This window comes from Atheta coriaria, unplaced genomic scaffold, assembly GCF_025399875.1.
Source record: "Atheta coriaria isolate IRGN ID8LTWV9N9 unplaced genomic scaffold, Caltech_Dcor_3.1 hic_scaffold_7_pilon, whole genome shotgun sequence".
NCBI lineage: Eukaryota > Metazoa > Arthropoda > Insecta > Coleoptera > Staphylinidae > Dalotia > Dalotia coriaria.
Genome location: NW_027045449.1, coordinates 4,360,937 through 4,480,746, shown reverse-complemented (window position 1 = coordinate 4,480,746; position 119,810 = coordinate 4,360,937). Strand labels below are relative to the sequence as shown.

Genomic DNA, 119,810 nt, shown 5'->3' with positions numbered 1-119,810 from the left:
AACATCAACTTCACCTTCCTCTAACTAAAAATCATTATACATTAACTATTGTATTGTAGTATAAAATCATTTTTTTATTATTATTATACTTACCAAATCATTTTGATACAAGTCTTTATAACAAGAAGGTGCAATGCATTGCCGGACACACAGAACTTTTACAATGCCATGCCTTCCACTGCATGTTAAACCACATGCAGCTTCATATTCATGAAATGTAGCTTCCTAAAGTAATGATTATCAACATATATTGTGAAGTATAAGAGAACAACTTACGTTTTTAGGCGTTTCTTTATATGGAAACTCAAGAAATGTATAAGTTACTTTAGCACCCTTGATATTGGAAAGAATTATTAGTAAAATAACACAAAGAAATAGAGTTTTGTACATTTTAATATAAGTTTAAGAACAATCTAATTTTAGGCCTACGGAATTTATTCGTTGTGTTGTTATGAAAATGCTTGTAAGTGCTTGTGAATTTATCGATTGTTGCAGGCCGACATGTGTTTTGAATGCGTGCGCTGATATCATCACTGGGAAGTGGCTCCAGCTAGCGCCTGATCACAATTCTAAAGGTGACTAGTGCTCCTAGCGCTCACTTGATTCACACGGCTCGCTCTGCAACGGAACCGAACAGAACGTTGTGAAGGTCCGTCTGTGTGCGATGATAACATTGCGCGAGCGTTGTAAAAGTACGAGTACGGAAAGCAGCGACTAGACTAGCAGCAACCACTTGCTGATTCTTCTTCTTGCTGCCCTATCGTCAGCCCCTATAGACGGGCGTTGTTGTGTGAGTGAACAAATCAACCTAGTGCATCGCCCACTCGATCCTCCACAGCCCTAATAATAATCGCCGGAGTGTCGCGGATATTCGTCGTCCAGAAAGGTGAGTTTCGCTGCTTGTTTCATCCCAATGAGCGCTCGCCTTGTAACCTTGAAATGCCAACAAACATCGCGCAGCTATTTTGTTCTTTGCGGTTGTTTATTTCGAGATATACGCCTTTTGTTTCGGAACTGGCTAGATTCTAGACTCTAGACGATGAATTCGTTTGTTTTTATTGGTTAGAAGGTGGAATGCGTTGGGATTGTAAAGGCTAGCTGTTCCTCGGGCGCAAGAAAATGAGCTGGAAACCTGTTTGCCACCAAGTCGGTGTGTTTCCATTTCGTTTTGTTGCGTTCCGATGAGGCCATTGTGAGTGCGTTGCGGCGCGCTCACCTTTCTTGTCTCTTTGCGTGTGTGTTAGTCTGTTTGTTAGGTGACTTTTGATTTCGTTTACGCTTTTATCTTAATCGCGCTCTTGTCATCGAATTTTGCCATGCGATATCGTCATAAAGCGAAGTCTTGCTGCGCCATTAGAGGTTATGTTTGCGCAAAACCAGGCGCACAAAGAAAACGATTATATTGTGCAAGCGCGGCGTATTTGTGTGAGCGCTCGGTTTGTTTACAACAAATAATTGTATTGATTATGGTAATATACCGCCGATGGTGTATAGCTGCGTGCACGTCGAAAACGGCCTTGAGCAGTCCCTCCGAAACAGCCACTTACGCACACAACTTTGGCCCCCAAAGGTACGCTTTAAGTAAAATAAGTGATTTTCCACCCTTTGCAAACTGATAAGGCTGGTAATCACGCTTTCTTTCAGCGACTACCTGTAGAATACTCGCCGGCGGCCTAGAAAACTGCTTGTGCCAACTTACCACGATGAAATATTTGAAATATACTGTGTGTTTTGATGGTTATGGTTATGGTTATGAATTTAGGTTGTTCGTTACAAAATTGATATAAATGTTATTGATATTTCAATATTTTTATAAAATTTAATATCAACTATCTGTACGCTTTCATTAAATCAATCTTGGGAAGAATTTTACATTAAATAGAATTTAGTACTTGAAATAATTGGTATAACTTTGCAATTTTGAATCGAATTAGGACGCGCATACCAACTGAAATCTGATTTAACGAATTTTTACATTCTAATTAAATATTTCCACTGAAAGTATTGCAAAGACTGAAGAAATAATAGATTTTATTCCTGTGACAATAAATACAACGACTGTATTTTTCTACATAAGATCTAATTATGAATTATTTAGTTAATTTTAATTCGTATTTTTTGTGTTGGCAGCACTGATTGTAAATCGTCTGTCTTTCGCATTTCGAATGTACTCCATTTTGTGCAAATAGTTAGTTTAGTAGTTAGATAGTTAGTCTCTAAGCAAAAAATGCTACCAAAACGTGATTTTGAAATCGATCCTGCCCGTCGAAAGCATTTAATGCAGGCCGAGTTAGATGCCGAGTGGCCTTTGATCCTCGAAGAAATCCGGGTAAACATAGACTTGTTGATATTCATTTGTAATCGTTTCTTGTACAAACTGGTACTACACAAATGTACTTCATATTAATGTTTGTAAGTGCTCAACGGAAAGTATCTAGAACAAGCTTTGAATACTGCCGTTTTATCTTTGCATTTGTGTACATATTGAATATTGGAAATATGTGAACAATTCAATTGTGAGAGTTCATAGGTTTAGGGAATGTTCATACTGTGAGGGCAGCACGGCGTTTGTACGTATGGCTGGTTGCATACGTTAAGTGGTGAGAGCAGATGAACAAAGAATATTTTTGAAAAAAATAATAATAGAAAATGATTTGCTTGTAATGTTTAATAGTTTATTTACACATGGTATTTCTATAGTAGCAATTACGTTTACAATGTCTCTTAATGTTGATTCCATGCAAACAAGTTCACTGCACAACTGTTATATCGCAGCTACAATGCTTCACGTGGTGTCGGGTTTATAATGTTGCGGTAGGCGCAGATCACGACGATGCATTGTTTATTAGTCGCGTTACCTTTTGTTTTGTCATCCATGCAGCATGCCATTACACTACTACAACACGCGTGTCATAAATCTGCGTTGAACACAAAGCGCAATGCAGACTAGCGGCGTTTTAATCTGTACCAACATCTCATCGCTGATTAACAAACGCGCACGGGAGTTTTCAAATTGTTCGATTTGTTAGTTTTGATTGTGGATGCGGTGCACAAGCGCGCGTCTGTGTGTGCGCAAGCGCAAGTAACGTTATGCGGAAATGCTGGAAAATCCTTCGCCAAGTTCTAGAAACGGCCAGGAATTTCGAAACTTTGGATGAATCAGTTGTTTATCCGGAGAGTATTTTTAGTAGTACGTTAATACAAATGAATCATTACTTCTGAAATCGTTTTAATTCTACAATTGCGAAGATATTCGATTGAATATTTTGTGTTTGGAAGTTGTGTAATGTGTTATAAGCAGTTGTTAGAACAGGAAACATTAGAACAGTTAACTGCTCACGGCACTTTTGCAATGCAATTATTTTCATAATTTTTTCAAACCGGTTTTACATATTTATAAAAATCGGTTTATATCTGTTTATATTTGCTCTCATATGGCGCTTGTTCCGTCTGGTTGGGTACGCAACTCCACTAAGGAGCTTCGGGCGATTTCCGAGAGATGTCGCGAAGTGTATCGACTGAAATATAAACCAGCATTGCCTTAACGGCGCGTGGTGATGCTGCTGCAGCGCACGTTTAAACATGTTGATAGAGATCGGTCGGGATTTCGCTCCGGGCACAGCTAGACAAAGACGGGCAGCATCTCGCGCGTTTCATTGATCGTGTTCCGGGCGCCACCCCCACTCGCAGCAGAAAACCGGCGGCGGCAGCAGCAGCAGCCGGCACCCTTCGTGCGCGCGCGTCCCTGAAATGTCCCTGAAATATACGCGGCGTGCGGCAAGCGACTCCGATCTGAGGTAGAAGCTACAGCCGCTAGAGCAAGAGCTGGATTAGAATCGAGGGGTGAAAATTGCACCCCGCACAGCACCCCGAGCGTAGAGTGAAGAGTTGTGCTGAGAGTTAAAACGAAACAGTAATATAGCCTTGCCGATAGTTAGACGAAGAGCGAAGGAGTGGGTACGAGCGTGCACGAAGGCGTACGCAGTATACCGAACCGCGGTCGGCACGCACACGCCAACCAACAACGCCAGTCGAAGCCGCGCCACTCCGAAATTGCGCTCGTTCGACAACGGCGACTACCAGTTTATTTACCGCACACACCGCATCGTCATTCAGTCAAGACTAGTCAGTCACTCCGTCGTTTGTTGTGTGTATTCGTCGTGTGTTTTCATCATCTGAGTAGCAAATCCGCGCCGTGTTTGTTTATTATCGTTAGTGTTTTTTTCGGCTGCCATTTGCGACCGCGTCGCAAATCGGAGGTTAGAAGCTCTCGCGCAACGCACCCCGCTTACTCTAAAGAGATCGAGAGAGGCTGAAGGGCCGCGCCGTGAGTGAACGCATACAACAACACGCGTCAGTGGTGAAACGCGCGCAGCAAGCAGCCAGAGGAGGCGGCAGGCACGCTCGCCGCTCACCGTTCGCGGGAGGAGGGTGGTTCGTTTTATGCCCGAAAGTGTTCTGAACCAGCTTCAAGCTGTGGGGCGCCGGGGCGTTTTTGTTTCCTCCGCAAGGGATGTACTACCCGGTAAGTAACAAAATCTAATATAGAAAGAAAATCCAAACCCGTAATAAAATTCTGCCAGCGGGGGCAGTGGTTGTAAGTTGAGTTTAGAAGTGGATTGATGTCGGAAAGCGACGAGTTGATGAGCACGCTTAAACGCTTTATATCGGCGGCCGGCTATCAGATCGCACGCGATAGCCGAAGATGGTTTCGGGGCTCTAATAAAACGCGTCCACGTCGATAAATCTTGTTAATTTCGTGCCATTTCGGTGCTTTGCACGAAGAAAACGTGGCACGCTGAGCGCTCGCATCGAGCGACGCACGTTTTCCGGCGGCGCATAAATTTGCAACCCTGGGATTAGCCTCTAAACACGTTTTTCAGACCGTACGATGTTTACAAAATTATAGACCTTTCTCGATTTTCGGAATTTTTAAAATAAATTTTATTTTACAGTCATTTATAACCTTGTGTGTTGAAAAATTTATCATTTTCTTTGGATTTTCATTTTTCGGGTTCGGATTCTCGTGGGTGTGTTTGATTTGTGTGTGTGTTTGATTTGTGTGTGTGTGTGTGTGTGTGTGTGTGTGTGTGTGTGTGTGTGTGTGTGTGTGTGTGTTGCGTACTGCTTGCGTTTGGGTTTTATTCGCTCGTTTTGCCCGCCAGCGGCTCGCGATGGCATCGTGCCAATAGTTCCACCTATACGAGGTTTCCAACGCGATAGGGACTTTACAATACCAGCAGCAACAGAAGTAGAGTGTAGATGTGGATGGATTGTGGCGTTTACTCACACCCGCACGCAAAATTCTGCACATGCAAACACTTGCATAAATAATAGTAGGTTATTAAAATCTAGTCATTCAGGCAGGACGATTTACAGTATAGTAGCATTTTCCGAACCTTAGCAGAACGCAACGCGCTTGACAGTTGTTTCGTGTTGTGAAAAACACCCGCGGTGATTTCGGTCCGAAATAGATCCGATATGACGACGGTTGGAAGTTGGAATCATCTGGGTTTTGAATGTCGGATGTGGAAATGTTTGCATGCTTGAAGATGTTGTGTTGAAGTTGTAGGCGCTTTGGCATCGCCCTCTTCCTTCACAGTGTGCGCGCGGTTTTTCCATCGTTTGTGTGCCCATTGAAAATCAGTCGCGAGGCGAAAGTGCGCGATTTGTGCTCGTGCTGTTGCGCAATTTTACATTTCACGTGTGTGCTACTACGGCCAACCGACGATGACGACGAACTCTGACCTTTTTCGGGCCGCAGATAAAATAATTCAATGCAAATTTACGACTGTGTTTAACGCCGATTTTCAATGAACGATTTATAACTTTACAGCACTTGCTGCTTATTTTTGATTCGGATGTTTACTTCTCCGTATATTTATGTGAAATGTGGCGGCATAGACTAAACTTGCCTGCAAAAAATAACGCAACTTTGTAGTCGATTTTATTGAGCTATGGGGATCAACTGGGCTTTCGGACAAAGACGTTAATGTAAACCCCTTCTTGGCACAAAGAGCATTGCAACACGTTTACACATTTGCATTGCGGTGAAATATGTTCTTGGCGCGCAAACCCAACACATTTTTAACATTCAACGCCTCGCCGCGCGTTTCCAACATTACGCTAACCGCACGACGACATCGCCGCATGCATTTATGCACATGTCGTCTGCGGCCGAAGTTTTTGTAAATAAATAAAACATTTCGTGTGGTCCCGACTCCTGACGCCAACAGCAACAATCTACAACACTGCACAAGGAGAACAACTGCGTACTGAAAGCAAGACCAGCTAAAATATGGTGTGCCAGTGCGGAGTCTGAGTGGATGCTTCATAAAGTATTCAAACTGCACTTTGGGTACTTTCCCTGTATACATGCGAGAGTCATAAAGTTGAGAAAATGAACATGCATGTTAAGATGTAGATGATGTAAAATATTCATGGGGATGTGCGGGGATAAAAAGTGTCTGTTTATTAATAAATTAATTATTTGTGGGGGTGCGATACATTTGCAGGTTAAATGCTTGAATTTCTTTTGTGAATCGCATGCTTGTGTGCCATTCAAAGCTGCTTCAAGTGCATACGAATGCGCAACACACGAAATGGTGCATGCATGGTCGGTAGCAGATGTTTACGATTTGTTTGTAGAGTTTCAACTGTTCAACAACGCGTTGCAACTTTCAGCAAGCGTACCGAAATATTCATAAAGTCCCGTCGCATTTCAGCGCAAGTTTCAACGCATTGTGACTCTCAAACATGTGGTATTTATTACACTAAAATTTCGGCTGCTGTAGTTTGGTCGTTGTAATCTGTAATTTTGCAATATACGACAAAGCGCCGCTGACAGTTACACGATTGGCGTGTTTGTAGTTATTTAGACATTTCAAAGATATTTTTGTGTCGACGTTAAATAACGCACTCGTTTAGCGCCGCCGTTTGAATAATTGCCGTGCCGTTCGGCGCCGAATGAGATAAACGATAAAATTCCTGACAATTAGTGCCCCGTAAAGCGCGACAATCACTCATGACGAAATTGAATCTGCGCCAGCACCGAATGCGTTTAATGGCAATCTTCTATTGTCATTTTGGGTTTTATTGCGATTTTTATTACTAGCTGCACGTTTTGAAACTCTGATGATTTGGCTTTAGCGAATTATGAAATTCACTTTTTGATGGACTGTTGTTGGAGGTGTGATGATGTTTTAAGTAAAAGTAAATTTCACGCGTTTTCACTTACAGCAATAGCATTCTATGTCATGGTGATAAAATGAAGGCGGTTGGTACTCGAGTCGAGCTACAATTATTTTTCAATTAGTCTTTGTGTCATCGCAAGGTACTGAAAAATGAACAAAGCAAATATTTACTTTGTCATTAACTATAACAACATCAATGTCTTCATTGGTTCATAATTTTCTCAGATGTTGACATTTTTCGTTTGTTTTGATGAAGATATCTTTGTGATCTTTATTTGCCTCATTTTGCCATCATTTATGTCTGCTATAAATGTGTTTTCTGTCTGGTGCTGAGACCCTGAGAGACATCCCAATCATCGGGAGGCTTGGTTGTGGATGTGCTTGGGAACTGCCACAAGAAAGCCATTTAGTTAACATGTGCACACAGGCGTGAGCACATGATGCGCAGCGAAAGTATCAAATTTCTGTGCACTATCGAAGGGCCACTATCCTGTAGCACTAGAGTAGGCTCAATATGTTTGGTGTCTTTGGTGTCGTTTTCTTTACGCCTGCATGGCGTCCATACTAAACTCTTCACAGCATCTCATCTTCTATAGTCTTTCAGTGACAATATTCTGGGAATGGTCATTTTGTCATGTTTAATTAAATTTGGACCAGGTTCTTAAAAATACGAAAAGAAAAGTGTATCTGTGAGATATTTAGATTTTCGATTATTCGATGTGCAATTTATTGAGAAGGTTATATGCTGCGTGCATACTAAAAGTATGTCTGTTGATTTTATGAATCAAGGTCGTTTGAAATTGACATTCCGTTTGTGTTGTAGAGATGCTTTAAGTTGTTTTAGATCCTGTTCTATGTGGTAGTTTGGCATGAAGTACAGATGTCTTCACACCAACACATAAGCGGATGTGAGCTTATGATCTGATATTAAAATTGAAACTTTTTACGATGCCAGGACCTCGTTAATGATTTTTATAGATTTTTCTTAATGCGTCTTCTTTAACATCAAATGAAAATTAATAGTAGGTACACAATGAAGTTTATACTTTGTAATTTTGAAGGTTGAACATAAAAAGTAATTAAGGTCATAGGGACAATGCGAAGGTTCCAAAGCTTGATAAAGATAAATCTTCCAAGATGCCGCACGTTTATCCACATAATCATTTCTATGCTCCTGGTGATTGTGTTTTTTTTTCTTCTCTTTATAATAAGCCATCTTGAGCTGAATCATAACAAATTGCTTATTGCGTTGTTCTCTGCGTCGCCGATAAAAATAAAAAGTAAAATATACTCTTCTGTATGTTATTGGGTTTAAGGTTAACAACACACCGATTACACTTTGCGCTCGAGGCGCGTAGTGATCTTACATTCGGCATTCAACCAGCACAATTCAGAATTCAATTTCGTTTTGCTGCTGCTGTTGCCGTTGTGTTTGTGAATGCGTGAATGACTATTTACACATGACACGTCTGCATGTAGTAGTGAATAAATTACACTTCGCTAAAAATGTCTGTGGATGGTAGACCTTAAAAACGTGGCCATTTACAGGCGTGTGCGTTACCTTCGGAGCGACTTTCTTCGCGCGATTCACGATTTATTACGCACACTGTTAACAAATTAACTACTTCAAACATTACATTGGTACATTACACGCGTTTTATGTGTTATTTATGCTGTATGTATATGTTGTATGCTAATGAGTTGATATTTTATACAGAGCAGGGCGATGAAGTTGCGGATTTGAATAAAATTTGCACACTCATGTTCCAAGTTTTTTTTTGTCTGCGAATGCATAATATTTAGAAAATATCTTTTTAGTGGTAAAGTTACAATTTTATGTGGTTATTATATAAGTATCTACAAAATACATGTAAAATCTTTAGTTTGGTTTATTTCTGTAGCACACATGTTAGGTAAGTTTGGTGTGTGTTGGTGCCGAAGTTATGTTAGACCGTTAATTGCAGGAAAATAGTTTTAATTAAAGCCATTTATCTCGATCAGAAACATAGTTAAACTGAACTTGCAACGCATCTATAAAGTTTATTACTTTTGTTATACTTTATATTAAAACTTTTATATTTTAGAAAAGATCATTAATTTAATAGCAATTTAATTACCACAGTTTAATCTTTCAATGGCCTTATAGGTAGATGTATAGATGTTTAGTATTCTTCGCTGTGTTCTTGCTTCTAACCAAAAAGTTCTGACATTTTTCAATATTTAATACACTGAAAAACATGGCGAATAATCCGCTTTAGTTCTTTTAGATTCTCACTGACTTTGATGCCTTGTTCTGCTGAGCCTACAGACTGCCGCGCTGTAACCGGTAACTAGCAACTTTGTTCCTAAACTTGCTACACGTAAAGTTTCGTCTTTGCGTTTGAGCTAGACTCGCAAGTTTCCTCATTATAACTTTTCCTATTCGTTGGTTTTTCCGACTATGGCGGTGGCGCCCACGCCGACTTTTGTATCTTCATCTCGTGTCTTGTGCCCCACTAAGAACGCCGTTTACGATGCGTTTGTATTGTCAGTTGCAAACTTTATATTTTTCCGGGAAGACGGCGAGATGGTAGGCAAAGTTTTTGCTTGGGATGCTATTATGTGGAATATGTAGTACATATTATGTTGGCGATTGTTGTTTTCGGCTTTGATCGGCATATTTTTATCGCTGATTTGGCAGACTTTCATATTTTCACATGTTCACGACTTTTCGAGCAAGAAAATCGCTGGTATAAGAAAATTATCGTAGTAGAATAGAAATAGGGTGGATCTTTACTATAATAGACATGTTGTATAATTTTTTATTGATTTGTGGCATTTCCTAGACATTTATTAATGCATTACATTATTTATTATGAAATTAATGTATTTTCTAATATCTGAAGGTAGTTTTCTCTTTGTTTGTTGTTTGCATTTGCTTTCCATTTTCCACATTGTCAAATCCACTCTAGGCGACCATGCAACTGATACGCGTATTGTTTGTTTCTCGCAAAACTCCTCTAACTTTAATCTTCAGTTTTCTCTCGCTCCGATGCTTTCAAATGTAGCGTTGTTGTTCGAATGCGTACAGGAGAGGAGATAGTCGATGTTGACGTATTTATTCGACTGCAAGTCCTGCGGGAATGTTGTTTGCTGCTGCCTTGAAGATTATTTATATTTGTAAATTCCCTTTAGGCTTGCTCTCGGTGCCTGCGACACCGTATTTATTCAATCCGCAAGGTTTTCATTTTTCATCCCCTGGCAAAGTAAGAATAAGTATTTATGCACAAAATGACAAAGGTTCCTAGTTTGGATCGTAAATAAAATTTGCACGTCATATGGGGAAAAATATCCCGGGTAAATATCCATTTCCAAATATTGAAAATGCCGAATATGCGAATATGAAATAGGGAAAATCGAAAATGTTTCCGAACACGAAAGTAATATTTATGTCGACCGTGTCAAGAGCCCGATGTAGGTAAATTAAATCCGGCGGGAGTCAAATTTAAAATGTCAGCAAAAAATTGAATAGCATGTCGAGAAAAATACGTCATGGAATCACGGATATTTCAACTATTTATAAGTTTTTTCACTAAAAATTGCTGTTTTGCGTTGTGGTTTCTGCTTCTTATTGAACTTGGTCTTTGACATATTTTGAAAATAACCGAATCCACCAATCCACGCACCTTGTGAATGTAAGCAACCGCATGTGAAACGTGAAACTTGTGTCAAACATTTCCACCGAAAACATTCCGAGATCTGGTTTACTAGCGTGAAACGTGTGGAAAATTAAATTCAAGTCTTGTTTCGTGTTTTGTATATTTTCAGCGTCGAGTTTGGAGTTATAAACGCTGCTCGACGACTGCCGAGTTAAAATTAGCCCTAATGTTTTTATTAGCAGATTTCCTTTCGTCTTTATGTGCGTCTGTGCTAACTGGTCGTGCGCATTGATGCGCGGCGTGGATTTAAATTAATGATGATTGAGCGCAATTCGTCGGAAACATGTTTGGAAGGGGCATGTCGGAAAAGTCGAAAAGTCATCGACTGGCCCACGATGAGCCGTTCGCTCGCGTAGCGTTAATTACGACCCGTAATTAATCTCGTTGCTAATTATACCAGTGCGGAGTTATTCGTTTAGACACCAACAACTTTAAACTCGGTATTTTGCACATTATACCATGTTTTGTTTTGTTTGTTAGTACTCTGGTGTTTTGGCTTTGGTGCCAGGTTTGAGGCACTTACAAATGGACAAAGTTTAACGGCGCCCGGCAAACACACTGGGACTTTTTGGTAGGTTTGTTGTTTGCCATGCGAGCGTTATTCGTCGATGAAGATGTCCAATGCTGTTTCGCATCAGTCCTCACATTTGTTTTACGCTGAAAACAAAAATTAAATGAAGCGTCACCGCGCACAAATACATTTCTTTATTTCTAACGCCGTAAAATTTCGTGCCAAATTTATCGCGTTGTGAAAAATAGATTTACAGCAATTGTAAATATAGCCCAAAGAAAAGCGGAAATGAAATTAAAGTTTATTATGCGTTTAATTCGGTTTCTCACGACGGCTGATTATGCAATTGTAAAATCCGGCCGGTTCGGGATAAATTACGGCGACCAATGATATGTTACAACAAAGACCGGATGGTTATGGTTTGTTTCTGCTGTCAGTCGTGGCCGAACCGCGCGCTGTGAGCGCTACATGCTTTGAAATTAGCGGCTGTGGCTTTAATTAATAATTTCGCTTCGGTTATTAATGATGGAATATAACGGATACGAGGCTGAATGCGAATTGACCTTTTCAAATTTAATAAATGCTGCTAATTTAACAAATTATACGAATATAGTTTCACACATTGATTCTAACTAAGTACAATTAGAATTGTTTTTAGCAAAATTAAAATCATTTGATTGCGTAATTTTAGTGTATATTACGTTTTGAAATTACTTTCATTATACTTAAATTTCTGAAAAATAACCCTAAAAGACGTTAAAGGGATGTTATTAAATGAACCTTATGCTGCCGTATATTCCAGCTTAACATGTTTATGCATTTAGATACATAAATTACAAATTGTTGTGTGTGGGGCCGTGAATGGTTTTATGAGAAGAAATTTCTAATAAACTGGCCGCCAACCGCCCTCAGTAATCCCTTACTAGCGCGAACGTTTCGCAACTCTGTGTAAAACCGCAAATATTAATACATTAAACGTGTTGCCCTGCGCTCTGTGGCGTCACGTTTTCGCTCATTAGCTCGCTTGGCCAACAATATTTCAGCATTGTTTTTGTGGCGGCGCTTGTACGCCGTCGCGCTCGTTTGTAACCCGGATATTACACGCTGTTATGAAAAAGTGATTAGGTGCTAATGTTGCGCGAAACGATGAAATAATAATGAGAATTTGGTCCGTACCGGAATACTGCATGTAGCCGAGAAAAACATGTCCACCTTATTATTTTTTGTCAAACAATTTCAGATATATTGCCGAAAATTATGATTACCAGCAGTGCCAAGTTTTAGCGATAGTCGTAAAGGCTCATGAAAGTTATGAAACTCACCGTTACGCAGGTGTTTTTTCATGAAGCGGTAATTTACCACCACCGCCGCCGCCGAAATAAAGCTCGTTCGTCTCATCGCAGGAAACGAAAGCCATTAAAAGAATTGGCGAAAACAATGGGAAAGTTTTCGGCCAGTTTTCGCTTCGATTTCTCAACGTTTGTGGAAGGAAGCGTTTTATTTCTACGCCGTCCGTCCGCACGTCTCTTACGTCTTTTCAAAGTTTAGGCTTTAGTTTTTACCTTTTTCGGTTAGACTCGCTGGCATTTAATCTTTTTTGTTTCTTTCTATTTTCTTGGCGACCATCCGCGTACATTTCGCATTCTATAAATGTTAAAACAATAAAAACCCAACGAAATGTTTGCAATGAATCTTGTTTCCCACGAGCAATTTTTGTTTTTCCAAGTGATTCCTCATTCCATTCGGTGCTGCCTGGCTCTTGATGTTTGCCGTTGCTTGGTGTTGTTTTTTTGTTGCTTTACTCGTGTGGCGGCAGTTTTGCGACGATTTAGTTGCGCGCTCGTATCGTACGTTACCAGTTGCGTAACGTGCCCCATCTACCGTAAGATGGTTGCTTGACAGGGGCGGTTTTAGGTAGTTCTTGAAAGGACTCGTCGGTTGGTTGCTTTTCGCCGCAGATGTGGTGTTTGAAAAACATCAACTCTGCGATAACTTTCGACTATAAACTTGAGGGCATAATGGCGAAGAAGCTCTTCGGCGGTATTAAACATTTACACCCTCAAGTTGTTTGTGCGGCACTTGCGCGGAAAAGTTAGATTGAGATTTATTAAAGCTTTTCACGAAAACGCACTCCGCAGAAATTACCACCTAAGTTTATCTAATACTTTATTCAAACTGTATAAAGTGGGTTGTTTGGATTCGAAACTAAAATTTAGCTTTTTAGACCAGAGACTGGTTGGTTGAGTTTGCGCCTGGCATAATTTGTGCTCACGGCGATGTTGACTCTGTTTTTCTTTCGATTTAGTTTGCTAGTTTACTTTAGGCGAAGAGCAGATGAGAATATAAACAAAAACAATGTTCAAGGAGTAGGAAGGGGGCGCGTGGAGCGCGCAACTTGAAAACAAAATCAAATCTAGTTAATTAGAGTGTTGAGTTCTTGCAGCAGACATCAGTTTTTCCTGATGGTGCATGTAAGCTCTTAAGAAAATATGTCGGGTGTTTTTGGGTGCTTGTTGTTTATCGTGTAACTATCAAACTTATTTAGCATGAAATTAGATTTTGTCTAAATATTAAAAATTCTTTTAGACTCCGACCTCAGTTCTTTTTGTCATTCACTTTTCACATTGTTATAACATTTTTCTCCGCCATCAAATGAAAAATTACTTACGTCTGGAAAAAGTCTAGCGTTCGGGGCGGCAGTAGCATTTGCTTAACGGCTCTCTCGGGAAATGTAAAAAGATAAAGTTGACTGCAGCGCCTGGCGTCAAACTGAATTTTCTTCTCGGGTTCCTGCGACTGCACTTTGCATCCTCGCTCGCTTTTTCCCATTTCGTCTTAACTATCCATCGACGAGATATGTCCCACGAACGCGCGTATCTAAAGCTCGAACCTAAAACCCTAAAGCTTCCACCGATGGATAATGCGCTTTTGACTGTAAGAATATAATGGGAGTGGAAATTTAAGTGCCATCCAGAGCGCGGATTTTATTAATTCATTCCGCAGCAAATCCCCCTCTTGATGTCCTACTTAATTCTACGATATCATTATGTTAGTATGGAGGAGTTTGATGGAAAATGAAATAATGACATTTGTAATTGTATCAATGATGCGTTTGCTTTTTAATTGAAGTATGCTGCAAGCGTGGAAATTTGAAAATTAAAATTCTCAATGGTGTTGTTATTAGAGTGATTCGGAATTATGGGCGGTAAATAATCGGCTAGATGTAGAATAGATGGTTTGTAATTGAGAATGTGGATATTATGTAATGTTTCAACATTCACTTTATTAAACTTTCAGCAGCTTTTAGTCACACTGGGAGTATAATTTTAATATTCATGGCGATGGATAAACTTTAACTTTGCACTCAACACCTCCGAGATAAAAGCGTGCGAAGACACAAAATGTCATAAAGCATTTAATACCTTTTGTTTTGTGTGTTTGCCACTGTCCCGACTGAGTAATAATGTATGTTTGTTTGTTTCAGGTAAGCATCGCAGGTCTAATTTATTTGCGGTCGATCGAAACGTCTTGTGATATTATACGTTTATTGTAAGTCTTTGACTGGAATGCATTTTTTACGAATGACTACAGGCAGGTATTACGCCGAGCACACCTTGCCAAGAATGCCACTCATTTGCTCGAGCGCATAATGCTTCTATAACGTGCTAATTTCGTTGCGATTCATAAATTTCATAAATTTTGCGAGAGCTGCAATTACGGCGCTAGATCAAAGCCGATGTTGAGCGCTCATTATGCGTTTGATTTATCGCAACTGGAAAATATGCGCAGTTTGCACAAAAAGTATATATTTGCCACGTGAAAACGGTTTATTTTGAGCATAACACTTCGGAATACTCGAATGTATCGCGGAAGTAATATTTAATTAATATTTCTATAATTAGTTATTATTGTTTGTGACACAATATCACAATTTCGGTGACCGTTCCAGCACGAATCTAGGCCTATGCTTAATCACGCGTTACCTAAATATTTAATCGCAATGAAAATTGGGTAATTACCCAGCGACTATACAGTAATTGCCGCGCCTCAATTCAACTATTTTCTGCTTTTTCCAAACTAATAATATGTTTATTAGTTTATTGCCCGGTCAGGTGTGGTCGAACAAATCTATCAGCGTGTGAAATCTTGTTTTTTGTGTTTGTGGTGATTGTTATTTGACACATTTACTATTTAGTAATCAACGAAATAGTTAAATTCAACACGTTTAACATTAATCAAGATTCCACTAAAGATAACACTTTTTATTTCCATACTCGCGTTGTTTATCTTCACAAAAGTGTTTGTATCATTTTGATTTCCCTGATGGTTTCGCGTTTTTTTCCTGTTATTTTTCTGTTAGTACCTTTTTATCTAAGTACTTTGGGGTCATATTTTTCCGCCGAAGAACTCATGATTTTTCCGCTCTAAATTCGTATTTTTTATGCGTCGCGGCGCCGCGTTGCTTAAAATTTCGTTCACTTCCTTACGCGTCGTACGATGCTCTCCGTACGTTTTGTGTATTTATTACGGCCATAACATATGTGCTTTGTGCTTGTGTGCTGTTTTTTTCCATTTATTTTTTTTCAGCAAAAGATTTTTCTTTTCCGCTGTGTGCTTCCGTGCGCGTACATAAAAAATTATTGTAACTACTGACGTAAAACGGTAAACCCGCAACATAAGCCCTCCCGCCTTGTAAAAGAATTTTTCGTCCACCACCGCGTCGCTGCAATAAAGATGGAAAACTTTATGTTATTACGTGAAAGCTTTTGTGCCCAGAGCGCACACACAGCAACGAATGGCAGAGACGAGTGCAGAAGCAGAAACAACTCAGACGAAATGAAATCGAGATAAACTCGCCGCAATTTCTCGCGGGGTTTTTACACACATTTCTGACTGAAACGTGTCGGGATATGTATTCGTTCATGAGCCGCGTAGCGCACACTCACTGCTTGTAGAAACAATACATATTCGTCTAGTTTGTGTTTAGTTCATGATGATGTCGGACGCTTGGGGATACGTCGCGATTGCATTTGGGATTTTATTTAATTAACTCGCGTTTTACGACCGCCCCTCGGCGTGCAGCCGCGGGTGATGGAGTGCAGTTTGCGCGCAGATCGCGGAATTGCGGCAAGATGGAAATAATAAACAACTGCGACGGCGGCGTGTACGAAATTGGTACATTGGTGTACATTTTTTTTTACGACTTCTGAGCTTTGCCTGTATTTTTAGTTCTGGTTTTTATTTGCCTTCGTTTTATGTTTCATGCATTTTGTGCTCTTTGTGCGAGTTATGATTATTTTTAGGTCGAATTTGTCAAATAAAAGCGTTTCATGAGTTAATTTTGATTTTAGCGCGGACGATTTTATCGCTTTGTTTTTCATCCGTGTGTGACCGAAGAGCACTTCACTCTTATTCTTCAATATTTTCATTTTGCTAACCGTATTAAATTTAAAAATAAAATAATTTTCACTAAAAATCGAGTTTCGGTGAGTTTTTGTTTCGCGTACGCGATTTGAATGCGGGCCAAGTGAAAATTTATAAGCAAATTATGCCGCGAATGAACCGCGTCGGGTTTTTCACGTCTCGACTTCATTCACGATTATAATCGCCTAGCGAACCTTTCGAGCTTTGCTTGCTTTTCGGGGGCGATGATTTATGTGAACATAACTAGATCCGAGTTATGCGAAAAGTTAAGCTTTAACGAATGCTCCAACCGGCGTCTAAAATGAAAATGAAGCGATTCATCATGCAACTAAAAAGCGGCCGCAGATGAAACAGAAAAAAAAGCGGAGACCCCGTGGAAAGGTTTGATATTCACTGTGAAGGCGTCGCAATTATTACGCGCGACGCGAATAGATTCATCATGGCGAAACATTTGGCAATGTCCGGACCTTCTACTAAATACCGTGTTAAACGTCCTGCTGCCGGTCTTTGGTTCGGACTTGTGTTGGTTGAAGTCTTGCTCGACTTGAATCGTAATTGGAACAACGATAAGTGTATTAGTTTCACGTTCCTGTTGGCTTGGCGGGCTGGGTTGTTGATTGCTCTTTGGTCTGCTCCCCCCAGACAGGGTTCTTACTTCATTATCACTGAATTTAGCAGTGTAATTCGATGCGATGGAGGGATGCGAACCTCGGTTTTGACAATGTTTATTCATGAACCCTCAGGTCATGCGGTTTAATTACAAGTGCTATTTTAAGCATGACATTTCGCATTGAAGTTGAAGCAATAGACATTTTATTGGCAATTTTGAACTGTTTAGTATGACGAGGATCAAAAAGAAGGCGATGGTGGAATTTGATTTTCGCTTATAAGCAAATTTTGAAGGATGGGCATATCACCGTCTGGTGCTGTCCGCTGATCTATAACCTTCCTCGTTCCAAGCAATCCCTTCTTCATCATAGCGCGCATCGTTTATCCTCGGCTTTGTGTTAGTTTCAGGCAGACGTTCGTTTCGTTGTTCTTGTTATCTAGAATTCTCTAACCTTATTTGGTGTGTGTGTATATGTTTTGGTAGTGGTAGTGAGTATCTATTTCGAATTCATCCCTAACCACCTTCTCTCGCCCGATAACGTCTCTTTCTCATTCGCTTCCCGAGAGTCGGCTGCCGTAATCCACCGCAGCCGGCTCGCAACGGCGTAAAGTTTGTCTGAATGCCACCTCCGCACTTTCCGATCTCGATTCTATTCTGCTTAATGCACACCCACGCATACATTTGCACATATTGCACGCGGCGATGCACACACCCTTTCGGTGTTCTCCGGCTTAGCCTTTGTTTTGTTTTCGGAGCTCAATTTGCATCACATCACATCATGTCACAGCTGTCGATTCCCAACGCGCACTCGGCTGGGAAGTCATGAACTCTTTTGATTTTGATTTTATTAAATGTTTATTTATAAAGTAGTACCCACCTACATTTTATTCCGTGCGGGAATTAAATTGTGATAAAATATTTCCATGAGTTGCTCGTAAATTATCGTGAACTCGTACGCATTGAGGGCGCGTACCCTCGCCTGCTAGCGAGATGCGTGCTTGTTATAAATAAGCAGCGGGATTTTTTTCGCTCTGAAAGCAAATCATGATTATTTCACTTTTTTCCACATTCAATTTCGAACTTTTTTTTCTTCAGTTCTACATTTTCTCATTATATTCCAAACGTTTTGGATCTTGGCGTTATCTACATCTTGGCTTTTTATAAGGTTTTTATTCACTTTGAAATTTAGATATGTTTGAATCTAACACCCAAAACATTTTTGTTTGCTCACTGGGATCATTTTTTTTTCTTAACGGTACGCATTGAGCAATGTAATTTGTGCGTGTTGGGGTGAATATTTGCTGCAGACTTTTGTTTGGTTTCGCGTTAGGTTTCGGCCTCCAACTCGAGCACAAACGCGGGTATGAAGAGGGTTGGAGTGTAATTCACGTCTCGCCTTCCTGAAAATCCTCGCATCCCAGAGCCGGGAAAATTCTAATTTGGCGTTTTATAAAAGCGGTGCGGGCTGTTCGCGCAGCGCTTGCTGGAAAATTGCAAACCGGCCGGAAGGAAAGCGGCCTGCGACGTTTGAGCGTAAGTGCGGCGTGTGTCACATGCCGTTTTTTGAACACAATACCAACGCCCAGGGATCGAGTGGCGCGAATTTAAAACCGGCGCGGGCGGTAAGCATGTGCGAAAGCATAATAAAGCTCGCCCAGAATTCTGAAATCGTACGGAAAGCACGCATCGCGTTTTGTTCAAAATGGAATTTTAAAAGGTTCCATTTTTCTTCGATTCGAAAGCTGCATTAGCTTTATAAAATCACGTATAACTGAAATACCTTGTTCCATTTTCTCATAATTTAAAAAAAGATCCTTCAAAGTTGAAACGATTTTAATATCATTTTGAACATTACTACAATTATTTCTTACCACATCAAATTTCATTCCAATTATGTGTTCAACTTGAATCTTTTAGTTTTATCCAAACTAAATTACAGTCATGTCTAAAGTTAGCCTCAACACGTTTAGTTATAGATTATGACACGTAACACTCACTCGAGAACACAGCGTGCACTCAACTTGTTTCTTCCATCAAGGCTTTTTTAACGCGTTGATTAATCCAAAAACAAATCAAAGCGGTTTTCGGTTCAAAGCCAAGGTCGGACTTAATAGCGCACGGTGTTCGCTGGAAGACGAAGCCTTCTCGGCCAGAGAGATAGGTCAACTTTAGAAGCGACGCGTAATTATTATCTAGTCTGGTCGCGTACGACCTCATCCAACCCAAGAGTGGAAATTGCTTGTGTTTGACAGCGTAGCGGATATTGAAATGTCTCGCGTACATGACTTCAAAGGCGGATAGATGGATCATGAACATCAACATCATCATGATTAACTAGAGATTTATGTAAGACGATGAGTGTTGAGTTTGTCTTAACAAGATTTGCCTTAATTATTAAACTTGGAATTTGTCTTCTTCTTTTCCGGCATCTTCTTTGATGTTGGTTTGTGTTTGATGTTAATTGCAAAAGTTTCAAAGTTATTTTTTTTTGCTCACAAATTTAATTCACTGATTAGTAAATTTTGTGACTCGATTCGATGTTCAAACATTTGTGTGGAACAAGTTTATTTGCTCGTAATTTTCTGATGCCCATCAGAGTTTGTGATCGCGATTGCGAAAGTTTCCCATTGGAAAAGTCAACTCTCGACAGCGCGAGAGGAGAGTGTGTGCCATTGTTATTCCCCGCTTTTGTTTGATTTTGTGTTTGTGCTCGTTTTAATTGATTTGGCGAATTTAACAAACACTCGTTGCGCTCTGCAGTTGTTTGCTGATGTTTCAACAAATTTTAGTCAAGTCTATTTAATTTATTTAATGTCGCTGGTTTTAGTAAACATTCAGAGTCTGAGTATGCCCCAAATTTGCCGACGTATATAATTTTCGAAATGATCGAATTTTCATCCCTCTGATTGTATAAAATACGTTCGTTTCGGTACGTGCTTTGTTGATGCGCGAGAGATGTTCGAGGGGTGCGAGGCAAAATTGACGTTGTACATTCGCGTCACGTGCGCGGAACGTGAAAGGGCAGCACACTTTCATCCCTTCTCGCCGCTGACGGTTCCAATTGCGAGTCACATTGGTCCATCTCGTATTTTCGACCCTTTGCGAGAAGGGTGAACTTACACAAACAGCGGCCACGGTCCGAAAGTTGCTACCAGCTTTACTTTAGGTATCCTCATACTCTGTAGGTTGTTATTTTATTAGGGGCTGTTTTTTGGGACGTTGAACTGTATTTTTTTCTGGCGCTTTGGGATCAGGTCTGGGACAGCCTAAAAAGTGTATTTTTTGTGGTTCTTTTTTTGGTAATATTTCTTGTTCAACTGGAGAGAAAAAATGCAACGCCCAATGTACGACAAATATGTCAGAATTGTGGACGTATAAATCACTCAAGATGTTTGCTTGCGCCACGATTTGTATCAATAACAAAAATTCCCATTTGAAAAAAGTAGAGAAATACTTTTTTATCATTATCATTACTAAATTTCTGTATTCTCACGCATTGTTGGTCATTGCTATTTCTACAAAAACTTACGAAGGGGTTGTCGAGAGGGTAGACAAATAAAATCAATCAAGGCAACGCCGACACAATGCAACACAATGGTTCACCAATCCACTTTTCGCCTACGCTCTCTTTTATCCGTTTTTCGTATTTATTTCGCCTACGTTTTCTCTACTCCAATTGGCGAAGACGAAGGCAAGTACCTTGGTACAAGAATGAGGATTTCGATCGTTAAATCTCCTCTTCTCCTGCCTGCTGTATTGTATTCGCACAGTTTTGACGTTGTGCTGATAATTTTCAACATTTCCGAGAGTTTTTCCTTGTCGTGTTTCATTGAATCGTCGAATCGTAAGGAATAATCAACGTTCGTCGGTGAACTTTTGGCCCGAGTTGAAGAATTTTTTTTTGTGATAACGCAAATTGAAGGAAAGAAAACGAAGGAGTAAAGGATGGAGAGTCCAAATGGAGTTGTGAAAAAACTCTTCTTTCATTATCATTCATTAAAACTTTTTCCTCGGCTGCAAGAGCAAAACGTGCAGAAAAAACGCACACAATTTTGTGTTTTTAGTATTTTTTCTTTCTTTCGACGCCCACGTTTCTTTTTTTCTTTCTTTGTGTGAGTTCTTTTGAACGTGTTCTAATCTATTCTAATGTGTCTGTCCTACAAGAGTACAATGAAAAGCTCTTCGAGACGCAGAAAAAATTATTACTTTTCCGGGGTTTGTGAAGTCTGCGCAGCTGGGATAGAGTCATAAATGTAAGAAAGAAAAGAGGATTAAAACGGACTCGGGAGAAAGATGACTATGTTGAAAATCCAACAAAATGTTGGAAGTTGCGAGTAGGAGGTTTTGAAGCCAGACGATGAAATTACCGCACAAAGGAGCGGTAATAAAACTTGTTGATGAAGTCTGTTTCAACCGCTTGAATTATATGAATTGTTTTCAGCACCTTTGGCGCATTAAAATGTATTTCGCATTAAATTTTCACAACAAATTATTGTCTGCCCGTGTCTGTTGGTAAAGCCCTTCATTTCTAGTGCTAATTGGCGATGACAGCTTGACACATTTTAGGGGCGTATTAAATTGAAAATTGTGCTTGCAAGCAAAACTATGGTGACATCATACCCGACGTGCAGAAAGTGCTAAACTGCTAACGCCGAGCAAAGCTTTTAACGAAAATTAGATTATCACCGAAGCTTAGGCGTTGGGCGTTTTGTGCCGATGGCAATTCTCATTGTTGGCCATCTTGTACCGATGCTGGGGAGAAAAATTAATTTAAATTTACTACAATAGTTTTATGTAGTTTATAATTTTATTACGAAAGACGACGTATGATGTAATCAGTGGCGACGTTTTGCAATCAAAGTGATATATTCCTTGGATATGAGGATATTAAAACCTGAAGTGGGCTTCCTTCATAGCCAGAGAGTTCTCAACAACCTTGGAAACCACCCAACGTGAGATGAGATAGAATTACGGATGTGGGTACATAGGAACATGAAGACTACGGAGAGGGATGTAAGGTCATAGGGTGCAGGCGAAAACTGTTGCCAACCAACAGGCAAAGAGGGTGCACAAGTATTACTCATCTCTCATCCCACAGAACCAACAACTCTGCATTTACAGTCAGCTTCTAAGAAGAAAATCAATAGAGTGTGCTTTGGAGGTGCTCCTAGGAACTTTGTGGTCTAAAGCATATTTGTTGAATTCATTTCCAGCCGATTTCATTAGTATAATGAAATAGGTGATATTCTCCGGAGCAAATTTATCAATTTTCAGATTGATGCCAATTGCCCTATCATCATTAGTGTGATTTTTGTTGTTTCTTCTCTTTGTAGTTTGCTTCGTACTAGTCCGTGTCGGCTGTCTGCTGTCTCCCGGTCTGTTTTGTGTTGAGACAAAGGCTGTGTATAAGAACGCAGATCGGAGTTTATGATTAGATAAACGCTTCGACCTTCTTTCACGCAATCGAGCCAACGAGTCGACTGATTACCCAAAAGTTAACTGCTCCGCCAGCCAGATAGCAGCTCACTGTGCTAGAGCAGTTTATAGCATTTCATTGCTCTGATTTGCTACCACACTCGTAGTGTGTGAGTGTTACACGAAACAATATATAAACAGAAGGCGGATAAAGTGGGGTTAAAGGTGGAAATCGACCTGCTGCCGAAGGAAACGTAATGTTCACGCACGCAATGTGCTTTTCGGCGCTTTCCTTCCTCTACGACTCTGCTTCTATGTAGATTTTGCTTTGAGTTTAATTTATTAATTTCAAACTGCCTGAATACGTAGCAATCTACTCATACTTGTAATTTTGTGTTCGATTTTAAAACGGTTTAATTATGTGCATCCGAATGGGAAATATTCGATACGTAACATTCACTCATGTTGTTGGTTGGGTGGAATTTAATTGATGCGCAAGTTTTAATTGGAAATAAAATTTTGCGCGTTATGACTGAAGTTCTGCGCTGAAATTTCTGGATCACTCTAAAATATGATGAACATTTTGAGTGCTTTCGTTATGAATGCAAATTAATATGTATGGAAAGAAATTAAAAGCGCATCGTAAAGTTTTAATTTTAGAAGTTTTTAATTTGAAATGAGCGAACATTTTATTTCTGCCATTGTTGAAATGTTAAAAAAGTGTTGATACAATTTTTACACGTTTCCGGGAAATTTTGTAATGTCAACTCATATTTTACAACTTGCTGGGGGTAAATTGGACAGTTTATTATGCGCACACGTCCGAGAATTATGCGGAGTTTGGCAGCTTTATTATGCCGCGCACATTTTCTGTCGACGTTCGCACATTTCAGCTGTGAACAGGGTACGAAAAAATTGCGAGAATGTTGCGAATATGAAGCGCCAGTACAAACGCAAACACTCGCACACAAAGAGAACAAAAAGCAGCCCGTGTTCTAGTACAAGCGGAAGCATGAAGGACCACAAACGGTGGGTGGAAATGCTACAGAAGCATATTTCACCAACTCTCGGTGCTAGGTCTCGTTTGTTTTAGCCCTGGTATGTGGACATGGATAGCAGGCTTCGACAGAACGGGAGAATTTATTGAACTCAGGTAAAATATGAGCGACGTAGTATATTTGTGTTACACTGGCGCAAACGCTGGAAATTGTGAGCTATTTTCTGCGGATGTTCATTTTTTGCTGTCGGAGTAATGAAACCACCTCCATTTGGAACCATTTTCATGTGTATGGGCTATGGATGCTACGAAAAGCAGGAAATAGAAAAGAGTGCAAAAAGGAAATAACGTGTTGGAAAAACTAATGAAGGCTGGCACTATTGGAAATATATAACACAAAAAGATAAATATTTTTGCTAGGGTTGCAATAATTGCTAACTGCGAACCGCACATTGGAGATGCTTAGATATTCATTTGGCGTTGTGATGCTGCGCATGGGGGTCGAATGTATGGCAATTTGTATTCAGGACTTGATTTTCCAGCCACAGCTACGCGTATTTATGAATACGAAAGTCGGAAGAATGAAAAACCGGAAATTCTATTTCGTTGGAATTTTATCATGTTATTTATTGGATTTCATCTGTGTTAACCCAGGATTTCTAATTTTGTTCAATCATGAAATGTGATTAGCAACAATTTTTGTAGTCTTTTATAGTCTGGTTTTTGTCATTCTAAATATCACAAATTAACATACATTATTCAACTGTACGATAGATGATCAAATGATCATAAAAATACCAACAAATTAAGTGAAAGTTGCCATAATCGGGTGGCACTGGTACTTGTTCACTCTAATACCCACAACTTCATATCGCTTCGCTCACTTTGCAACCTCGAGTATGAAATGGCATTCATTCAGACGTCTGCGCCGCAATCGCAATTCATATTTCATATTCATATTGCGTTCGCCCGGGCGCGCGATTCTTGCGCTAGCCTCGGACATTACTCAACCGTCAACAACGTAATGACGTGCATCCTTTTTACATAACATGCCGCCGCGTACCGAGCCGTCCAATTCGTGTGGCACAAATTTATTCACTGCTATTATTCTACTCGTGCCTAATTCGACGACGAGTTCCATTCTAACGTGTACGAGTTTTGATAATTGCCTGGCCCTGGTGTTCACAAGTATCATACCAAACAATACTACTTTTTCTTTCTACGAATTATGTACTTAAGGCAGGCAAATGCAAATCTATTTCAAGCAACCTTCAGAACAATTAGACGTGGATTATCGATTTCAAGGAGGACTTCCGGTTATACAGCTTGATGTTCGACGTTAAATATGGATGGTACAACTCGAGGGCGGCGCATTAAAATTTCACAAGCATACACGTACAACGAACAGCCGAATATGAAAGGAAGAAAAATATCAAACACCGCATACAAAATATGAACACACACTCTCGGACGAAAACGGAACAGAAAGAAACAAAAAATGTGTACGCGTACAACGTGTTTCCGCTGCTCGTCGGAACGTTTTGAGCGTTCGCGCACGTTTTACTTTCTTGCTAATGGCGTAGTATTGCGAGGCACTTCCGGTAGCGGCGGTAGACATTTCATGTTCGTCGGAATATTGTATGTGCAACAATTAATTAAGTCCTGAGCGAAATTGAAGTGAAGTGAACCTGAATTTGACTTCAAACAAATTTATGGGTTAGTCTCTGCACTCCACGCTCGGTTAATTGCGTTCATTGCACGTATTAACTCTTCGTCTTTGACAAGGCATTCGGCGAATATTATTATTATCAGACTTAGTAGTGCATTGTTGTCTGCTTCTTCTGCAATTTGTCTCCAGTCATGGTACAAATCAACAGAAGTTCTACATCAACGACGCCCATCGATTGTTTCTCTAATATAGCTGTTTAAATATCATGCACATTTACACGCTGTGGCAACTACTAATAATAGTAATAAGCAATAATGGTTAGTGTAATGCCTATAATCGAGCGTTTCCGGTTGGACACATATTGTGATGGCAATTAATGGACGCGACAACGCTCTCGGGTGTGTGGACCACAACATATTCCGAAGTGTCGGAGTGTGTGGCGGTAAGCGGGAGCTGGATAAATCCTCATCCGTGGACAGGGGTGTACGCAGGGTGCACGAGGGAAAACTAACGCCTGTCATGTTATTCCACCGCTAAACATTCGCTCGCATCGTGTTCAAACTTGGTTGGAGGCAAACCAACTGATGCCTCACCACCAACACCAACGCCTAGCGTCACCTACGACATTGCACCATCAGTTCAATGATATATTGTCATGAACAGATGTGAGCATCCCACCACCGTCCCTAGTTGCAGATTCTACGCTCCTGTGAGATTTGTTGGATCCGACGGTAGTAAATATTCTACTGTTGAATTATTGGATTGTCTAGTGTTCTAGAAGATCTTTGAGCTTGCACTACTGGTTCTAGTCTACGTTTCTGAAGATGTACTTTACTATGATAAACATAACCTAGTTTTAGCGCACAATATCTTTCTATTCGGAAGTTGTGCTCAGTTATTGGCTAAATGCCTTTGTGTCATTCTGCCCGGTTGTGTACTACTGTAAATCAGTGCTAATCTGCATCAGCTCGCATCGATCTCGCATTACGCCACTTCACCATTTCACCTATAATGGTGTCGTGGCGTGTTAATATGCTGCCCGTGTCTGGTTGGTTGCCTATCTGATGTGTTTTGACGTGTTGTGTATGGGCTATCGGCACCGGGAATTATGAAAATGAACGCAAATGAACGATGATCGATTGGTGGTGGTAGTGGTGGTTTACTTCGTCTGTGGGTCTGGCTGGCTGGCTGGCGGTCCGGTGGAATGAACGCCCGGTTGCCCATCTATATTCATGATGTTTAATTATAATTAAATCTCACACCCCACTCGCACGCTACTACATTTACAGCGTCATTGGCTTTGCTCGCTGGGCGAGGATATGAGCTCATGCAAAGGCGCAAACGTCGATTATAATTATAATTGATTTTCCTATTTTCCGGATTTGCCATTGGCGAACCAGATTTTAGCATTACAATTTTGCTGGGTAGCTGGCTTGATGATTTCCAGATTAATTAATATTCCACTCAGTTTCTAGGGAAGCGTTTTTTTGTTGTTATACTCCGCTATATAGCGTGTTATGTGTCGTGTCATGGCGTAGCGCCGTTCGTAAATGGAGTTGATTGAAATATTTATAGCTTTAGCGATTCAATCACGCTCCAATCGGATAGTACTATATACTACTACCGAAAAGCACGGAGTTTCGAAAATCTCCAAAGCACTTCTACGCTTCTTCGATTCGATTGCAGTAAATTCCAATAGGAATAGCGCAACAGCATTTCGATTCTATGTAGGCTACCCAACATTCATTCACTGGCAGAGACCTCACTTGAGTATATGTTCTATTCACGAAGGAAGCATCTACTATATATTCTCGATCGTTACAGGCAACAATTTACAACTGCGTAGCGTTTTTCGTTGCATTCGATAGGTGATTATTTATTTATCGGGTAATACACTACACACGCGGGTGTACACCATTTTAATGCTATTGGACGAAGTTTGAAAACGTTGGAAAACACTTGTAAACTCGACTCAGACAATTTCTAAACCGCTTACAGGCCGAAATGAGCACTACCCTTATTGATAAACAGTTTAGCGCTTTGAAACTTTGAAACATTTCAAAATTCAGTAGTTACTTCTCCATGGTGGTTATGTGATGTTGTTAAAGTTGAGTTATTTACTCTCCACAACTTGGGATATTACTTGTAACTTATATCATCATCGTCTGTAAAACGAATTATTGTTGTGGTGTTTCATGGCCGTTACTCGCATGCGGGAATCTTAACGAGCGTTAATTTGTAATCCAGACGGACTCTGTTCAAACTCGACACGGCCACCAACCAGAGTCTCTGGAGAGAGAGAGAGGTCCATACAATGATGTGCACATTGAGTTTACTTAATGCAACTCAAGTTGTTACTCTACAGCCAGTTTCACGCTTCCATAGTTTAATGGTGGCTTGATTTCAGTGGATTCGCAAATTGTAACTGAAACTGAATTTAGATTCGGAATTTGCTCGCTCACTGGGCTATTCAGAGACGCTGTGCACAAGGCAACATTTGTTGCATGCTAACGCCATCACGCTGCGTTATAAACAACGTTATAAATTAATGAAACAGATTACAGTTTGAGATGACGACGTTATACATTTTACACTTTTGATACTCTCTAAACTCTACTTCATTTACTTCTGTAAGTAGGTTGTGAAGCGTAGCTGGATGTAATTTTAGTGAATGTTTCTTAGGGAGCTGGGTTGGTCGTTATTTTAACAAGCAGTATCAATCTAGAATCCAGCTGGTGGGAGTGTGGGAGCTAGTGCGGTGTATAACGCATTATAAATGTGCAGCTGAGTTAAGTTCATCAATAAATTGCTCGCATTTGTACGATTTCATTGTTGCGCTAAGCGGCGTAAAAAAGGAAATGTGGAAGCCACTCTGTGTGTTTGCAGTAAGTGCGAGTGCCACTGTGTGCAATACAATACATTACTTGTTTTTCTTCAACAAGTGTAACTTATACCTATACATGCTGCTTTCATGAGCTCAACACATTTTAGACATGTTGCACATGGAACTCATTACTGCTACTAATTTTCAGATGTGATATTTATTGGGGCAAATGAGAATTTGAGAACATATATCTTGCATTTCATTCGCTGACAGAAACTTTTAAACTAATAAAATGGAGAAATTTACGTCAGGCAAAAGGCTGAAGCAAAAGTGTGAGCTGAGTAGGTATCCCCTTAACAGAAGAGAGAATCTTAGAGGAAGTTGGGCGACTCAGGCACGACTGAGCACGTGGCGCATTGCGCACTTGCCTTTTATACATTCACCTGACCCGCAAAAAGTGGTGGGGGAAGATGCGCCAAGAAGGATGACATGCTTAGTCGCGCGTTGTTCTCGAACTGCAGGCACATAACAGTGAACATTTGTTTACATTCTTCTATCAGCTATAATAAATGCTTCTTCTTTTACTACTTTGCTCAGCCCTATCTTTGCCACTTTTAATACCATGTGCAAGGGCACGAATGAATTTATCGCCCAATTGCGCTTTCTAAGTATTTTGCGCATCCGCAAGTAATAATTTCGTGGAATTATTTTCCGCGTCGATGATAGCCGAGGGTGTTTGCATAATTAATTAAACACGTAGCTTTTTACCCTCGATGCTTGTTATTGTCGTCGTCGTCGGTGCTGGAACAAAATGGCGAGTAAATGACGGTACGCATTCGCCGACTGTTGGTTGTTGAGCTTTGAGCTTTCTTGCTTTCGTGCATACACACAGTGTGCATTGCACGGTAAATGCATTGCAAATGTCGTGACTGGCGCTCATAAACCGAGTGTAATTTTAGTTTTCACAGGCGAATGCAGAAAACGACTTGAGTTTACGTTGAGTTGAGGTGAAAGACGTAGTTTTCATAATTTTTTTCAATTATTGTGCAATAAAAAATATGGTTTTGTTGCCTGAACAAATAAAAATGGAAGAGTAAAAGAAATTTCCAATTCTTATTACTTCTTGATTGATGGTATAGGGGTTCGTATGAAAATACGATTCGACATGTTTATTTGTCATGCACTAATTTCAGTTATTCATATTTCCACGGAATAACAGCAAGTCGTTTGTGGAGTGCGTTGCTTTATTTTTTCTTGGTTGAGGACGTTAAACATGTCGTTTCGAAAATAAGATTTTACGTTTTGGACGTTATTCACGTTATTTACGTCGTTAACGTTATTATTCGAACAACTGAGGCGATCGCCAGCTATAATTTAAGTTTATTGCACTTTGTACATTCATACGTTTGCAATAGGATATAATTCATTAATATTTGCACGCAGTTTTTGCTTTAGTTTTCCCTTTTCAGGCGAATATCGATTTTTACATGTTGTGTTAACTTCAAGGGGGTAATTAAGATAATTATGCAATCGGCACACAATTCATCGGCATTAAACTCGCTCACAATTAAATAACAAAGCGTTTGCACAACATCATATTAAATGAAAATTTAATCATGCAAATTTTTATTGGAATTATTTCTAATTGAAGCCGAATCAATTTTATTTGCACGGACGATTATTATTATTATGAAAAATAATAATATTAATTTGAAAATTTGTATAATAATATTTGTGCTGCAATGTATTGAAAGCTTTAAACCGGTCACGATAATCCTCTATTCATCCATCAATTTAAACAGCTTTGTGTTTGTAATATTCATGAAAACATTGATATCGCTTATTTGTTTGTATCTATCAGCTACGTTAAATACGGAAATGAATGAAAACATTTGCACATGACATTTACAGCATGTTGAAATGTACTTTAAACGACCTACGGTTTTATTTTGTTATTTGGAATCACATTACTGCTTAATTGTAGCGATTTAGGTAGTATTCGAATACAAATTGCTTTAAATTCAGGTTTTTTTGTGTATCATTTTTTGTTGGGGTTGTTTCCAATCCAATTTGTACAACTCTAATTGACGTTTGATGCGTCTGCTCCCTTTTTTGTGAAGTTAGCGTGGATTATTAGCGTTTGGTACTTCCGGCCAATTGGATGCATTTGTAACTTAGTTTGTTTCGGATTCGAAAATGTCCTGCAGGTAAAGGGCGAGCGCACATTCGAACAAATTGGATTTTCCTATTCGTACTATCTTTATCAGCTATCAAGTTATCAACTGTTACAACTTAGATTGGATAATATGATTAGTCGAGGTGTAAGCTCTCTACGGTCCGGATAAGCATATCCAATCACTTTAGGTAATTATATTGATTAGTAAATATGATTAGTTGAACCCTTAAGTTATGAAGCTTCTTTTATTGTGATTTAAGAAATATTTGTAAAATTTTCATTTTATATGCGCATTTGATAGTTGCAATACGCTTCAGGTTGCCTTCACGCTTTCTGCTTTGTAATTCGACCTTTCAGGATCATTCTGGGAAAATCCTTCTTTGTACATCTTGACGTGCCTTTACTCTTGCTTGGTTTTTTCTTGTATTTTTCATTTTTCTTCCTCTTGAATTTTTGCTTTGGCTTTTCGTTAAAGATTCGCCTTTTTTCAATTTTTGCGTTCTTTACCTTCTAGCTAAATTCTTTATGCTCACACATCAAGGGTGTTTGGGGATCAGAATTCGAGATTGCAATCGGTCATGCATGAAATATTTAGATCTCGAATTACTTTTGTGTGTTTTTCGTGTCTCGGTTTTTTTTTGAGGTCTAGCGTTTTCTAGGACGACACTTTTCTGCTAGTGCTAGCCGATCGATACCTTTGCAAAAATGCACACAACGTGCACACAAACTCAAACACACTCTTGAGAAACGCAGCTGAAAGTTGGTGGTTGCTTTTGCTGCAAAGTACGCGAAAGGGCGAAAAAGGAAAGCGGTTGAAAATGTGAACTTCAGGACTTCAATAAAAATTTAAGTGTCCGTCGACTCGACGTTTATATTGTCTTCCGTCGCATGGCGTCGAGAGCCGACGCGCAAATAGGACGCAAATTTTCAATTTTCTCCGCTTCATCACGTCTTGGACGCGAACGTTGGGCGACCATTGTTCGTGGGCTTTCTTGATTAAAAATAAAAATACGCCGGGTACAAAATTCTCCTGCTTTCAGCGTTTTACCAAGTGCAAATTATAAATTAATTTTAAATATTTTACATCGTCTTCTTGTGATTTTTAAAATTTAATTATACTGAGCCTATTTTTCTTCAATCTTGGGAAGAGTCTAATGTAAATAATATCCGGTGTAAATTTAATATCTGAAATAATTTAATCTTGAAAACGAAAATTAATTAATTTTGTTTCATTTGCACCATGTTTGTCGCCAGCACTCGCTCAGTTAGGCTGTAATTCCAATTTCTCATTATTGTACCCAATTTCTCGGTAGTTGCGAGCGCGGTTGCAGGCTTTGTCAGGATGAGGACTGTGAATTTAATTTGTTTCAAATTAGCACGCGAGCGTCTTTAACAAATTCGCGAAATCTCAGAAACACAAATAAACCAGACAACTCTAGAAATTCTATTTCGAGTAAAAATAAATTTGTACGTCTATATTACACTGTAACTTACGATAGAAAATAAATTATTTAAATAGACTTGTTAGTCTAAAAATAAGAGAGGAAGAAACATCCGCAGGATGCTTTGAGCCTACAGCTCCAATACGGGATTACTGGCATTTTTCAGACTTTAATCTTCAGTCTGCTGCCAAACGAAAAAGAAAAACGAGGCTAGGAGTCGAGTCAAAATTCCAAAATGAAAATTCAACCATGCTTAACGAGGAGAGCTGATCCTCGCTGGCTAAAGAATCGCACACAGTTTGCGCTCTTGTAGTCTGCTGCTCTTGATGAGCTGCGAACCAAACAGCGCGCGAGTGTAGTAAATGCAAAAGCAACAAAAACTGTTTTAATTTTATCCTCTTCAACTTGGCATTGCGTTTGCATTCATCTACACTTGTTTATTATTTGCGTTGCTTTGGCTCGCAACTTGCATTCGCATGATGTTGGTGGAGCTTTCATGAATACTGTACACTCTTGGGAGAAGTGGTATTCATTACCGAGCACCACCACCACACTATGCAAATACATACGCACTGCACGCTGACAGCTACTCTTGCGAATGCAGATTCTCGCAGAGAGACAAATCGCATTGCGAATTTGTGTTCAGCTAACAATGCGCAGAGAGCTAATCTTAGATGATGAAAAACGCATTTTATTTGCGAGTTTTATGCAGAAATGAGACGCTTAGCATGCTGAGAGATCCAGAGTTAAATTTATATGGCGTATGAATGTAAATAAGCTTCTAAAAGTTCATGAAACTAATCGTAAATTAAACCACAGCGTAGATATAATAAATTATGTCGGATGAGAAGTTTTTTAAATGATTGAAGTTGTTGAAGTTTCCGAAAGTTGTGGCCATTATTATGAATTGTTATGCCATTCTTTTGAGCAATCGTTGTTTGTCAAAGTCATATCGTTGGAAAATCGTTTTTTATCTATTTGGAATTTAAATTGCAAATTAAAATCGCTGAATATGCAAATTATAAGGTGCAAAAATATGCGATGCACTCCCATACCTCAGAGTGCTGTTGCACCACACCGTGTATGACATGATCATGCAATGATGAATTGAATGACTAATCAATTGTTTTTGTTGGTGTTTGTTGCGTCGCCCGCGGATTGCAATTTGCATGAACATCATCATGGCGGCGAATCAATCTGCGATGTGTGCTGCGTAAAAAAATCGCTTTCGTCCACATAGCGCGCTCGGCTAACTGGCATTTATTTATGCGACGCATGACGTTAATCGTTACGGCGTATGCGAACAAACGCCAATTGCAATAAATAATTGCGCACGTCGAAAATAGCTTAATTTAGATGGACGACATGCGTACAATTTTATTAATTTAAATTCGTGGTATTTTATACTAATATTTCTTGGAACATATTTTTAAAGCATTCGATCCGTCTAATAAATGTAATAATATCGGTGTAGAGCAGCAATTCCGATGCCCTTTAACACTAACGACCCAGATAAAACGCTCGCAACGCACAAAGCCGACAAATCGAACCCATTTATAAATACAACACTCGGGAGCGAATAAACATTTACAATGTGTCCAAGTGAACCGCGGCGGCACAAGCCATAGGGAAACAGCTTGAAGGCAGCAGCATTCATGGCCAACCATCGAAAGCAATGATTGTTTATCAATTGTGATTGAGCGATGCGCATTATCACTGCTGGCAAAGAAAAAATATCGAAACAAATGTGATACGTGTCTAGGAAAAATATCACTGCGTCAATTTTAGTGTTTTTCCATGAATAAAATAAAAAAATAAACGTTTTCATTGATTTCATATTGATGTTAGAACTTGAAAACGATAAGTGGCTTAAAGCATGCCCACAATAAAGCAATTTCAATACCTGGCATTGGTGTTTTGTGATATATTTAATTGTGTTTCGTTTTTTAGTTGATTGTTTTTGGGTTATTTCTGTTTTACGATCGTTTCTCGATAGAGTCATCGGAACGAATGTTTCTACTCGCGATCGCGCGCGTTTATTGATATGGGCATCTGCCAAACGCATCCCGAAATACATTAACATTAACAAAAAGTACACCAGCTCATCGATCGACCGGACTGCCAACAACTACTCGTTCGATATTTTATTTCGCTCTCACATTGCAATGTATTGCGAGCAGCTTGAATTTCGTCTGCACACACGAATCACTTACACACATATCTAAAAATACAAATAGTTTATGAGCGGCGGGTATGACCAACCGCTGGCCGCCAATTTACTCTCGTTTCAGGCGGACTTCAATGGAATTTCGACCGCAATTGTTCATTATTTATAACCAAACCGCAAATACTCCATTCAGATGTAAAATGTGCGCGCTTTGCAACAGTTGCACAGTTGACATAATGGCGGTTTGTGTTTTTTGTTCGGTAACATAAGTTTAACACAATTCGGCGTTTGTTTAAACGGGTTCATTGCTAAAACTTTTAATAGAGTTCAATTAATAACGTCAAAATGGCGGATTTGCGTCGTTATTCGGCGTGCATTCAGTCGTTGAACTGCGGTGCTCTGAAACTCTTGAGTTTGACTTGAGACGCGATACGAATATGGCGCGGGTCGGGTCTCTCCCTGATGATTGCTGTGTTCGGTGCGCGATTCTGTACACGACGTTCTACTAGTTTTAAAAATGTTTCATATTTTATATTAGCAAGTTCATTTTGTTTAAAAAGCCGGCAATTATTTTGTAATTAAATTAATATTAGAAATATTTCAATTTTACTTATTGTGCATATCTTGTGAATATTGTATTGGGCGGTAGCGTGATTGTGTGATTCGTATGTGGAATATTTTGTGCGCGTTGTGTACGAACGTGCGCTGACGAAGACGAGGATGGCGGAACTAATACAGGTTTTATGAATTTATGGAATTACTCCGCGTAATGAAATAAATATTAGACATGCTGGTGCTGCGATGCCCGCATTTTCGTCGCAGCCGATGATCTCTAGTCACAACTAGCGACGGCCATTTTGATTTTTGGCATCTCGATATTGCCCAACATTCCGAAATTTGTTTTCCACTCGCTAGGCACGTGATATGTAAATTTTGTGCAGTGTTGATCGATTGATGTTTCCCGTTGGTGTGCTATTTTTACTAACATGTTTTGGTATTTTTCTGTTGTAGCACATGGTGCAAACGGGTATGACAACCCCGTTCGGAGCGGCGGCTCCGGCCGGTTTTCCGGCGCAGAATGGCGACGTGAAGACGGCCGTTGAGGTAAAGCACGAGCCGCTTCTACCGCCACCACAAGCGGCCGCAACCGGCCCGCCATTCTCGCCGCCTCCACCACAGCCTGCCGCTGCGGCAGTGGAACAACAGCAGCCAGCGCTTGGCAGCCCGGCGCGGCAGCAGTTCGAAGCGCAACAGCCAGCTGCCGTCGTCGCCGCGCAACAGCAGCAGGCGGCGGCAGCGGCTGCAGCTGCAGCTGTGGCCGCCCAGCAGCAGGCGGAGACAGAGGCGCAACCTTCGACACAGCCAGCAGGAGCGCAACAGACTCAAGGAGCAGCGGAGGTTGCCGCGGGAGAGTCTATCTTGCCGGGCACGCCAAACTCCAATATCAAGAGCGAGCCGAAGCGACTACATGTCTCAAACATTCCGTTTAGGTTTAGAGATCCTGATCTTAGAGCTATGTTTGGGGTAAGTTTAATCTTTTAATCCCGATATATCACAATTACTAAATATTCTTCTTTTTGCAGCAATTTGGCTCCATTTTAGATGTGGAAATTATATTTAACGAACGCGGATCAAAGGTATGCACAATTTCTTTACAATCTCTTATGTACCAAATTTTCGACATGACAAGAACCCTATTGAATTATGAAAATAATCAATCTGCGACTTGATACCTGCTGCACTTAACGAATCTTGAATCGACAGGCAGAGAAAACTAAAATCGAATCGAATCACTTTGATTTTAATGCAGCATTAATGCTGCGATTTGAATTTGATAAAGAAAAGCCTTTCGCGTGCGAAAAGGCCCGCCTTGAACTCCGATGACGAGCACATTCATTCCAAAGAACGCAAGCGAAGTCGGGCGCCAAGTTTTGTTTTATTTTCATAATTTAATTTCCACAAGTAAAGCAAATACAGAAAATATAAAATATAATTAACCCCGCATATTTCTTTGCAAGATACAATAAATAAATACTAGTGTTCTAATCATTCTAATTCGGACTTGATGATTATATATCAAATGAAATGGGAATTTTCTCTTTCTTTACTGCCGAGCGTTCATTTGTTGCTTTTATTACGGTTCGATGGAATTTCCGAATTTCAACTCATCAAGATTATTGGGGGTTCGCCACTTTTAATACTCGTCAATATTTGCTTATCACAAATAACTTTCAATAATCAAAATGTAATCAGAAGGACGGGTATTATCGCCTCTCACTTTTATGTTCTCGTTTTCGGTTTATTTTTCACTCTACTTATTAAAGGGTTACATCTATATGTATATTCTTCGAGTTTAGAAATTTGAACAAAATTTAAATTTAAACTAAATTTAAACAAAAAAATCATGGACGTAACCCGTTAATGATTAATAAAATTTTCCAAACGCTTTGTACATTACAATATTTTCTCTCCCTCGGGTGCAATAAATGATTCAAGCAAACGTTTTTGATAAAACACTTTATCCGATCGATGCATAATATTGATTTCGATTCACTTACTCCCAAAATTTACGTTTCATCTCTGCTCATTATTTATTAATTTCATCTCTCTTATTAATTATTGATACTCTACTTATTGATACCGATATGAAAGATATGTTGATTTTCCGCTTACATTAGTTGTAGTTTGATATTAAATGTGGTGAAGCACCGTTCCCTGGCTGTTTACAACAAAATATATATTATATATACTCGAGTTGACACACTTATATTTATATATATAAAACTTTTGCCGCCACCCCCACACACACGAGAACGATTTTGTGCCGCAGATTGTTTTTGTTCACACGTACTTTACACCCTTTTCGGCGTCTCGCACGTGCGCTACCCCAGTAAGCCTCCAGGATTCAATAATTTAACATTTAACTATATTAATCGAAACTTTGTCGAAGAAGTGAGTTGGCAACTTGCTAATTTCTCGTGCGAAACTTTTAGCCGAAGTTATCTTGACGTTACAAATTGAATGCTTAATTGAGTTTGTACCCAAGTCAACTTGTGTTATTAATGAATCATTAAATAAAATAAAAAAGTTTCTTGAACGAATTTGCTGCTGATACTGAGGGTGGTGCATTTGCGAACGTTTGAAATTTGCAACATGCGTCGTTTGAGAGACCTATCAGGAAATGCGCGGGGTGTTTGTTTTTGGATATTAATTTTTGACTTTGTGTTATGGTATTTACATTGATCTGGCTGCTATATTTACCCATTTATTGTGATTGATAAATGGACGGCTACTTGATTAGTTTTAGTTTTTGACTCACGGTGTGTTCACACAGACGTAGTTACCAAACTTGCGTTGGAATCTCTTTTGTTTTTAATTTTCGTTAACTCTTCATTGCCGATACAAGTGTCTTGACTACTTTCTATATCTTTTTGTTTGATTTTTGATATTTGGAATTGCTATAAATAACCAAAACACGATCACACATGCAAAAACTACACCAAATTTTGAACAAAAGAATAAATAATGAATTAGATTTATGTAGGTAAATTTTAAATGTAAAATCATTAAGTAAACAAACAGCATACTTGATCTTAAACTTGATACATTGCATTTGATTTGGTTTTGTTGACCTTTTTGACTTTGCGATTTGAATTGAATTTGACTACCGATTCTCCTGGTCATGATTATGGCGATTGGTGATGATTATGATGATATGACAATGATGGGCCGATTATTGAATGTTCTGACTGAATGTTTGGCATCATGTAATCTCTTGCTAGTACTATTCTAGTAGATGTATGTATTAATCCTCGGCGCGGGCGCGTTTTGGGGCCAAAGGCGGGCCGAAAACACTCCGACGAAGAAGTGTGTGCTGCCACGTTGTAGCGAACGCTTTTGTTGTTCTTTTTTGGCATTTTACTGCTGTACTTTTTGGCAAAACACCGACACTTTGCGGGAGCGCCCTCCACCATATTCACGAATTAAAACTCAGAAAATTAGGGTCACCACCATCTATGTAAATAGAATTTTATTCTTATATTTTGTTGCACATCGGGGCAAATGAACAGAAAAAAGTAAAGAAATTTGAGCAAAAATATTGACTGTTTGAAGATGAGACGTTCACTAATAGAGCTCTGATACTGCTGACTTAGTGAGAGTAAACTTTTTCGCAACGAACGAAAATCGAGCCGATATAATTGTCGAGATGAGAATAAATTATAAATATTATACATATGGAATGATATGAAGCTTTAACAGTGTAGTAGTTCTAACGTAACGGAGCTTCTAGACGCATGACGTCTAACGTAACTATGTCATCATGTCATTTGCACGCTGTTTTAATGCATGTCTTTGTCTGTCTGCATGCAGGGGTTCGGTTTTGTAACATTCGCAAATAGTGCTGATGCGGACCGCGCACGAGACCGACTTCACGGCTCCGTTATTGAGGGAAGAAAGATAGAGGTGTGCATGAATTCTCTCGTTTATTATTATTATTATATATTATTATTGTTATTATTACGAAAACATATCCCGCTCTTCCCTTTCGACAAATACCCACCACCGACCACCGCAAAATCTCCCCCCTGAAGAACCCCATCGAGAACAAAACAAAAAAGACGAACGAGTTTAAGGACCCCAGAAAAACAGAGGACGATGCCAGAAAGCAGGTTCAATCTGTGGAAAGAGAAAACCAAAATTTATCAATTGAGTCGAAATTTTGTTGCTGAGAACTGCATCTTAACTACACACAGAATACACCACCCCCTTGGTAAAACAAGGTCAAAACAACCTCCCTCGTGTGGCTTGCGCTGGCTTCTTTTTATTATTACTATCGTATCTAAGTGACTAACAATTTGCCGCCTCCACCCCACTCGTACATGAACCCGAGACGACGACACGACCGACGATCTACTACCAACCAACTAGCCAACCGGCGATTTGATGCTAATTATTACCTGTGCTTCACACGTGTTGTGTTTTGACGTTATTTTGCCCAAACACACGAAATTTTAAAAAACAAAGCAAAAAAAAAACATCACCGAGCACCACACTGTTTACCGATTCTCTATGTCTCTCCCAGGCGGAAGTCGAAAAAATGACAAAGCTTGACAAAAATTAAGCCCACACACACGAGCCCGCGCGCTTTGCACACCACACCCGCGCACATTCAGTGCGTGTGTGCGTTGGGGGGTGTGTGCGCGTGGTGCGAGATTGATTGGTGCTGACGGTGTGTAGTTGTCCACAACCCCCGAACAAACCACCACCGTCCTCTCAACCCGCGTCACACGCGCGCGCACGCAAGAGCCTCGCGTCGACCGCTGAGGTAAGTGGGTAACGATCGGAGAGCAGGAGATGGCGTCGCACCAACCACCATCACCACCAACACCGATACCAATCACCCTCCGATCAGAAAAAAGAGATACGAATTTTCAACCACCGTTTCCCGACATCTTTTTCCTACCGGTGTCCGTAAACCACACAGTTATGGAGAAAGACGAGCAGCAAATCCTGCCGGCTGAAGGAACTGCAGCTGTGATTAAGGGTGATTTGACAAATTGGGCATTGATTGCAACAAAATCGGGGTTTTTACACGAGGTGGAGAACATTTTTCGAACAGATTTTGGAAATTCTCAACTCCCTTAATCCCTGTTCTTAAATCCTTTTACATCATAAATCAAACATAAAATAACAGACTTGAACTTCAAGATGGAAATTAAATTCTAATTTAATTTATAATTTTAATAATCTGTTATTTTATGGTTTGTATGTGGTTTACAGACACCTAGACTACCCCTTGATAACCTTAAGCAACTTAGACGTTAAGGATAACAATGAAACAGGATTAACTACTTGAGTCAAACGAGGAAATGCATCATTTATCAACGCCACAATTAATCATGGAATTATGCAATTTCGTGAAGCTAGCTAGACAGCTTTGGTAATCCTGCTTCGTTCGTTGCACGCGAAAACGCAAATTAAGCGAACGAACTCAATTTTTTTATTCATTTTGCAAATGTTTTGTTTTGCAAAGGGTTGCCGGGACAAGAAATATGTCGGTATTAAAATGTTACACATTCAATACCTAAATAAATTACATTGTCACGAGCATACATCGCATAAAAGGCTACAAATAAAGTAAAATATATAGAATTGTAAAAGATAGGACTTGCAATGGCCTTTTATGCGACACTCGTGCACTTGTTTTGCATAATTTGCGTTCGCGACAACCTAATTATAATTAGCATTTAAAAAGCCTAGTATTGTACGTTGTCAGGGAATTAATTAAGAGCCGCAAACTCTCCTCGGTGACGAGACGGAACAAAGTTTCCTCGCCGAAGAAGTTTGCGCCAGGAATTCGCACGGAGCTGCCAGTTTGCGCGTAATTAACAGACATTTGCCAAATTTAACTAAAATAGCGCATCCCACCTGAAGTGTGGTGTTAAAACTAAAACCAGGCCTGGGAGACTGTTCGGGAACTCCATGGCAACTTGTGAAAGAAATTGTAGTCTATTGATGTCGATTATATTCGATGGATTCAAACGCTGGCAGCTTTGTTGGATTCTATGAAAAAACGAACCGAACTAATTTGGGGCAACCTCTTTCTTTTTTTCTCTCTCACTCGCAATTCGACGATCAGGTGAATAACGCCACGGCACGAGTGCAAACCAAGAAGCCGCCGCCATTACCCACAGGTTGGTATGCGGTCTCGGACTGTGATTTTTTTCTCTCCATACATTTTTACTTCCTATAAACATTACAAAACATATTTGACATGCACCAAAAAATACTTGCATATTGGACACTAGGTACATAAACACTTTATTATTTTCTCCTATACTTCTCTATTGTTACCACATACTGTTGATTTGAATTACTGGAACGTGTTTCGGCTTTGTGCTGAAATTTTTGTTTAATGTTTTATTTTTGATACGCGTGCGCCTCTGGTACGCACGATTAATTGCATCTGCAAATGTTCCACACTGACAATGTTTCTATATTTGTAGTTTACGTTGACTCTTTACAATAACCTTTGTTTTCCGTCTCGGTGGCGCCTCTTTTCTTTTATTATTACTGTTTATGTTACCTATCTCTTGCGTTTGATTTTGTTTGTTTCACGTTTCTCGCTGGAGAACACACACCTAACACCTCAGTACACCAGTATACAGTATACAGGGTGTCTGTGCGCATTGAGTTTGATTTTTGATATTACTTATATTTACTATAGGGAGCATGCGGCGCTTATTAATTTCTATTGTTTCATTATGATATGAATACGAATAATCTTGTTATATATAAACATTGTGACACGTGTTTCACTAGATTCACTGACTGGTAATTTTATGACATACTTTAATGTACAATTGTGTAATTGGTAATTGTTTTCAGTCGCACAATAGTCGCATATGAAATTTGTATTAATCCATACTCGAACGTGTCTTGGACTTCTCAGCCAATCAAATGCAAATCAACCAAAGATTATAATTAATGAAGTATCGTGTGTAGTCTTTTGATTATTTTGCATTTGTTGTGGTTGAGCGTGTCCAAAGCTTAAATGCATTTGAGATCCTTACAACAGCTGAATGTTAAAAATGCATTTTGTCGCTTCCTGGTTAATGTTTCCTTCTTTATAAAACTAATATTATAATGAAATATTGAACGAAAGCGAAATCTAAAAATTAATCGACGAACAGACACCTTGTATATCTACCAGATATAATTACAACCCGAGTCAACAAGTTGTTAACCACGATTAATCAGAGCTCTCTATTTTTCACGTTTAGCCGATAGTTTTATATATCAAATAATTTAGATGGTTAGGATAATAGTCTTCTAGTCACAGACAAGAAACACTCAAATCATTCAAAAATCGCAAGACACACTTTTTTAACCATTGTTTTTCAGCGTGTGAGTGTCGACGTGGCGTTAATCATGATGTGCTTGATGTTGTAGTTCCTATGTGCGTCCAATGGCCGGAAGCGCTGCGGGGCGTCGCGGCAATTCAGCGGGGGCGCGCGCGCGCCGCCGCCTACCCGGCCGCCGCTGCGGCAGCTGCAGCTTTCGCCCGCCACCCGGCGCCGCTCGCCGGCGCGCTGAGCTACACGCCCGTGCTGAATACGCTGCCGGTTGACGCCGGCGGCGTCTACTACGATCCGTTTTTGGCGGCGCACGCCGCCGATCCTAACTACAGGTTGCAGGTACGTGACTACGCCGCCTTCCAACACCATCACCACCCTCAGTTCCATTACTACCCATACGGCGGCCGCCATCATCACCATCGGCGCTCGCGTCGACACAGCTCGGACGTCGACGACGGGTACGACGATGATGATGATGATTGTCGTCCTTCCTCGAATCCCGACGCCAGGTGCAAGAGCGACTCGCCGTACCCGCCGCACAAGAAGAGCCGCGTGTGTAGCGATGAGGACGAGAGGGATTGATGTCTCGCGCATCCTTCTCGTTGTTTTACAGTATCTGAAAACAACATAACGTAATTTGGTTTTCGCCCTAAAATTTGTGCTAACAGCGGAATTTTATTTTTTAAGATTTTATCTAAAATATTATAATGGATGGTATTGGATGTTGCGCACTCACACAACACGACTTGAACGTAACTAAGCGATTTAACATTAAATGTTTTTAAAATAGACTTAACTAACCAAAGATATCTCTCACTTAACATCCAATATCACTATTATTTAGCTTATTTGTTTCAAGAAGTACTAGAATTAATTTGTTAGTTTTCGTATTTATTACTATATATGTTTTCAAGCTCATATTGATACGTTAAAATGTTTTCCAAGTTAAGTTGATGTGTGCATACTACAAAACTAAGTTAAGAAACGCATCTTTCATGTGTCGATATTGCACTTTAAGTATTCTATTTCGTGCGTATTTCGTACATTTTAAAATAATTGATTAAATAAATATGTTATTAGAAGCGAGAGAACCTTCTATGTGTGTTCAACCAAATGTGAATAAATATGTTATTGTGGTCAAATCACTAATAACATGTTTATTTAGTTCTTATACAATTTTACTCACTTTTAGTTGTTTTTTGTTTATCAATTTCCGAAGTTTAATATTCTTTTATACTGTTCAGCACATAAGTTGTTCCTATGTATCTAATGTATTCTTAATTCTAGTTGCCCAGACCAGAAGAGTTTGGACGCGAATCAAATCCATCTGTTCCCACTATTAAATATAGTTGTTCCCACCCCCCTTGTTATATGATGAATGTGTTTTTATCTTTTAGCCGATATTGCAGTAACAAGTGATAACACGCTGGCAATCTCAATCTCAAAAAAGGATCTTGCCGAGTCAGTGCCATAAATATGTTCAAATTAATGAAGATGGCGAGCGTTGCTATCAGTTGTTAGCTGCAAGATTGTCATAGGGATGGAACGAATGTGTACATAATCATCCACCCACCCACACACACACACGGTCTGCGTGTGCTTTCGATGTGGCATGGCCTCTAAGTGTGCATGGCTCGGTTTTGTTTTAGGCCGCAGCGGCAGCCGCACCGCTACTAAAAACACCTCTGTCGACTGCCCAACAGGCCACCTACGCGGCGGCAGCCACCTACACGGCAGTCGCCGCCCGATATGGGGCAGCGGCGGCGGCGCAGCCGGTGGCTGGCTATGCGACCGTTGCCGGCTACGGCCGCGACTACGAGCCGTACCTGGGTCACGGTATTGGACCAATGGCAGGCTATGGGGTAAGAAATTTCAAACATTTCTATTCAAACTTAGCGAACTGAATCATATTTGAGTTATTGAATTAATCGAAAATAGGGCAACAGTGTTTATGTTTTGGTTTATTTTTGATTAAGTTGGTACGTATTAAGTATAATTTTTAATCAATATCTAGTTCAATATCACAAATGATCAACTTAGAATTAGTAGAAGTAAAATTACGGCATTTTCACTAGTTGGATGCGCTCAATTTTTTTTCTAATAGTTACATTGGTTGCCTACGTCAGGACACCGTACCTGTGATATTTCGAATAATTCGATTAGCAATTCGTTTATAAATCGTTTAGTTAGCTTTAATTTAACTCGAAGAATGTAAAAAAAAGTTTAGATTTAAGATAAGACACGATTCATTCTTACTTCTTTTCGGTTGTTAAACATGCATAATTTATGCAACATAGCATGCGCATAAAACTTCAATATTTCAACGCTAAAAATATAATATTATCTTATCACGATGATTATTTTTACTAATGCCTTGTTTTATTTTTAGGCCGCTGTGTATAGGAGTGGATACAACCGATTCGCACCATATTGAAAAGGAGACATATCGGCAGCTCTCGCGACGGCCTATAATTGAAGTAAAAATGAAACAAACAAGAAAAATACTCACACGATGTACATGTACGTAGCCAAAGAGCTGTTTAACTCACTAACGTACCCTTGTGATATTCCTTCAGCTCTCTCTATATATTTCTAACAATTACAAGTCTTAAACACAAGCAGGCGCGCTTAAGCGCCGCGCGAAAGAAACGCATGACAAAAGCATAAAAACATTACAGAATTTAAAACAAATGAAGACGAAACTAAACGAAATTCAAATTTGCGTCACGGTCTGACTCTATAATTGATATTCATATTGATATACATATATAAATATTATATTTAAATATCTTAGTTCGTAAACGAAGAAAATGTGTCATATTTCTTAAACTATAAACATGCAGGAAGTAAGAAGCGGTAAAAGCGAGTGACGGAATCACAGCGCATAACACGAACAGTGAGATAACTGATAAATTAACGATAGATAAAAATATTCATTATATGAAAGCAGTACGAGTACGGAAACTTATCACACAAATATTGTAAACATAGCTGAGTAGATTTGCCCTCCCCATTTTTCTCGCATTGAGAATTCTACCAAGTGCATCACAATTTAGGATTTATGTTAAAAACATACATTAGTAGATTAGTATTAACAAACAAATGCAGGTTGCAACATGTTATGCGAGCACAAAAGTTGATTTCGAATGATTTTCTTCAAATTTTGTTGGTTTATATATTTATTACATTATTTGACTTTCTCAATACGCTAAAGTCGCTCGAAATACGTTTAATATTGTTTAATTATATTATTCTGGTTAGTTTAAGTTTAGCGTTAGTTTTTGCCGACTCTAATAAGTTAGGGACATAGTAGTTTAATGATGATTTATCGAACAATAAAGAGAACAAACCAAGCAACAAATTAACTAAACAAAATAGTTCGAGATGTATTGAAGGAGTCTAGTTTGAGAGAAGTAATAATTACTAATTATTGATAGTTTGTACATATTCATGATTGCGATTAAAGTTTGTAGTTCGATTTAGTTGACTCTTGGATATCGAGCAAACTGGCTGAACAAACGCAGAATAACGCATGTAATTAATGACGATATGAATTGATAAGTATGTCGTATGCACTGATTTTTTTTAAACGATTATTATTATTTTTATATGTCGTATACTAGCTATAGGTATCAAAGATGATTTACATATTTAGTGCATTGATATCTCAATATCAATAAGAAACAAAGATAGAAAGAAAAAAAAAACAGTGCGAATATTGAATCTCGAATCTAAATGTGAGTTATTCACATTGCCACACAAGAGGAAGGAGTTCGGCGGATGTGGACGATTTTTGATCACAGAATGTTGTTGACTTTTGAAGTTCAACTAAAACCAATGCCAAATCTACTTCATTTTAATCGATGCATGTTTTGACTAAAGATTTTCATACTTAGATACAGTACTGTAGTGTCAGGCACACTTGTTAGGGACAAGTTATATGCGTAACAAATGTAACAAAGCTAGCTGACCGTTGTTGTCTTCATTTTCATGTTAAACAATCGGGAATCAACGAATCAAAATTAATGTCGAAGCAGTTGCGCGCAACATGTTTGCGAATACATTTCTGTACATGCATTAATTTTGATTCAATTCGTGACTCTTTTAAAGTTTTAATGACACGTAATTTACTTGACTACGCAGCTCTCAATCATGATTTAATTTAGCCGTAATTAAACATAAACTAAGTAAGTACATACATATCTCGAATATTTCCAATTTCTCCCCATGTTTCCCTCGACAACGATTTCAATATTTCTGCCAATGTATTGATTGCTCTCTTGCATGGACCGTGATCGAAAATAAACGGCAATTTCATTTTTTGATTCAAAACTCAGCAGGCCCGCTCTAGTCTCAAGTTTTTTTAAACCTTTTTTCGTGTACAAATACTGAGAGAATCGTTTACTCACACACAACACACGCACACATACAATAACCGACATTAACATAACATGCAAGTACATTTAAACATTACAACTAAACTAGAAACTTATTATTAAGATCTACGATCCATTTTATGTTAAATACAATATGATAATACCTATAATAAGCATAAGAAGAAGAGTAATATGAATATTTTACGTTTATTGTAAAAGCACAAACTTGATAATATTGACAAGAGAACAAAAAGAAAACAATACATTATTACGTATTTACTGTATTTTTCGTTGTTTTATTTTTTGTTTCGTTTGTTTTACGCTTGCTTCGATTTTATTTTGAGAACAAGTATGCAGTATTATATAAAAGATGATATTAATTAAAATTGAAATACTGAATATTATGAAATTCACTTAAACCTTTTGTATATAAATGTGAGCGTTAGAAAAATCGCGTGTGCGTTGCTTTGCTTCTACCTAAGTTGCGGTTGCCATGGATACTATCGAGGGTTGCCGTGGATGCACAACACTTGTTTGTGAATTCGACTGTTACTTGCATTGTCATCTCATTCTCCTGTTGATCATCGTGTGCACCGCATTCAAATACTTTGTAATGGGGTCGTACGATTTGCAAGTTGAATCTTTGCGAAAAGTGAATTTCGTATTAGCTGATAAACCAAACTATGCTAGTAACTTGATGTTGCGTTTTCCTTTCCATCAACTTGCCGAAGTGTTGCCGTTGAACGTTGAGGTTATCAGGTAAGTGCAAACTAATTTCAAAACAAAAAGTACCTATTTGTGCACGTATTTGTTTCAATTTTGAAGAAGAACAGAAATTATAATTTAAAATTGCGTTTTGAAACTTTCAGCCAACTCTGCGCTCTATTTACGGAATTTGTAAAACACGACGAAGTTCAAGAGCATCTGCCCACTATTATGAGATTTTATTCTCAAATTATTGCATTTCACATCAACAGTGATGATTGTGATTTCGAGATCTTGGTGAAAGTATTGACGGAATTACTGGGCGCCATGCGGAGGTAAATTTTAAATAAGCTCCTAATCCAAAATTATTTATTTAAAACTTGTGCGCCGCAATAACAAAATTTTTATCTTTTCAAATAATCATTTTTTCTGTGATCGTATCTATGGCGTTCTACTAGCCTACGTTTCAACTTTTTGTTTGTAAACAAAGTAACATGGATTGACACGTGATCAGCCTACTATCATTTTATGATATGGTTACGAGTTAAAAATTAATCAATCCATAATTGCGTATAGGGCTGTAGCACTGGGCGTAAAATGCGAATGCGCATTGTTAATGAAAACTCTTCACGCCGTCGCACATCATCCCACTGTGATGAATGTTGAGTTAAGATTGGCAGCTATCACTTTTGCGTATTATATCGATTGTTGCCCTGTGAAGGAAGAACATTTCGAGGAATTATGCGCTGGAATTTGGAAGGTTGCTCATCGCTCAGATAATGAAGTTCGCTTAACATTGGCGCGTGCTCTACTTTGGTAAGTACCAATGTTCGGATGTCCATTACCCTAGTTTTACTATTATTTTACACATTTCCAATTTTCATTATTCGTAAATTTCTCTTGCTAAACATCTATCTATAGTAACAATTTAAACGACGTGTTTTGCTTTGATACATATTGTTTTGTAGTAATATCCCATCTGATGACCTTACTAATTACCAAGACGTTATACGTTACTTAATAAAAATGATAAAAATAGTCACTAAGGTAAGTAAAATGTGTGCAGCGGGATATAAGCACGCCTGAAACATTCTATTGTTTATTTCAGTGTAAAGAAGCAATGACAAAACAAATATTGGTGTGCGTAAAAGATATTTATGCAAAATGTACAGCCAAAACAATCCGATTACGTATTTCTGTGGCACTCGCCGAAACGAACTTTCCGAAAAATCTTGCGCAATTTTTTCTCACTGACGACAATCTTAAGTTAATGCACGAACTTTTCTATCATCAGATAAGTGTACTGTTTGAGAACACTCCGTGGAATTCCACAAAGGAAAGGAGTCTTTTAGCAATAATTAGAAACTTGGATAAGCCGTTCCTGATGAATACTGTTCCTGAAGATGGCCGTACCGATTTTGATTTGATTGTGCATTTTTTTGAGGTGGTTTATACCGAGTAAGTCTGCATATTGATAAGTACTGAACCTAGTATAATGTAAATTTTAATAGTGTGAAGTGTGACAAGAAACAACTTCTTACGTTTATTCTGAAGCTGTATGCTCAGAAATTACCAACTAACCCTGCAGTACTGAAATCAGTCTATCTTCTATTTGCCGCCTGTGTGGGGTTGGAATTAACCACGGCCGAATGGAAATTTCAGAACGAATTGCTATTATCTCTGCAACATTCAGATGATCTTGAACACTATCTTACTTACCACATTGCCCAAATTCTCTGGGTGATTAAATACGGAAGTAGAATTTTAAAGTGGCGCGTCGTTACCATGTGGATCAAACAAAAAGACGAGGCAGTCTTAGGTGTTCTTCTCAAATGTCTAAAAGAAACTGAGCAGCAAAAAATCATGTTAGATGTGGTCTGCAATGAGGATGATGTGCTAATAAAAGATCATGCAGTACAACTGTTTCTTCTGGGCACTCCCAATTCTAGAGCTATACTAACCCACTTGTTGTTACGCCAAAATCTTACTGTAAACACACTGGATTGCATCATGAGAGGCAGTCCACAAGAGATGACCTTATGTAAAGCGGAAAACCCGCAATTCAAGAACGTGCTAGGGATCATCCGTGCGATTGTGCATCGCTTGATCAACATCATTACCGATGAGAAAATTGGTATCTTGGAATGCACTAGGCATAAGATTCTAGTACATCTGCACAATACATGCTGGCAGCTTAGCAGGACCGAATACGCGGAGTGTTTTGTAATTGGGAAGTTGGTAAAAGTGGTCATTGCTGCGACAAAGAGTTCAAGCCCTAAAGATGCGTGCAACGCGTATCAGTTTTTATTGTTAATAGCTAACACACAAGTATGCAAAATGCAATTGGCGTAAATTAGTAGTTTAATAATTTTTCTACGTTATTAGGTGCACATGAAAATTGCATTGGCAGAAAACATCATAATTGAACCCGTACCACTACACGAAGATAGCAAGTTGATTCTGTGCGCCGTGCGTTTGTTTCAATATATTTTGAATCCGGCGTATGGTGAGCACCGGCTCATCTCAGTGCAGGGGCGGCAACTCGGCCTGTATCACAACATGATGGAGGTACTCACTTTTAAAGATGGTATTGTAGGAGATGCCGTTTACAACCTGGTAGTGACTTTGCTGGAGACCTATGAGGAGTGCGTTGCAAGTCTTATCAATATATCCGCTATCCGTCTGCACTGCCGCAATTTGAATGTTAACGTTTACTTTGTCAAATACTTAACGATTTGGTGTCAGCAAGCGCTCAAGTATAAGTACGTCCGCATACCGGTAAGGAACATTGTGCCCTTCGTTCGACGCTTGGATTCGATTCAGTATAAAGATGCTGATTATGCTGTATTGAGACAAATTACGGTTGGTACAGAGGAATGAGTTTGGAAAAAAGCTACGACTTCTTATGAATAAGTAAACTTAGAAAATTATCTTTAACTTTAAAGCATTATGGTTTATTTCTGTAATACAAGCTGCCCAAGTCTTCTTTGTTGGGTTTATTATTAACTCTTTGACTTGGTGCAGCTAAATTTGCGCGTGGATCTAATTATAGTTTGTGCTTTATGCGTTTAGATAGGCATTATTTTTATATTTAGATGTGCGATGGAGTTTTTAGTGTCCCAAGCGCGGTACTTATAGCTGCACGGAGTTACACTACACGCTCTCTGCTCTGGGATGGCAGGCAAGCAGGCGTCGCGATGCGTCGATGTATGTATGAGTAGGACGCGTGGTATTTATATCGCCATTCTATATTTGCCTCTCCTACATAATTAAAACAAGTGGCCGACTCGCGGACTAAAATAATCTCGGCGCGCGCCGCTGGAGCGCGGATTGCAAATCTTCTCATAAACTTTTGAAAAGTTTAGGCATAACACTAGCTTTCAATCAGTGATGTGGAATCTATACTGACTTGAAATTTTTGATTTATTAGTGTTAGATGTGTATTGGAGTGGAAGAAGAACGAGTGCGAGATGAGTTTCGTAAATTTATTTATAATAAAGATTTTCTATTTTTATCACGGCGAGCGCAACCTTGGCGTTTTCACATTCCGGGCGACGTTGCCTGCTCTGCGCGCCGTCCACCGATAATAACATATCTGTTGCATGTGCGCTGAGAACACAACACGTGACTAGTTCTCTCCTGTTCCCGCGCCTGCTGGACGTGTTAATCTTGTACCGTTGCTTCGTTTCGCCCCACCTAACTGGAAAACAAACAAAACATAAAGTTTAATATGACGTAGTGTAACGTAGTGCTTAATTTAACGCGAATTGATTTGCTTTTGCGTACAGCTGGTTGCATATGATCGTACGCCAGCAGGAAATTGGGTATGTTGTTGCGCCGAGTGTTATGATGGTAATGTGTTGCGTGTAACATTGGTGGCAACGTCGAACGCGTTCCTGCTACAGGCCGCGCTGGCGTGCGGCCGTGTGGATGTGGACACACGGCGTGGAGCGCTTCGCTAGCACGGGCCGCACTGCCCGCACTCTGACAGTTGTTCGCGTGTGCCTGCGCGGTGTGCCTGACTGCGTGTCTGCCGCCACCTTCAGTGAAGAAAACAACGCGAGGTGCGAGTGAGGAATAGCGGGTACGCGACGCCGACGACCAGCCCCCAACGGGAGCGGCAGGACTACCGTACGCGTGTGCCGCAAGTGGGATCGTGCGGCGCCACCGAGGCTGCACTCGCGCCGCCGCCTGCGCCCGCACCAGTCAGTCAGTCCCGCCAGCCGACTCGTCCGAGCGACATGACCTCACGCGCAATTAGAGAATTAATCGGGACGACCGTCGTCGACGTCGACGCGCTGCCATTTTGTGCGGCGTCGTGAGGAGCGGTGCGCGTGTGTATTGTGCGAGCAAACGGAACTCGAGAGTTTGCTTCCTCCAGCGCGCGCGGCCCCGGCCGGCCGTGATGTAGGACGCTGCGCCCCGGGACCACCAACACCAACACCTATCCCTCAAACAACAACCATGGCCGAGCAGCGTGACGCGCCCGAGCGCCTGCTCGAGCAGCAGATCCTGCAGCTGAAGAAGCAGCACCAGATTCAGCATCAGATCTTGCTCGAGCATTTCCAGCGCCAGCAGCAGCAGCTTGCCGAGCAGCACGCACAGCAACTGCGACTGCACCTCAAAGAGTTCTGGGACCAGCAGAAGCAGCTGCAGGAGCAGCGGCATCGCGAACAGCTGGAGGCGCTGCGCCGCAAGGACAAACACGAGGAGAGCGCAGTTGCATCCACTGAGGTGAAGCAAAAACTGCAGACGTTCCTCCGGCAGCGCGCCTCAGGCAACTCGAAACCCAATCTCAATCAGACACAGGACAACTACTGGTGAGTAAAACCAAGGCTTTTCGATGTTTGTTGTGGAAACAAGTGGCGCATCGTGCACATCGCATTCTCGACTGGGTGAAGCTAGGTCAGGTTTAAAGTGCGCGCCCTTTCGATAGTCGAGGCATTTAGGCTCCCCTTTTGGCCATCCCGACTGAAATATCGTCGTCGTGCAATTGTATATCCGAGCGCAACTCGGTTCCACTTGTTGTTTATTTGTTTGTTGTTTTGAACTGTTTTATGCGGCTGCGTTCGCTGGTTTGAACTCGAAGAGAGTGGAGAGCCGCATGCTCGGCCAATGTACTCTGCGAATGACGTAGGCGCTCCGCTCGTAATCAGCTGATTCGACTCTATTCTTTTTGTCACGTACCAACAGGCAGTCGGGAGGTCGAACGATCGCGTATTCGTCGGCAATTTTTACGCGCTTAATCGATCAGCATGTTATTATTTGCTTTAAGTAAATAGAAGGATTTCAATTCAAAATATGCTGTCCTTGTAGATGTCCAGGGTAGGTTGCGGGCGATAATAAAGTTTGTTGCCTCAGAGAAAGTTATGCTCCAGTATTTTCGTATCGATTTAAAGTATAAATAGCTGGTTCGCAAACCAGCAAAACAAGCGACGGCTGCAGTCGTGCGGCTCCTCGATTCCGCATTAGACGAATATCCTATTTTCAATTCGCGCATGGTGCATGTGGAATGCCGCGCGAACGCGCGCTTAAATTTAAATCGTGCACGTGTTTAGCATAAATGTCATGCCTCGATTGGCGTCCTCGGCGGCGGTCGCAAAAGTGCGCCCCGCCAGCCGCTCCATGTCGATAACGGTCGACGAATTGTCGATAACGATTATCACCGCGGCGCCACATTTGGAATATGGAATATTTCGTATGCATTTAGCGCTTTGAGTAAACAAACGATATCTACTAATACGCCATCAGCGGCTACCATTACGCACCTATATCTGCATAAATTCGTTTCAATATCGCACTTTTATTTTGCTTTTTAAAAGTTTGCGTCGTTTTAATTATTATTGTTTTGGAGACATAAATGGTTTATTTACTAGTTTACTTTGTGATCATTTTGTCATGATTGTGATTTATATTTCGTATCATTTTTCCGTAGTTTTGGGTAGAATTTGTGCACGGTTTGGCTTTCTAAATATAAATTTCGCGATAAGATAAGTTTAATTATAGTTGCAACCGCGCGCGCGGCACGGGCGCACCATTAATTCGTTTTTTTTGACGCTCGTTATGATGCGAAAACTTTGTCATCCAAATATGCACATAATTTAGAACATAACTACCGATGATAGTGAAAGTTTGAGTAACAGGTAATCAATAATAAATAAGTCACATTGAAATTTGCATATATTTGTTTTTACACTTGAGCTTGTCATGGTATTGCGTATGGCAACAGTTGGAACATTTCAATACTTAAATAATTAATTTACATCCATAATATATTGTTGTGGTTTTTACCTTATTTTATAAGTGTACGTACCATTCGATTTGTGTTATATGTGTGGCTTTTAAAATGTATTGGCTTCGAAATTAATTATTAAATTATTATTAGTTTGATTTGAATGAGTTTGTAATTATATGTGAATGAAAAATTACTGCTGCTTAGACTGCATTGTGCACCAGCAAATGATTTCAATTAAAATAATTGAAATACAATAAAGTTATCAACGTCGACTGCATCTACACGCACTTTCGCGGTTTGTACAATACGCATTAATGAATATAAATAGTCAACGAGGGGGATCGAATATAATGATGTGGAAATTAACGAGATGACAGAGCGTTGTGCATTTAAAATTATATTTTATAATTGCAAAAGTATATAGGTATGAACTCATATATTTGTCTCCACGTTTTCTTTTCATATCTAAACCACTGAAACAAGTTTGATATTGAGATAGATACGAACTTGAAGAAGGACATCCGAAGGCCTTCTTAAATCAAAGTTATAATTTAGAAGCCAGATGGCGCTAAGATGCATTTATTTGCATTATATTCGCATACAAAACTTCTCCAAATATGAGTATGCGTTCAAGGGCATTTCTAATATTCTTCATTAATAAATTACTTCTGTGCGAAGTCTTGCAGCTATAGTTTTTGTAAATTAAACATAACGTCTATAAATAAGGTTAATTTTTCTAATTATTTTAAAACGCTGAATCTATCTGTATTATGCTCTATATTTCTATACATTACTTATGACAATTATTTTTCTTATTTTTAAAGAAAAATCACATTTAATGATACAATGTTTGTGATATAAATGCAATTCACCGCAATTTTATGCATAACATTTCGTGAATCAAAATGATGAATTAATCTGAAACGGATGTATTTTGATGCATGTTTATGTGCACATTACGCACGATAGAATTGATTCATCTTCATTCACTAGCCGCACTATTCGTTTGAGGATACGAGCCGCAAGCGCATAACGCCCACGATTTTTCGCCAACTGTGCGCAACAGCCGTACAGCTGTGCGCGAATCGCCAGTAAAAAATGTGCGAAAATATATATCGCGAATTATTTTTATCCGCGAATCGCGCGTCGTTCGGTGCATACGTAATACACTACTACATACATACAACAACTACTTTCGTCGTCATGTAAGCGCTTGTTTGTATGAGGTAGCAAGTACTTACTTACTTACTGGATTGGTACCGATGATGTGTTTGCAATTGCGTTTGCGTCGTGTCTCCACCTTCGCTCGCGACTCTTGCTTGTTGCGAGCGTGCCAACGATTGCATTTGCAATTACATCCTCTTTCGCATGATCGTCGTCGTCGGTGGCGACGCGCGTTGGAGGTGGAGCTTGCTAGCTGGAGACCCTGCTGCCTTCTCTGTTCTCCGTGTGTTACGTTTATTATTATTATTAGATTTAAAATCGATTTGTGTCGTGCTAAAAATAGCTCAGCGCGCACACTCACACGTCGGGCATGTATGCATGTAGATTTGTGTGCGCTTTAAGAGCAAGCCAATACATAATCTAATTTAATTTCACCTAAAACTCGCGCGAACTAATTTTGGCGTTGCATTTCGATATGTTTAGATTTTATGAGCCAACCTATATTGCTACTAAATTTGACCAAAGTCAATATCACAATTGGGAAGGTGCGCGAAATAAATCATATTCATTTTAGAATAATGAATGTACTTCAACAATATAATATAATAAATGTAAAATTCAATTTATCAAGTATTAGCGATCATACTATTGTATAAATTCGTTCACATTGTACATTTTTTAATACAATTTATTCCAGTTTGCCTTGAAACTGTTTCCATCGAAAAGCGTGCAAGACTATAACATCCTGCACTGCGCACCGTCCAGAAATTCTATTGAAACTACTTTTGCTCGTCATTATGAATAATTGAAATCAAACAGCTGCGATCCAGACTAAATGTTGGAAAGCGCTTGATGGCTGGGCGGATAACGTGAAAGTGAAAACAACGAGGAAAACGAAATTATTAACAAAAACCCAAACAACTACATTGACCACTACAACACTCACGCACACAACATATTCTCATGAACTATACTTGAATACATTATATCATTCTAGTCGTATGTTGTTTTCGTGTTTGATGATATCGATTTGCTGTAATGCATTGAATTAAACTACATTCAACCTTTAGAATAGGGAATGATTCATAACGATGCACAATATACGTAACACGTTGGTATGCAATGAGTGAATTTAATAACGAGCATGCATTGTCGGCGAGTTTATTGAAGTGGCTAGAAACGGATTTGTGTAATTCGTAATTGGCAGTGAAATTATAGCTGGGATGTTTGTGGCATTGCTGGATATCGTGCTGTCATTATTGGGGATTAGGTATTTCATGACTTGTTGGGCTGTTTTCTTATTCAAGCTTGGGTACTACGGATATGTGGAAATAGATTTGTCCAAACATGACAATTGAAAAATTATAGAGTTCAAACACGTGTTTTACCTTAAAACATCAATTTTATTTCTAAATTATATATTTACATATTTATATAGGTACTAGATAACCGGGCAAACGTTGTTTTGCCATATAAATTATTTCAAGTTTCTAGATAAATTTTAGTGTAGACAAAAAGTAACTTACTTATTATAAAAAATAGGGGTTGGTGATAAGAAACCAAAAATTTAGGGTTGTATGTATATTTTAATGCCACATTAAAAAAATAAAAACAAAAAATTTCGACCAAAATTTAAAAAAAATTAAGGGTGAACAACCCTTATCACTTAGAGATTTGAAGTTACCGATTCTCAGACCTACTGAATACGCATATAAAAATTTTCTTTGAGCGGGATGAAAAATGATTAAATTACTAAAATGGCTATAAAGAAATAGGGGTAGGTGATAAAAAACTAAAAATTTAGGGTTGTATGTATTTTTTATTGCACATTATAAAAAAAATAAAAACAAAAGAATTTGTCCAAAATTTTAAAAAAAAGTTAAGGGTGAACAACCCTTATCACTTAGGGGTATGAAAAATAGATGTTAGCCGATTCTCAGACCTACTGCATACGCATTTAAAATTTGGTAAAAATCGGTAAAGCCGTTTCGGAGGAGTATGGAAACAAACACTGTGACACGCAAATTTTATATATATAGATACTGTTACTTTTACAGTAATAAGATTGTAATACATATTTATTTTTATGTGACTTTTGGGATGATCATAACGCATCCGAAATGAAAATATTCGCTGATCTAATCCGCTAATATATTCTGACGGTTTAATCCGTAGCCGCGCGCGCACGGGCGCACATCAGGAAGTTTGGGATGCATGCCAAGATGAGCGCTTGTCTGTTAGTAGTGCTCCTCGCGTATCTCTACTCATTGCATTATGCATTTTACACGCGGAAATTACTGCATTTCTCGATTTGACGTGTTGTTTGTCATTTAATCGTAGAAATTCCCGCAGATAGGATCTATGGGACGCTTACACTAGAAGGGAAAAGGATCCAGGGACCTAGGGCCTGTGGGTTGCTCTTGCGGTCAACTCGATACATTATGCGCGGGGAGAGCTAGTTCAACAAACTACGCATGTATTCTCCCACCACCTTTTTCGGGTTACAATCAGGTATAATTTAATGTTTTCTTTACTTTTAAAGATGTTTGTTGTTTCTATAATTTAATTTTAATCAGCAATTCTGTGTGGCGACACATCAAAGATAATAGAAATCACCTTTTTTAAATAATTGTGTAACACCAAAGTATTGGTTTCGTATATGTACCTATACAGATTTATCTATTCATCGTTGATATCACATTTGATATGAATCATATTTAATCTTCAAAAAATTAATCTGACACGAGGTACACACGCGTTCAGTGAATGCACTCACTAATCTCACATGCAATTTGTAAATTCATTATTTACGGTTTGTTTTCATTTATAAATCAATCTAGAAATGAATTTATACATGAATGTGTATAATAAACTGGCGCAACATTCACACGGCGAAAGAGTGTTATGAAAATATTGATCATTTCTGGTATGCATTCATGCGAGTAGTTAACACGAGAATGATATTCATGTTGTTCGTGTTGCTTTTGTTTAGTTCTTAGTTTTGTTGTGTTTGATTTCAAATTCGTTTTCATTAAGTGCATTTCAGAGTAGAGGTATTATTATAAATTTATTATTTTTATATGTTATATTTTTTAATTGTATTGTGTTCTATTTTAATTTATATTTTGATGATAATATCAGATTCGGCTGAGGTTAGTCTAGATAAATGAAAAATTGCGTATCATTACTTGTTTGTCTCATCACCTAATACTTGAAGTAATTAGGATTGCATTCATCGTTCGTCGTATTTCATCTCAACCAATGGCAATAGATTTGCAACACATGCGGAACGAAATGAAAATTCATGTTGTAAATTTACCAGTCATCTCGCATCCATAAACTTACATTTGGGCTTGTTATGATCTCAAAGTGTAGGTATACAGTTTGCACATGTTTTCATTAGTTGCAGTCACTTGGATGATGAGATATAAGCACTTAACTTGCTGTTGTGAAGACAAGTCAAGGATTACAAGCATGAATATCATTGACATTGGTGAACGTGTAAATTATTCAAGTCAATGCTAGTAAATGTTTAGTTGACGTTCTGTGCGCGACTAAAGATCGAAAGTCGATTAATGCATTATTAATGGCGTAATGCTGCAATACTGTGTCAGTTATTATCGGTTGTCCATTAATCAAGAAGTTTTTGTGTTTTTTCTTCGCGGTGGTCATACTATTGTGGCATTGGCATTGAAAATATGGAAATTGTTTTCAGTTACGTATTATAGATGAAGGAAATTATGTAAATGTCAAACACGGAAAAGCTTAATTATTATAATTGTCGAATATGTAAAAATGGTGTATCAAATTTTTGTTTTGACAGCTACTACGTAACATAATTTTATCGATGGTGCCATGATTCATATGAGGTATTTTTAACTTTTCACACTTTATTACAAATCACACAAAATGAGTGTTTCAACTTGACATGTTTCCTGTTTGTGGTTTTCATTCTTTGTTAAAAATTAATTTAAATGCCAGTAAAAAGTTTCATTATTGTATGTTTCAAAATTCAACTTTGAAGTCTACACACATTGCCCAATATGATAAAATAATGTAAATAATATATCGTATTTTACAATATATTTTGGGTGGTAATTTGTGTACGTACTTTTTGCTCTCATGAGTTTTTCAGAGTTTTTCACAAATTGTTGCCAACATGCCATGCACGAATCTGTGCTTCAGTCGGCGCCGGTCGAGTGGTTTACGTTAATGCAATGCGTCAGCGACTTCCACATTTTTGCGGTTTGTCCAAAGTCCTCAAACGCGTTTTGTTAAATTTATGAATTAGCAAATCCTTCGAAATCTTATTTTGCATAATAACTGCGAGAACTACTTCTGTAAGTTTTACTATCAGCGTTCATAATATTTGCTCTTAACAGTTCTAAACTGTGTGAATTCTTAAGAATTCACTATAGAAGTTCCAAGAGTGGGTGTTTGGATTAGTCATTTTGTTTAATTTCAAACATTTGTAGTTTCATGTTTACATGGATGTATTACAGGAGTGAGAACAAATTGCCACGATTACCTACTTAAATTTATGAATTTAACTGGAGTAGGAAACATGAATATGTACTTTTGTACAATTTTTGTGAAAACATATTGTCAATGGTGTTATAAAGGAAGGATTTTTGTTTGCTTTTTGTTTTGGTTCTATAATCTTCTTTTCTAAAATCATTAAAAAAATGTGCACAAGTTTGTTATTGGATCGTATGTACTCTTTAATTCTGAATTGGAATTGGTAAATATAGCTAGGATAAATCGGTTGGAACGCGCGAATGATTCGATCTTGCACACATTTCGTCCGCGCGTGGATAAAAATAGAAAATCCATAAACTAAATGGCTAGGTCATGAGAACAGAGAACTCGAGCGCCGTCTCTTTCTCCAAAATCCAACGTATTCAGTGTCTCCAAACTTCCCAAATGTTCCAAGCACTAGGTAATATTAATCCTGACGTTTTTTTTTTGTTTGTTGTGTATGAAAAGTATTTACAATGTGTTTGTATCATCCAGTTTCGGGTGTTTTATGTGTTTCGTTCGTTTACTTTATGCTGGACGGCTTAGTGTGCGTGCGTTTTTTTGCGGCTACCTTGGAATCGTGCGCTATTTTTAGCTCACCCACTTAACGATTGCTCAACCTGTGCAATGTGCGCGCCTTACGACAACACAACAAAACTTAGTTTTATTTTTATTGTATCAAACGAGTCGAGAAAAAAGCGGTTACGGTAGGAGAGCATGCCGATTTCAGATTAAAGTAACAGGTTGTGCTAGTAAGTGCAAGCGTACCGCTTTACTGTCTCGTTAGCATTTTCTGCTCTTAGGCAGAATCAGAAGAAAGGTCTTCCGGGAAATATCACCATCAATTCCGGGAAAATAAATATTGAAAAGTTGAAAAATCAATCGAGCTGCTTGTGCATCTATAAATAAGTTTATTGTGCAGGTTTTCCTTATAGATTTTATTTGTTTTATTGATATTTTTTACAATTTTTCTTAAAATTGTTAGTTGTATTTGTTAATATTTTTAATTGGTTGTGGTTTTTCCCCGTATTAAGATGCACGTGGGAGCAGTCAGTCTCTTACCTCTTACCGCTTCCACGCAGAAAAAGTGCGCTCGTCCTCGCCGCAGCCGCGGAGAGCGCGAGCGATATCCAGAAATAGAAACGTTATTGATTAACTACCCCTTCCGAACCACCTCTCCGGGGGCGGCCGCGCGGTGCTTGATATCACACATTATGCTCGGTGCTACCAAGAACGAACCGCCCCTCATAAACAGCTGTGTGCTATTTACGACACAAGCAATTAAGTTGCACTTTTATAGGATACTTTTTTAAGTCATAAATTAAAATGTAGATGACATTAATTATTCGATATCTCGTGTACATTTGGGTATATACAACTTTAAAACATTTTTCACATAGTTTGTACATTTTTTCACATAGTTTGTTATTTGATGTTGTGCATTCTTCGTATTTTTACGTTATTAGCCCCCTAATTGCGATTTTGCGTTGTTGCCAACGTCGCATTGTGCCGCTTCCTATTTGCTTCTTTGAATTGCACGATCGCACCTGCTTTGTGCGTGGTTTTCTCGGAAAACTTTTCCCGCGTATCGGTTCGCCTTGGAAAGGAAAGCGAAAGATCGCGTGCGACGTTTCTACTCGTGAGCGTTCTCCAAGGACACGCACGTTTGCACCCTTAAATCTGTCCAGCGATCTGTGTGCTAGATGTGCATGCACACTCGCATTAATTGCGAATTTACAGCAATTTGCGCTGCAACCAGCACCGATTGTGTTTGCAAATAGTTTATTTTCGAATTTATCGATCGCGCACTCCGCTTGCTTGACGATTTAATGCGTGTGCGATCGCGCATTGCACGCTTTTACACAAAATCGATACGACCGCCGGCGCAGATAAAGTCATCGGCTAAATTTAGTCAAAATGAATAATGATAAATAATAACATATCGACATGATGAAGCTGTTGCTGTTTTACGCATCGTTGAATAACGAATTGCGTACATTTAGACATTCGTTGCAATCGAAATGACGAGTTTGTGCAAATAAAATTACAAGCATTGTAATAATAAAACGTGACGCGCGTCGCGAGACGCGCATAAATATGTACAAGCCACAGTGATCATTGTTCGTCGCGAGTAATTATAGAATTTCTACAATCGACAGACGAATTTTATTGTTTTATAAATACGTTCGCGCGCGCAGGCGCTAACAAGTTGTAAACACGAGCTTTTATTTTGTTTTTAAGCTCCAACACGTTGATTTTTGTCAACATGTTCGACACTCAACTTGATTACTGCACTAATATTAATTATCGTGTAACTGTATTAATGGCAGTTTCGGGTACAGGACAACAGCTAGAACGCCTGTATTATATGTTATAAATAAGTTTAATAACTTAATATTTGTTATTTTTGGCGCGACTGAACTTTCGCACACGACTAGCGAAAATTTATTTTTGTATTTTTCATTCATTCATACAAAATCGCGACGCAAATCTACTTTTATCTCACCGGGTTTAATTTATACGCGTATTTTAAGTACTAGTATATACAGGTTTTGTGAATCATGTGTGTTTTTTCCGCTGAGCTGCTTGACGAAAGCGCAAGTAATTATTCAATTTATATCTAGCCTTACGCAATCGCCGTGATTTTTACCTTCGTTCCGGTCGCGCGGCCAACTAACCTGTCCTAACCTGATGTTTCGACACGTGGCTGCGTTGAGGTCGTGGCGTTTTCCCGGTGTCCCAACGCAGTTCCAGTTGAAAGCGCGGGAGCCGCCCGCCGCCTATGAATGTTTAGTTAGCTCTTAATTTGGGCTAAAAATAGCCCAAGCCGGCCGACAAACCAACGATTATATATAGGTCGTTTCATAATTACTCGTGCGCGCGTTCGCACACACTTCCACTCTTGACGTTTTGACGCGGTGGAAAGTAATTTTCGATTTTCGAATGCACATTCATGCTGTTTTTTTTTTTCTACTGTTGTTGGCTGTCGTCAAATTACCCTCGGAACAACAATGGAAGTTTGTGTTGAATTATTTACTAGTGTTGTATTATTCATGTTCGATTTGTCTTCCTCGCTGCGTGTGCTCGTGCGTGTCGTATTTACTTTCGGTGCCACTAAAAATAGCACATCGACATTTTGTGTTCTACATAATTCACGACGCCGGATTGATTTGACATTGGGAAATATTTCTCGTTTCTCTTCCGTGCTGGTGGCAAAACTTTGCTCAACGGCTCACCTATTATTATCCAAAAATCAATTAATCACAGCCCGATCCAGTGCGATTGCGAATGCCATGTTTACGGCGAACGCTCTCATTATTTATTAATCGACTCTCGCAACCAGCCAGCTTGCCTGACTGCGTTTTAATTTTGTAATTTTGAACTTGGTACAACCCAGCGGCCTTGTGCGCACCGCGTGTACGAGTGAAATTGAAATTGTTTATGAACAGCAATCGGTTGGAGTGATTAACACGTTGAGGACGGCGCGGTTTTTGGGTGTCTGTCGCATCGGGCGGCGTTTGAGCATTTTCAACTCCGTCTAATTAATTCAGCTGTGCGCCACTGGTGGTTATACATTGCTGTATCAAAAAGCGATTGTTTTTGCAGTTGCGTCGCCATTTATTTATTTTCTTTGTAATGAATGCCTTTATCTTTAGAGTCCGACCGAAACTATGTGCGCACTGAGATGGCAAGTGACGACCACGACTTAGCCGCGAGTTAGCCGAACGACGCACGATAATTCACGAACACTGAGTTTTAGTTCTGCCAAAAGTTTCAGCCAATTTTTGGCCGAAACCAAATTTGAAGCCAAAACTGAAACTTTGGTCGGTCACTATTTATTATAATATGTAATCTGAGTGACACATTTGATGACAAAGATGCAAGGCCCTGATTGTATAAGTGAAACGAGGAGAAGATATAACCTAACCAGTGGCGTAGTCAAAAATGAATAAGTCTCGTTTCAAATGAGCCGTGTACCACCGGTGGTACACGCCGTCCTCAACGTGTTAATAATTTTTGCCACCATTGCCAGCTTTTTCAAGATGGCGGATGATTGCAAGAGGGAAGCGGAGACGCACAAATTTGTTATGTGGGACGTTGTGACTATTTTTACGCCCGGTGGGAAACACGATTTTTCATTCAGCTGGCATTGTTCGAGATTAGATTATTTCGGGCGCAGTTTCGTCACATTCTGGACACTGCAATTTTTAAAATTCAAATCTTTGCAAATGGGAAAATCCGAGTATCTATCTATGTATGTAATTGTACAATAACCCATTTTATTAGTCGATGATACACATTTTATTTTACAAAATTATTTTAAATGTTTTTACTTATTTATTTTTTCTGCATTTAAGGTCTGAAGGAATGGATACGAGTTCGAACCAACCTCATAACAACGATTTTCCTCTAAGAAAAACTGGTGAGATCTTAAAGTTTGATGTTAAAACAAGTTGAACAAGTCTTAATTATATTCCATTTTAGCTTCCGAGCCGAATCTATTGAAAGTACGCTTAAAACAGCGCGTGATGGAGCGCCGTTGTAGTCCAATGAGCAAGCGTCACCTTGCGCCTAGTCTTAAGAAGAAGATACTGAGCTCTTGCATGCCTCCGAGCGAGTCGCCGCCCCAAGAGCCTCCTAAGGAACTGAGCCCGCCATGCGAGTCCGATGAGTATCATAAGCATCAGCTATTCAGCAGCCCTTCTATGCCGAACATATCGCTGGCAGCACAACACGGGCTTTCACCCGACCTCTCAGAGGCGGCGTTACGAGCGGCGTGCACGGCGCGCTTGGGTATGCCGCTTACAGGTCAATTGTTGCCTGGAACGTTGCCCTTCTACCCCTCGCTTCCCGCCATCGAGAGTGAACACGAGGAAGCGGCTACTTTGGACACTATAAGCGAGCTCCAGGAGCCCGCTATGCGTGGCGTCATACGTCCCCTTGGTCGCACGCAGTCCAGTCCATTGCCGCTGCGCCATCCGCTGCTTGACGGCAGCAACCATGTTCCCGCACCGCCCCCTCAACTGCCTCCACCACCATTGCCCGAGGAGCAGGAACAGCGCGATCTCGAGTTACGCGGCAACGAAACGAGAAGGTGATACATATCTACCTATCGTCTCCCAACATCCAGTTATGTGTTTAAGTCAGATTTAACGATATTTTGTTAATTGTAGTGTTGTGCGTCCGCTGTCGAGGGCATCGAGCAGTCCGGTAGTGCACCTGGGTGCACCAAACGCCCTCCAAAGACGGAGAGCGTCGTCAACGCCCACCACCGGTCTTGCGTTTGATAGTCAGATGCTCAAACACGCTTGTTCTTGCGGTAACAATTCGCTACATCCAGAGCACGCTGGACGTCTACAAAGCATTTGGGCTCGATTGCTTGAGACGACGCTGGTACAACGTTGCGACCGCCTTCGGCCTCGAAAAGCCACCACCCAGGAATTACAGCTTTGTCACTCGGAAGCACACGCTCTGCTCTACGGGACCAGTTCGCAAAACCGGTACAAAATGGATATGAGTAAATTGAGCGCACTGCCTGTTACCGCCTTCGTCAGACTGCCATGCGGTGGTATCGGCGTCGACTCTGACACTACTTGGAACGAGCTGTACACAGCCCCTGCCGCTCGAATGGCCGTCGGATGCACAGTTGATCTCGCCGTACGTACGTGGACAGGTGATATCCGCAACGGCTTTGCGATTGTACGACCCCCGGGGCACCACGCAGAGGTCCAGCAAGCGATGGGCTTTTGTTTCTTTAACTCGATTGCTATTGCGGCACGCCAGCTGCAGAAGGAACACCGCGTGCACAAAATACTCATTTTTGATTGGGACGTGCACCACGGTAATGGTACGCAGAGCATCTTCTACGATGATCCTCGCGTACTTGTCATATCGATGCACCGACACGACGAGGGTAATTTCTTCCCGGGCACCGGTAACCCCGATGAGTGCGGCACAGGCGCCGGGCTTGGCTTTAACGTAAATGTCGCCTGGTCGGGTGGACTCAACCCCCCACTAGGAGACTCCGAATATTTGGCCGCGTTTCGCGCCATTGTGATGCCGATTGCGCGAGAATTTGATCCGGACATTGTACTCGTGTCGGCTGGTTTCGACGCGGCCGATGGACACGCGCCACCGCTGGGCGGCTATCGTGTGTCCCCGGCCTGTTTTGGTTTTATGACACGCCAGCTAATGCAACTGGCGCATGGGCGCCTGGTATTGGCCCTGGAAGGCGGCTATGATCTCGCCTCCATTTGCGATTCGGCGGAGGAGTGCGTTCGTGTATTGCTTGGGGATGCACCGGCGCACATCGCCGTCAGCGAACTTGCACGCGCGCCTTGCGAGAACGCAATCATTGCCATGCAAAAGGTGATATCCATTCAGTCGTTGCATTGGCCGTGTCTGCAGGAGGCCGCCAAAAGTTTAGCCTGCTCACACAATGATGCCATGAGAAATGAGAAGGACGACAAAGATACCGTCTCAGCAATGGCTTCGCTGTCTATGCAACAGACCTTCGGCGGATATCCAAGCCCGGAGGGGCCCAGATAAGAGCGCCTCAGTCACAAAGCGAAACGAAAGCGAAATCTCTTCTCTCATTGGCAAACTGTACATTCCGACGTTTGCTATAAGTAAATGTCTTTAAATTGTAAGATCAAATTTACGTGTGTTTTATTTTTGTTAAATACATTTCAAGTTTTTACACATATGAGAAAAGACCGTACATGTGGCCGGCGACGTCCGTGCAAAACGATTCAACGCTCAGAGCAAACAAATGAAAGTACATCAATTTGTTTCAAATATTGATAAATGTTTATACCAAAATGATTGATTATTCACTAAAATCGGTTACATATAAATGTTAATTATTTTTGAAATTGTTTATTTTGCTGATAACCCTCTATATTTTCCTTTATATATGCAACAAAAAGATGTAACAAGTTGTAATTTTTAACAAGTTGTTCTGCGATTTATATTTTTATCTAAAGGAGACAAAATATATGAAATGTTAAGTGGCATCATAAAACAAGAACACACATCTTGTATTTATTTCTAAAAGTTCCATATTGAGGAATATATCGAGGATATACGTAGTAGAAATATTCTCGTCGCATTTGTCAGTCGACCGGTTTGTTCTTATCTCTTATTGTCAGGTGATTCGCGAACGATAGTAGTGTATAGTTTTGTACTATATACGCGACCGTGTGATGGCGTTGCATGTATCGTTTGCTTACGCTGCAGGAATAAAAATTAGTTTCACCGTATCCGACGGATGGTTCGCACGCGGTCGTCGCGATTTTCCTTTCTTGAGAGTTAATTCGGTAACGCGTATTACTTTCGGTGTTCTTTGTGATTATTTTTTCTTATTGTGTCTCGCTAATGATTTATCGCTTATAAGATGTTCGCGAAATGCAAATATTATGTATTTGCTTGTGCCGACGGATGCCGTTTACGATGGAAGTTTTACAATACTGACCAGTAAAGTAAATTAAATAATATTCTTAACCGCATTGATTGATTCTATTTTGGCCGTTTGTTTTTCTTTATTATCATATTTTCGTAGTGTTTCATAGATTGTTATATTCATAAATGTGCTTAAAATTGCATGGCATGTGCAAGCGAAGCGATTGTATTCTTATTTCTTATCTTTTGACTAAACTCAAAAAAATGGAACTTTTTAGGACCCATTATTTTTAATTTTTATTATATTGAGAATTTTCCAATTTTTCATATTCTTCAATGTGTTGGTCGCTATCGCTTTTAGTTTGAAAGGTATGCACTATTCAACTTTATTGACTTAAATATGTCAAGAACGTTGATTTTTCTTTGATTATTTAGCATTCGACACGAGAATTGTGTTTGTTTTGAACACAACTTTCACTTTCTTATCGCATTCGCCGCGAGAATGCAACGCATGAGATCCCCTCACGCCGAATGTTGGCGCATCTTAGTTTAGTTATGATCGCAGGTAACGTGCCCAAGCGATTCGCGCACAAGGTCGCGTGCAATCGACGCACTGGCTTTGCGCATCTATTGCTTTCATATCATAAATTGTCGCGTCGTTGCTTGCACTGTTTGCAGCCAGTCTCGTGCCGGTATCTGGTTGATCCAATATTTTACGTGACTCGTATTGTTTGTCCGGACATCTACTATCCAAATTCGCATTATATTCAATCATCAATCGACTATAGTAATGTTATTAACTGTTTGCGTGTTTATTGTCCATAAATGCCGGTTAAGTGTGTGGGGATCCACCACCGCACATGCTGCCGCATTTTAAACTCCCGCCACATACTTCTCCACCGCATTCTATACCACTTCATTCCCACAAGTGTGGCTCTAACCTTAATAGCCCACCGCCTTCTCAACCATACACTGGAGTACCATCATCACATCCAGGTATTGCATCGCATCACATCACCAGGTCCTTCGACCGTACAACATCCTTCCTGCCGTTAAAGTGTCAAAACATGCCGCAAGTGGTATGTCTACACAGGCACAACGGAAGAAAAGCAGCCAGGGTTAAGAAGAAAACAAACACCATAGCCCGTGGCTTTAGTTTATGTAGTGTTATTTAGTGTCTCGTATTCAGGGCACCGTACCAGGGCAGCGGTAGAAGTGACTCGTGTTCAGGGCACCGTACGAGGGTAGCGATAGAAGTGACTCGTATTCAGGGCATCGTACAAGGGGAGCGGTAGTAGTGACTCGTGTTCAGGGCACCGTGCGAGGGTAGCGGTAGAAGTTAATTGTATTCAGGTACTCATCTAGAGAATTTTCCAATCTTCTATAACCTATAATTTTCTGGTTTCTATCTGGTTGCTGATATTCATTGTCAAAAAACGTGAAAATAAATTATCAAGCACCCCCTCTTGCTCATTTTTTCTTAGGAATTAAAATTTCATTTCATACATTTTCAATTTAACTATGTTATTTTTTTGCTCGCTTTTGATGTTTATATTTCAAATTACATGAATGCTGCGGTTTTATTGTCGGTTTTTATGTGGCGTTGCTGCCATGTTGTTTCCCGTCCATAGGAGGTCCCTTTGGGCTTGAGTATGTTATCTTTTATCTCACCATTTCGATACTCCGCACAGAATGTTTGTTTTTCGCCGATGTGTGAATATAATATTTTTATATTGTATCATAGAGTATAAATTAAAGCAATATTTGATAGGCATTATTAAATTGCTTATGATTGGTATTTTTATGCAATATCAACTTTGTTGCATATTTGATAAAATTTAAACCTGCCGTTACTAGATAGTCGGTTAGATGGCACTACGATGCACGTTTTCGCGTTAAATATTGTTTGTCGGTGGTAGTGAGTGCACACCGTGTCTGTGTGCGATCACGCGATTTCGCACAAGAGATAAGTTTGTTTACCTGCAAATATCGAATCTTTATTTCGTGGAATAAAATCACCTCTTGAAGTTTATAGTGGCATCGTAAATTTAAGCAAGTATTCTTCAATTCTTAAATCATGAATATAACTAACAATTTTACATTAGGTGGAATAGTTTACTATAAAAATCATCATCAGCAAAACATTTGTATCAGCAGCAGATCACTCAAGCAGATATCACTTAAATATTTGATTGAAAATCTGGCACTCTGTCAGCATAAGAAATTATAATTACGCAAATCGAATTTTAATTTTTCATTTAATTTTACCCGACTCGTATTGTTTGTATTATATTCAATCATCACTCGACTATTTAATTGTAATCACTATAGTAATGTTATTTACTATGTGTGCGTTTATTGTCCGGCCGGTTTGTGATCGCGCGGAGACTTTGTATTGCAACTCACAACATTTGCTAGGTCTTCTTCTTCTTCTTATGGTAGGCTTTCTCCTGTGTGTCCCATTGCCCGTTATTCCTCTAGTGACGTGGATATCCACGAGTCTTTCCATCGGGTTGGTGGTCTCCCGGTGGGGCGGCGCGTGTTGGGTTTGCTGTTTTTAGCAATTTTTGCTATTCTGTCGTCGTTCATGCGATTCACATGTTCGTTCCAGGCTCTTCTCCTTTGCCTGCTCCAGCGGACAACATCCTCTATTTCGCACTCGTTCCTAATTGCGGTGTTTCTCCTCCGGTCTCTCAGTGTATTTCCTGTTATTATTCTCAGAATCTTCATCTCAGTTGTTCGTAGTTGGCTATTTGATTTGCTGTTGTCTGCTCGGCTTTCTACGCCGTAGGTCATGATTGGTCTTATACATGTTTAGTATATTTGGCCTTTGCTTTCTATGCTCATGTATTTGTTGTTAAGTATTATTTGCCTGAGTGCTCCGACTATTCGGTTTGCCTTGTTTATTTGGTGTTCTATTTCCTCCGTCCTGCTCTGGTATGATGTTATAGTCGTTCCAAGGTAGCTAATTTCAAGTACCTGCTCGATGGGGAGGTTGTCGACCACTAGTTTACATCTTACGGGCAGTTTGGATATGACCATTGATTTAGTTTTTGCTGTTGATAGTTGCATGTTCAATTCTATCGCTTTTTTGTGGAATGCGAAAAGTAATCGTTGTAGGTTGTTTTCATTCTTTGCAATTATTACTGTGTCATCAGCATAACATACTATTTTAATTTCTCCTGTTGACAGTTTGTAGCCCGGTGCTGCCTTTTTAGTGTGTTCTACTATCTGGTCCAAAATGATGTTGAATAGTTGAGGGCTTAGGGAGTCTCCTTGTCGTATACCGGTTGGTGTTGATACTGGTCTTGTCAGTTGCCTATTGATTGAGATATGCGTTTTGGTGTCGGTATTCAGCTGCTTTATGATTTCCACCAGGTTGGATGGCATTTCCGCTTGGCTTAGGATGGATATCACGTCGCTTAGCCTGACTCTGTCAAACGCTTTGGTTAAGTCAATGAAACACATAAATGCGGGTTTTGCGTATTCGATCGACTTTTTCACTACTTGTCGTATTATAAATATTGCGTCCTGTGTTGATCGATTTCGCCTGAATCCTTGTTGTTCTTCTGAGATGGTAATCATTTGCTGTATTTTTTGTGCTATGAGTTTGGTGAATAGTTTCATAACTGTGCTAAGAAGAGTAATCCCTCGGTAATTTTCAGGATTCTTTTTGTCGCCCTTTTTGAATATGGGTATAGTTATACACGTTTTCCACTCTGTTGGTATTATTCCAGAGGTTGTAATGGCGTTGAATAGTTTGTAAAGTTCTTCAGTTAGCTGCTCGCATCCTGCTTTTAGCAGTTCGTTGTTTATATTGTCGATCCCGGGCGCTTTATGGTTTTTTAGATTTCTCACGTTTTCCAGTATTTCTGCGGCTGAGAATCTTATTTCGTTTTCTTCAGTGTTCCATGACATAATATTCCAGCATGCAATTCTTAATGTGTTGTTACGCCACTTCTTCTTCTTATTTTTGTAGGTTATGTTGCCGTTTTTGTTCTGCGATGTCCGTTTTCTTGCGTGGGTCGTCGTCGTTAGGGCATTTCCATTCCGAGGCGGGTTATGGGTTCTATGAGCGTGATTGCTTTTCCTTCAGGTAGGGTGCTAGCCTCGTCTGGAGACCCTCCTCCTTTTTCACCCGGGCTTGGGACCGTCGTTGGCGGAGAGTTTGCTAGGTGAATCAAATAAATATCGCCTCCATATTGATTTATACATTATGAGGAAGACCCATCGTGCTGGTGTAAGTACCTAACTTTGAACAATTATTTAACTATTTACTTAACTATTATATTAAATTATTTTAAATTATTAACTGATAGAGAATTTCCCAATCTTTCATATGTTTTGATCCGTTGATCGCTTGCAATTTTAGTTTAAAAGAGGACACGTATTCAGGGCACCGTACAAGGGCAGCAATAAAAGTGACTCGTGTTCAGGTCACCGTATGAGGTTAGCGGTAGAAGTGGCTCGTATTCAAGCCACCGTACCAGGGCAGCGGTAGAAGTGACTCGTGTTCAGGGCACCGTACAAGGACAGCGGTAGAAGTGACTCGTGTTCAGGGCACCGTACGAGGGTAGCGGTAGAAGTGACTCGTGTTCAGGGCACCGTACAAGGACAGCGGTAGAAGTGACTCGTATTCAGGGCACCGTACAAAGGCAGCGGTAGAAGTGACTCGTGTTCAGGGCCCAGTACAAGGGTAGCGGTAGAAGTGACTCATATTCAGATACTCATGTCGCGAATTTTCCAATCTTCCATAATCTACAATTTTCTGCGATTACATCCTACTTATCTCTTTTAGTTTACGAGATATTCGCAATTGAAATAAATCGTCAAAAAAACTTGTTTTTTTAGCACTTTCAGTAGCGTTTTTAAACCTTTTATCCCATTAACTTAAATTATTTTAAATTTCCATTTGATAGATAATTTTTCAATATTCCATAATCTATAATTTTTAGTTGCTATCTCTTTTAGTATAGAAGATATTCTCTATTGAAAATCGACAATTAAAATTATCAAGGACCCCCTTCTTCCTTCTTCCCTCTTGCCCCCTTGGCCCGCTAGAGTAAAATAGAATTGTAATAAATAAAAAGTGGGCGTCTGTTTTAAAGTACGAGTATTACGGTGCGAATGACTAGCAGCTTTCACTATTTCACTATTTGTTTGTGTTGTTTCATTAACATGGAAAACCAAAAAAATGAGAAACATGTTTAGCTAAATAACTATTGTAGCGGTTATGTAGCCAGCTCCACATTATACTAACAGTTTCGTATGCTTTTATTATTTGAGAATAAATTAATTAAGTTTAGACATTTGATTCCAAAGACATTTGTCATGTATCGCTACGAAGAATTAACGCGTCTTCTAAAGAGTGACATTTATTGATTTTGTTAATGTTTTTGTATTTTGTAGGACGAACTTGGATACAGCTTCAAAATTTAGGTAACGATTTGTATTTTATTGAATATTTATATGTTAGATGCGTTTGCTAATATTGATTGTATTCTCTACGTGACTGCGTCAATCGCGTTTACCTTTTTTATGTCCTCTGTCGTTGCCCCGAACGTATCGTAATACTGATAGTGACCACGTGTTGTCGCCGTGAGCTGTGCACACGCAGTTCCATTCCGGTTGCCGCGAGTGTCGCGCGTGTTCATCACTTGATTCTCGAACAATCTCGTTAATAAGAAAATTGATCGATTTTCAATACACAATCGGCAGTACATATCGGGGACGTGGTTTTACTATGTAATTGTACGCGTCGAATGTTCATCAATCGCGAATTAATCGTCAGTTTACCTGTGCGCGTGTGATGTTCCATCGGTCGTCGCTGAATATAAGCCGTGTTGGTCTACATGTACACAGCGTGCATGTTCGTCGGCACCCAGTTGTTGGTGCCCAGGGAAGAAGTTTGTGAGTGGCCGAACCATGAAGTTAGCAATATCCATAACGGATGTGTTGGAGAAGCACGTATTTTAAGGCAAGTTTTTATTGCGGCAGAATTTTCTAGCTCTTGATATTTTTATATAAAAAAAATGTATCTATTGTTAAATATTGCCAATAAAACACAAAGTAATAGTACAATCTTATTCATATTTCTTTATGGTATCCTCTTTGTTGTTTTCAGTTTTAAATAATACAACATACGACAAATCTAATGTGTGTGCAGCGGGTATAGCGTAACTAACTGTGGCTTGAATTGTGTTGTTGTTTTTAAAAACATGATAAAAATAAAAACATAAATAGAAGAATCAAATATAAGTGATTAAAACACTCGGTGGTCGAGTAGGTACGTGCACCTGCTGGCATGCTAGCAAACACGGATCGAATCTCAGGTATAGAAGGCATTTTTCTCAAATATAAAAATATCATGTGAAATTTGGGTTGCATACATGAAATGCAACGAAATATAAGAGAAATTTAAATACAAGTGGTGGCAATAAGAGAAGTAAGAAAGTAAATAGAGAACGGGAGAACAGAGAAATAGAAGAATGAGAGTAGTAGAGAACAGGAGAAGATAGAAGGAAGAAAACAGAGGGTAGAGTAGAGTAGAGTAGATAGAAGAAAGAGAACAGGGGAGAAGATCAGATTTTTAAATTTTTTGGCCCGTGTCGTTAGACAGTCTACTGCTTCGATCCGTCCATTGCTCCCGGCCCATCCTACAGCTACGATGTCTCTGCGCTTCATCCCCGGAATTATCAGGCATATCAACAATTTTTATGGTGGGGGATCACCCCCAGAGAGAGGGAACTCCTTATAAGGACAATTCTTTTAAGGTCTTGTAAAAATATTTCTTAGTTTTAAGTCATCTCAAGAGAGGCGACACACTTGTAATATTCTTATAAGTTCTGACCTGTAGCTGAAAGGAAAGAAGGAGTACACAAATCATACAGGTTACCTTAACAATTTTTATAGGGGGGATCATCCCCTGAGAGAGGGAACTCTCTTAGAGACCTGTTCCTGAAATGATAGAAGGCGAACACACAAATCAACGAAGTCAATATATCTTACTATTTCTTTATTAATAATAGAAAACAAGTTTAGGTTTTACAAGTCAACAGAATACATGTCGCCATATTGAAACAAGACTTACGACCTGCTTAGCCGCGCATATGTCAGCAAATACTACTTCATAAATTTATACCGGTATAATGAAATTAGTAAATAGCCAATTTTCTAGGTGATTGAAAATGGAAATAAATATACAGGGTGTTACAAAACAAAAATTATAGTGCAAAAAAAATCTCAAAACTACAAATAACATTCGTTTTCGCCGGAGGTTCCGGGAAACTAATATACAGGGCGTCACAAAAAGAAAATTCAAAAGGCAATGAGGAAAACGCTAAAAATAACAGTTGAAGCAAAATTTTCACGGGCACTAGGGAATATGAATATACAGGGTGTTTTCGAAAGAAAATCTCAAATTCTAAACACTCAAAACTCACAAATACAGGCAATTTTCTACGTAGCATTAGAAAAACTAATAGACAGGGTGTTACAAAAAGAAAATTTTAGAAACTTCAAAGGGAGTCAATATTCACATCATGAAGACGGAAATTTACAAATACACAAAAATAATTTAATATAAAATCCCCGAAAATCATCGTGAAATTGAGCAAAAAGTGCAATGAAAATAAAACACTTGCATTTTAATATACCTATTGTATTTAAATGTATTATTTGATGATAACATCAACTGCACAAGATAACCGACGGGTGAAGCATCATCATAAATTGATAGAATATCCGTCGGAAAACATCCAAATTAGCAGACGACAAGCGACGGCGCGTAACAAAACAGTCGTTAAATACTTTAAAAATTACTATTTTTTTGTAGATATACACAAATAACAAAAACAAATACTATTCACCGTACAAGATTTTATTAGGTCAACTAGAAACATCTTAATTTAATGATGCTAACGAGTGCACTTTGATTAAAATCATTTACGTGTTCAGCGAAAAAATAACCGAGCCGACGGCCGACGGCAAAGTAAACGTGGTCGACCACGTGAATAGTGTCACTTTAATAATCCTCACATAATTTTAAAAACCGTGTTTGTAATAATTAAATCATGTATGTTATTTTCGGAAATGGGACTAGGAAATCTGATAAAAATACAACCGCGTGTTTGTAATTTGTAAGATAATACAAGAAAAATTAATATCTCTCAAATTTAATAAACAATTTACGTTAAACCGCCTTAACTGTTTGTGAAAAAAAATTAATTACACACGTAAGCATTATGAGGAGATTTTCTATCCTGGAATATATTCTATCAACAGAAACCTCACGCGCAGATTAACGGATACTTATTTCGCACTTACGAAGACTCTAACCGCCACATATCATCACACAAAACACCGACACGTGCCCGTGGCAATTACGAGTATTTTGCTGATGACCGAAAGAATACACGACAATTAAACCAATTAAAACCTCAAAACCCGTGGCGATTAGAGAGACACGCTCGCAAACCACGCGGTGAAACGACTGCCGTGTGCGCTGCACGTAACCAGCTACAGGGCAGGTAAGTCGAACAAAAAAAGTTGTTTATACACAAACGTATTAATGAACAAGTAGTTGAAAAGACCAAACTAAAATTTCACAATGTTGGAATAACCGACATCCACGAAATCTACTTTTACTTTCAATATTTCTCGGCATATGAAAAGAATTTATTGTATAAGTATACTGTACAGTTACTACCTTAACTACCTTAGTTAATTGGTATTCACAACACCGCCCCTAATTTAAACATTCACTGTAAGATAAAGTATAACTTCTTTTAATAAGCAAGTTAAATAGGAAATCTAAGAGATGAAAGAATCAATTAATAACAGAAAATTGGCAAAAAGGGAATGGCTACTGTGTCATGTTTTTTTGAGTATTTTTGGTAACGAGTATCTTTTAAATTAATAGCGCTAGCGACAAACGGATTGAAGATTATGAAAGCTTGGAAGCTCTATCAGGTAAAAATATAAAATAATTAAATTTCCTGAACTAAAAGTTCCAAAACAATTTATATTTTATGAATACAACTCACTTTTACCGCTACCCTTGTACGGTGCCCTGAAAACGAGTCACTTTTACCGACACCCTTAGACGGTGCCCAGAACACGAGGCACTATTATCGACACCCTGCTACGGTAAACCGAATTAAACTCAACCATACAATTGCGATTAATTGCAATAAAACTAAATAAACAAGGAAAACGATAATAGTGCATATCTTTTAAACTAAAAGCGATAGCGACCAACGGATTCAAAGTTATGAAAGATTGGATTTGGCATTAGATAAGAATTTAAAATAATTTAATTTTGTGGGATAAAAGGACCAGAAACGTGACTTTAAGTGCAATTTTTCTTTTTTTGCTCTTTTTATGAATTGTGAATATCTCCTAATTGTGTATTTTTACTATTTTTTTTTGTGTTTGCGATTTTAGAGGGTTCAGCCGGGCCCCGGGGAATACATCCCAGTTAACCCCCCCCCCCTCTCATCGGGTCTGCTGATAAGCGCGGAGAGAATAAAACGAACACAATATTGTGCGTACTGGTTAAAATCCGCTTTCTTGAAAGAAAACATTCTCCCAATAACGATGACGAAAACATTAAATATTTAGTAGTAGTAAAAATGCAAAATTAAATGAAGAATACCAGTTCCAGTATGATCTTACCACTGGGAAGTTTAACTGTTGTCCAAAGCGGTTTGCAGGAACTTCATGCGGACTATTTTGGATTGCAACGATAGAAGTTAAATATATTACGCGATCCCGGAAATAAGCTAAAAAATAAGAGCACAACGTCACACTCAATTGAAATGATTTATTAGGTATTAGGATCAATAGCGAATTTTAAACAGATCTGACCGAATCAATTTTACAAAGAACATGGCGGCGGACCGCCAGAAACACGCACGAACAAGCGGGCGACTACGACTAACTCGGCTCGATGAGATGACGCCGTGAGCCGCGTGCGCCGAAAGTGCTTGCGCTATGCGCAGCGCGGATTGTGCGCAATGATCGCACGCGTCATAAATTCATGCTCAAGGACACATGTGTAATGCAGTACATTCCGACATTTACGAAACCATCCCCCAACCACCAATAAGATTTCCAATCATCTCATTTTACCATCCCCTAATGCTTTTTTTTACATTTTGAACTTAATAAAGCGGTCTCTACATATGTATTGAGTTTTTGGATACACATTGGTTGTCTATTATCCTTCCGATTGTTAATCTCATATCGAGTAGATACAGCTTGTCCTGTAAGTACTTATATGATGTTTTATTTTTCAATTTCCTTAAGTTTCGTGTAACACGCAGTGCCGCGTCAGTGCGCATATGTAAACGCGCGCATGCGTAGAGATGTTCATATTTAGATTACAATTACATGTGTGTGTACATCTAACCTTCATGTTCTAGTAAACAAACGCCGATATACATTACTGCGCTGTATTATTTCATAATTGTAAACTGTGATTTTAAACGAATATTTATGATTTCCATACCATGAGTAATATAGCACCAAGTAAAAGTACAGTGTATGTCTCTAATATTCCTTTTGATCTGAAGAACAATGATATTCACAAATTATTTGAAAAACATGGAAAAATTGTTAAGTTAGTATATATCAGACCAGCTAATTCAGACACTTTGCACAAATTAACTGATTTTAATTTATAGGGTTACAATAGTAAAGGATAAGGTGACACGCAAGAGCAAGGGTGTTGCTTTTATAATGTATTTGCTACCAGAAGATGCTAAAAAATGTGTGGAATCTACAAATTTAAAAGAAATGTATGGGAGAACATTGAAAGCAAGCATTGCTCAAGATAATGGAAGAAGTGCCGAGTTTATAAAGAAAAAAGTATGTATTAACTTAAGGAAGATCTGCTTTAGCAATGAAAATGGGCTTATTAAACTTCTGCAGATATATCCTGATAAAACAACTTGCTTTGAATGTGGGGAAACTGGTCATCTAAGCTACAGTTGTTCTAAAAATCTTCTTGGTAATAGAGAACCACCACCCAAGAAGAAAAGAAAAAGAAAACCAAAAGCATATAAAGCACAAGAAAGCAAAAATGTAGATATTGTTGAAGATTCAGATCATATATCAGATGACGAAACATTGAGCGCAGCAATTGCAGCAGAAGTATGAATACATTTTTCTAAAGACGTGATTTTTAACTGTTTGGTTTTAGGCAGACAAAGAAGAACTTGATAATTATAGGTTTCAAGTTGCTACTGGAAGTTATGAAAGTAGTAAACCTAATGTAACTCCAAGAAAAAGAATTAGAAAGAGCTCTTATTTTAGTGATGAAGAAGAAGTTGAATAACTTATTGTTATTTATATACGTTTTGTTTCAGTTACAAGGAACTTTTATAAATTTTTTTACACTTGCAATGCAAATACTAACCTACTTGAGCTAGCAGTCAATAATACAGACGATTTTGTAGAGTCTAGTCGAGTAAGACCATAATTTTTCAACCCTCTCGTAGATGTCGCTAGCATTTAGTTTTGAGTGTAATTATTTCTTGGTTTGAATGTTTTGGCATTGAATAAGTTATAATTTATTATATGGTTAAAGACAATATTGGGTTGCAAAGGAATATGCAAAATATACAAAATTATTATTAACAAATATCAACTGTTAATGTCCCTCCCAAATCTGTTTATCTCTGAATTATATGATTTAAGCATTTCTAATTTTACGTTATGTAATTTCGCAATTTCATACAACACTTATTTTTACTTACATGTATTATACGCACATTAATTCAAACTAGAAATTTAATACTCTGTGGATCTTCAGTGGTCAACATTTGGCTGCATGCGGAAGCAAAACTTATGCGCCTTTGTAAATAATGTCCGAAATAAATTTGGAAACGGCGCACATTCGTTCACATCTCGCGCTGTGTCGTGTCCTGCACGCGCGTGCCCGTCTGATCGATTGACACTTGTTTTGACCCTGAATAATCCTTAGGGAGAGCCGCCGCTTGCTGTCACGTTACGACCGAAACGCGACAAGCCGCCGCACATACACAAATGCCACCGACTTTAAATATTGCCGCGCATTTTTTATTCACGATTATATGTTTACTGCGCCAAATCAATTGGTCTTGTAAATAAATAAACGACGTGGCTCTTTGGCGGCTCTCTTGGGGCGCCTGCCTCGCACAAAAAAGGCACACCAGGACGTCACGCGTTACGGCAATCATTTATTATGAATCGTGTTTCTTTTAATTCAAAACACAAAACACATTCACCAACAAAGAATAAAAAACGGCCTCAAATTGTGGATGTTACTATGTAGTCTTTAAATTGGAAGTATGAAGATTTTCTTTTGTACAGTTGTATTTATCGCAAACCTTGCAGTATTTTTGCTGTTGTGCGTTTGCATAGATGCGTATAGAGCTTTGGATTATCTGTTGATCGAAGCCAGATAGACGCCCCGGCGTGGCACAAGTGCGGAAGCACCGAAAAGGGTTACAATTATTTGCGGTTCCTGTATGTATTAAGCATAAAATACGCTTGGGCGTTCGAACGCGGGGCGAGCGCATCGCGGCGCGTAGCGTTTCTCTGGCAGCGCCGCGGCGCGTTCAATTACGTTCCGTTAAAATTTAATTTGTGCCGACGAAATGTAACTTTGTTTTGTGCAGTAAGCCGCAGGGAGATGATTCGTTGCTTCGACGATATACGCGTACCGCCAGCCTGCCTGCCTGCACGCCCGCACACTCATACTCATGCACGCATTGAGTACGAAATTCGCACAGGCGGATACTCGAATAACGTCGGGATAGGGATGATAGGAACACTTTAATATAATTTCCAGTTGCGCGGTTTCGCTCAATCCCCTCGGAGTTTGCACGTGCGTGTGCGGCTGCCAATTTTCCAATAGAATTACCTTCCATCGGAATTATTACGCAACATATTATACTTTATCTTGGAGCCGCCGAGACGCTTTTAATTTATCCTCTTTTATTTGTAGCCAACCAAGGAAAATTCTTGATTAGGCAATAACAAATAAGTTCTAAAATTGTATATAAATTGTAACAAAAATGAAAAATTGCAGAACGGTTGTGACAAACTTAAAGTGAATAAATAAAACATTGCGTATTTAGAATATTTTAGAGATGTTTAAAATATATTTTAATGAACTGAAAACTATCACCGGCTGTTGTTTTAACCCAAAGGTCATTATTCTCATAAAGACATTTCAGTTTTCTGATGCGTTCTTCTGCTTTTTGTACCAAAATACTCGTCATGTGATTACGTAGCATTATCTTCGAGAGCACATCGACGAAGCGACCCCAGCCATAATCTAATTTCGAGTATTAAACCCAGCTTCTCGTTTCTTCCCGTTGGTCATTGTAGCCGGCCATCGCCATCACATCCGAGATGAAATACGTGCGAGGGCTGCAACTACCGTTTCACTCGCAGATGGATCGCCTCGGAGATAACGAACTCCATCAACTATGATGGGCATTCGGGGAGATGCTTCCGGACGCTCAGGACTACTCATGCTAAAAGCAATAAGTGATCAAGACTCATTCCACAGAAAGCCTAATTTCGACCATAAAATGAAACAACAACATGCAACATTGTGAAAAATCTTCCTGCAAGCAACAGAGCTAAATAAAAGTAGCTTCAATTTTAGATTGTTGTTATTATTTTGTGTTTTGAGATAAAATGTGGAGTGTCCTAGAGTGGTGTACAGTGTGCACTCGCTGGGCGACGTCGTAGAATGGACGTCGGGCGCTGCTGCCGCTGCCATATCGATTCAAGTCGCGCCGACGCCCGACACCGCCGGCGTCGCGAGTGCCCCTTCTCTCCTGCTCGCTCCCTCATGCCGCAGGAGCGCGCAAACCATATGATATCATATTTTTGCCTGGATTGGTCCGACGCGCCGTAGCCAATACCAGCCGTCCGCTTTATAATATTTCATAACCGGGGCGACGGCGGCGCACACGCACGCATGATTGGTGTGCGCGGCGTCCCGACGCCACAATCCCCACGATGCGGGCGTCGCTATTTATAGTCTAGTATATAAGATTTCATATCGTTTTATGGTTCATAAGCGACTTTTCAGAATTATCACCAATCAGAAAGCAGCAAGAATTTTTTACTTTCGCAATTTAATTTTTTCAGCTGAATTTCGCTATTAAGTTTGTTAAAAGTTAAAAATGGGCGAAAATTATCAGATTTTGTTTCGATTTTCCATAAATAACTAATATTTTATATTTACATTTAGACTTTTGGACGGAAGCTTAAATATATTTGTTGAATCCATTTGAAGGAGTTTGAAAAATGTCGTAAAATGTTAAAGTAGGTACAAAGAAGGCAGGAAAAATGGTCTCTTATCTTGTCCGCCCGTCCGTGTAAGTTTACGTTCGAGTGAAAAATGAGTAGCGAAGAGTTTAGTTATTTGAAGTACGAGCACGGACATCTTCTCGGCGTGTCCACCCACGGCGTCCCGTCCGTCCCGGCCGTCCGTCGCTTACTTATACTGTCAAAGTAAAGGGAATGGGAATTGGGAAATCAAGCCCGATGTTGATATTGCATTTCTCATTCTTTATAATGCAACGCGGAGGACGCGCGCAAGCCGGCCCCCGGAGAGTCGCCGCTGCCGCCGCCGCGCCGTGTGTGCACTGCCAAGTGTTTGCCCAAAGATGTGTGTTATTGATTTTCAAGTCGGCGCGGGGGCCGGTGCTGTCCTGTCCGGTGCCGGCGGTTCCTCCTCGCTCGACCAGCGTGCACGTACAACACCGACACACACACACATACACCGCCAGCGTCGGCGGCAGGGCTCCATCAGTGCGCTAAATTGAAATCTTTCAGATGTTCGGCGCGAGCTTTGTGTTCCACCACACAGAGAACGAACGCAAGTGTGTGTCGTCCCATCAGTAAATATCGTTTCGCTTTGCTATAATGAGGTCCGGCGCGTTGTGCTGCGCCGCCGCCTCCACCTCTGCCGTCGCGTTGCGATGGAGATCGTCGGACTGTGTCCGGCTTTGCGCGCGCATAACGCGCGACGCCTCGACCCAAGACACACAAAAATTCAATATTAATATCGAGGCGGCGCTGAAGAGAGAACGCGAACCCGCGCCGGAAAGATGCGATCTCGCGATCCGCATTGCGCCACGTGCGAGACGCTCCCCTACGCCACTGCCGCCGCCACCGCCGCCACCCTCAATCCGCCAATCGCCTTGCGCCGCGCCGCGCGCTGTATGAATATGATGAATTTATGTAAGTAATAAACGGGAGGGCCGCGATTGGCCGCTTGCGCGCGCGTCGACCTGCAGGGATCCTTCCAAACCCCCACCATCTTCGCCATCTCCTCTGCTCCTGCCACAACTTTCCGACAACTGCTAGCGCAACTTGCTTTATGTACTGACCATCCAGATACACGCCGCCAGATATATATAGAGAGAGAGAGTGAGTAAACCAGAGCCAGGACCAGATGCCGACCGATTTGCATACTGTCCCGAACACTTTCGGTCCGTCTCTTTTCGTGCGCGCAGGGTGTCCTCTAGGAGTGTGTAACCTGCTGCCCTCGCACGGCACTCAATTGCCTTTCGACAGGCGTGTGCATACAGAAAGGCCAAGCCACTCGAGCTCAAGTAATGAACCTCAACTTCCCTCTCTGGGCGAGGGAAGAGGCCCACCTCTTCTTAATTACGCAACCCTTAATGTGCCATCGGCAGGCTAGCATACGCGCAGGTAACTGCCGATCAGTGCGCCATTATTAAAATCATGAATCTTCTTTAGCAGCGCCTCGACGTTCGTCTGCTGGTGACAGAATTAATTTAGGTTTTTCTCCCCGGCAAACTACCTAGGTACCAATCCAACAAAATCAGTACCAAAAAATTACAACTTGACAAAACCAACATGTAGAAATTTCGAACGCTGTTTATTATTTTATACTAAAGTGAGTTTTTGTCATACATGTGAATGGACATGGGTATATATGTTTTGTCCATCCGTAAAGTTTTCGCCGGCAGTTGCGCTCGGATGAAACTTTGTTCTTAGTTCGTTTGCCCAGCGGCCGCCGTCTTGGTCTGTATGCCTGCGGCGGTCGCTCTCCACCGGATAGAGAAAGGTAAATACAGCACGCGCAAGACAAAGAATGACGTTCAAGAAAGCTTTGCGGATGAGATTTGCTTGAAATCCGCGACTGTCGTCTTAAATAATCCAACTTCCAAGTTGGACCGGACAACGAGTGCATTTCGGATTGCGATGGCTGTATTTTAGGAAAGGGTGCAACAGAAATATTAATTACAGCTTGATATACAATACTCGCGGAGTGTGTATTTTTGGTATAGGGGTTGTTTCATATCCGTGCAGGTGTTTGCACAGAGCGCACTCGAAAGTTTCCATTATTTGTTCTTTTATCAAGAAAGTTGGAGTTTGCCGAAGAGGCCCGTACGCCGAGGGTTGGTTTTACTCGTAGGTGAAGGCGTGTGAGGGTGGGTTTGCAGAGCTGCGGAGCGACCATCAAACTTTGATAAGTTTCTCGGCTCGCTGGGAATGAAGCACTGCGTCCGCTCGGACAGCGGTCATTTTTCTCTCGTTTTCAATCTACACGCAGCAAAGTTCTCATTCTCCGCGCCATTCCATCTCGGACGCGGGGGCGCATTTCTTGTTTTTCTTGCGCTCGCCTTTTTCTATTTTCCACATCGCAATCCCTTGCAATCCTTTGCTGTTTTAGCTGGCCAGCACGCGCAAGCAGGATGAAATATAAGAGAAAGATAAAGAGTGAGAGAATGAAGGAGTGAATTGGGAGATGGAATTAGAGAATCGAACGTGCGAAACTAACACCAGAACGAGATGTACGAGTGAGAGGTGTGCGCGAAAAAGGAATATAGAATGTATGTAGCTGTCCACGCGAGCGCTGAAACTGCTGAAGGATTCGTTGCGCCGGGAACGGCTTTAAATATTATATAGACAAAATCAAACGGCAAATAAAGTAGACGGGAAATGGTAGAGTCTGGTGTAGCTGGTGCTGGGGCGCGCAGCAGCTTAATGGCCGGATCCCGGAAATTGTGAGCACATATATCTCGGCGGTAGCAGATTTATGAAAGTGCTTTTCTTCCGAGTGTGTGCGGGGGGCGGCGAAGAAATATACACAATAGCGCACCAACCACCACCCCCTCAAACCCAAGGCCGACCAAAAACCCAACCCGACCCTCTTCTTTCATTGCCATTTCTTTGCCGGCACAAAAACAAGAAATACTTTTCCAGATGCCGCACCTGGGCAGGCAGAGAAAACACAAACAGAGCAACACATCTTTGAAACTCATCGCGCGGCATCGCACAATCGCCCGATCGTACGTCTTGCTTTCTTTCCACTCGCACAACAAAAACGTTTAAGCGCCTCGCACGCACCGAGGGATGGATGGTAGATGGACGAATAACAGAAATTGAATTCCTTCAGATAACGCATCGGATGAGCGCGAAGGAGGCAGGAGCGCGGCACTCAAACTCAAAGCTCGCTCGCCTCGGAAAGCGGATATTGACAGGAGAAGGAATAGCCTTTGGAACAATCGAAATTCGCGCGAGATAAAGGAAGCAAATATAGTGGATAGCGCACTGACCGAGGCGAGTGTATGCGGCTGGCGTGGGGTGGTGGTGAAAGGTGAAGCTGGCGGACGAGGACTTTTCTTTGGTGCTTCGGCGGCGGCGGCGGCCGAAATAAATGAGGCAGGGGTTACGGGCCGCGCGCGGATGTACTTGGCCCTCAACACCTCTCGCATGCACTCGCCGAACCGCCTCCTTATTCCATTTAAACTGTCCACTTTCGGATTAAATCGTCTATTTCGGCTTCCTGCGCGGCATAATTCACCCGTTATGTGAAAGGACTTTCAACACTTTTTTTTTACAACGCAAAAAATCGTTTTACTGCTATGTTGCGACGACCTCTAGCGGATCAAAAAATAAAACAAATTTGGTGGTTAACCAATCGAAAGTATTTTTCGTTCAACTGTAAACTGAGTTTTCCCTAATTTTCATTTGCTCCAGAAACTTGAGCTAATATGAATTGTAAAATAGAAATGCATAGAATGTTCTTAAGATGAAGGAAGTTGTTCGATTCGTTTGTAAGATGAAAGCCCTGTGCGCCACAGCGACTTTCAATCATTCATGGAAATTGACGGATTTTAATGTTACAAAGTTTTAATTCGCAACCCGGCGAAGAGGGTTGCGGACGCATTTCCATTTAAATGTATTCCATCGAGTATGACGATGACGGCGCGTCCACCAAGACGCCGGGAATTAACTTCGGCTTTTTATATCTCCACCGAGGACCGTATCAAAAGTTAATTTGTGGTAAAATCTGAGGGTCGGACTCTTCTCGTGCGCGCTCTCCTTCGTGTATTTACACACTAATGATGGAGCGATGCTCTCGACTCGACTTTTCTGCACGCTTCGCGGCCCACCACCAATTCTCCTTCGTCTTCAAAAACAGACCTTCCACGCGGTGAACCTTTTTTTCTTTCACTTTCCCTGTTCGTTTGCATTTTATATTTATACATGTACGTTAAATTAGAGCCGGAAACAAATTTGTAATTTGCCTGGCGGAACAAAGTAGCTCTCAGATTTTGTGGAAATTTATTAAAAAGGTATTCAACAGAATGTGTGCTATTTTCAAACAAACTCCGTGTTAGTGTGAGTATGTCGGAATGGATTAAATCGAGCGGTGATTTTGAAAACAACGCGAATGGTCGTGTATAGGGAGAGCGCTCAAAATCGATGGCGGATGAGATGAATAATAAATAATGCTCGGCTCCGACATCTGTAGCTGGAAATGACAGAGTCTGCAGGGTGCAATATCCTTTGTTTCGTAAAATCAACGACGCTTAAATGGCCATTCCGCCGACGGCCGGACGCGCCCGCAGTCGTGCGTCCCTTTCTCGCGTTCAACCCCTCGCATATAATATTGCAAATTCTCTGACCAGCGGTCAGTTTGCGCCCGGAACGAAGCTCGGACGTTAATTCCCCCAAGTTATTGCCTAATCTGCCCCGGCTTACCGAGCGAACGCGAACGCTCGCGGAGCGTCTAATAACAATCTACGAATGGCAAAATTCCGAAAGGTTTTCAGAACGCTGGTCAATTCTACAGATTGACCAAGAGGAAGAGACGCCGCGTCATCGCATGGCTCGAATTTAATGTGCGTAATTACATCAGGCGCACGCGGATCGCTATTCACCGCATTCAGTTTATGACACAAATTCAATAATAACCGAATGTTCGACATGACATGTTGAGGATTTATTCGTGCACTTAATGTTTGCACATGGACCAGTCGCCGCCTAATTGATTCACAACGTTGTCATGCCGCGGACAATTGCATTTTTCAGAACAGAAACTGAAATATCGATTCGTGCGAAAAGCGAGCGAGTCGGAAGAAGGCGAGAGAATGAGACAAGGTCCGGCAACCGGAGTGGACTTGCATTCGCGCACTCTGGAATGCTGGAAACTGCGAGTTGGAAGCATTCGAAGTTTGTTCTGCATCTCTGTGTGTGGAGGTGTGCGAGCACACGCGGAGAGAGAACTTCGGGCGCTGGTCAAGCTTTCGCGCGCGCAGTCCGGGGCAAGAAGGGCCGGACGGACGCACGGGGGGCGGCAGAAAAGGGAAGCGAGCGCACGGGGCGCTGATCAATACCCAGGTCTACCGCCGGAGTGCTAACAAAGCAACTATAACGGATTCTGGACCATTGTTCATCAAGAGATAAAATGAGAAACAGAATTTCTCGCGCACAAAAACTTTTCCACCCTTCATAGCAAGCAAGCAAAAAAAATGCAACGGAAAATCTTTTATTTTGGTCCGAGATAGAATTTTTTCCTTATAAACTCAATAAATGTCAAAATCGAATGAATTAACCATATCCCATGATAATTAACAGTTGTTAAAAACAGTTCGAGAGCAATTTGCATGTTGCGCGCAGCGCGGAGTCAATCGAAAGTTTAGTTTGCAAAGCGATTTAATTAAACTCGACTTGCACAATCAACAAGCTGGCCCCGTACACCTATCTACCTATAGGTGCTCGCGTAATAAAACGACGATAATGCCCAGGTCGTTTTTGATAAGTTTATTTTTAATTTTCGCCCTGCGAGCTCGACGTGAGCACGTCGCGCCCGTTTTAATAACAAGCGTAATAAGCTTATCGATTTGTCGTTTCGCAGGCGGAATATTATGCGCTTAATTGAAAAACGAAGCGCATAAAAAGGCAATTAAGCTTGGCGCGCGACTTAATGCCCCTCAAACCCTCAACGCGCACGAGGAGCAATTTTATTCTACCTTGGCGAGGATAATTGTAAACATAAATCGAAATACGATATAAAACACCAACTAAACAAATATATTAAAAATATGAATTTAAAAAATTAATAATTTAATACTCCGTGATTATGAATTAGTGAAAATTGTGTTTTGGGGTCAAAAAAGTATGCAAGAAATTTGGATGAAAATCTGAATGCGCAACACGCTGTAGATATTTATGGAGGCGGACAAGACAAGTGCAATATAGTTCTAAACAATTTTAATAGGTTTTCGCTGGAGGCGGCGACGGCGGCTCGAGCGCGAAAGCAATTATAAGCTCGGAGTGTGCTTTCAAATATGAAATTTATAAATTTCCTCGTCGGCGCGCCGCTCTGGCGTGAATTCAATTTTAATTAAACTATTAATTACATCCGAGCCCTCACGAGCTCGCCTGCACACTGGAAGAAGGACAACGCGACGCGGCACGTATTATCTCGCCAGTCAATATTTAACATCACTTTTTGCCATTTCGGAGAGCTACCTCCATCTGAGTAAAGCAAAGCAAAACAAACAATGTCCTTTTTTCAAACGCGAATGCGAACGCGGAAGACTGGTCGAACGCATTGGATGACTCGATGGTATTCCCACGTCGAAATGTAAGCGCGTGCGAAAACGTGTTGTAAGAGGGTGGTAATCTCCCCACGGCCGCGCTCTCGTGTTACGGTACTTGGATCGGTTTTCATTAATTTTTCGGCGCGTTTACTATTCAAATATAAAAGAATGTTTTATATAAAAATAACAACCTTTTTTATATGCAACATCTGCTTTGTAAGAATTTGTGAAAGGGTTATGCTGTGCGTACGAAAAATGATTATCGCCGAAAAGAGGCGCGAAAACGGTCGCAATCGCGGAGGGTGCGCGCTGCCGAAAACTTTGTGCGGCAATTGCAAGTTTAATTTAATATCCCGTCTCGTCGCGCACGCCGAGAAGAGGCGAAAACTTGAGCGAACGTTACGTTTCTATGAATAGCCGTGCGAAGCTTTAGCGCGCACACGATATTCACAAAATGATATTCAAGAGTAAAATCCTCAACATACAAATTGTCACATACATTTTCTAACATCTTAGTCAATTTATTTTAACACAACTAATATTTTAAAATTAACATAATGTATTTATAGCATAAAACAAAATAATTTTTTAAAATTTTTGTTTTATTTTGAATTAAATTGGCTTTTGTTTTACTTAAAATTTGTTTCTGAATCAGTCGGTATATTTTTGAAGATTCTGCACAAACGCAATGCGTAAGAGAGATGAAATATCCATTAAGGAAACGACGCCGTTTCGCTCCAACGTGCCATCCTCGCCACTCTCAAGCGCTCCTTGACTGCGTATAATGTTTGTGTCACAATTATTAAGATTTCGTTTTCATCTTAATGTTTACCTGCATAAATGACATTCCACGACGCAGCAGCCCTCTGCGTCGTCGTCGCCGTAGTCGAGTGGCACCCGAACGCGAATTAATTTACTTTATAACGCGGCAGATGTTATTAAGGTTTATTAAATTGTTATGAGCGAAGATGGCAATGCTTTATGCGCCCGGCTGAAAGTGCTTGCCGGAGCACCGACATTAATTATTAAGGCGCACACCACTCTCTCGCTCTCACGCGTGCGCATAATAAAGATTAAATGTTATCAGTGCGGCGCGACGTTAATAACCGACGAAATATATTGACATTTGCATCCCGGTATGCTCCAGGTGCGTTTATCTAAATGGCCGGAAAGTGTTTTATCTGAGTTATTGTCCGAACAAAATGTTTTCATCAAATTCATTACCCTCATCCCGGATGGTCGCGCACATCATCGGCGGCGCGTGGTTTATTTTATTTTCACTTTCGTTTGACGGCATATGCGCGTCGGAGAGTGTGAATAATTCACGTCAGAAAGGAATCGTTTGATTAATTAAGGCCATTTTTAACACCGGCAAACACCCATATTACACAGCGCCCACTTGAACAGTCAAAATATCCTTTGATTTATTCAGAAATGTTGAAAGGAACAGCACGCAAAATGTAAAAAATGTCAGCGCTTTTAAAACCTGCCGGCCGTTTCATGTTACATTTCATTCGCTTTGACATATTTTTTATTAAATATTTGAACAGCTTCCGCCCCAGCATGCAGACCTTCTTCGTCTGTCGATTTCCCGCCATCAAACGTCATAATGAATAATCAATTTGTAAGTCAATCAATTCTACTCCACAAAAAGTGAAATAAAACACGATCTAAAAATAAAAGCGTTGACATTGACAAACTAAATGTCATTAAACGTTAATACCCTTATTATTATTAGAAAGTAAGTTTTTGCCACCGGCCATTTTGATTTTTTTGTACTTTCAAAGTTTCTGTTCTCAGACTAAAACAACATAAAAAACTTTCGCAATATCGTTACCAAAAAAGAATATTATCAGGTGTGTGCAATGTGTTCATTTTGGTTGGGGGCGGCAGTTAGAAAACGAGGAATTCTATGGCTGGCCTAGACCGTTACGGAGTTTTGTAGCCACATAAATAAGATTGATGTGCGGGCAAGATGGGCGCGCACAGAATAAAAAAAACGCACCGAAGAAGAAGAAAAAAAGAATAAAGAGTGCAACCGCCGCCTCCACCATCGCCGCATCACATCTACGCTTTTGTTCGGTCTTTGTTCCACTCAACGGACAATACTATACAACCCAATATACAACCTCTGCAGAAATTAAATAACATAAGCCCTTCTAAACAACGCGAACGTTCCAGGCAGCGGCCAAGCGAAGAGCGCCGAACGCCGAATATAATAAGAAAAAGCGTAGAAACGTACAAAACAGAAGAGAGCACGTGCATTATTTTTTCAACGTTGCTTCGCCCTTGGCGGTATGCTTGGTTGCCTAGATGCCCGGCGGACACACGCAGGAAAAAAATGCGCGATTAAACAAGCGAAACGAAAAACAAAATTCTCGCAGAGTGTGAAGCGGAGGGTTTTCCCAACCGGAGATCGTTATGCCGGCACTTGCCACCCCCCTTTATTTTCCAATATAATCTTTCTCGCCCCTCAAACGCAAGGTAACGCTCAACAGAGTTAAACAAATATGCGCCGCGTCGAAGAATTGTGGAGGCAAAGAAGAGAAGAAGATTAAGCGCGCAATTCGATTTAAAGATAAATATGTAATTATAATCTTTAATGGGGGTATTAATTAGAGATCCAACCCGCTTTATATTTTCCAATGCGGACTGAGACAAATGAAAGGCGCAGACAAAGAGGCACAGAAACAGTGTTTGTGTGTTTGCTTTGTCTCTTGCCGTGTGTCGAAATTGCTCACAGGGAGCGAGAAGACGACATTATCTTAGTGGGGGTTTGGAGGCCTCGTTTTCCCACCTATAACATATTAATCCGTACTGCGCTCGAATTGCCACCGCGCCGCCACCACCCGCAACAAACTACAATCCCAACTTATATTGCCGCGATTAATTTTAGTAACCGACCAAAATATCCATCTCTCACTCCGACTGCAGACACGTCGCAATCCTTCTCGTGGGCCTTGGATGCCGCCATCTTGTTGTAGTAGATGGTCATACCTTATGTCTAATTGTATCACCGTGAAATAAATTGCGCACAATGCATTAATTACGCCTGGTGCGCAGCGTACGCGAGTCTGGTCAACCGGAGGAAGCTGTGTCTGGTGTGCTGGTATTAAGCGCGGGTGGAAAGAGGGTGGAAGGCAGTGGAGCGTCGTGTATGAAGCATGCGGGACTAGATGGACCCCCAAGTCATATATTACCGTGAGTGGACGTGCGTCGTATTAAAAACGAGGCACGTATGCCTGCTCGGAGAGTTCCTGCACATCTGACCACCCTCTCCGAGCTACTACCCCCTCCATACTTGGATGGACACTGCATCCAATATAATAACGTTGCAAAGCAATTTTTCTTTACGCGCCCACCAATTATAGGATTTGTCTAAAAATGTATTTGGTACCTACTGAAATAATTTTATCATAATTTTTTTAGAAAAGTGCTTCGCCCTGTAAATTCTATATTCTGAACTAGAATGATTTGCTGCGCAGCGCGAGAAATGGACTGTCCACTCGTCGCGCTCGCCGCTACCGCCGCTGAACGTCCCCCGTCTTGCCGCCCCTCTCGGCGGAATATTGACGAGTGTTTCCCGAACGAAGTGCGCCCCACGCGCGCCGTCCGTCCATCTCCCGGAATTTATATGATGTTCGGAGGAGCGCACAAGGCGAGGCGTGGGGCAGCAGGCGGCAGTAGCGGTGCGAGGGGCGGGAAGCATTGGTCGACGCCGGCATCCAATAACCGGCGCCATTTCATGTCAAACCGAAAGAAACCGCACCGATAAAACATGACATTCCGAAATGGACAGACGGAATCTATAACTCTCTCTCGGGCCCAAACTCTCCCCACGTCCGCACTATTGCCGCGCCGCCTCTCCACGTCCACGCACGTTCCAATTCGATCGACCCTTCATACACGCACACGAGTATATTGCGAAAATTGCAGAAAATATAACCAAAGTTTTCCAAGTTGGTTTTCTTTCTTACTAGTCTTTTGTTGTTTCTATGTTGGTAGAAATTGTAAGGGTGTCTGTGAGGGTGTAACGCCAATCCGGTGCAAAAATACTACGCCACGGTTATTTTTCTTTCGTATTTATGCACGCAGCCGGGGCGGAATAAGCGCAACACTTTTAAATTATAGATGGACCAAGGCAATGAGATTTTCTCCCCCTGGTTTTGTATCCTACGACAAGACCTCGTTAAATGTTAACGGGCGATTGTAAAACTTGCTGCCGCCGAGCGCGGAATTCATTTTCTATTCGTATCCGTTTTGCAAAGTATGGTAAACACAAAATTACAAACTCGGTTTATTGTAGGCAAACCAAACGACATAACCAAATCCCAATGTTGGCTAAATGCGATGAATTTGAGTCTCAAATTTTAATCCAAAAGTGAACATTGATTTGATTATCGCTCGAGTTTCACGCTTCGGCTGCTCGCACCTGATTCGCAAATGACCCGAACGCAACACATGCTCGCATCTCCAAAGGCGGCTTTAATTTCGCCCCCACGGAGCAGTTGCGACGATGACCACCTCTTAATGTCGCCTTGAGGACGGCTCGCTCGGTCCGGACGCCTAATCCGTGTAATCTAATAACCAATTCCGCAGCGCTGATTATCCCGTCGCCCGAGTGGACACGATTCGACGAACGCGCAAAGACCTCAAGACATCACAGCGCCTCGTCTGCATCTTCACGCCGCACGGGTCAGCCGGACCACCGGAAACTCTCGCCCAAATTTAGATTCACGGTACATAAATACTGTTGTTCGTTCCAAGCTCTCGAACACACTTTGCAGGAATGAAGATGATGATGATGAGAATGAGTCCTCGGAGAGTTGAGAACCATCCGAAACTCATCTACTTCAGGTCGAGTTCATGTACTTCTGACCAGAACATCTTTGGGCCTTGCAAGTTCAAGTTTAATAAATTTATGAGCCCGCTTATTGATGTATAACGTTACCAAAGGTGTGGGAGAACGTTATGTACGGCTTTAATTTTGCAAGACGTCCGAATTTCTCAACTTATCTCCCTTCTCTTTAGACGACCTTTGGTCTTAGAAGAAGAGCTCCAACACCAAAGACACGAGACGAGACCAACAGAAAGGTGATCTCTTAAACTGTCCATAATTTACCGGACACACGCAGTTGAATAAGTGAGTGGAGAACAGCAGCCCTAGTGTTGTGGGGATGAACGACTATGACTATGACGGAGCCCTTTCAGAGCTCCTTGTAGCGTTAAGTTTCGGGTGTCGTTGCATTTTATGCGACACTAAAAGTTATGTCTGTAAAATTCCTATCATTAATGAATATCCATCCCACCAAGGGGGAGACAACCTGTACTGAAAATGTGTGTATTGTACGAAGGGTGCATACAAAGTGCAATTGATACAGGGTCTTGCATAAAAATCATAAAGTGCATAGTCACAAGATAAAAAAGTGAACATATTCGTAAGCACCCAGTGATGGAAAATTGTGAATATTAGCAGAAGGGAGATGATCGATGGACGAACGCGTTGACATCGGGTTAATTTGAAACACAGCGCAACCAACAAAGCAGATAAACGCAGTTAATATAATAAAACGTCGCGAGCATCCCCTCGTTGTGTTCGGGGCGCGCCATCCGCTGCATAATTCGACAGTTTGTCAAAAGTGGTCGGTAATATATGATACAGAGTTGGGTTGGTAAAGACGCAGTTGTTTCGCTGCTTGCGGTTGGCTACACTGCTAAATCGCGTACAGCCACCACCGACGAGCGCCAGATGCAAAAGACATTTATCATTATTACGACCACTACACCCTCGCCGCGCAGGAAAAACCCAAGAGCAGAAAACAGAGGGTAAAGAGCAAGGCCCGCATCCTGCGTTGGTACCCCGACTTCTTCACGATCATATTTTCCACTTTACATGGACATAGAGCAGAAAGGAGGCGGAGCTCCAAGCCGTCCCCAGCATGGCGTCCCTGCACTTTTCCATATCTCATGGAGATAACGTGCAAACCCAGAGCGCAAAAGAGTTTGAAAGATGAGCAAGCATCAATCAACCGGGCGACTTCCTCGACGATGATGGAACTGAGAGCTGCTACAACACGCGCGATAAGCGAGTAGTAGCTAAGAAGAAAAAAAGACGAAGAAAAAAAACTGTCGACCGAAAGATGTCTCGGGATATTTCGCGACGCGCAAAAAGCGCCCGCGATCGCGGCTAGCAAAGCTTCACATTTATAACTAACCTCATCCATCTTCTTCCGCAAGGGGGAACTCAAATGCAGCTCAATTTGTCAGAAAATCTAATGCTTCAGTTTTCCGCTCGCTGTTGGAGAGTCGCAGCGCTTCCAATAAAACCGAATCGCATCAGCGGCCATATACCTCCTTCTTCCACCTCAACCCAACAACCCTCTACAAGAAGCTATGATGCCGCTATCGATACCGATGCCATTTTTATACATGTATATATCTCTCTGTGGCGGCGAATTGCAAGCGAGCGTTTTGTGCGATGATCGCTTCGACTTTTCCGAGAGCAAGAAAATTCGCGAAGGGGAGGATGGGCTCCGCGTGCAAGATATCAACATTTTAGCGTTCCTCCATTTTCTCGGCTTCGTCGGTAGCGCGATCGTTTTTTGCGTTTTATTTGCCTTCATAATATATCCTAAACTCTTCCTATATCTGGCAGCCATAAAGGGGCCGCTTTCAAAAACGGATATCATGAAATTTTCTGCGCGCAAAACAAAAGATACAAAACGGTGGAGGCGGCGCCGGTGGCAGAGATACGAAACGACATAATACTCGTTTCGCTTTCCGCATTATTTATGCCATGCCGCGGAGGGCGAAATCACAAATCGCTGGTTTGGGCGCAACGCTGAATTTTCAAATCCGACCATCCAGCCAGCTCACGTTTTACTTAGTTTTTTTTTCAAAAATATATTCCACGTTCAACAAGCCATGAGAGGGCGAAGTTTCCGCAAAGTTTTCCAATCTTTAAGGAAAAAAGGTCGCAAACGACGCAAACGTGAAGATAATGCAAGTTGTGCTTTTATATTGAAATAATCTATATACAAAAACTTAAATTATCAATTTTTACGAGTTTGTTAATTACAACAAAAACAAATTGATATTGGCCACACATGTTGATCCAACTTTTTACACATCAATCAAATGGCATTTTTGTCGGGTGTTGCACACACAAAAAAAATCTGATATTCCACAATGACAACAAAAAACTGCTGTGCGCCAATTCATTTCCAACATTCATTGCCGGGCCAATCTCGCAATATCGCAATTTTGCTGCTCGCCGTGTGATAACCATCCGATCGAGCAAATCCGCGCCATAAATACGTCATTTCCCAAGCCCCGCAGTCTATCGCGTCTAGTACGCTGCCACCAAATATTGAATAAAACATGATGACGTCATACAATCGCCGCCATGTTGGGCGCGCAGATAAAAGCGATCGCAAATTGATGGGCCATTACCGTCGTCCGCGCCCCGACTCGAGATTAAATTGGAAAAGTTTAACAGTTATATCGCGATTTTAAATCAAATTCATGATTGCAACTTCAACTTCAAACATTCGCTCAAACGCTCAAACAATAAGCGCGTGTCTCATAATCGCCGATTGAGACAGAAAGAGCACGAGAGAGACGGAGAAAGAGAGAGAGTTAAATGTATTGAAGAGTTTTCAATCAGGCGCGCGCGTAATCATAACGAGGCGGAGTGGAGCACATTAACAGAAATTGTTTACATGTGGATATTCCACGTTGATATTACAGAAGGGCCCATGCGAGGAATTGGTGGTAACATCGTTTGCGTGACCGGATATCATGCTCGAAATGATCGACCACACCGACACGTGGTACGCGCGCTTTGCTATATAGGGTCGATGGTTTGAAATAAAAAAACAGTACGCCCCGACTCGGTGGACTCATGATTTATGCAATGTTTTTGTGTGTTCTACAATTATTGGGATTAATTGGCCGGTGAGTGAAGTGCGTGCCTGTCAAAAAGCAATTCACCAAGTCAAAGCGAATCAGACGGACAAAAACAAAGAGAAAAACTTATTAATTCCGTTTTCGATTTTTTCATTTCATTTTCACGCGGCGTAAAGAAGGGAGATTCGTGTTTGTATTGTTTGCATGCGCCGAGACGCGCGGGCTATAAATTAACCGATATCTAATAAAGTCGAAGTCGGATTTATCGGCTTTTGCATTTTCCCATCTAGGGAACGCGACGCAGCGTCAGATATTGTGTTTGAGGACTTGCGAGAAAAGCGATCGCTCGCTAGAGATAAATTTATATTCAGACATTGGAAATTCACAGTTTCATTGACTTTTTTAGCAATAAATATCCACATTTTACATTATGAGAACAAAGCATGTTTTTAATTTTTGTCACTAGATGGCGCAAGTAGTATTAAATCAATGCCTTTGTCCGAATGTCACTTCTAACCCGATTTGAAATGTTTATTTATGGCAAATGACGGTGATGACTGACTATGAGGTCATATTGGACGCCAGCCTCTCGTCTTCTGAAGCCAAAACCGCCCGCCCGAATCTGTATGCTCGAATGGCTGGCTGGTTAACGTGTACATTTGGCTTTTGACATGCTAATCGCGCCGTGACCGTCGAGACGGAAGGCCCGCGAACCCTTATACCTTAATGAACACCGAATAATGAATATTTACAAGCTGAAGCCGAACCCGATAGCATCTCATACCGCTGTCGCCATCGTCGCCGCCGCCACCGCCACCCGAAACTAATCCATCGACAGGGCGCGTGCACATATTGCCGTCTCCATCGCTGAGGAAGATAATGACAAACGTGTCTGAACGTCCCCGGTCGGCCAATCTTCGATGATTATGCCGCCTCCGACCGCCAGCCAGTCGAGGTGATATTAAACCGCAATGCGATGTTATTATGCGCTCGAGATGCATAAAATTAACAAAGTTACAATTTAAAATTAATATTTTAAATATGCAACTTGTTCTACTTTTAAAATGATTCATTGGTTGCCTACTATTAAAATTTAAAAAAAATTCCATATTCAAGCAAACCTTTTTACTTCTAACGATTAATAGATATTTACAAAACATGTTTCCCCTACACTGTATGAAACTTGAATCGCATAAATCAAAAAGGGTATCAAACCCCGTTGAACGTGACACCGCTGCCGGGATTGAGCGAGTGGAGTTGATTATGTCGTTTTGGACGTTTTTATGCACGCTTGTCATTTATACGCGCCGCGATGCTGGATGTTGACTAAATCACGAGACGCCCGAGGGTGTAACCCCAAGAGAGCACACACATACTATACATTCAGTCATCCACTCTCGCCGCTCGCATCACGTTTACGTTTTCTAAACGCTACTTGTTTAGCAGACACGAACCGAGTAACGAGCATCACACAGCAGCATCAGGTTCGTCGTTTTAGGGGTTGCCGGCAAGCGCAAGCAAATACACGCGGCGTTTATATGCATATCATCCCCGTATCAGCAGCATTGATTTAATAACGTCGGGAATGAATGCGGATGCTGATGCCCATATCATGATTCATAATGGAGCGCCGCGATGCCAACCCCGTTGTTTGTTTAGGTGGCGCGCAACTCGACGGGGTGACTTTGCCACACTTGCCACTTGCCACCCTTTATCAATATTTGCTTATTAATAATTTACGTTAACACTTTTGAAAATTGAAACTTGAACAGCTCATCACCACATCGTCAAATTTGTCCCTTGACAACTCATAAAACTAAAAATGAAATAATGTTTTATGACATTAAATTATTAATCATTTCGTTAGGGTAAGTCAGTAAAGTCTTGAAGCATAAGGCGATAGAGTTAATAATAAATTAACGTCGCAAACAAAACCCTCGAGGCTGCCTGGCGCCAAACGTCGCCGGACGTCAAAACAAGGGATGATTAATTTAATAATTCATCGCTAATTATTGCATAATTGTGTTGGCATCGTGCTTCCGCTTTTGCCGTATCGCTTAATTATTAATTAGACCTGTCTCTAAAGATAATTACAGGCAATCACAGATAAATAAATAATGTGATTACTTTAATTAACGTTTAGTATGAGGAAATATTGTGATAACACCCAGAATATTATATTGTAATCATTATTATTGTCCCTTGGGCCGAGTGTTTTGACCTTCTGTCGCTTTATCGGTGCCGTCACGCGCGAAATTGATATAATGCCTAATTCATGTCTCTCCTGCTGTTCTTGCTGCGTGTCTCCCGAAAAGATATTCCACCCTGCGCTCAGTATACAGAAAATGGCTTGGTGTGTTTATGTATATTAAGCGAGGCACTTGTTATATTATGCATCCATAATTGGTTATTAGGGAAATTTTGTAGCGGCACACGCACCAACAATATTCGGGATGAATGTTGTGCCACGGAGGCACGCAGCGACGGGGTGCGCGCGTTCGTAATTTAATTTGAAATTGAGCTAACGGCACGGAAAATTGATTATAATAAAGTACGTGACTTAAAAGTTATGCATTTCGAGCATGAGCCAAAAATTTAATTTGGTAAATACACATTTTGAATGTTAATTTGGAAAAAATGCTATACAGAAGAATAAAATAAGAAATGTTATAATAAATAAAAAGTATTATTTTATAAACTAACACAAATTAACTAGGTATTAATTTATTGAGGCTTTTTTGTAGCGTTTTTTATCCACTTGTTTTCAAGTTGTAGAAAGTTGCAATTTATTGCCAAGCGTAATAAAACTCAAAACTTTATGTGGTTTTAATCGCCGCGAGCATTACCGTCAAAAATATTTCGTATTTTGCCCCGAAATTCCAGCCAAAAGTTGCCAGGTTTAGGCACCGCAGCCAACCATCAACGTGCACAATAAATAAAATCCTGAGCGAAAAACACACGCGCATATAAAAATCCAACATGTGCACCACGCAAGCCAAGCAAGGAGCACACTGCGGGAAAAAAACGCGCGCGTCGGAGAGCGCAAAAAAGTTAATTCGGTTAAAGCGTTTTGCGCGTTTTTCGACGAATATCGCGCGGCAGCGACGGCAATATATTAATGAAGCTCATACATAGAGAGGTGCTTTATAATCCTCCCGCCAAGTGCGCGCAGATTGATCACACAGACCATTTGCTCGGGACTTTCCAGCAGCACCACAACCAAATTGCAACGCTACCAAGTCACGAGCGGCACAACACCCACGTTCGCGCGGAAAACAACCCGAAAAATAACCAGACGTTGTTGATGGCTACATTTTATTACGGCGACCATATGGAATACAGATTTGCCGGCCCTTTTGTTATGCTGTTGTTAGTCGAATATATTTATACTCAGGACCGCACTACTAACAACAAACTTTTGATAATTATACTTCCGCTAAAATTGTAGTTTCTTAAACAAGTATATTTGGTTGCATATATTAAATTTTTAATATAGTGGTGATATTTTTGATTACGTTAGATTATGACGAATAAAAATACTGTCCTGGCGGCATAAAACTGGCGTATTTTGTGTGAATGTGTGGCTAAAAGCGTGCCCGCCGTGAATTTATATTATTTCTACCCTCTTGTGTTGTGACTGGCGATCAATTTCGGAGCGCAAAAATATCGCTCGCCACTCGCATTATAATACAAAACCGATTTCGAATCGACAACTTTTGCCACGATGCGCGATTCTTCTTTCTCTAGGGTGCGTTGGAGTGAAGCCAAACGCAAATGGACTTTTATCGTAGACCAAAAAATATAATCAAACTCTTATTTTTGCAAAGTTAACAAAAACAAAAATAAACTACTTGATGAATATTCTATACTTATACTTAAATAAAAATCTAGTTCAACGGTCTTGCGCATGTTTGAAGATTTAAAAGATTTTTTGCTCATTTTCTGCTTCATGCAATCGTAATGCGATGCTACGGAGTATCGAAGCAGACTTTTTATAGTCATACTTTGAAGATCCCAAGGATCCAAGAGTTGGATGGTTGCTGGTGGCTTTTAGCGTGCGCCGTGCGCTCTTCGCCAACTTTGCGCTAAAAATAATATTAGCCCGGAGAGCTAAAACATGGCGATAATGCATTACACGAAGGCGCTTGTTGTTTTTTGTCTCTGCGCGCTCGGCGAGCGCGAGGATTCTTTAAATCAATATTGCATTACTGGCTGGAATACCGCTGAGCGAACCAAGTACGAATCGTCAGAAAACTCAACCCCACGCGCTGGATGTGAGGGGGAGTCGGCAGCAGGGCAAAGCGCAGTCGAGAGCGAGAGATGTGCCATTTATTTAGGCGATTCTTAAAACAATAGATCGTGATTCCACTGCAGCAGAACAAGTGAGACACCAAGTGTGTCCACAATAAGTTGAACAAAGATGTAGAGATACGCATATATGCCCGGTAGTCGTATTCGAATGTTTTATTTGCATACGTACAATGAAATTCGCGAATAAAAACTAATAAAATGCTCGGCTATAAATTTATCTCGCAGTGTGAGTGGAATTGAAATGAAAGAATTTAGATCAAAGCATATTTCATGTTTCAAATCAATATTCTCAGTTCAATGTATTATGTATGCAACCCAATAATCATTAATAGTTCATGTGTACCATCTTATAATACTTATAATCAAAAAATATTAATTTTAACACTTGAAATCGGTGAAAACGAAAGGGTAGAAAGCGGAAAAGGTTGGCCGTTGGCGTATTGAGATGTAAGTGACACCGCCGCCGCTGCCACCAGGCGGGGACGGGTGTAACGCGAGCCCAGCTGCGACTGTTTGCTCCATCTGGTTCCATTTCGCGGCTCGTCGACTCCGCCTGCCTCAACACACTGACTACACGACTCTGACTAACTCTATTTTACTACGCTTTACAACCATCTCAAAAGTGACAACATGACCAGTGCCTGACAAACTCTTTTTTTTCTACCACAAGGATTAATTGCATGCTTGGTTGACTGGATTTTAAATGTTTTGATTGGGTCTTTATTTCATATCATTCAGATATTCCCACTACACACGGAAATCAAACGACAATGTGCAAATTTGCGGGTTTTACCGCCTCGAGGCAGACGACAATGGTCGACAATGAGAAAATTAGACGCGATTACATGCTTGTAGGAGCACTGCCAAAGCCTTGTGTCACTGCTGATGATGCCACCAATAGTGGGATATGAGGGTCGATTGGGATTGTGGCGGTTGGGATACACTTTTTTAATCCGACAAGAAAGGCATTCGATTAAACGCGCGTGTATCTGTTTCAGTTATTTTGATATCTCACATTCATTCAATCGCGTAGGATGCGTTCGCATGCAGCGGAGACAATATGGCACCCTGTCTGTTCGGGGGATAAGCGTATCCATGCGGAAGAATGTGTCTCCGAACCGTACCGCGATTCCTGCGATTGGTGGTGGTGTTATCATAATAATAGCGCACCCCAAACACAAACATAAAACGTGTACAATGTATCATCCCTTAAATGTTTACATTAAATTTTTGTTGACTAGGGATGAATTTTTGTTATTAACTTTCTTTTTACCGACGTAAAGGTTTGAAAAATATGATGTGTGAGTATGTGTGTATTTTGAAGATGATAGAAGAGAGCACCAAGCAGTCTGGTGGGTCCGGCCACCGTTGCGGTGGCGGGTGCCCACTCGCCACCCCCCATTGATAGGGTGCGTTCGAGTGGAAGAGCAAAGGAGATGAAAGTAGGCGCGCGTTGTGCCGTCCGAAGCGAGGTCGTTTAATAAGCCGCTACCGATGCCACAACGAGTGGCCGCGCCCGCCCCTCGCCGCCGCCGCGAGTGTACGTCGTATATACTCATACACGAAGCGGTGCGCGCTGCCTTTATCTCCGCCACCGCCGCCGCCACTGCCGGCGGGATGGTGAATGGGCGCGGTCTCATCTTTGCTATTTGTTATTTTATTACTCTGCGCCTTGTTCCAATCTCGGCGCGTTGCGTCAGCGAAAACCCCCGCAACCCGCCGCCACCTATATGCCTCCCCCGTATGTAATATCCACGTATATAAACGCAAATCTATCCATAGTGGAAAGATGGTCATCTCGACAAACGCGGTTGACGCTTTTGCTGCTGCTGCCTCCCCCTTCAGCGCAAGAGCAACTTGTTTGTCATGTGCGTCACGCTCCGACGTCTGATTGCGGAGCGAAATTCATGCCGGCCACGTCGCGCGCGCGAGAGCCAAGACCTAATATATAGCAGCCGCCCCATTCGCCGACTTGCCGCCTCCCGACTCTCGGCCCATATTTCGGACAAACTCTCCAAGCGCGCGCGACGATCGATGCGGCCAACTCTGCCGGCGTGCACGACGTCTTCCATCATGAAAATTAATGTTCCCCAAAGTATAATTTGTGGAGACTTGCCGCACAACTTGCGGCTGGTGAGGGCGGCAGCAAGCGTGAGGTCGCAAGACGCCTTCCGTCTCTGGCGTGACGCGGCGATGCTGTATTGCCGGAACGCTTCAGTGACTATAATATGCCGCTTAATTGTCTCGAAATGAGAAATTCGTTTCCAAGTTATAATTGGATGCACGACGGGTTGCGGGTGTCGGTGGGCTGGGGCAAGAGAAACATCTCGGCTTAGCTGCGAGATAACCAAAACCAAAACTAAACTTATTCTGCGTTTCGGACATGTTGCATATGCATAGAATTAATTTGCGACAAATTTAATCCAAGTTTTAAGTCTCTGCCCGCCCCCACAGCAACATATCAGTTGGCAGATGGAAGAAGTATAGCATAATATCGATAGGACACACAGCGCCGCTTGAGATTGCGTGATGGCGTACGCGCGGCGGTGGCGGCGGAAGGGGGCGCACCTGCTGACCACCGCCGGCCGGCCGGGCCTGCCCAGTGCCCGCCGTCGTCATGGCGACCACCTCGTCATTAAAGCATCGCCTTATCATAACCGTGAGCCAGCCATCTTTGGCGACCGACCGCACACACACGCGTCGCGGCCGCGGCGCGCGCACCCTCCGCCGCCACCACCACCACCGCTGCCGCTCGAGACTTGCACTCGCCCGCTGCCCGCCTGCCGCCGCCGCCGTCGGTTATGATAAATTCAATTCACTGCACAAGGCACACTCAACCGATTCACTACTGCTTCACCTAGGACCACTAAAGGACATTGCGCCGCCGCCGCCCCTACACCTCCCAGTCGAATTGTATCGCGACAATCGTCAGTCATTTGTCAAGCTTGTCATTTGCCAGGGGTTCAGCATGCGTATGAATGAAGTGCAGAAGTAGAAATCGGTGTACGTCATTTGTCTGCGAGGGTGTTTTGAATGGGTTGGCGGCGGCACCTGAGCATTAATAAGTGATTTGTGGACGCGTATTCACCCGAGCGCCAAGCGCCTTCATTTTTCATTCAAATTCAAGCTTTCATTAATCAAAACAACCAAAGCGAATCAAACGTCAATGCTGCAAAGCTTTCAAACATTCAAAATCCTTCTCAGCCGTTCACAGATTTATCAGGGTGTGTAGGTTTTTTTTTCACGTTCAGAATTCAGGGTGTTACTATGTAGGTTGTCTTTGAATCGCGCACCCGGAAGCAAGTCAAAAGTCAACTTCTGGTTGCGTCCGCATGTCTAACTCGGAACGCTGATGGCGGGCGATAAACATCCGGGCCCGGCTCGCAACAGGTACAACCCGCCGTACGGTGCTTCCCCTCATTACCGACCAAAAGAAACAAAAAAAAAGCGGCAATCGAATCAGGCCAAGCGTCGCACGCAAAAACCAAAGCTGCCGACGCAAAACATCCCCGAGAAAACACCCGCAAGCTCGAAGCAGTCGAAGCCCAAAAAAGCGTCGGTCAGGAGCAGGAGTTGATCTCCTTATCGCTGCCGGATGCGAATTGCAGTCGGAGCAGCTACAAGTTGCCAAGTCGCAAACGGTAGCGGGCAACCACAACGACATTGACAACTAAATGAACAATAAGGAACGCAAAAAAAGTAAAGATGTACAAGCGTACGAGCAGATATGACTCAGATCAGTGTTTATCAAAATGTTGGCAACATAAATGCCAATTTTATCATAAAACAGTTTGACAGGCACTGTTTAGATATAAACACTGATAGAATGGTAGAAAAATGCAAGAAAATTTGCTTCCTTATGGTGTTATTACGTCGTGTTAATATGGTCGTACTATCTTATGGTCACCATGTATCAAACCGCACCATCGCTGCAGTCCATATTAAACTCTTTACGGAAAATGATCGCCAATCCTGGACACATCGTACGTGCCGATTATTTAATTCTACAGTCAAGCAAAAAATAAAAAAGTCAAGTTTAACCATATTTACACCAGAAATTACAGCAACAAAAATTTATTTCCATGTTTAAATCTTATATTCTCTAATTTTTAATTAAATATTTTACGTTGACATGTAGTGGGTATCTTGCTACGTCATTCAGTGACCACACAACTCTTGCAACGAGTCGAAGATGCATTTTATGTATTTTTATTTCGAAATAATCGCCGGCACTCATTCACTCGCGGCGTGCCATCGCTGCTACCGGTCGGTACATATGCTTAAATTGGCATTAATAAAACCATTTACGGTAGACGTTTCAGAATTCTAGATAATGCGACGGGTCGCCGAAGACACGCAAGAGACATAAGCCTTTCTGATGTATGTCGTTCAACGCTACGCGCTTGTTCGCTCCGTAATTAAGTCGCGTTTATTTTTATATTCCCGTGGCATAATCTTTGGTGCGTCGTGCATTTTCCTTTGTCGCGACCTGCGAGAACAACAGTAAGCGCGCATAGCTTAGGAGTGCGAGCGCATAAAGAATAACGTCGTTGAAATGATCACTGATCACGTCGACGTCGAATTGAATTGAATTTGCGCGTTTATGAGCGTTGAGACAGGTGTGCAGGTCGAGTACGCGGCACTTGACCGGTTTTCATTACAAAAAAGTATTGTGATTGGCATTCAATGATGACAGATCACGCATAATATTACAAGTTATATGTGTGGATATAGAAAATCTCAAAGAATAAATATTTATTTTTTTGTTTTTAATTGAGATAACGTAATCACTTTGAAAATGCTAATTAAAAACATGTCAAAACATGTAAAATTGAAATATATATAAGTATTTAAAATATAAATGCACACTGTTTATCTATTTCTGGTTTAAAGTAACATTAACAGTTGTTTTGGCTACTTTAGAGAACAAAAACTAAATTTTCAGATAATGCATGTCAAGCGATGCGCGCTGAAAATTTACGCCTAAAATTTTAATGGATTTATTTTTAGTTTCCCACTTTACATCTTGTCGCGCTCGTAATAAGAGATATTGTGCTTTTAATTCCCTGCAATTCGTATCCCCTCCGTGTGCGCGACAAACAAAAGCAATAAAAACGCGGAAGGAATGTAATTGCCTCCGAACGGCACTTTTCCACCGTGCAATGTTTTTTTATAATCAAATTTTCCTCTAAGGTAGATATAAAACTTCGTTATCCGCCGCAAATGCTCATCGACATAGCCCGCGCCGCTCGAGCTAAGTGAAACAAATGAAAATGTGTGTGGAACATCGCATTCCGAGTGTCCTGCTCCTGGAAGGAAATTAAGACGACCAGCAAGAGGCTCTAGAAAACTATATCGCCGTGGCAAACGACATAGCTCCCGATAAACGCGAAATAAAAACCAATTTTCCAGCATCCGCTGCAAACTCGAAAACCTCACGGTTTGGTGTCACTTCATACGGAAATACACAGAGAGAGTGGGAGAGAACTGAACCAGGAGGACCTGGGGCACAAGGACCCGGACCGTTTGTCTCAATCACGGCTTAGCCCTCCTTCTTTGCCACTGCCGAAAAAACGCGCGCAGGCCGGAGGCAGAGAACAAACAATACGAAACGCAAAATAATGAGTGTAATTAATTCAATTAACCGTTAATTAATGGCGTCGTATACTTGTATTGCGTAAGAGGAGCGTTGGTTGGACTAGGATGGAGGACCTGCAGGCGAAATACCATTCGAGGGAGAGATGGGACCTAATGGCGTTTTGAGCTGGCAATCAATATTTTTGAAAAGACTTAATACGCTCGGATTACATTAAGAATAATTTTAAATTTTCGCAAAAAGAAAAAAAAGTAATTTTTGCAAGTCTAAAATGCAAACTAAGTGAATAATAATGAAGGCATAAATTAAACGCCTAATTTAATGGATTGAAGTTATGTTATAATGCAATCTCGTTCATAAATACGACGGGATCGAGGCGCGGCCCTCCTCGAATGCGGTGGGTCCTCGAAGAAAAACAACTCTCGCTCTCCGATGAGTTTGCTAATTCGGTTTTGTTTCCACGAGTGTATACGTATACCGTATACACTCCACTCTCTTGGCGTTGTGTGATACCTGGAGAGTCGCACAATCGGCGGGGTTTGATCTGGCACCGGGTACTTTATTTCACTTCATCGCCCGTAATAAATCGAGAGAGGCCGCGCGCCGAGGTGGACCGGTTATAAAAACACCTTCTGCGGCCATTTAACTCTCGCGCGCAGCGCGGCCCAAAATGAATCTTATCGAGCATCCCATAAGTCTTGACATCACCTATTTCTTGCCGGGCTCGCGGGCACTAAGGGAGGCGACTTATAAATACACACGTATGCACTGCGCACCAACACACGCAACCGAGGGCATCCCGGGAAAAGAAAAAGTTCTACACAGCCCGGCCCCGAAACGTAATGAATGCCCGGCCATCAATAATGGCAAAGTTATACTCTCTCCCTGAGGAAACCACTACGCCGGGAGCTCATTCTATACTGCTGGCATTCCAAAAACTGGAAGAGGATGAGTTAAAAACTGCGATCGTGCCAAAAATCCAGAAAACAGAATTGAAAAAACAATAGAGCCGCACATAACCTTGAATTTTGCTTGTTTTTGGTTTGTAAAAATGCGAAAACCTGTCATTAATCAATCAGTACTCGTACACCAGAACATGTAGATATTACACGCTTGTACACCAAATTATGGTCTTCCTCTTGTAGTGTAATGGTTTTTGTAGAGTGCAATCGTATTATTATACGTATTATGTTAAAAGCGAGCGCGGTTAAAAATGAAAATCGCTCACGCCTTTCGCTGGCCGCGCGCACTGCTTTCTTGCCTTCATGCATCACGATAACGCCAAATTGCGCATCACTTAACCCTTGACGGACGGTTTCCTTCCGCCTTCGTGGCACACATGCTCGCGAGCGCGCCGCCCACACCATAGCCATCTCACAATTTCAAACGGCGCATTGGATACTTTGAATTGCGATAATGAAATAATGAAATAATGAAAAGGCAATCATTCCGTGTTATATTTCGGTATAAAAATTTTCTCGCGAGTGTACGATCACGCAATTCTCTTCAATTCGCACTCAGTCCATCTGGGAGTTTGGAGTCTTTTCTGACATAGTGATTGTTCTGATCGGACAAGACCTTAATCATATCTTGATTTCGAAACGCCCACGGACGAAATTGCGACGACGCACGCGATGCACTCGCGCAATTGCATACACGCTGTGAAAAATTTACCTCGTGCAATTTCTCATCGCGCGTGTGATAACTAATTTAGTCATTTGAGCACTAAAACCCAGGCGATGTTATCATCGTGCGAGGAGGACAAAACTGCTTTGGCGCGCGCGTTTTACAAGGTCCTCGTGTTGCCATTAGGCGTTGGAAACTAGCTTACTGGCGATTATAAATGTAATTCCGGCATAAACAAGATAGAGCTTCCAGTGTGGGGATAATCGTCGCGCGAGGGTCTGCCTGCGGAACGCCTTCGAACATTTCCACTGATATGCAAAAGCGAGCCGGGCCGTTATTATAATCCATGATTTTCGTAATTCGCGTAATTCAGATAGGGACGCACTAACATCTCGTCGTTACGCGTAGTGTTATCGCCCTAAAAGTGGGAGCAATCTGGACCCACTACGTGTTGGGCACGTGGCGCGACTTATGAACATTGCTTTAGTTTAGAGGTATGAAACGATTTGTCAAAACATTACTTGTAAATATGTTTCCTGCCATCCATATAGATAATACTTTGAAAAATGATCTTTAAGTCAATTCTTATCAGTTGGTTTATGAGCTTAGCATAATAAACACCTTTTTCTTTCATTTTAAAAACACAGTTTTTGTAAAGCAACAAACCAAACTTGGAGGGTGTGATTGCTCCTGCGGCAGTTTCTCACTTCAGCGTTTGGTTTTCGCACTTTGCACACCAATCACACCGTGCCTTGGCTGAGAAATTCGCGGCACGTAACCAACAACGCGATATTACGTTCGGGAAACACGAAAAATTAACATCGCTGGTTTTATGACTGCTTAAAATTCACCGAAAGCCGTCGATGCCCATTCGCCCACCTTCACCCGCCACGCAGCCGGAGATGATGTGGAACCATAAAGAGACGCTTACTCGCTTGCAAAACCTATAGGGACACGGAGGGTGAAGGCAATATTCCGTCTTGAATAACGAACGATTAGCCTTATTGCATCAATAAGCTTTTCGCCGCTCGGCGATTTTAATTTAAACAATCGAAATGTTTCGTCCCGGCGCTACGGGCGTCATCGTTTTTTCTCTCTTTTGTTATAGCTATAGAGCTGCGATGTCTTGAGGTGGGATTCACCCGCGCGCGCTCCATATGCAAATCACGCGTGTCGTTTAGCTGCGAGATCAGTTATTTTATGGCGCTGCGCGAATCACCGAATGCCGAACCATATCCATTTATTGTATATTCGCCATTTTCCATTTCGCCTATAGGTACACCTATCTCTGTAGCGAGAGGCACCGCTAAGAATTTGGAATCTACGCTGCGCGTTTGAACGAGGGGAGATGATAAAACTAAAACCGAATCGTGCGCTTTTTTTGCGCCGATAGATTTCCATTCCGCCATTTCATATATATAACGACAGTAAGGTATTGTAGCCTACCTACCTAGCTACTTGTATATGGCGCTATGGATGGGAATTGCTTTTTCTTTTTTGTGATACTTTTTTTCCAATGCGTTTTTCCTCCTTTCTACGAGTTTGCAAGCCGGGGAAAAACAACAATACAATTTTATACCGAAAAGCAATAGACACAGAAATTTCCGACGTTTCTATTTCTTTTATATTCATCCACCCATCTATTTCGACGATTGCGACGTCTACCAACGAAAAATATATATTTCCAATAGCACCATCATCATCAACATCAGCAAGACTTCGAAAATCTTTAAAAATACCTACGTAGCTACTTTGAACTTCGTCTAACGTTATATTCATAAAATTTATTTCGTCATTTCGGTGTCATTTTGCTGCATGCACGCACACGCATGACTATAAAGGGCGCGATCTTATTACTATTCAATGAGCCAGACAAAAAGAAATGTTATTTTTGCATATGGGACGCATTATTTCACGCTTCTAAGCGTCACAAATCGATTACATTCATCCCTTGATCGGCTATTACAAAAAAAATTTGTATCTTTTCAATTTTCAGAGATAAATAAATGTTTTGACGAAAAATATTAAATAATATGATTATTAATTACTGCTATTGTGGCAAAATAATGTTTTTGACTTTATTTTTTGCTGACGACGAAAAAAATACATTGGAGAAACGTTATGCGGCATTTTCGCCACCACGATGATCGTTTGCATCGTCGTCGCATTATGTCGTTTCGAACATATCTGGCGTAGAAATCGCGTTGGAATCCAAACGCGACGCGGCATAAAGGTGCGAAAACTCGCTGCGGTGGCGGAGGCGGAAAAATGGCGTGTTATTCGCCCTTATCAAAAGCATAAAACCGTCACGCGCCGTTTGGAAAATGTCCATTTTTACAGTTTCTCATTATGCGAGTCTATGAATAAATTCGCACTTTTCAGCCTCGCGGAAAGTTGAAGAAGAAATGGGGAATTAGAGATAAGCTCGGTGAAGCAAGCAAGCATTGGCAGTGATGCTGGGGGGTGGCGTGGCGACTGTGGCTGCGACTGTGGCGGCGGTGGCGTTTTGCCGTGCGTATTTAGATCTTTTAGGTGTGCGCTCGCTTTACGTCGAATAACAAACATGGCGCTCGTTCCACACCCTCCACTTCATCACTTTTATGGGACTCTTATGTAACAATATGGAAATATCATCTCATCGCTTACGTCGACGGCGCGCGTATTTCGGCATTAACGCGAACGCACCGAATATAAATTCAACAACTTAACTGCCGCACCACACCAACAGCCAAACCACACACACACGCAAGAATAATGCTAAAATACGATTGCAAAATATATATAACCTCAACGACATCTGGCGGCAATAAAACACAATATACATACTTTTATACCTTTTTAGTTACTATAAACTGACGACGAAAAAAATGTAATCAACATTAACAGATAGTACAAACAGATGTCTTTCGAAAAAAGTCCAAGTGAACAAAGTCTACAGCGACAATGACACGATGAGTCTCGGAATGAGCGCGTTATGAGCTCCGTCAGGTACTAATTAAAAGCGCACGAACCTACGAAGCGGCGTGTCACATCGCCTCCGAAGGAGTTTCATTCATTCGAGCACGACGACACCGACGACGACACGACTCGCGGCGTCGCATTAAGAAATATCAAGATGTTATCGCGATCTATTATGAGCCATCAAGCAGCGGGAGTCAGTCGGTGCCGCTGATGCTTTCACGTCGCTTGAAGTGTCGCCCCAGCGTCACGACACGTGTTATTATGACACATGATGATCGAACGGCGAGTTTTGTACGCGCGGAAGTATTTGTGCTTGTAGACATTAAAACTTTTTTTGCATTAAATGGTTGGTGTAGTTGGGTGTGTAGTCATCGTCACGTGTGTGGGTTCGCATAACGCACGAGTTAAGTGGTTCGCACGCGAGCTCTTAACGAAGCCATAAAGTAATGAAGAGGTAAATTATGAGCGCTCGCGAGCACGTGGGGCGTATACGCGTGCGTCGGCTCACAAATTATGTCGAAAAATGTTTTCATCTTTTAACTGCCGGTGCTGTGACGTTTAGTTTCACACCTCTTTGCAGAGATAAACGAGTGGGATGGAACTAATGCGTTTTTAAAAGTAATAAGTGTAGTTATAAATATACTTCCATAGGGTGTTAATAAATACTTACAGGAAACTACTAAGTGCTTTTTAGGAACTAAATCAAAATATTGCGTCTTTCACAACGGCTAATTCAACTTCAGGCATGGTAAATAACCGCTCAACACTTTGATTCTTAATTTGATGACCAAATATATGCTAAGTCTCTATAACTAATTTTCTATTAGACATATGGAAGATTTCTGAATTGACGAAATTTAATCAGCCATATCGTCACCCGAGTCACCCCATAATTTTGGAGGGTGCATATTTTCTACATTAACATAACACAAACACCGTTCCGGTACTATTTTAACGACCCCGAGCAAGAAAAGTAAAAAAAAAAAACGACCCTCTTAGTAATAGCAGCTTCCGTGGCTGGTTCTGGTCTTCCGACTTTTTGGGGCATATGGCGAGTGCGATGATGATGACGGCTATGACAAACGCGTGGAGTGACAGACAAAATATGAAGTTAAGTGAATAAATAGGGGTGACTTCCCTAAAAGATACCAACACCAGTCAGTCATTCATTAGTCATTAGAAATTTACATTACGCAGACTTCACAAGATTTCAAACAAACTTTTAAGAAAAAGTCGGTTAATCCGTGGCAATCGTTATTTTTGGCTAATTTTTCTGTGGTTGCGATTTAAGAGCGATCAGACGGGCCCCGGGGAATTTACCGCAGTTGACCCCCCCTCCCAACGGCTCTGCAGGTAGGTAGTACATGATAAATTAAAAACTTGTTTATAAACAGCAAATGTTAATTTGACCGAAAAATATAATTGAATTATAAACTTACCAGTGTATGTAGCTTATCGGACTGCCAGACACAACGAGTGCTGTAACTAAACGAAAACATAAATTAAAACAAAACTATTTCATACAATTGAATTATGTTATAATTAACAAATTACCTACACGAACCTGATGATGACCCGATTAATTTAGTAACCGACGCCAAACATAACGCCGAGTAAAGTATGTTATCAAATCCACTATCACGTGACTTGTAAAATACATAGCAAACGCGATCAAAAACCGGCATTTCCGAACATTACACAAATTACTAGAGTCGCAGAGCACAAGTAAATAGTCGATTGATCTTCGAGTATAACACAAATTTAGAATGTTGAAGTCCGAATAAACGAAATAAGTCTCTCAAAACACGAATGGATCAGAGACCGACACGAAACTGGCTGCAATCCACCGATTGTGCATGCCGAAACTGCGTAAACAACGACAAGGCAGTATATGATAAGAAAGCAAGAGGTGCGCAAAGACGGCGCGTCGAACGCACGCGACCTTGTGCGCGAATTTGCAATAGGCATATTACCTACCTGTGATCTAAACTAAACTAAACGTCGCTGCATGCAGCAAGTTGATGCGGCGCTAGGAGACAGCGCGCGGAACACACGCGTTAAAAACGTTGTTTACACCGAATCGCAGATAACAGCATTGTATACAAAACTATTCTCGTGCCCACATTTGTTGATAAATATAAAAATAAGCCGAATAACTTAATTTTATGATTCTTAGTGCATCCTAGAGCCATCTATGAATGTGACAGATACTAGTCCCACAATTTTGACTATTAAAATCATTAATTAATCTTCCCATGTGTTTCCACTTTTGTATGCAGTACATATTGTCAATTAACATGTAGAGCATCTCTTAAACTATAACATGGCCTTTAGAAACGCACAAAATGTGTATTAGTTTACGAGATACAGGCTGTTATCTAAGCCAACTTTTACACAAAATTAACACATTGTCACGAGTCTAAGATGAAATTTTAATTCATAAGAAAAAATGGGCATATGGAAGACAGCTGGATAATCATCCACGTACGGTGCCCTGAACACGAGTCACCTTTATCGCTGCCCTTGTACGGTGCCCTGAACATGAGTTATTTCTACCGCTACCCTTGTACGGTGCCCTAAACACGAGTCACTTCTACCGCTACCTTCATACGGTACTGTGAACCCGAGTCACTTCTACCTCTGCCCTTGTACGGTGCCTTGAACCCGAGTCACTTCTACCGCTGCTCTTGTACGGTGCCCTGAACACGAGTCACTTCTGCCGCTACCCTCATACGGTGCTGTGAACCCGAGTCACTTCTGCCGTTGCCTTTGTACGGTGCCCTGAACACGAGTCACTTCTACCGCTGCCCATGTACGGTGCCCAGAACACGAGGCATTTCTAACGACACCCTGCTACGGTAAACCGAATGAGACTCAACTAAACAATTGCGATTAATTGCAATATAACTAAATAAACAAGGAAAAATCAACGTTCTTAACATATTCGAGTCAATAAACAATACTAATTGTGTATTTTTGCTAATTTTTTGGTGTTTACGACTTAAGAACGATCAGCCAGGCCCCGGCAAATTTACCCCAGTTGACCCCCCCCTCCCTCGCCACGGCCCTGATATCATGTCGAAGGGTAATAAAGTGAACCCGGAAGAATCAGATCGGAAGCTGAAGCAATTCTGGCTCACTGGACGTCAATTTTTCCTTTGCTTGAATTTTTGCCCCCCGGTTCCCCCATTTAGCGTCGGAAGTGTCAGAACCATCCACAATTTCTACAGTTACTACTCGTACATTCAGCTACTGATACTGATGATGCTTATGACCATCACACACGTCCCGAAAGCAATTTCAGTGTAAGGGAAATGCGAAAAAGTCATAACCGATATGGCACACACACGCCAAGCGCAGTCGACTATAATGAAAACACTTCCGGTTTATCTGCACACCGCCCTCTTTCAACCCTCGGCGCGCTTATAACTGACGTGACGTTCCGTTTCGGAAACGACGCTCGGCTGATTAGCTCGCAACTTAAATTACGGTCAATCACGCCAAACTATTCATCGAACCCTCTATTAAGTCCTCGTATTATATTGATATTGACGTATAACATAAATATCGAAAATTTTGTGTGTACAATGCAATCTATTTTATTATAAATTGCCAACTGTTTATGGTCAATGAACGCTTCGCGATCGGAATGAATAATGCCAGCCGCATGCGATACGAATAATTTACGTATCGGGCAACGCGCGGACGCGCATATCGCACGGATGGAACATATTTTATTTATAAATAACGCGCGCGTTGCGTCCGGGGGGCGCGGAATGACCGACCGCGCGCTTTTTACAAATGTCGAACATGTATTCCCGTTCGATATTTATACCGCGCCGCGACCCTGTATGTGTAATATTTTGTTTTAATATGCATGATGAACAATGCGGAAATTGGCGCAACATTTGCAAATATTACCTACGTACGAATAAAATAAATGAAATATTTTGCGAGCGCAATAAATAAAACAGCACAACAATTTTGCTTGTGGTATGTATTAATTTGTTAGATATTTTATTTTAAAAGTGGAAAATGTTTTATGCATTTTTAAAACGCATGTTGCTCGCGACAGAATGATATACCTCACACCGGGGCTAACGGAATTACGTTACGGACGCATTTAAATATTAACGGTGGACACGCGTCGGTGTCGCCGCCCCGAAAAACGCCACTCGTAAAAAATCGCAATAAAAATAACAACCCACATAAATTATTGTTTTCGGTGCGTGGTGTGCGCATTCTGCACCAAAAACTGTGTACGCGGATACACATTTTAAACGGTGACATTCGCAAACGCAAAACATTAAATATGTATAAGAGGTTTGAATTATAGAATTATACAAAAAAAGAAACCAGCAGTGGATGCGACATTACGCCGTTTGTGCGGTTTGTTTAAGTGCAATGAGAATTCACGTCACAGCACACCTGCGCGCGCGCAAAAAAAGATCATCGCCGTTTACACGCTCGATCCACGCATTGGCAACGCAACGGAAGGAAAAAAAACGCAGAAAATTCGTTATTGTAAACATTCCGCTATGCGGTTTTATGATTTCTTCGTAACGCGCTGTCGCCGTCTCCGTCGACATTTCTGGGACCGGTGCGAATCATATTCTCGCACACTCGATTCCGATGCTCGTTTGGCCGGCGTTCGGCTGCAAATCGCTCATGAAAATGACACCTGCACACACCACGCAGCGCGATATTTCTCCGCGAGGTAATGCGGCGTGCAAAAATAAACAAATCGGCTACACCTTAATCGCTTATTATTCAACAAACGCGAGGCGAACGCCGAAACGATTGTGTGCATTCGACACGACAATCAATAAAATTATTTCTGTTTATATCGCCTACTAAATGACAAATTGCCTTCGTTTAATAATTTGCAAAAATGTTCAAACTTTCAATACTTATTACTCACCATAGATTTTCTAGTGTAGAATGCGGAGGTGACTGGAGAGCGTTTGAAGGTGATCGGGGGCGGTAAGGTTGGAACCGATCGGCGATAGTAAGCCACAATAGTGGCGCTTCGGGGAAACACGGCGCGTCGAATGCTCCGGTGTTGGGTTAACAAGGAACAATTCAATTGGCAAACCGGCGACAACTCTATTCCCAGCACTACCACTACAATCTTAAACAATATTCTAAAACATACTATAACCTCAAAATCAATTATTCTCAACAACGTTTCAATATCTGTGATATTATATGCTAGGCAACCAAGTTTTCACAACAAAATATTTTCAAAACTTTTAGGCATCTAATTAAATTTAGATTTGAGGAAGTAATCTGAATGCGCATTGTTTACACCCCACCTCAGATTTAGTAATCCCGACAAGGTGCACATTCTCCATTTTAACATAATGCTTAAGTTTGAATCATTCATTTCGCAACGATTACTCATTTAATCCAAACTAACGAGTTCGTCTCATCGCGTCGCCTGCGCGCCTCGGGTGGATTAAAGTGAAGTCAATTTCCACATCTCACGAATAATGCATACATCTAGAATCCAAACACAGTTGTCGTATATACCGAGTTGAGTCGCGTTTCCACCTCGTCGTCCGATTCGTTATGTATTCGTCCGCACTCACGAAAATATATGAATAATCTAAACGGAATGAATTACACTCCGAGCGACAGCTTTTCATTCCAATATTAATGGATGTCCGACGGACGCGAGGACGTTTCAGGACGTTTATTCCAGACAGCGGACAATAAACGCAGAGCTATAATATATTAGTTCGCAGAGTGGTTCGCATTGAATTGCCAACAGAAGCAGTGTTGTAGCTGTAGCAGAATTGATGCAAAACAGAACAGAAATGAAGCAAATCTATGCAGGGTGTGAAGAAGTGAGAGTGAGTGGTGGATATACAATAATCTAAAGTTAAGGAGAGATAGTTGCCTCCAACTACTAGGGTGGTGAGAGTATAGGGTGGCAATGTGTACGGAAATACGCCGGCAATCGCCGATCAATCACAACGTCCCGGACGTGCTCGAATAAATAATATCAGACACGTGTCGACACCTCGTCTGCAGTCATAATGTTATAATAATCGTGGCGTCTCAAGGGGATGCAAAATCCACTTCAACACATATACATAAATTCAAACGTGCCCACTCTAATAATCATCTTTTTTTTTTCTTTTTGAAAGTCAGTTAGTTCCATCGTCTTGATCAAAACGCAAATGCAAATTCAAATTATAACAATACCCATTATATTCACTCAAAAGTTCTGTTCGCTTAACGCTCCCCCCAGTACATTTTTCTATTCTGTGTCCGAGGACCCAAGGGCACTTCGTTACACTCCACCCCGACGCGTAATAATATAATAGAACAATTGCCGATTCAATTTGGATTTTTTACACCAGCGCAACAGACGACGCGTCAAATAATCGACGACCCTCTAATGCCGGGGTCGACCCTACACTCGTAGAGTATCCTAGTAAAAAGTATGTCCATGTAGGTGTGTTTGTGTTTTGTCTACTTCCTGCATCCGCGGAGCAAGTTGCGACAAGTGTTTAATGAAATATGGCCCCCGTTGGGAATATGACGCGCGTTGGGGACTCCCCATGAACAGTTCAAATTAAATAGTTTAACTTCGATTACTCTTATTCTTGCACGCTTCTACATGCTTCTCTGCACCGCGTTTATTTTATAAGTACTCATAAGAACCTGCAAGTTGAGGGAGGGGGTGTATTACAGTGGAACCCTTTTAAAAATATCATTTATTATCACGCGTGAAACTTATACTCAATATGTTCCGGTTTATTTGCAAAATGAGGGGTGCTTAATGTCGGAATTTTATAAATTTCAATCGTTGAATTGAAATTTTTATTCTGAATGTGTACGAACAAAACGCAATTGTGATAAATTTTATTGACATTTTCTACTGAATGTATCCGAATATAATGACTGTGTACTTGTGTTGTAAAATTTTAAGTTGATTGGTGACACTCTGTATCAAGAAGAGGGTAGCATCGTCTCTGATAATCCATGTATCCATCCGAGAGCGTATAAATAAAATTGATTAGGACGCATTCCGATGCGACCCCACTTTTCGCACTTTCCGTTTTGTTTTGTTTCCGCTCATGCCGAAATTTCCTGTTTCGGCTGGTAGACTTTTTGGGGCGTCTCATATATTTACGATTTTAATTATTTTTAATTTATAGCGGCGACGTTTTTCACTCCTGCATAAATTCATGCAACCTTCATCCCTCCCCGCCCTCAGCATTGCTCATTCCTTCACAACAATTCGCAACAATGGCCACGATACAATTTCCGTTTTGTATTTGCATTCTTTATTTCCATCTTTCCTTCGGTAGCGCGCTCCACGCCCGCATTGCGAAAGGTGTTTGGATGTAAATAAATTACACTTTACTCATCTGCGGCCATAAATCCTTGCAATGCATGCCTAAGAAGAAGAACGGGATGAAAACCCGGAAAGGAGTATTGCAAGCATTGCGGACGTTCGTATTCGCAGTCAATAAATAAGAGGATATAAAGCAATAAAAGTAGTTGAGGAGTATAGTGACCATCGAGAACCCTCTTTTCTATACCTCGCTTGAGCATGCACATGTGATTCCTTGATTTCCCAGTTGCTTTTCAGTTGAAGAATTCGTCTGAACTCACACGCAAAAAAGTAGTGAAAAAGCAACCCCCAAGAAGTGTGATGGGACTATTTTTTAATATGCATAAGGAATTTCGGTTCGGATGACCAACACCGGTCAGTGTACACGCGAGGAGTGCAATTGAAAAAGCCATCTCCCATATCAAAGGAAGTAATATTTGCTGAAATGGCCGAAAGACGACTCGGGAGGCGACGGAGGGTCAACACCGAATATCTATTTACCGAGAGTGGGAGTCCTTTTTAAAATGGTCACTATTCTCTTGAGGAATGGGGCAGCAGCAGTTCGAGGGAGGACTTGAGCACAATCGTGCAGAGTGACGAAATTGATTGCGTACAACAAGCGTACACAATGACCATCGATACATAGATTTATATTATACACATGTTATACAGAAGTTATTCAGGAGTACACGAAGGGGCACATTGTAGAGTGCGTTTTTCATCAGAGTGATCAATAGGATACATTCAAGCATATTGTTGGAGGACATCTACTCAAGTATATTAAAGTGATATTTTTACTTTAATTTTATGTTTAAATTAAAAGATTCAAAGTTGTTCAATCAGGGTAAACAATTTTGATTGAATATCACTACCAGTTTCATGAATAATCAGTTAGTTTACACTAAACATGACTAAATTAACGTTTTAAGCACTTTTGTGACATTTTTTCCTTGGAAAAAATCTATCCCTTGAGACTCCACATAACTCCCTGTCTGAGTACACGAGATTCTAACTATCCACTATTCTGCCCGTTGTCCACCAAATGTGAACGAGTCAACGAAAATAATAGACGAACAAATGTAGTTACAATATTGTTGACCCTAGCTACGACCCCCGATAATACGCTTCGCCATCGTACATCTACATCGAACGACATCGAATTAGATCAGGTCGGCGAGTCCGAGAGTGGAGTGGACGACGGGGGCGAAACAACCTAATGCAGCGGACTCAAGTACCTGTTCATCTATAATGCAACGAATGCATTATCAGATAAATCTGTGAATCAGCATGTAAAAGCATCTCCAGCTGCAGTCGCCCCGAGTGGAAGCCGAGCAGCAGCAGCAAAGGCCAGCGCGATTCGAGTGGACTTGAAGTCGGAACTGGCGCAACATCAGAGTGGATCTTGCTGAATTCGCACACCAAGGAACGAGAGAACTGAATCGGAAGTGAAATTTCAATGGTGCTCTAAATATCAAGCACATGATGACCTAAATGATCAGAAATTTTGTTGCAGCAAGAAGAAAAAAATTTGATCTGTCAGTCTGTCATTGAATGTTGACGTTAACATATCAACTTGTTTGCTTTTTCGCATGGAATAAAAAAGTCATTCCCGGTCATTCCGGGAACTCTTCATCGGAGTTTCAAAAAATGCAACTGATGCGTGATCGACCGGTCTCCGGCGAGCAAATTGCCCATTGTAGCTGTACGCGTTTGGCTACCGAAGAGCTCGAGGAACTCGCGTGGCTCTCGTGGCGCTTAGCAATTCGGCAATTCGCGTCGTTGGCGTACCTGGCGCGCGCGTCATCGGCCGAAAAGCCAACTGATTTATCGCCTCGCGGCGGCGCGCATCGGCATTCCGGCCGTTCGTTACATTGCGCAAACCCCGCGCGCCCAAGAAATTTAATTAATTATTTTAAACAGCGCACCAATAAGAATTTGCCTAAAAACTTTCAGCGGCAAAATGCAGCCGTGTTTGCAAAACCAGAGCCTTACTTCACAATACTTGGAAATGCGAATTTTAGTTTGAGTTCGAGTCCATGAAATCGTTTATTGAATACAACTTGCTACAGAACAGACAAAAAAACAATGTATCAGAACCAGACCGATTTAAATGCAAAACAATTATTTTTCCAGCGTATAATGGTTACATTTTTTTGATATCGACTGTATGCTACCGTAAATACTTGTAAACGTAGTTCTTTTTTGCTAAAATTTATTTTTAATTGCTCGCGAGACCAAACTTCTGCGAATTCTTCCCTTGTTCGAACTTGCGCGAGACAGTAGCACAGCAGCAGCCAAACGGTAATGAAAACAAAGAGCCAATTTAAATAAGCTTTATGTCCGCGTGTATTATATCCCCGAGACGAGCGCGAGATCTGTTGATAACGAAGCGCCGTCTCCACCTCGCCGTCGCCGTCTCCGTCGGCATACCCGTGTGGCGCTTGTGCTTTCCAAACTTGCAGCAAAGATCAAACCAACGACGAGCGTTTATTGTTTTCGACCATGCGAACAAACCCATAAGGAAACGAATAAACATCAGAAAACAAGTTGTGTGTGAAAAAAATATCCTGTGTGTGTATGTTTGGTTGCATATTTTACAAAACCAACCATTTTGAACCTTTTTTTATATTGAATGCCACCCAAGATGATTTGTAAAATGTGTAGTTTTAGTTTTAATTGAAACCAATGTTCAGTCACACGCTTTTGCACTTTTCTACGGTAAAAAAAACACATCATCAATAAAATATATATTGAATTTTATTTATTTTATGGCATGTTTCCGTCCGCGCAAGTTGACTGCTTT

The 119,810-nt window shown here is 40.9% G+C and overlaps 4 protein-coding genes and 3 long non-coding RNA genes across 9 annotated transcripts; 5 read left to right on the top strand and 2 right to left on the bottom strand.

Moving 5' to 3' along the window:
- Positions 1 to 606: 606 nt before the first annotated feature.
- Rbfox1 (RNA-binding Fox protein 1) lies at positions 607 to 46,645 on the top strand. Of its 2 annotated transcripts, none has more exons than XM_065307916.1 (8): positions 607 to 886; positions 35,138 to 35,650; positions 35,710 to 35,763; positions 38,498 to 38,590; positions 40,767 to 40,821; positions 42,080 to 42,324; positions 43,635 to 43,847; positions 44,375 to 46,645. In XM_065307916.1, the coding sequence occupies exons 2-8, from the start codon at positions 35,141 to 35,143 to the stop codon at positions 44,417 to 44,419; spliced, it is 1,215 nt and encodes a 404-aa protein (XP_065163988.1). In that variant the 5' UTR covers positions 607 to 886; positions 35,138 to 35,140; the 3' UTR covers positions 44,420 to 46,645. The 2 variants fall into 2 exon arrangements, with proteins under 2 accessions (XP_065163988.1, XP_065163987.1); XM_065307915.1 differs by lacking the exon at positions 607 to 886 and adding an exon at positions 4,017 to 4,525.
- A 118-nt stretch (positions 46,646 to 46,763) lies between these two features.
- LOC135796031 (uncharacterized) lies at positions 46,764 to 50,137 on the top strand. Its single transcript, XM_065307912.1, has 7 exons — positions 46,764 to 47,120; positions 47,231 to 47,401; positions 47,643 to 47,882; positions 48,035 to 48,113; positions 48,175 to 48,524; positions 48,578 to 49,394; positions 49,452 to 50,137. Exons 1-7 carry the CDS (start codon positions 46,855 to 46,857, stop codon positions 49,944 to 49,946), a joined length of 2,418 nt encoding a protein of 805 aa, XP_065163984.1. The 5' UTR covers positions 46,764 to 46,854; the 3' UTR covers positions 49,947 to 50,137.
- A 400-nt stretch (positions 50,138 to 50,537) lies between these two features.
- Positions 50,538 to 50,994, bottom strand: LOC135796036 (uncharacterized). The gene is made up of 2 exons (XR_010549217.1): positions 50,853 to 50,994; positions 50,538 to 50,766 (listed from the first exon to the last, which is right to left on the bottom strand). It is a non-coding gene; the product is annotated as an uncharacterized lncRNA (long non-coding RNA).
- Positions 50,995 to 51,024: 30 nt separating this feature from the next.
- Positions 51,025 to 65,858, top strand: HDAC4 (histone deacetylase 4). Its single transcript, XM_065307913.1, has 4 exons — positions 51,025 to 51,886; positions 63,342 to 63,406; positions 63,469 to 64,078; positions 64,158 to 65,858. Exons 1-4 carry the CDS (start codon positions 51,531 to 51,533, stop codon positions 65,530 to 65,532), a joined length of 2,406 nt encoding a protein of 801 aa, XP_065163985.1. The 5' UTR covers positions 51,025 to 51,530; the 3' UTR covers positions 65,533 to 65,858.
- A 395-nt stretch (positions 65,859 to 66,253) lies between these two features.
- Positions 66,254 to 72,465, top strand: LOC135796037 (uncharacterized). 2 transcript variants are annotated; one of them, XR_010549219.1, is made up of 3 exons: positions 66,254 to 66,464; positions 70,364 to 70,624; positions 70,757 to 72,465. It is a non-coding gene; the product is annotated as an uncharacterized lncRNA (long non-coding RNA). The 2 variants fall into 2 exon arrangements; XR_010549218.1 differs by having other exon boundaries at positions 70,364 to 72,465.
- A 4,290-nt stretch (positions 72,466 to 76,755) lies between these two features.
- LOC135795480 (zinc finger CCHC-type and RNA-binding motif-containing protein 1-like) lies at positions 76,756 to 78,028 on the top strand. Its single transcript, XM_065307162.1, has 4 exons — positions 76,756 to 77,005; positions 77,070 to 77,253; positions 77,317 to 77,538; positions 77,588 to 78,028. The coding sequence occupies exons 1-4, from the start codon at positions 76,896 to 76,898 to the stop codon at positions 77,720 to 77,722; spliced, it is 651 nt and encodes a 216-aa protein (XP_065163234.1). The 5' UTR covers positions 76,756 to 76,895; the 3' UTR covers positions 77,723 to 78,028.
- Positions 78,029 to 79,564: 1,536 nt separating this feature from the next.
- LOC135796274 (uncharacterized) lies at positions 79,565 to 114,784 on the bottom strand. Its single transcript, XR_010549296.1, has 3 exons — positions 114,581 to 114,784; positions 111,099 to 111,144; positions 79,565 to 79,910 (listed from the first exon to the last, which is right to left on the bottom strand). It is a non-coding gene; the product is annotated as an uncharacterized lncRNA (long non-coding RNA).
- Positions 114,785 to 119,810: the final 5,026 nt, after the last annotated feature.

Coding starts and splice junctions, on each gene's coding strand:
- LOC135795480 (XM_065307162.1), top strand. CDS start 76,896: ATGAGTAATATAGCACCAAGTAAAAGTACAGTGTATGTCTCTAATATT. Junction 77,254..77,316: donor CCGAGTTTATAAAGAAAAAA/GTATGTATTAAC, acceptor AAACTTCTGCAG/ATATATCCTGATAAAACAAC. Junction 77,539..77,587: donor GCGCAGCAATTGCAGCAGAA/GTATGAATACAT, acceptor GTTTGGTTTTAG/GCAGACAAAGAAGAACTTGA.
- LOC135796031 (XM_065307912.1), top strand. CDS start 46,855: ATGGATACTATCGAGGGTTGCCGTGGATGCACAACACTTGTTTGTGAA. Junction 47,402..47,642: donor TTACTGGGCGCCATGCGGAG/GTAAATTTTAAA, acceptor AATTGCGTATAG/GGCTGTAGCACTGGGCGTAA. Junction 48,114..48,174: donor TGATAAAAATAGTCACTAAG/GTAAGTAAAATG, acceptor TGTTTATTTCAG/TGTAAAGAAGCAATGACAAA.
- HDAC4 (XM_065307913.1), top strand. CDS start 51,531: ATGGCCGAGCAGCGTGACGCGCCCGAGCGCCTGCTCGAGCAGCAGATC. Junction 51,887..63,341: donor CAGACACAGGACAACTACTG/GTGAGTAAAACC, acceptor TCTGCATTTAAG/GTCTGAAGGAATGGATACGA. Junction 63,407..63,468: donor TTTTCCTCTAAGAAAAACTG/GTGAGATCTTAA, acceptor ATTCCATTTTAG/CTTCCGAGCCGAATCTATTG.
- Rbfox1 (XM_065307915.1), top strand. Junction 42,325..43,634: donor ATCCTAACTACAGGTTGCAG/GTACGTGACTAC, acceptor GTTTTGTTTTAG/GCCGCAGCGGCAGCCGCACC. Junction 43,848..44,374: donor GACCAATGGCAGGCTATGGG/GTAAGAAATTTC, acceptor TTTTATTTTTAG/GCCGCTGTGTATAGGAGTGG.